Source organism: Schistocerca gregaria, chromosome 9 (genome assembly GCF_023897955.1).
Source record: "Schistocerca gregaria isolate iqSchGreg1 chromosome 9, iqSchGreg1.2, whole genome shotgun sequence".
In the NCBI taxonomy this organism is placed as follows: domain Eukaryota; kingdom Metazoa; phylum Arthropoda; class Insecta; order Orthoptera; family Acrididae; genus Schistocerca; species Schistocerca gregaria.
Genome location: NC_064928.1, coordinates 211,492,577 through 211,636,755, shown reverse-complemented (window position 1 = coordinate 211,636,755; position 144,179 = coordinate 211,492,577). Strand labels below are relative to the sequence as shown.

The 144,179-nt window shown below is 42.9% G+C and overlaps 1 protein-coding gene and 1 pseudogene across 1 annotated transcript; both read right to left on the bottom strand.

The window, feature by feature from the left end:
- Window positions 1-54,584: 54,584 nt before the first annotated feature.
- On the bottom strand, window positions 54,585-126,376 carry LOC126292146 (uncharacterized). The gene is made up of 7 exons (XM_049985986.1): window positions 126,188-126,376; window positions 111,457-111,694; window positions 91,131-91,303; window positions 80,167-80,294; window positions 71,362-71,537; window positions 63,796-64,046; window positions 54,585-56,251 (listed from the first exon to the last, which is right to left on the bottom strand). Exons 1-7 carry the CDS (start codon window positions 126,336-126,338, stop codon window positions 54,765-54,767), a joined length of 2,604 nt encoding a protein of 867 aa, XP_049841943.1. The 5' UTR covers window positions 126,339-126,376; the 3' UTR covers window positions 54,585-54,764.
- LOC126292518 (5S ribosomal RNA) lies at window positions 93,098-93,215 on the bottom strand (annotated as a pseudogene).
- Window positions 126,377-144,179: the final 17,803 nt, after the last annotated feature.

Genomic DNA, 144,179 nt, shown 5'->3' with positions numbered 1-144,179 from the left:
GTTCCGTGAATACATAGAAAGAAAGATCCTTTATCATTTAGCTGCAATATAGCAGGTCAGCAACTGGAAGCAGTTACTTCCATAAATTATCTGTGAGTACGCATTAGGAGTGATTTAAAATGGAATGATCATATAAAGTTGATGGTAGGTAAGGCAGATGAAAGACTGACATTCATTGGAAGAATCCTAAGGAAATGCAATCTGAAAACAAAGGAAGTAGGTTACAGTACACTTGTTCTCCCACTGCTTGAATACTGCTCACCAAGGTCGGATCCGTACGATAGGATTGATAGAAGAGATAGAGAAGATCCAACGGAGAGCAACGCGCTTCGTTACAGGATCATTTAGAAATCACCAAAGCGTTACGGAGATGATAGATAAACTCCAGTGGAAGACTCTGCAGGAGAGACGCTCAGTAGCTCGGTATAGGATTTTGTTGAAGTTTCGAGAATATACCTTCACCGAGGAGTCAAGTAGTATATTACTCCCTCCGACGTATATCTCTCGAAGAGACCATGAAGATAAAATCAGAGAGATTAGAGCCCACACAGAGGCATACCGACAATCCTTCTTCCAATGAATAATACGAGACTGGAATAGAAGGGAGAACCGATAGGGGTATTTAAGGTACCCTCCGCCACACACCGTCAGGTGGCTTGCGGAGTATGGATGTAGATGGATATAGATGTAGAAGTGTCCAGTCAAAATGGACGAAAAAAGAAATGTATTGCATAACTTGTTTAATGGAAGTAACGGTTTGACTGTACACATCCTGAAGTGCTAAAGAATCGTCAGTTTTCAAATGATCGGGGATGATGAGAGGGGGTAAAATTGTAGAGGGAATCAAGGCTAGAATACAGTTTGCAGTTGCAAATGGAAGTAGGTTACAGTAGTTACACAGAGATGTTGAGGTTCGCAGAGGACAGAATCTTTGGACTGAAGAAAGACAGTTAAAATCATTGTGAGTAATTTTACAACATATTAGGGTAGTTTGTGACTGTAAGTCAGAAGACTGACAGCTATTAACACGATAATATGACGCCATTCCTTCATTCCACTTACTCCCTCCATGGCCATGAAAGTCGATGAGTAACGCCTGTGGAATACCCGCTGTGGACAAGTGCTATTATTAAGCGAGACGATAAGGGGGACGTAAATAGCTGGAGCGGTGCCGACATGAGCCGGTATCAGCCGTGTTTACACTGGCTCGCTGCGATAGCCTTCAGCCGAGATGTCACAGACGACACTGTCCGACCCACACATCCGCTACATCTCCCTCTTTTTCCGACTACGCATGGTTCTCACAACGGAAACTCTACGTGGCACTCCCCTCAGATTTATTGGCAAGATTGCCCAGTGGATAGCGCGTCAAAAACTGAACACAGAGCGAACGTGAAAACAGGGAGAAGCTGTACTGAAGTACGAAAAAAGAAGCAAAAGAGAAACAGAGAATGTTTCAAGCTCAGGATGTCCCACATCGACCGAATTTTAACAGCTGCGGCGTCGTTGTTATGTTTTTTACGGCGTTGGACTGTGAAGGGGGAGATTTGTAATTGAACCTCCCCCGTGCCCCATATCTTTCTTTTTTCACAAAATTATGAAATGTCCGTTCTCTCATTCAGCTGTCTGGTTGCTGTGACTCCTGCGTTCCGTTTTGGAAGCTTTTACTCTTCACTTCGTTTGTTGCAACACAGCTCACACCAGTTATTTGTTGTTTTCATTTCTGTGATAGGTCTATGACGCTCTCTCACTGTCATATTTACTTGCTGTGGTAATACACTACTGACCATTAAAACTGCTACACAAAGAAGTGCAGATGATAAACGGGTATTCATTGCACAAATATATTATACTCGAACTGATATGTGATTACATTTTCACGCAATTTGGCTGCATAGATGCTGAGAAATTAGTACGCAGAACAACCACATGTGGCCGTAATAACGGCCTTGATACTCCTGGGCATTGATTCAAACAGAGGTTCGATGGCGTGTACAGGTACAGCTGCCCATGCAGCTTCAACACGATACCACAGTTCATCAAGTGTAGTGACAGGCGTATTCTGACGAGCCAGGTGCTCGGCCACCATTGAGCAGACGTTATTAATTGGTGAGAGATCTGGAGAATATGTTGGCCAGGGCAGCAGCCGAACATTTTCTGTATCCAGAAAGGCCCGTACAGGACCTGCAACGTGCGGTCGTGCATTGACCTGATGAAATGCACTGAACAAGTCGCTGGAAGTCTCCTACAGAAATATTGAGCCACGATGCCTCTATAACCGTCCATAACTGCGAAAGTATTGCCGTACCAGATAGGATTGATAGAAGAGGTAGAGAAGATCCAACGGAGAGCAGCGCGCTTCGTTACAGGATCATTTAGTAATCACGAAAGCGTTACGGAGGTGATAGACCAACTCTAGTGGAAGACTCTGCGAGAGAGACGCTCAGTAGCTCTCTACGGGCTTTTGTTGAAGTTTCGAGAACATACCTTCACCGAGGAGTCAAGCAGTATATTGCTCCCTCCTACGTATATCTCGCCAAGAGACCGTGAGAATATAAATGACATAGATCAGAGCCCACGAACAATACGAGACTGGAATAGAAGGGAGAACTGATAGAGATACTCAAGGTACCCTCCGCCACACACCGTCAGGTGGCTTGCGGAGTAGAGATGTTGATGCAGATGTAGATACGTCCTATAAATTTTCAATGGGATTGATGTCGGGCGATCTGGGTGGCGAGATACTTCGCTCGAAAAGTCCAGAATGTTCTTCAAACCAATAGCGATCAATTGTGGCCCGATGAAATGGCGCATTGTCGTCCATCAAAACTCAGTCGTTGTTTCGCAGTATGAATTCCACGAACGGCTGCAAATGGCCTCCAAGTAGCCGAAAATATCCATTTCCAGTCTATGATCGGTTCAGTTTGACCAGCAGCCCAGACCATTATTCACCACCAGCTTTCACAATGTCTTGTTGACAATTTGGGTCCATGGTTTGGTGGAGTCAGCGCCACGTTCGAACCCTATCTTCAGCTCTTACCAACCTAAATCTGGACTCATCTGACCAGGTCACTGTTTTCCAGTCCTCTGTAGTTCGACAGATGTGGTCACCAGTCCGGGAGATGAGCAGCACGTGGTGTGCCTTTTGCAAAGGCATTCGCGTTGGTCGATCATTACCGCCAAATTCTGGCGCACTGCCCTAACGGATCCCATATTGACTTCTGTCGTTGTGTCACACAGTGTTGTTCGACTGTTAGCACTGGCAGCTCTATGCAAACGCTGCTGCTCCCTGTCGTTATGTGAAGGCTTTGGCCGCTGTGTTGCCCGTGATCAGACTTCATGCCTGAAATTTGTTATTTGACACAGTGAATCCCGGAATATTGAGTTATCTAACGATATCCGAAATGGGGTGTCTCATGCGTCTAGCGCAGTTCAAATGGTTCAAATGGCTCTTAGCACTATGGGACTTAACGTCTGAGGTCATCAGTCCCCTAGAACTTAGAACTACTTAAACCTAACTAACCTAAAGACAGCACACACATCCATGCCCGAGGCAGGATTCGAACCTGCTATCGTAGCGGTCGCGCGGTTCCAGACTGTAGCGCCTAGAACCGCTCGGCCACCTCGGCCGGCTCTAGCGCAGTGGTTAGCACACAGGACTCGGATTCCGCAGGGCGACGGTTCGAACCCGCATCAGGCCATTCAGAATTAAGTTTTCCGTGATTTCCGTAAGTCGCTCCAGGATGGTTCCTTTGAAAGGACACGGGCGATTTGCTTCCCCATCCTTGACACAATCCGAGTTTCTGCCCAGTCTCTAATGCCTCGACGTTGAGGGGACGTTAAACCCAATCTGTCTTCCTATCTGCATGCGTCTAGCTCCAACTACCATTACGACGGAAACCTTTTGACATGATTCACCTAAGTACAAATGAAATCTCCGCCACTTCACTGCCGTTTTGTACATTGCCTACACGATACTACCGCCGTCTGTATACAGGGTGGTCCATTGATCGTGACCGGGCCGAATATCTCACGAAATAAGCGTCAAACAAAAAAACTACAAAGAACGAAACTTGTCTAGATGGAAGGGGGAAACCAGATGGCGCTATGGTTGGTGCGCTAGATGGCGCTGCCATAGCCCAAACAGATATCAAATGCGTTTGTTTTAAATAGCAACGCCACTTATATTATATATTCGTGTAGTATGTAAACAGATATGAATCTTTTAGTTGGACCACTTTTTTCGCTTTTTGATAGATGGCGCTGTAATAGTCACAAACATATGGCTAACAATTTTAGACGAACAGTTGACAACAGGTAGGTTTTTTAAATTAAAATACATCACGTAGGTACGTTTGAACATTTTATTTCCGTTGTTCCAGTGTGATACATGTACCTTTGTGAACGTATCATTTCTGAGAACGCAATCTGTTACAGCGTGATTATCTATAAATACCACATTAATGCAATAAATATCAAAATGATGTCCGTCAACTTCAATGCATTTCGCAGTACGTGTAACGACATTCCTCTTAACAGCAAGTAGTTTGCCGTCCGTAATGTTCGCACATGCATTGACAATGCGCTGACGCATTTTGTCAGGAGTTGTCGGTGGATCACGATAGCAAACATCCTTCAACTTTCCTCACAGAAATAAATCCGAGGACGTTAGATCCGGTGAACGTGTGCTTCGACGACCAATCCACCTGTCATGAAATTCGCTATCCAATACCGCTTCAACTACACTCGAGCTATGTGCCGGACATCCATCATGTTGGAAGTACATCGCCATTCTGTCATGCAGTGAAACATCTTGTAGTAACATCGGTAGAACATTAAGTAGAAAATCAGCATACACTGCACCATTTAGATTGCCATCGATAAAATGGGGGCCAATTATCCTTCCTCCTATAATTCCGCACCATACATTAACCCGCCAAGATCGTTGATGTTCGACTCGTCGCAGCCATCTTGGGCTTTCCGTTGCCCAATAATGCATATTATGCCGGCTTACGTTACAGCTGTTGGTGAAAGACACTTCGTCGCTAAATAGAACGCGTGAAAAAAATCTGTCATCGTCCTGTAATTTCTCTTTGTGTCCAGCGGTAGAACTGTACACGACGTTCAAAGTCGTCGCCATGCAGTTCCTAGTGCATATAAATATGGTACGGGTCCAATCGATGTTGATGTAGCATTATCAACACCGACGTTTCTGAGATTCCCGATTCTCACGCAGTTTGTCTGCTACTGATGTGCGGATTAGCCGCGACAGCAGCTAAAGCACCTACTTCGGCATCATCATTTGTTGCACGTTGTGGCTGAAGTTTCACACGTTGCTGAATACTTCCTGTTTCCTTAAATAACGTAACTATCCGGCGAACGGTCCGGACACTTGGATGATGTCGTCCAGGATACCGAGCAGCATACATAGCAGACGCGGTTTGAGCATTTTGATCGCAATAGCCACACATCTACATCTACATGACTACTCTGCAATTCACGTTTAAGTGCTTGGCAGAGGGTTCATCGAACCACAATCATACTATCTCTCTACTATTCCACTCCCGAACAGCGAGCGGGAAAAACGAACACCTAAACCTTTCTGTTCGAGCTCTGATTTCTCTTATTTTATTCTGATGATCATTCCTACCTATGTAGGTTGGGCTCAACAAAATATTTTCGCATTCGGAAGAGAAAGTTGGTGACCGAAATTTCGTAAAAAGGTCTCGCCGCGACGAAAAACGTCTTTGCTGTAATAACTTTCATCCCAACTCGTGTGTCATATCTGCCACACTCTCTCCCCTATAACGTGATAATACAAAACGAGCTGCCCTTTTTTGCACCCTTTCGATGTCCTCCGTCAATCCCACCTGGTAAGAATCCCACACCGCGCAGCAATATTCTAACAGAGGACGAACGAGTGTAGTGTAATCTGTCTCTTTGGTGGACTTGTTGCACCTTCTATGTGTCCTGCCAATGAAACGCAACCTTTGGCTCGCCTTCCTGACAATATTATCTATGTGGTCCTTCCAAGTGAAGTTGTTCGTAATTTTAACACCCAGGTACTTAGTTGAATTGACAGCCTTGAGAATTGTACAATTTATCGAGTAATCGAATTCCAACGGATTTCTTTTGAAACTCATGTGGATCATCTCACACTTTTCATTATTTAGCGTCAACTGCCACCTGACACACCATACAGCAATCTTTTCTAAATCGCTTTGCAACTGATACTCGTCTTCGGATGACCTTACCAGACGGTAAATTACAGCATCATCTGCGAACAATCTAAGAGAACTGCTCAGATTGTCACCCAGGTCATTTATATAGATCAGGAACAGCAGAAGTCCCAGGACGCTTCCCTGGGGAATACCTGATTTCACTTCAGTTTTACTCGATGATTTGCCGTCTATTACTACGAACTGCGACCTTGCTGACAGGAAATCACGAATCCAGTCGCACAACTGAGACGATACCCCAAAGCTCCGCAGCTTGATTACAAGTCACTTGTGAGGAACGGTGTCAAAAGCTTTCCGGAAATCTAGAAATACGGAATCAACTTGAGATCCCCTGTCGATAGGTCAACACGATATCGACCTTTTCCGCAATTGGTAAACGGTACGTTTTAACACGGGTAATGTATCACAAAGCAAATAATGTCCGCACTGGCGGAATGTAACGTAACACCACGTACTTATACGTTAGTGACTATTACAGCGCCATCTATCACAAAGCGAAAAAAGTGGTCCAACTAGAACATTCATATTTCTTTACGTACTACACGAATACGTAATAAAAAATGGGCGTTCCTATATAAAAAATAGTTGTAATCCGTTTGACCTATGGCAGCGCCATCTAGCGGGGCAACCATAGCGGCATCTGGTTTCCCCCTTCAAGCGGCAAGTTTCGTTCTTTGTAGTTTTTTCGTTTCAAGCTTATTTCGTGAGATATTTGCACCGGTCACTATCAATGGACCACCCTGTATGTGCATATCGCTACCCACGAGTTTTGTTGCCTCATTTAGCTTACAATACAAACGGCAATGCCCCCTGTCTCTCCCTGCCATCTCTCTGTGTCCCTCTATCTGATATCATTCAGGTTACGAGCAACGGTGCCCGCTGAGTGCTTGCTAGAGGCTGTTCACTAGTTCCGCTCACGAGGCACCGTGCGCTGAGGAACTGCCTGCCCTCCTGAGCAGGATACACTCTCGGCACCCTACACTATCGTGCGGCGCGGGCCGCTATGCGCTGTCGTGGCCGTACGTGCCCCAGCGGTAAACAGCCGCCCACACGTGTGCAGACCCTCGTCTGTCGCCGAGGCGAGCAGCGCAGCCCACCCACGTCGCGGTTCATCTCCCTGCACTCCTCTTACACCCGTTCGTCTCCACCTCCAGACTGGCACCGATCTCTACCGGGCATACTATGAAGGGCTTCTCTCTCGCTTGGTCAAGTGTATAATCGTCAGGAAAAAAGAAACATCCTGCGTCCGGGCAATATCGTCTTTGTCATTCAGAGGTCGCGGTGCCAGCCGGTAACGAGAATGGTTGCCACAGACATTAGCGAGGGCCTGCTGTAACCCAAAACGACGAATAGGAGGGACAACTGAATGCCACACCTCGTGTCTCAGTTGCAGCTCCCTCATGCTGACGTCAATATAGAGCCGAGCCACGAAGTTCTCTGCCCCAGTTCCGAAACTTAGCTTCAGCAGTCAGCACCACACTGTAGGTCCGACTAGTACACTACTGGCCATTAAAATTGCTACACCAAGAAGAAATGCAGATGGTAAAACGGGTAGTCATTGGAGAAATATATTATACTATAACTGACATGTGACAACATTTTCACGCAAATCGGGTGCATAGATACTGAGAAATTAGTGCCCTGAACAACCATCTCTGGCCGAAATAGAGGCCTTTATACGCGTGGGCATTGAGTCAAACAGAGCTTGGATGGTGTGTACAGGTACAGCAGTCCTTGCAGCTTCAACATGATAACACAGTTCATCAAGAGTAGTGACTGGTGTATTCTGACGAGCCAGTTGCTCGGTCACCAATGACCAGACGTTTTCAATTGGTGAAAGATCTGAAGAGTATGATGACTAGCGTAGTACTCGAACATCTTCTGTATCCAGAAAGGGCCGTACAGGACCTGCAACATGCGGTCGTGCATTATCCTGCTGAAATGTAGGGTTTTGCAGGGATCGAATGAAGGGTAGAGCCACGGGTCGTAACACATCTGAAATGTAACGTCCACTGTTCAAAGCGTCGTCAATGCGAACAAGAGGTGACCGAGAAGTGTAAGCAATGCCACCCCATACCATCACTTCGGGTGATACGCCAGTATGGCGACGACGAATACACGTTTCCAATGTGCGTTCACCGTGATCTCGCCAAACACAGATGCAACCATCATGATGATGTCAAAAGAACCTGGATTAATCCGAAAAAATGACGTTTTGCCATTTGTGCACCGAGGTTCGTCGTTGAGTACACTATCGCAGGCGCTCCTGTCTGTGATGCAGCGTCAAGGGTAACCACAGCCACGGTCTCCGAGCTGATAGTCCATACTGGTGCAAACGCCGTCGAACTGTTCGTGCAGATGTTTGTTGTTTTGCAAACGTCCCCATCTGTTGACTCAGGGATTTAGACGTGGCTGCACGATCCGTTACAGCCATGCGGATAAGATGCCTGTCATCTCGACTGCTAGTGATACGAGGCCGTTGGGATCCAGTACGGCGTTCCGTATTACCCTCCTGAACCCACCGATTCCATATTCCGCTAACAGTCATTGGATCTCGACCAACGCGAGCAGCAATGTCGCGATACGATAAACCGCAATCGAGATAATCTACAATCCGACCTTTATCAAAGTCGGAAACGTGATGGTACGCATTTCTCCTCCCTACACGAGGCATCACAACAACGTTTCACCAGGCAACGCCGGTCAGCTGCTGTTTGTGTATGAGAAATCGGCTGGAAACTTTTCTCATGTCAGCACGTTGTAGGCGTCGCCACCGGCGCCAACCTTGTGTGAATGCCCTGAAAAGCTAGTCATTTTCATATCACAGCATCTTCTTCCTGTCGGTTAAATTTCGCGTCTGTAGCACGTCATCTTCGCAGTGTAGCAATTTTAATGGCCAGTAGTGTAGTTCAATAACTGTCATCCTGTGTATTTCGTGTGTTGTAGCTCCCTCTAACTTGAACACGACTGTTTCACATAGAGCTTGAAACTCCATATCTACGTGCAGTAATCGTTAATGGATATCTGATGATGGATAAATTCGGAAAAGCGTCATATGAGCGATAAAGCCATTCCTTGCCTCGTTTGACTTTTACCGTAGCGACTCAGTCAGCCTCATCGAAAAACTATTGATTCTTATCATAATGGTAGCCTGTTTACTGCATGACTTAGTATCACATTTGTATTATTGAAATAAAAATATTCTCGAAAATCTTGGAATCCGTGGGACTGATATATAGCCAATTACTGGTTCGATAACAGGCAGAAATTGCCGACAGTTTCGATTCCTGGAATGGATTAATTGCCTATATACGTAATTTGTACAGAGCCTTCATTGAGCGAGGCCTGGGCCTTTTATTTATTTATTTATTTATTTATTTATTTATTTATTTTTTGCTGTGGGGTACTACTACCATAAGGACCTTTCGCCAAAAGGAGAAAAAACAGCCGATAAATAAAGTAAACAACTACAAATATAATTTAAACGTGAGCAGTTGCATGAAGGAGAACCTGTCTGTTCAAAACCGGTAACGCTTATATTTTTGTAAATAAACCGCGCTATTAACAGTGGATGGTTGTTGTTCTCATACTTGCAAGAAACGACCTGTACCTTCCGTGGCTCTCTAGATTTTGCGTTTTCTTCTAGGCGTGCAGTGTTTCGTCTGTTCTCATTGCGAATGGCTCCGCGTGGGGAGTTGTACATTGCCCTTGAGACTGACCTACTCAATGTTCACCGGCGGTGCGGCTCGCTTCCTTTGGCTACAAAACATAAACAAACGTGAGCCAACACTTCCGAGTACTGGCTCCCCGTGTTTGGACAGTGGGGCATGAGTTACCGCCAGCGCGTTCCACTGCCCGTAAATCATCCGCGCAAACACGCACACAAATAAGGCCTAGCCTGGTACACGGCGTGAGGGTATTATGCGCAAAACCGGTAACTACGTAGTAATAACGTCTCCTAAGTACTCGTTCACTGTGTGATGCCAGATTAGGGAGTCCGTTAATTCATGAAACCTAATTTACGAGTCTGTGACGTTGGCTCGCTGAAGAGTAGGGAACGATGGCAAAAAACCGAGTGTCAGTTAACCGTAACATATTTGAGCTGCCGTACCCCTCAATTAAAACATGTCCACATAAAATCTTCCTGATTACCTATCGAAATTTTTTTTTAAAAAAAAGAAGCTTTTAGACATAGATATACTGCTGTGATATGCAAACGATTACCTTTTCAGAGCATTCACACAAGGTTGGCGCCGGTGGCGACGCCTACAACGTGCTGACACGAGGAAAGTTTCCAGCCGATTTCTCATACTCAAACAGCAGTTGACAGGCGTTGCCTGGTGAAACGTTGTTGTGATGCCTCCTGTAAGGAGCAGAAATGCGTACCATCACGTTTCACACTTTGATAAAGGTCGGATTGTATCCTATCGTGATTGCCGTTTATCGTATCGCGACATTACTGCTCGCGTTGGTCGAGATCCAAAGACTGTTAGCAGAATATGGAATCGGTTGTTTCAGGAGGGTAATACGGAACGCCGTGCTGGATGCCAACGGCCTCGTATCACTAGCAGTCGACATGACAGGCATCTTATCCGCACGGCTCTAACGGGTCGCGCAGCCACGTCTCGATCCCTGAGTCAACAGATGGGGACGTTTGCAAGACAACAACCATCTGCACGAACAGTTCGACGGCGTTTGCAGCAGTATGGACTATCAGCTCGGAGACCATGGGAGCGGTTACCTTCCACGCTGCATCACAGACAGGAGCGCTTGCGATGGTGTACTCAACGACGAACCTGGGTGCATGAATGGCAAAACGTCATTTTTTCAGATGAATCGAGGTTCTGTTCACAGCAACATGATTGTCGCGTCCGTGTTTGGCGACATCGCGGTGAACGCACATTGGAAGTGTGTATTCGTCATCGCCATACTGGCGTATCACCCGGCGTGGTGGTATGGGGTGTCATTGGTTACAGGTCTCGGTCACCTGTTGTTCGCACGGCACTTTCAACAGTGGACGTTACGTTTCAGGTGTGTTACGACCCGTGGCTGTGTCCTTCATTCGATCCCTGCGAAACCCTACATTTCTGCAGGGTAATGCACGACTACATGTTGCAGGTCCTGTACGGGCCTTTCTGGATAAAGAAAATGTTCGACTCCTGCTCTGGCCAGCACATTCTCCAGATCTCTCACCAATTGAAAACGTCTGGTCAATGGTGGCCGAGCAAGTGGCTCGTCACAATACGCCAGTCACTACTCTTGATGAACTGTGGTATCGTGTTGAAGCTGCATGAGCAGCTGTACCTGTACACGCCATCCAAGCCCTGTTTGAGTCAATGTCCAGGCGTATCGAGGCCGTTATTACGGCCAGAGGTGGTTGTTGTGGATGCTTATTTCCAGGATCTGTGCACCGAAATTGCTTGAAAATGTAATCCCATGTCAGTTGTAGTATAATATATTTGTCCCATGAATACACGTTTATCATCTGCATTTCTTCTTGGTGTAGCAATTTTAATGGCCAGTAGTGTACTTGCCGTTTGGGGCATCATACGTGGTAACCTAAACGTTTTGTGCAAAAAACTAAATCACTTCTACATGGATTCCTTCCTTAACCTGAAAAATGTCTAAACATACGATGTGCGCACGTGCGTGTCTGGAGTATTGGACGCTATTGCATCCACAATGCTTCTGCAGAGGATGTCAAAATCCCGTAAATGCGATGCGTCACAATGCTTTATTACATAACCCGACAGGAAGAAATCCACACGGATTAGGTCCAGAGATCGCGGAGGCCACTTGTTTAGTCCATCACGTTCTATGAGGGGTGTTCGAAGGAAAGGTACGAAACTGCACTGTGGGTATAACTGAAGCCTTTTTTTTTTTTTCAAAATGATCTCCAGACCCCCGAGCCGAAGTATTCCCTTTTCCCAAAATTTCTCACTTAGATCTCCGGGCTGAATCTGAAGCGCTTCCCTTTGAAGTGATTTTACGCCGACCAAAGACATGAAATGTATGAAGATGGCATCTGTTCTTGTCCGAAAGAACAGATGTCATTTTCAAATAGTTACGACCAACCGGCCATTGACCTTCTTCTTCTGTGCGGATGCATACGCATTGCGTAAAATCTTACGCCACTCGGTTACATTGTCTACAGAGAGTAATGAGTGTAATGGATAGGGGCACTACGAATGTGGTGTGTGGACATTCAGTTGGGAATGTGGGTGTCACGGGGAGCGTGCAACGGATAAATCCCTGCAGTCGCACTATCCTCTGTGCCCTCATTGGCTCAGATGCATATAGCGTCTGCCATGTAAGCTGGAGATCCCGGGTTCGAGTCCCAGACAGGGCACGCGTTTTCAACTGTCCCCGTTGACGTATTTCAACGCCTGTCGAAAACTTTTTTTTTTTGTGTCATCAGTCTACTGATTGGTTTGATGCGGCCCGCCACGAATTCCTTTCCTGTGCTAACCTCTTCATCTCAGAGTAGCACTTGCAACCTACGTCCTCAATTATTTGCTTGACGTATTCCAATCTCTCTCTTCCTCTACAGTTTTTGTCCTCTACAGATCCCTCTAGTACCATGGAAGTCATTCCCTCATGTCTTAGCAGATGTCCTATCATCCTGTCCCTTCTCCTTATCAGTGTTTTCCACATATTCCTTTCCTCTCAGATTCTGCGTAGAACCTCCTCATTCCTTACCTTATCAGTCCACCTAATTTTCAACATTCGTCTATAGCACCACATCTCAAATGCTTCGATTCTCTTCTGTTCCGGTTTTCCCACAGTCCATGTTTCACTACCATCGAATGCTGTACTCCTGACGTACATCCTCAGAAATTTCTTCCTCAAATTGAGGCCGGTATTTGATATTAGTAGACTTCTCTTGGCCAGAAATGCCTTTTTTGCCACAGCGAGTCTGCTTTTGATGTCCTCCTTGCTCCGTCCGTCATTGGTTATTTTACTGCCTAGGTAGCAGAATTCCTTAACTTCATTGACTTCGTGACCATCAATCCTGATGTTAAGTTTCTCGCTGTTCTCATTTCTACTACTTCTCATTACCTTCGTCTTTCTCCGATTTACTCTCAAACCATACTGTGTACTCATTAGACTGTTCATTCCGTTCAGCAGATCATTTAATTCTTCTTCACTTTCACTCAGGATAGAAATGTCTTCAGCGAATCGTATCATTGATATCCTTTCACCTTGTATTTTAATTCCACTCCTGAACCTTTCTTTCATTTCCATCATTGCTTCCTCGATGTACAGATTGAAGAGTAGGGTCGAAAGGCTACAGCCTTGTCTTACAAGCAATTCGTTCTTGATCGTCCACTCTTATTATTCCCTCTTGGTTTTTGTGCATATTGTATATGACTCGTCTCTCCCTATAGCTTACCCCTATTTTTTTCAGAATCTCGAACAGCTTGCACCAATTTATATTGCCGAACGCTTTTTCCAGGTCGACAAACCCTATGAACGTGTCTTGATTTTTCTTGAGTCTTGTTTCCATTATTAGCCGTAACGTCAGAATTGCCTCTCTCGTCCCTTTACTTTTCCAAAAGCCGAAATTGATCGTCACCTAGCGCATTCTCAATTTTCTTTTCCATTCTTCTGTATATTATTCTTGTAAGTGGCTTCGATGCATGAGCTGGTTAAGCTGATTATGCGATAATTCTCGCACTTGTCAGCTCTTGCCGTCTTCGGAATTGTGTGGATGATGCTTTTCCGAAAGTCAGATGGTATGTCGCCAGACTCATATATTCTACACACAACTTAGAGTGTTGATTTAACATGAAAGTCGTTGGGCGACATCTCCGGGCTGCAGCCCTGCTCCTCCATGAACCTGGACATTACACTTCGTGTGCCACCGAGCCAGGTGGCGCAGTGGTAAGCACACTGGACTCGCATTCGGGAGGACGACGGTTCAAGGCCGCGTCCAGCCATCCTGATTTACGTTTTCCGTGATTTCCCTTAGTCGCTTCACGAAAATGCCGGGGTAGTTCCTTTGAAAGAGCAAAGCCGTCTTCCTTCCCCATCCTTCCCTATCCCGATGGGACAGATGACCTCGCTGTTTGGTCGCCTCTTCCACATTAACCGGTTAAATTTGTGTGACCTTCGAGCCACGTGGACGTGTATTATCGAATTACTCTCTCCACGAGCAGCAGGTTTTTCCGTGGTCGCGGAATTCGACGACTATCGAACCTCGGACGTCGAAACAGATGGTGAGCATCACCTTGCGTGATGAGGGCCCGGCTTTGAATTTTTTAGGGGGAAGTAACGACACTACATTTGCGTCCCTCGACGTCTCACTACATTACCCCAAAGCAGTATATGCACACGTCAGTGGGTTTTTGATGTTGCGACGTTTCGTACCTATTCATCTGAACATTCTGTAATATTCACGCATACATTTTACTACATACATTTACTACATCATCGTGTGTGGAATCTGAATGAACATTCTCGCGATATTAAAGAAAAGGACTTCAACGTTACTAAAAAATAAATAATTATTGTCAATGACATAATTAAATATTCTGTAAAAACCTGTATTTAAGATAATACCTGTGGAAAAAGATAATTATAATGTACATCTTTCGTTATCTATGATTCTTCTAGAATAATCCTTCTTCTTGTTCGAACTGTTGTACTGATCGGATGTAATTGATGTCTCGTATCACAGAGGTCTGTAAAAACTTTATTATGTTGTTAAGTAATATTTGAAAAATAGAGTTTCGGTCTCATTGAAATCAACCCTTTCGTTTGAACTTTTGTTTCAACATGATTCTCGTCCTAAATGAATTTACGTTTTCTTATCAGCTACAATTGGGGGCAGACATGAGCACTATTGATCTACGATGCGGTTTATAGGTAAATGCCGAATAATCAGTGATTAACATTGAGAATTACTTTTAAATGTTATTGCACACACTAAAGGTGCAGAAAAGATTTAATAATGTCACGTAGAAGGTGTAATTAGCTGAATGGCGGACACTAACTTCACATCACGAGGGTTTATTCAGCACTTGCACATACAAGAGCGCCAGAACACATACAATATAAATACAGCTACAGAACATACCGGTACAATGATTCTTCACATTTATGGGTACTTCTAGAATGTACTCGAACCAAATAAAGAAATTAAAATTGTACAGTTCAGGTTAGCTTTTTTTTTTTTGGGCAAGTGCTCTACCATCTTTTTTTTTTTTAATGCTCTACCAACTTTTTTTTTCGGATTGTACATAAGTATATATACACAAAGCAACAGTTCTTCAAGGTACCAGTTAAACATATACAAATGAGTGTTAGGTAAACAAATTATTAGAATAACATTAAATACAACAAAATATAACATCCTTTTCTTTTTCTTTTTTTTTTGTAATAATTTGTATTGAAGAAACTAAAAGTACATATATATTCACTATGCAAGAGTTCTTCAAGGTACCATTCCATTTAAACATATACAAATAACTGTTAGTTAAGCAAAAAAAAATACATTAAGAAGAAAAAAACATTAAATACAACAAAGTATAACATATTCTGTCTTTTTTTTTTTTTTTTTTTTTTTTTTTTTTTTTTTTTTTTTTTTTTTTTGTCGTCGATGCATGGGATCGTGGATAAGGGTGTTGCATCATGTGACAGGTATGCATGGTACACCCCAGCTTTGAGGGGGGTCAAGGAAGACGCTGCGGAGATAACCGGCAAAAGTTTGTCGGTAAGATGGTTTGCGGGTGAGGGTGCTATGCGAGGTTACAACTTTGTACCAGAAGGCAAGGACTGTATGCGGACCATTTTGAAAGAGGTATTCTAAAGCCAGTCCTCGAAACCAGATGAGAGTATGGTGCTTAGCAAGAGGGTAGTGAAATGTCTGGGGCAACAACAGGAAATCCGGGGTTACCGTCGGTGGCGGGGCACGGAGGTAAAAGCCCACGATTCGTTGGATGAGGAGCCATACGTTTTGTTTCAGGGGGCACGTGAGACGGTGCTCGTCGGTGTCTTCGAGCTGACAGTCAGGGCAGAGTGGGGAGGTGGCCAGTCCTATGCGATAAAGTCGACTGTTAGTCGGGAACTTTCCATAAACTAAAACATACCAGAGTGCAGACACAGACGACGGTAAAAAGGGTGCATGCACACACCCCCAAACTGTGCGCCAGTTAATGTCAGGATGCCGTAGCACCATGGGGTCGCAAGGGTTGGACAGCATAAACAAACGATAATAATCTTTTGTACGGGGAGGACGGTTGACTGGAAGATCGGCCCGAACGTAGCTGAGTTCTATGAAACAATTGGCGACGTGGTACAATAATGGAGAAATAGGTGCACATTGATCGGTGGATCGAGAGAAGCTGGTCGGAGGATATCTAAGAGACTACGTGTTAAGGACGGAACCGTCCCCTGCCAGTGCCGCAACAGAGTGTGGACAAAGAGTGCAGAAGATCGTGCCCGCACGTTGACGAGTCCGAGGCCACCTTTTGCAGGAGGCAATGTTAAAGTGCTGTAGCAGACTTTGAAAAGTGCCCCTGCTGACACGAAATATCCAAAGGCTGATTGGATGCGGCGGCCAAGGAGTAACGGCATTGGGAGGATCTGGGCGACGTGTACCAGTTTAGGGGCTACATACATGTTGACATAGGACACACGTTGGAGTAGGTTTAAGTTACGGTGCACTTGACCGCGGACATGGTGCCGAATCGACTGCAAAAGCCGCCGGTATGCCAGGGCCACTGTGCGGTGTGTGGAGCTCGTAAATTCGATACCCAAGTAACGAAGGGTGGTACTGACTGGGAGTGGGTTCGGCACCATAGCCGGGAGGCCGCGCCCAATGTGCATCATAGTCGATTTACGGACATTAAGAATGCTTCCAGAAAGATGTCCATACTGGTGTATCCATTGGATGGCGTCATTGAGTTCCGTGGAGGAGCAGGTGAGAAAGAGGAGATCGTCCGCATAAGCCCTACAGTGAAAGGTGTAGTCACGCAAAGTGAGGCCCTGCAGTCTAGAGGTAAGTCCTGTGATGAGGGGCTCAAGTGCAATGGCATATAGTAAAGTAGACATAGGGCATCCTTGACGTACAGAGCGGTGTATAGGAATCGGTCCTACAAGCCTCCCATTGACTTGTACCATCGAGACGGCGGGAAGTAGTAACCGGCGAATGGCATCGACAAAAAGTAACGGGAACCCCATACGTGTCGCCACCATGAGGAGGAATGGGTGTCGAACGCGATCAAAGGCACTCGTGAAATCGACGGATACCAGTGCTGCACGAAGGCGACAAACCGACGCCAGTGCAATGAGGTCACGGCATTCTCCTAGGGCTGTTTGTAAGGTGGCCCCACAACCACGTGCAGTCTGCTCAGGTGAAAGGACCGTAGGTAAGACGGTGCGCATGCGCGCTGCTAAGAGGCGTGCATAGATTTTATAGTCTGCATTCAGGAGTGTAAGGGGGCGATATGCAGAGACATGAGACCCTTCCTTCGGTTTAGGCACAGGTAGAAGAATGCCAGTGACGAATTCAGGTGGAATTGGGAAGGATGGAGTAAAGAGTTCCTGAATCATTTCCGTCCAGCGAGGAAGCATCAACGTGGTGAACGCCCGGTAAAACTCCACTGGGAGACCATCTGGTCCTGGTGATTTGTTCTTGGCCCCTCTGTTGATCGCATCTACTACCTCTTCTGCTGTGATTGCAGACATCATGGACGTTGACTCCGCTACGGTGAGCGTCCGGTCAGGGGAAGGACGGAGATCATCAGGAATGGGCGTCGCCATCTGTTCATCATCATAAAATTGGCGATAATGTTCAGCAAAGGCAGACACCACCGCCGCCTGTGTTGTGTGGTGAACACCATCGGAGGTCGTGATGTGGGAGACGAAGAGTCGACGTCGACGACTGTGGTCGGATGCGGCATGGATTGTGGATGGGGTTTCGTCGTGGAGGAGGTCTTGTCGTCGGGAACGCACCACGACACCATGCAGTCGTGCACGTTGAAGAGGGAGGAGACGAGCTTTGGTACGTTGTCGTTCCCAATGGGTGTCAGGTGATGGAGGGAGTGTATCGAGCTCACGGAGGACGGAGTAGTAAAAGTTTGTGGTGTCTCGATGCCATGCTGCTGCTGCTTCCTTGGCACATTGTATGAAGGCCTTTCTGATCGCAGGTTTGGCACATTTGAGCCACCAATGGAACGTGGATGTGTACTGCGGAAGGCGTCTTTCGCAAGACGCCCACGTAGTGGCAATACATTGTCGGCAGTGTGGATCATTAAGGAGGGAGGTATTAAGCTTCCAGTAACCTCTGCTGCGCCACACTGACTGAGGTGGCAGAGCCAGGGAGCAAATGACGGCGCAGTGGTCCGAGAATGCAAGGGGCCACCGTTCAGCTTGGACGACGTCATTGCCAAGGTGGGCAGAGACATATAACCGGTCCAGTCTGCTCGCAGAATGTGCTGTATAATGGGTGAAACCGGGGGTATTGCCATGAATTTTCTCCCAAACGTCCACTAGGTGAAAATCTTCGATTAAGGTGAGAAGCGCCGGGCATGGCGAATAACCAGGCATTTGGTCCTGCGGATGGAGGACACAGTTGAAATCGCCTCCCATGATAAGGCGATCATAGCTTCGAGAAAACAGGGGCGCCACGTCATGTCCGAAGAAAGTGGACCGCTGCCGACGGTTCGTGGAGCCAGACGGAGCGTAGATATTGATGACGCGCGTGTCGAAGATGGTAACAGCCATGCCTCTTCCACAGGGAAGGATTGTCGTGTCCTTGAGTGGGATTCCTTCGCGTATGTAGAAAGCCACTCCACGCCCTGATTGATCACATGTGGACGTGTATGAGTCGTAGCCGTAGACTGATGGTAGTGTGGCAACGCGTACTTCCTGAAGAAGGGCGACGTCGACGTCAGAGGCGCGAAGCATGTCACATAGGAGTTGCAGCTTGGGTACAGTGCCGATCATGTTGATGTTCAGCGTGGCAAACCGATACGTTTGTTTCAGTGGTGGTGGACGCGCATCTACCATCACCAAGGCAAGTAAGAGGAGGGCACCGACAGGAAGTCCCGTCCCATCAGGTGCAGGGCCTCGCTTTTGATGTTAACAGGCAGCCTTGTCCGGAGGAGGCAACTCATCCGGAGGAGGGGGCGTATCTTCTTCAATCTCGTCGGCCCATGCTCCTATGCCATGGGTCCGTCCAATGTCCATGGGAATTGCGTCGTGGTGAGAGAGATCTGGAGTTGTCGGCGGGGAGACAGGCGTCTCAACCGGCGCACCGATCGTTACATTGTGCGTGGCGACCTCCATAGAGGTCCCGTCCTGCGAAATGTCTTGATCATCGTGAAAGTTGTCCGCCGACCTCTGCATGGAAATGTCGGTTGGTTGGGTGTCGTCTTCGTCGTCGCGGGTGGCGACGCTTTGAGAGCCCGTGGGTGAACGGCGACGGCGTTTGCGCCTACGTGGCGAGCGTTGTTTGCGCACGTGTTCCTCAGTGTCGGACGACGGCAAGGAAGAGCGTCGACCTGGTTCGAATGCGTCGGTGGGTACAATGAAATTGTCAAACAGGTGTTGTGAAGAAGTACTGTTCTCCTCAGCGTCCGGTGCGGGAGCCTGTTCGGCGGCAAGGTTGTCAGGTGGGACGTCCGCACCGTCTATAGGTGACTGGGACGGTGGGACGTGCCGATCGGAAGGAACGGACGACGGACTGGACGAAACTGTAGACGTGGCAAGAGCCGCTGCGTAAGTGACCGGTAGGGCGGTCATAGTGGGTGTGACGGACGCTTCCGACAACGGGAGCTGCGCGACACGTCGTTGAATGCATTCAGACCGTAGGTGACCTTCTTTCCCGCAACCGGAAAAGTTTCGAGGTTGGCCGTCGTACATTATAATGGCACGGCAGCCTCCGATACGTAGATAAGAAGGCACGTGTTTCTGCAACTCGATGCGGACCTGTCTAACACCGTTTAAAACGGGAAAGGTCTGAAATTGTACCCATCGTTCGGCAACATGTTCCAGAACCTTGCCATAGGGACGGAGCGCCTCGATGACGACGTCTGCAGGTAGTTCGAACGGCAGTTCGAAGATCCTTATCGTCCGTGTGCCGAGACCTGCGTGATCGACGGTAACGGGTCCGACGTTGCCGTCGGAATGGCAGAAGCGCAGTCCACCTTGTCGCACGCCGCATCGTTGATCATTTTGACGTGGACGGTACTGCTAACTATCGACAAGTGGATACCAATTAGATCCGTTGGTGGTATCTTAACTTCATCGAGAATAAATCGTTCTACCTCCAGGGCCTTGGGTCGGGCGAAGTCGGAACAAAAGTTGAAACGTAATGTCTTCTTCCGATAGTTGTGCGCCATGGTGGTCTAGAAGGGAAATCGGCACTTACAGCGGCCGAAGTAGACACAAACACCCCGTGCGCGCCTCGCCCGCAGCGCTCTGGCGCGTGACCGCCTCGCAGCACTGCCGGCGGCAGACTGTTTGAACTCACGACCTTCCGCGCAATAGTTTAGTATCATAAACACTACACCACGGTGTTTCTGAGCCTCTGCTACGACAGTATGTTTATAATTTGTTAGCAGTAAAGCAGTGCCTGAAATAGATTGGATAAGTGATTGTCTTATGTTAGCCACCATCTTAGTGGAATATTTCATAGGCAGTTTTACACTGAATTTTTAAACAAACATGAATTTTTATCGACGTTATTGCGATAATAATTCTGTATTTGTGGCCCAGAACCCACTCAGAGGTAACAAATTCCACTTAGATTGAGAATAATCTTTAACTATAGTGCAAACAGCATCTTACGTGATAAAAATTATTCTCTGCTTATGTATAAAGCCAGGTTATTTCGTAACAACTTTCATGAAATGTTTTTATGACGAAATAATGCATAAGTGTTGTGCGCATGTGGTATTGTGTGTCACAACTGTTCATTTTGCTTAAATTAAAGTGCTGCCACCTCGAATAAGAGTAGCGGTAAATTGGACAGACGATTTTCAACTAGTAATGAGACTATTATGCAACATGTGAGGTAACGGGCAAGTTGCGGCGCGCTGGAAATATTCTAAGTTCAGAGTTGGCGGCCACCTCTCGGGCTACTTGGCAGGGCCGAGATCGTTAGCAAACACGTGGTGCCTTACAACGGCCAGAACACGTGGTCCATCGAGCACGTGGCTGGGAATTGCTTGGTGACGCTGTGAGATGGGAGGGCCAAAGATGGCGGAAACCTTAATGGCAGACATTTCACAGTTCGCATAGAAATTAATAGTAGCCAGACGAATTGTGATACCTCAAAAAGAAGCAGGTACATTACTATTATTTCCACGACGTTTCCGATTGTGTAATCAGATGTACCATATATTTATTAGTTTAAAGTTTAGTATCTGACTGTAAATTATACAAGTAACACCCAGAAACGAATTTACAAAATATAAACGCTTCATCCGATTTTGTCAATCACTACGTCTGTAGGAAGCTATTTGTGTAAACCAGTGTATAGATTTAGGTGTCAGGAATAGTTTCTGAAAGTACTCGTATGAAGTGTAGCCATGTATGGAAGTGAAACATAGACGATAAATAGTTTGGACAAGAAGAGAATAGAAGCTTTCGAAATGTGGTGCTACAGAAGAATGCTCAAGATTAGATGGGTAGATCACACAACTAATGAGGGGGTATTGAATAGAATTGGGGAGAAGAGGAGTTTGTGGCACAACTTGACTAGAAGAAGAGACCGGTTGGTAGGACATGTTCTCAGGCATCAAGGGATCACAAATTTAGTATTGGAGGGCAGCATGGACGGTAAAAATCGTAAAGAGGGACCAAGAGATGAATACACTAAGCAGATTCAGAAGGATGTAGGCTGCAGTAGGTACTGGGAGATGAAGCAGCTTGCACAGGATAGAGTAGCGTGGAGAGCTGCATCAAACCAGTCTCAAGATTGAAGACCACAACAACAACAACAAGTTGGTATCAATTACAGGCAAGTAGCTTAAATAGTACTTGAGTTATTGGAGGTCAAAGTGGCCGATTACTGTCGATCGCGTCAGGCCATAAGTATTGCACAGTTACACGAAAAAAGCCGTAGCAGCATGCTTGTAAATATATTTATTCATCTATGTGTTCGTTTATATCCGATATATACCAGTCATGAAGAAATTGGTTAAAAATTTATTGTGTTTAGAAAGCACACAGGCATTAGGCTACTGGCCTACCTTTTGTTCTACTCCTTTGATATCTGTTTATTTAACTTGTTTATGTATGTAATAATGTGTGTTAGAGCATGTTTATGGTCCAGCCGTAGGAATATTTATTTAATATAAAGTTATTTAAATGTAACTTCAGTATTTCGAATATGTTTCATTATCCAGAACGAGATTTTCACTCTGCAGCGGAGTGTGCGCTGATATGAAATTTCCTGGCAGATTAATACTGATGCCGGACCGAGACGCAACCTCGGGACCCGAGTTCGAGTCTCGGTCCGGCACACAGTATTAATCTGCCAGGAAGTTTCATGTCAGCGCACACTCCGCTGCAGGGTGAAAATCTCGTTCTGGAAACATCCCGCAGGCTCTGGCTAAGCCATGTCTCCCAGGTATCCTTTCTTTCAGGAGTGCTATTCCTGCAAGGTTCGCAGGAGAGCTTCTGTAAAGTTTGGAAGGTAGAAGACGAGGTACTGGCAGGAGTAAAGCTGTGAGGACGGGGCGTGAGTCGTCCTTGGGTAGCTTAGTTGGTAGAGCACTTGCCCGCGAAAGGCAAAGGTTCCGAGTTCCAGTCTCGGTCCGGCACACAGTTTTAATCTGCCAGGAAGTTTCATATCAGCAAACACTCCGCTGCAGAGTGAAAATCTCATTCTGGAAACATCCCCCAGGCTGTGGCTAAGCCATGTCTCCCAGGTATCCCTTCTTTCAGGAATACTGTTCCTGCAAGGTTCGCAGGAGAGCTTCTGTAAAGTTTGGAAGGTAGGAGACGACGTACTGGCAGAAGTAAACTGTGAAGACGGGACAGGTAACTCAGTTGGTAGAGCACTTGCCCGCGAAAGGCAAAGGTCCCGAGTTCGAGTCTCGGTCCGGCACACAGTTTTAATCTGATAGAATGTTTCATGTTACATTAAGCTTGTGAGTGTACGTTGCCTTGGAGACATGGAGGGAGCGCTCTAGCCAATCACAGCGCTCGTTACTATGAGAGACGTATGTAGGCTGGGGAGGAGCAACGTTTCCGGAGTGGACTCGGGGGAGCTCGGAACAGTGCGGCAGAGGACACGAAAATTGCTGGAAGCTTCGGCGCGGCGGACGCGCGGTCGCGAGAGAGACTTGAAGAGAGTGGAGCGGTTTCAGCGTGGTCGCGGCAGATAGAAATACTTCGGAGTGCCGACTTGTGCACTTGCGAAATTTCCGTGGCTTCTACAGTGAAGACGTAATGTGCGTTTAGAAGTGAATATCTCGATAGCTGTGTTGTTGTTCATAACTAATTACGTGCTTTAGGAATCTATTGTTTCCCTGTTATTCAACTTATACACTCCTGGAAATTGAAATAAGAACACCGTGAATTCATTGTCCCAGGAAGGGGAAACTTTATTGACACATTCCTGGGGTCAGATACATCACATGATCACACTGACAGAACCACATGCACATAGACACAAGCAACAGAGCATGCACAATGACGGCACTAGTACAGTGTATATCCACCTTTCGCAGCAATGCAGGCTGCTATTCTCCCATGGAGACGATCGTAGAGATGCTGGATGTAGTCCTGTGGAACGACTTGCCATACCATTTCCACCTGGCGCCTCAGTTGGACCAGCGTTCATGCTGGACGTACAGACCGCGTGAGACGACGCTTCATCCAGTCCCAAACATGCTCCATGGGGGACAGATCCGGAGATCTTGCTGGCCAGGGTAGTTGACTTACACCTTCTAGAGCACGTTGGGTGGCACGGGATACATGCGGACGTGCATTGTCCTGTTGGAACAGCAAGTTCCCTTGCCGGTCTAGGAATGGTAGAACGACGAGTTCGATGACGGTTTGGATGTACCGTGCACTATTCAGTGTCCCCTCGACGATCACCAGAGGTGTAACGCCAGTGTAGGAGATCGCTCCCCGCACCATGATGCCGGGTGTTGGCCCTGTGTGCCTCGGTCGTATGCAGTCCTGATTGTGGCGCTCACCTGCACGGCGCCAAACACGCATACGACCATCATTGGTACCAAGGCAGAAGCGACTCTCATCGCTGAAGACGACACGTCTCCATTCGTCCCTCCATTCACGCCTGTCGCGACACCACTGGAGGCGGGCTGCACGATGTTGGGGCGTGAGCGAAGACGGCCTAACGGTGTGCGGGACCGTAGCCCAGCTTCATGGAGACGGTTGCGAATGGTCCTCGCCGATACCCCAGGAGCAACAGTGTCCCTAATTTTCTGGGAAGTGGCGGTGCGGTCCCCTACGGCACTGCGTAGGATCCTACGGTCTTGGCGTGCATCCGTGCGTCGCTGCGGTCCGGTCCCAGGTCGACGGGCACGTGCACCTTCCGCCGACCACTGGCGACAACATCGATGTACTGTGGAGACCTCACGCCCCACGTGTTGAGCAATTCGGCGGTACGTCCACCCGGCCTCCCGCACGCCCACTATACGCCCTCGCTCAAAGTCCGTCAACTGCACATACGGCTCACGTCCACGCTGTCGCGGCATACTACCAGTGTTAAAGACTGCGATGGAGCTCCGTATGCCACGGCAAACTGGCTGACACTGACGGCGGCGGTGCGCAAATGCTACGCAGCTAGCGCCATTCGACGGCCAACACCGCGGTTCCTGGTGTGTCCGCTGTGCCGTGCGTGTGATCATTGCTTGTACAGCCCTCTCGCAGTGTCCGGAGCAAGTATGGTGGGTCTGACACACCGGTGTCAATGTGTTCTTTTTTCCATTTCCAGGAGTATATTTTATTCAACTGCTGGACTATCGACACCTATAAATGTTTTGCAGAAATATATCACATTCCCAAAAGTACTTCTACTATCGTACTCACCATTTAAAGTCATTAAGACAGAACCTGCAGATTTTATTTAATTGGAAACTTTCATTTATAAATTTATATGTTACATTCATAATTCGCAATTGCCGAGTGATAGAAACCTTCGACCATTCGATTCATGTGTGTATTCTTATAGTATACTGTAGACTCAGCAGTATTTGGCCTGTAATGCGGCTACATATCCCAGCCCCTAGACAACGATTTCTTATTGTTTGAAAGCAACCAAACGACACCGAAGATTGATAAAAATCCTTATTCTTGTATAGTTGAGATTATTTAACGTGCATTTAGCTTGTTTGCTGATTCTATAAGGTTGCTTTTGTGCACGAACATAGTGCCATTTACACTGCTTGACAGACAACATTGCTACACGATCCCAGGTGGAGATTTCTTTAACAAAATAAAGATTATTAGCCGGGAGAAGCAGCGATTAAATAGAACCTCATGTTAAGCTAATAATAAGTAACTGGTTTATGTAGTCTTCTCGAAAATTGTGCAACACCAATCCACCACGACACACTATGTAAGGTGTCAGGCAAAGCCAACACCTTCCATGAAAACCCAGACATGATAAGCAAATCCAGTAGTATGTCACATAGCTCCGAATAGATCGTGACATTAAATTAACCAAAGTAATACGAGTAACAAGTGAGAAAATGGAATACCACAGACTAACACAAGAATGCCTAAATGCATGTCATACCTTCCCACCCGGAGACAGACGCGGTTCCGAGGGGAGAAACGAGAACAGAAGCCGAAACGGAACCGTGTTAAGCTGGAAGACCCTGCGATAAGGGATGGACGGACACCCACGTCGCCAGCTAACCGCTAAGACCACACCACCTGCAAGTTTTAGCGTGAGACTTTTTCGCGTCTTTGTTACGTCAAGGACCACCCTCCAACCAATGTTAAAAGCTGGAGCCCTCCACAAAAACAGTATAGATCTTATGATAACACAAAAAGGGCCACTACCACCCGCAAGTTTTAGCGTGAGACTTTTTCGCGTGTCTGTTACATTAGGACAATCCTCCAGCCCATGTTAAAAGATAGAGCCCTCCAGAAGAACAGTATAGATCTTACGATAACGCTAAAAGGACCACACCAGCTGCAGGTTTTAGCGTGAGACTTTTTAGCGTCTCTGTTACGTTGCAAACTTTAAAAACATTGCCCCACCACGAAAAGTATAATGTTTCTCATTGGATAAACAGAATTTTTGTAGGCGGAGCTTAAGGTTAACATTGAGACCCTGATTGGACAGATGAAAACACAGCCAGATAGTTTTTTTTAAACCAACTTCGGTAAATGGGAGTAAGGAGAAGCGAGGAGAAGAGAGTTGCTAATAAGACGGCGAGGTGAGCGGAGCTGCGCCGGCCGCCGCCCCTGACGAGTTAATGAACGCACGCGATGCCGCATAACAGCGCATAAAGCTTCACTCAGAACTGCAGAGGTCTCATCTGTTACACCCCCTTCTTGCGTAATACTAGTATCGATCGTAAATTAAAGCTCATGGTGTTCACATTTGCCACTTGAAGTAAAAATCTGAAACGCGATGATTTCTCTCTTATATAATTATTGAGAAGCCACATCAGCCACTGTAATTTACGACAAGTTAGATAAGTAATTAAAGATAATTGAGGGTCACTGTAGACCATTTTGATAGTTTTCTCTTTTGTGAAACTTAATTTAAACCTAGATTATAGATGTGATATGGCGTAGGTCATCCTTAGATCCATTGTAGAACTTGGAAACCCACTCAGGGAATATTCGTTCACATTTTTGTTGAACGCAGTTGGTTTTTTACCATCCTGTATTGAAACACTTCCTTTTATCAATAGTGCAATTTATAAACAATGTTTCGTGAGTAGAATAAAATTTGCAATGGTAAACTTAACTGCTTTTTCGACATTATTTTACCAGCTAACTAAAAATAGGAAAGCCTTGAACCCCTTCCACTAAATTTAGTTAGTATTAAGATTCTTTTACAGGGAGTGCAGTGGAACTGACGCTGAAATCATTTAGCATTTGGTTATATCATCGCTAGTCTCACTGAACTCTTCTGAATTCTACATGTCATGTGCGTCTCCTTACCAGCAACAGGTCCCAGGTTCAAACTAGTCAGTTCCCTAAAAAACACGCTCAGAGCGTCGTTGCGCGAAAGTGGTAGGGAGACGCGATATAGAACAAACAGACACCACCATGAATGTTTAGAACTACAACTCCTTACATCCACCACAGTGGAAATGTTCGGTTCTGGAAGTCACAACCATATAAATTATGTATATTCCCATGGTGCTCTATCCTACCGAAAGATGACGTTCGGCTGAAGGGGAAGAAACTGAGGGACAGCAAAGTGCTCGAGCTTGTCCAGATAAACGATTACTGTTCCTGTTTGCTCGATGAATAAAAATGGCCCAGCAGTGCTGTATTTCATCAGCAGACACCCCACACTCATCTCTTCGCTGTCTCTGACTTGTACCCGAAAACAGTCGGGGTTTTAGGAGCCGGAGATGCGAATAATGTGCCGATTATCCTTCCCACTTCGTCAGAGAAGACGACGTTTTCTAGATAGCTACGGTTTTAGCCGATCCAGTCCAACAAATCAGTAGCAAATTCGTGGCGAAGCTGCAATTTGTTCCGCTTCAGCGTATGTTCAATTTTAACTTTGTAAGCTTGCATACGAAGTCGTTTATGCAGCTCCGTGAGAACTGTTGTGCGAGGGATATTAGAACTCGTGATGATCGTGAATTGACGTTGCTGGGCTTCTGTGGAAGGTCTCGCTGATCTCCTCTACCATTTCATTAGATGTGCGTTTTCTGCCGAACCTGATGGTTTACACTGTCATATCGAGGCCTAATCGTCTCAACGTCGTGTGTCTCCCTTTGAAATTTACGTAGAGAATTTCTTTGGACAGCAGTGGGTGATGTCGTGTCCGCTTACTGCGCGACGTATTTGGCTTTCTCCTGAGGTGTAGTCAATTCTTGCTTATGACAGTGCACCTGAAACAAAACAAATCGTTACGGAAAATACCAGACAAGTGCCAGTAGAAGTCACGCTTTGAGGGTTCCACATAGGCTTAATTATGCATGTAGGTAATAAAATGTAATAAAGTTTGTAACCCTGTGCAGACATGCATTTACAGGCGCCGGGGCCTATAACTTTGACGCTCTGTAGCGACGTTGGGTGGCGTTTACTGCGTAAAACTTCATCTACTAAGTCCCTTCTACAACCCCTACATGTGTGTGTAACATCGATTGTGAAACACTATGCGCATAAAAGTTTGAGGGTATCTATTGACCAACAGTGGAAGTTCGTGTAAAACGTAAGTAGTCTGCTTTTGAGATTTATACGCACTTAAAAGTTTGGTTTGAAGTACCTTATTTAAGTAATGCCAGAGAGAAATGGTTCAAGTCGCTCTGAACACTATGGGACTTAACATCTGAGGTCATCAGTCCCCTAGAACTTAGAACTACTTAAACCTAACTAACCTAAGGACATCACACACATCCGTGCCCGAGGCAGGATTCGAACCTGCGACTGTAGCAGTCGCAGCGGTTCCAGACTGAAGAATGCCAGAGGCGCGGTCTCTATATGCAAGCCATGATCAGCGCAATGCAGAGTTTCATCACTAAGCAATGAATAAAACTGACGTTACTGATAGTTAGAAGAAATACGCAGTAACGATTTAAAAGTACTGTTGAACATAACCTCATGTCATACTGATTAATGCTCTACATAGTGTAATAAATACGTTTAATTACCGTTTAAAGTAATTAAATACGCTAGTGTAAAGTAGTTTGTTGCTAGTATTTGCCAGGAAGTAAGTTAACTTATACTTGTCTGCTTTTCTAGTGCATGCTACTGTGTTCGGTATCCTATTACAAACGTTTTTCATGTTGAAGCAAAGCTAAATGCAGTACTGCCTTATGTACGCTCGGATGAGCAAACCTCCATAATTACGAAAAGGTAAGAACATCAGAGCTGTAAAAGGTAATAGAAGTGCTACGTCACATACAGCAGTTCGTACGACGTCTATCTGCTAATTGAACCATCGACGGCGTACGTTATTTGTGACTTTCTGTACAAGAAGCACATTTTACGCAACATGTGAAATATTAGACAAGATTTACGTTGTGATTGCATTATAAACTGAAGTCTCATTTAGCAGAAGTGCCTTAAAGGCCCCCATGTCATGACATCCATCCACTTCCGTATCACTTTCATTACCCTCACAATTACGGTTTCCTCTCCGACCCGTTCCCTGTTCATTCGTTTGCTTCCTTGTATATCCCAATAATAACTGACATGCATCTCTCCATTGCTGGCTGCACAAACCTTAGATTTTTTACGACCGTAACATTAACTGTTCCAAGTGAAGACTGCTGACATGCATTGATTGCAATGCAAAACTTTCCTTATTTTACTGTTAATGTAAGTGATTATTCGTCTTCTTTCGTCCGAAGTGCGATACTAATAATTCTAAAGTTTTCAGCTAGCCAAACGCTATCTACAACTAGAATAGAAACAAAACTGCGATTATAAAGAGTTCGAAGACGTGAAAAGGCGGCACTGGTCGAGAATGGAGTGAGACAGGAGCGTAGCCTGTCCCCGACGCCATTCAAACTGAACGTTGGACAAGCAGTCAATGAAACCAAAAACAAATTTAGAAAGGAATTAAAATTCACGGGGGAGTAATAAAATCTTCGAGATATGCCAACGATTAATTCTTTACTTTTTATCACAAAACGATATTGTGTGACAAAATATTCTTTTTTCTGAAAATACGATGTTCAAAAGTCAAAGAAATAAAAATACCGTAGTCCACCGTTTACAAAGCAGGAATTATATTATCAATAAGTATAACTTGAGACGTTTCCCATCTTCCACGTTATCTTGTTATTCAAACCTAATCTTTTACCATTAATTATTTTTTCGCCACTCACTTCTCTTTTTTTCCGAAACTGCGCAGAGCAAATATGCAAGTTTCTTGTACTATCCCTTATGAAATAATTTGTGATTAGATGACGTACCCTGCACCTTATGTGAAATAATATATCCTGCAGTAAATTTATTATTTATCTTCACAGAGACCCTTTTCAAAAGGTTGGAGAGAAACCATTCACCAAACGATTCGAGCTATATGTGTGCTATAATGTTAATTAATCTCTGGAATTCTGGCTACCTTAATTCCTACACTGTTTCGGTATAGGAAGTTTGTTAAACTTTCATGGTCGAGTGTCACTAATCAATGACGGCAAACAGCCAAAAGATGTGGGCGCGAAACTTAATCATATGTTTCTTTCGCCGATGGGCGCTATTAATGGTACGTTTTATTATTTTCAGAGTACGACGAGTTGATTGCAGGCGGTGTCAATGCCGAGTATAGGACACTAAGAAAATCCCATCGCCATTGGAATGTGCCTTTCTGACGCGACTTTGAATCATTCGCATTTCATAATGTAATTTCGCTGGGGATTGTTCCACTGCAGAATATTCTCTACCGAGAGGACACCTTCCAATTATCGGAGATGCCAAAGGATTTGAAATAAAATTTAAATGGAATGGATAGCGTATTGCGTAGACGTTATGAATATCACCAAAGTAAGACAAGGGAAATGAAACGCAGTTGGCATAAATAAAGTGATGCTGAGAGAATTAGAAATTAGATTAGTAAATGAGACACTAAAATAGGGGATGGGTTTTGCTCTTTGGACAGCAAAATAACTAATGATGGCTGAGGTAGAGAGGATACAAACTGCAGACTGCCAATACCAATAAAATCCTTTCTTAAAATTGGAAATAAGATAACATGTAAATTAAATTTCAGTGTTAGGGACTATTTTCTGAACGTATTTGCCTGGAGTGTAGGCTTTAGAGAATTGAAACGTGAATGATAAATAGGTCATCAGACAATAAGAGGACAAAATCTTCTCAAATGTGGTGCTTCAGTAGAATTTAATTCGATGAGAAGAAGCTATTTTATGTTTCTTTCAGTCGAGTAAGATAATGAAAAGATATTTATCCATCCAGAGAACTGCAGATTAATCGGCTGCTTTTATTTTATCCCGCTCACTTTTGTGCCTCTTTGTCCCCATTCATCATTTCTGTCCGTTACTGTTTTCACGGAGTATTCGCCTTGACAAAGATGGCGTTCAGAGTTTGATCATACACTATGGATCATCTGTGTATCTCTTAGTTTCGTGACTTTTACGTCTTTTAACGCTGCCGACCTTGGCTAACAGTTATTTTATGTTTTTTTCTATTTTAGGAAAGCAGAAGCATCTGATGATACTCTCACAAACCTAAGCCGGTCATAAAGTAAAGCAAAAAATTTGCTTCAAAAGACTGTTTTGAGTTTTAAAGATTTTAAACCTTAGGTCACTGTGTAGTCAATGTGATTTTTTTTGATGCTACGTAATTTGTGACTAAAATGTTTGGTTAGTAACATAAAAAAGAATAACCTACAGAATAGAAAAATTATTAATTCGGTTTACTGCATTCCCCTTTTGGCAAAGTCTATAAAACTTATCTTTAAATTTTGTTACTGAAATTACGTACTACAACGTAGGTTACTGCTGAAACTATGGCTGATTAGCTAACAGAAACGCTAATTTACCATCTAGGTGTTTAGATTATTATTAAAAAATAAGAGAAAAGTTTCGATATAGCAGTATGCCCGCTCTGGTAACCACACTGTATGTTTTACATCACTGTAAAAGACGATGGCAGCAAATTATGTTGTTAAACGTATTCCAGCTTCCTAGAATTGCATATACTGTTTTGCTTGTTTGTAAGGAACCAGCTACGTGCGGCCCTGAAACGCTAATATGAACCTACCATACATGTAAGCCATCACACAACAATTATTATTGGCTGTTGCTCGTAACCTATATTGCACCACAAAAAAAAGCGTCCAATTCAAAATTTTCTCTTGCAACGATATCATCGGCATTATGACCTGAAATTTCAGTGGGAATCGGGAAATTCCCGGACGCTGATAAAACTTTGGCAAACATCATCACGTATGTAATCGAAATACTGACTTTTCCTGGTGTGGGAATTACTTATGTCGTAACGTTATGACACGTCGAAGTGATGTCATCTAATAATACTCTCTAAACACAAGACTTTGACATTTTCCTGTAATACTTCATAGCTTACAGAGCGAGTAATGGTTATCGAGCTTCATATCTACGCTTAACAAATCATCCCCAGTTACGTAATAAAATAGAGTATTATTACATTATCGGCAGGAGTTTTTTTTTCATCAAGCAGTTAGGTTAATTTTTCATTTTCTAACTACTTTCATTCTTTCGAATATTATCTTATGTTACCACAATGTGGAAACATGTGTGATTAAGGAAGAAGAGAGTACATGAGGAAGAAGGCATAAGACTGAAAGCAACAGAAAGTCAAATTGAACTGCTTTTAAGGTACAGATATTACAGGAGCATGCTGACTGATAACTGGATGAATGAAGAATAAACAATTTCAAGGTTTAGTCAGTTATATCTTCCATACATCATTTGAACAAATCTCTTATCGAAACGATGCAGAACGAGTCACTTTACATGAGTAGTGTTAACATTAACGAACACATAATTTTTTCAGTACTACCCATAAAACACGTTTTATTTTATTTATTTTTTCACTGCCTACAAGTTTTTAAATATAAGTTCGTCAGTTGAATAGAAGGGGTCGAGCAACAGAAACGATTTTAAGTTGTATTTAAAACCTGCTTTGTTTCCAGAAAGACATTTTATGATACTGGGTCAGTGATAAAATTTTTTTATTGCTGCATCTTGAATTCCGTTTTGAGCCACTGACGGCTTGAAAAATGTATAATAAAAGCAGTTTCGCCCTCTAGTGCTGTAGGTATTGACACCACTCTTCTTCTCAAATTGTGATGGATTATGTATGACGAATTGCGTTAGCGAATGTATGTACTGTGATTGCGCAGTTAAAATGCCTTGCTTCTTGAAGAGATACCTGAACGATATACGTGGAATAACACCGCATAATATTCTTACCGTTCGCTGTTGTAAAATCAATACTTTATCCCTAAGTGATGGGATAGTGCAGAAAATTGTTCCGTAAGGCATCACTGAGTGGGAAAATACAAAATATGTGAGGAGCTTAATTCATTTGTTTCCAAGATTAACCATCATACGAAGAGCAAAGTAGCTGAACTTAATTATTTGAGAAGCTCAGTAATACGGTTCTTCCAGTTCAAGTTTTCACCAATATGCACACCAAAAAACTTGGAGCATTCTACGCTATTTACTGACTCCTTTGCATGTTATACAGTTTTTGATATAATGCTATTCGCTGTGCAGAACTTACTGCAGTGTGAGTCTTTTTTTTTTTCAAACTTTATGGGGAGTCCATTTTCTGAGACGCACTTGATAACTGCTTGTAAAATATCATTTACACCACTTCCGTTGCTTTCTCTCCAATGACACTTATTATAACACTAGTATCGTTTGCAAATAGTATCAATTCTGTTTGTTGAATGTTAATCTCCTCAATCACTAAAATTTTCTATCCTTTCAACATTGTTGGTATTATTGTGCACAACATTTCCATTCTGTTTGTTAAGTACGATTCAAACAGCTGTGTATAAAAGCATCAGTTCCATTGTAGTGGCAAGGCAAGGTTTGAAGCGAAAGTGATATTTATTATGCATCAAACTAGGTTTAGGGGTAAAGAAAAGTCTGCAAATAGTACCAATTCTGTTTGCTGAATGTTAAGAGGAAGGTCGTTCACACATATAAGAAGTTGGATTGTAACCAACATTGAACCCTGCGGTATTCCCTTTGTTCTGTCCCCAATCACTAAAATTTTCTGTCCTTCCAACATTGCTTGAATTATTCTGCACAAAATTTTGCATTCGATTTTTTAAGTATGAGTCAAACCAGCTGTACGTAAGAGCATCATTTCCATTGTAGTGGCAAGGCAAGATTGGAAACAAAAGTGATGCTTGTTATGCAGCAAACTGCAATTGGTGGTAAAGAAATTGGTTGATTAAGTGTCTCATGTGGAATGCTTTGCTGTACAGCTCTTAAAGCTGGATATTGCAAATGATAAAACAAGGAGAAAACTGAGCATTCGAGATGCAATTTTGGAGTAGAATAGAGAAAATAAAATGCATGGATAAATTGCAGAACATTGAAGTACTGAGAATGATAAAGGAGTCAAGAACTCTCTTAAATATAGTTAAGAAAAAAAAAAGCTGTACGGGTAAGACATACTGTGAGGAAACATCCTGTCAAACGTACAGTGGCAGGACAGAAGAAAATAGGAAGAAGGTTGAAGAAGGACGAAGGATGAGGAAGGATGAAGTGAAAAGAGGAAGATACCATGATACGAAGCAGTTGGCTTGTAACGGGCCACATGGGGCTATCAGCCGTGTTAGGAACCTTCCAATGGGCAGAACATCTTATGATGTCGATTAAATTTAGGTAGGTCATCTTCGCTTCAAACTTTGTGACGTAATCCCCAGAAAAATCTAATTAACTAAAATGCAATCGTATTTGTTTTAAATAAAGTTTGCACTGAGGGTACTTCGGTAGGTAGGGTGCAGCATGTTATCTCGGCAGAAGTAACTGCACGCGTGTTCCAGGGAAGTGTGCTGCCACCCTTTCTGTTAACACATATAATGTCGTGTGGCTAGAGCCTCCCATCGGGTAGACCGTTCGCCTGGTGCAGGTCTTTCAAGTTGACGCCACTTCGGCGACCTGCGCGTCGATGGGGATGAGATGATGATGATTAGGTCAACACAACACCCAGTCCCTGAGCGGAGAAAATCTCTGACCCTGCCGGGAATCGAACCCGGGCCCTTAGGATTGACAGTCTGTCACGCTGACCACTCAGCTACCGGCGGCGGACAACGCATATGACATTGGAAGTTTGGGTGTGGCCCTGAGCAGTGCACGGGTAGCCTAACGCTAAGGCGAATGCTCGTAATAAGTGGAAAATCCATGTTCGGGTCACCGGGCCGGCACAAATTTTTACTGTCGTCATTCCATTATATAAATGGGAATACGTTTCGTGTCCTGCTGTTAATGTTGTTGGACGACAGAGCGTAAGCGTGTTTGAGACTGTCGAAGCTTTCGACAAACAACAGAGGAGACGGCGAAGAGGAAATAGATCGCGCAACCAGCAGGAGGCAAAGTCGGCTCGAGGAAGTAATCCGATCTGCAAACCTTCAAAGCTTATCACTTACTGAGTAAAGTCAGGGTCGTGCTTAGTGTGCCGGAGGAAAATGTTCCGAGTGTATCAGCTGCGTTACGCTGACAGGATCCCAAGCGGTGCTTCCCCACAAGGACAGTATCAAACACTGGTGACCTTGGCCAAGGACAGAGAGTGCCTTCTTTCGTATTTGTCCAAGAGAAATGAAAAGAATTAGGGACGACCAACATCAAAGCCTCCAGATCGAGCAGTACTTGACACACAGTCAACATGGGTTTAGAAAACATCGTTCCCGTGAAACACAACTAGCCCTTTATTCACATGAAGCGTTGAGTGCTACTGACAAGGAATTTCAGTTCGATTGCGTATTTCTGGATTTCCGGAAGGCTTTTGACACTGTACTACACAAGCGGCTCTTAGCGAAATTGCGTGTTTATGGAATATCGTCCTGACAAAGCTCTACCATCTGGTGAGCAAACTTCCAATGTCATATGCGTTAACAGAAAGGGTGGCAACACAATTCCCCGGAGCACGCGTGCACTTACTTCTGCTGAGATAACATGCTGCACCCTACCTCCCGAAATACCCTCAGCGCAAAATTTATTTGACACAAATAAATTGCACTTTAGTTAATTAGATTTTTCTGGAGATTACATCACAAATGTTTGAAGTGAAGATGACCTACCTAAATTTCATCGTCATCATAAGATGTTCTGCACATTGGAAGGTTCCTAACACGGCTGCTGTCCCCATGTGGCCCGTTACAAGCCAACTGCTTCGTATCATGGTATCTTCCTCTTTTCGCTGCATGCTATGAGACAGGCGAAATACCCTCAGACTTCAAGAAAAATATAATAATTCCAATCCCAAAGAAAGCAGGCGTTAACTGATGTGAAAATTACCGAACTATCAGTTTAATAAGTCACGATGGCAAAATACTAACACGAATTCTTTACAGACGAATGTAAAAACTGGTAGAAGCCGACCTTTGGGAAGATCAGTTTGGATTCCGTATAAATATGAAACACGTGAGGCAATACTGACCCTACGACTTATTTTAGAAGCTAGATTAAGAAAAGGCAAACCTACGTTTCTAGCACTTGTAGACTTAGAGAAAGCTTTTGACAATGTTGACTGTAAAACTCCCTTTCAAATTCTGAAGCTGGCAGGAGTAAAATACAGGGAGCGAAAGGCTATTTAGAATTTGTACAGAAACCAGATGGCAGTTGTAAGAATCGAGGGACATGAAAGGGAAGCAGTGGTTGGGAAGGGAGTGAGACAGGGTTGTAGCTTCTCCCCGATGTTGTAAAGGAAGCAAAAGAAAAATTGGGAGTAGGTATTAAAATCCATGGAGAAGAAATAAAAACTTTGAGACTCGCTGATGACATTGTAATTCTGTCAGATACAGTAAAGGACTTGGAAGAGCAGTTGAACTAAATGGACAGTGTCTTAAAAGGAGGATATAAGATGAACATCAACAAAAGCAAAATGAGGATAATGGAATGTAGTCGAATTAAGTCGGTGATGCTGAGGGAATTAGATTAGGAAATGAGACACTTGGGGAGCAAAATAACTGATGGTGGTCGAAGTAGAGAGGATATAAAATGTAGATTGGCAATGGCAACGAAAGCGTTTCTGAAGAAAAATTTGTTAGCATCGAGTATAGATTTAAGTGTCAGGAAGTTGTTTCTGAAAGTATATGTGTGGAGTGTAGCCATGTATGGAAGCGAAACATGACGATAACTAGTTTGGACAAGAAGAGAATAGAAGCTTTCGAAATGTGGTGCTACAGAAGAATGGTGAAGATTAGATGGGTAGATCACATAAATGAGGAGGTATTGAATAGAATTGGGAACTTGACTAGGAGAAGGGATCGGTTGGTAGAACATGTTCTGAGGCATCAAATGATGACCAATTTAGTACTGCAGGGCAGCGTGGAGGGTAAAAATCGTAGAGGGAAACCAAGAGATTATTACACTCAGCAGATTCAGAAGGATGCAGGTTGCAGTACATACTGGGAGATGAAGAAGCTTGCACAGGATAGAGTAACGTGGAAAGCTGCATCAAACCAGTCTCAGGCCTGAAGACCACAACAACAACAACATGTGACTGGATTTGTGATTTCCTGTCAGAGAGGTCACAGTTCGTAGCAATTGACGGAAAGTCATCGAGTAAAACAGAAGTGATTTCTGACGTTCCCCAAGGTAGTGTTATAGGCCCTATGCTGTTCCTTATCTATATAAAGGATTTGGGAGACAACCTTAGATTGTTTCCAGATGACGCTGTCGTTTATCGACTAATAAAGTTATCAGAAGATCAAAACAAACTGCAAAACGAATTAGAAGAAATATTGAAATGGTGCGAAAAGTGGCAGTTGACCTTAAATAACGAAAAGTGTGATGTCATCCATATGAGTGCTAAAATGAACTCGTTAACCTTCGGTTACACTAAGAATCAGACTAATCTAAAAGCCGTAAATTCAACTAAATACCTAGGTATTACAATTACGAACAACTCAAATTGGAAGGAATACATAGAAAAATGTTGTGGGGAAGACTGCTGCGCGGTGTGGGATCCTTATCAGCTAGGACTGACGGAGTACACCGAAAAAGTTCAAAGAAAGGCAGCACGTTTTGTATTATCGCGAAAGATGGGAGAGATTGTCACAGAAATGATACAGGATTTGGACTGGACATCATTAAAAGAAAGGCGTTTTTCGTTGCGGCGGAATCTTCTCACCAACTTTCTCCCCCCGAACTCGAAAATATTTTGTTGACACCACGATAAAATAATGAAAATCAGAGCTCGTACGGAAAGATATAGATGCTCATTCTTTCCGCGCACAATATATTGGAATAATAGAGAATTGTGAAGGTGGTTCGATGAACCCTGTGCCAGGCACTTTGCAGAGTATCCATGTAGATGTAGATGTAGACTCACAAGTATGACCAAAACGTTTTCTTTAGCACTAAAAATTGTGAGATTGAGAGATGCATGTGTCCAAAACTGGTTCTAAACGTACTTTTTAGTCATATCAGCCCATGCTAAAAGTTGGCATTGGTGCATTACGTGAAGCATTCCTCTCATGCTAGAATATGTGGCAAAGCGTAGTAGAGCTACAGCTGAGCAATAAAGCTAAATAATTTGTGGCATTCATATCGCAAGGTTTTGACGCCATTACAGTTGTCTAAATTCCACATATTTATATATTTCTTTGATTGAAGATGTTAAAGTAAATAATCCACAAATTGAATCAAGAACAACTACGAAGACAAGTATAGTAATTTAAATGCTGATCCCTTTCGATTATTTTATAAAGGCCTGTCTTCTGATCTAGACTGTGTAACAATTCGATTGCTTTCCGAAATAGCATGACGAGATGTCTTCGTTTTCAGCAGTCGTATAAAAACTTCCTCTCAACGAAAGATACACATTTTGAGATCGGAAAGTTACGTAGCCCACTTTAACAAACAAACAATCCGCAAAATTATAAACTTATCTCATTAAAATCTATTTGTTGTAGGACCTTGGAACGTATGGCCTTGGATACCTTGAAGAAAACTCTGTTGACACACATCTGACAAGAATTAAGAAAGAGAGTTCTTGTGAAACGCAACTGTCTGTTCACCCCAACTAGTGAATTTTTTTTTTGACGTAGTGCACTGGAATAATTCCTTCAGTAACTTACAGAATTAAGCAACATTTTTATGAAGATGTGGCAGTTCGCAAAGAGCGACCATGTTAATATCCTGTGAATATGCCCTAATATCACGAGCTGTTCCAACCACTTGTTTGTTGAAAACTTAGTATTCAATGAGATTCCGTGATGATATTAGTATCTTCTAGGAATGATGGAGAAGGGCACATGTTTTTACGATAAAGAATGTTGTTGTCGTGTGTAAAAAAACACTTACGTAATATAATTTAAATTTTTATTACTTTGTTTTCTTGTAGATGTTTGCCTGGAATACAGTTTTGTTTGCGAGATGTATGATTAGTATTATCTTCATTCTGGCTACAAATGTATTATCTTTGTAGTCCTTAATCTTCGTGTTGTTTACTATAAGTTTTGGTCCTGTAGTGTCTCATATTGGTTCTCTTCAGTTTGTTGCTCTTCACACAGATATCATACTTGTAATGTTGGAAATGAACAATACTTTTAGTATTTACATGTAATGTTAGCTGCAGATCAATTTTTCGAAGTAAGTAACTTTTCTGTTGTTACATTCAAAATAGCCTTGTGACCATGTAGGTCATTTCCTTCCTGCAATCGACGCGATTTTTGTTTCATATTTCACACAGGACCATGAACATGATTTATTTCCGAAAGCGATCTTAATAAAATATAAATAAAGTCCACATTTGTGTATCAGGACTTTTTGTGGGGAGAATTGTAGGGTAGACAGTTTTCAGTGGTGGTAGTATGGACCAAAACATGAAAATAAGTTTGTTAAACATGGGCTCTGAAATATATACCTAGGGAGATATATTGTTCATCTTCTACTGAACAAGTGTTCATAGCTCTTAGGGTATGCATTTTAGAATCCTTGTTTTGTCACACCTTTGGATATGCTGTCAATATTTTGCAGTTCGTTTTGATCGTGTGTAGACTTCAACAAATTTTGAAAGAAGGAGATAAATATGAGAAATCTAAGAGCATTGCTCAGATGTTTCTAAATTCTTTATAAATATCAAAAGTAGGAAAGGGTCAGTCATATGTCATTGGGGAACGTCAAATGTAACTTAGATTCTGCTTGATAAGATTCTATTTGTTAATACACAGTGTTACCCTTCTGACAAGAAATCACGTTTTCAGTCAGTGGTGCGAAAAAACGTATGGGGTTAATGAATTTCTTTCCTACACTACTTTACAAAATGTGTTTAACTAGAATAAAGAGTCATGTGGCTGTAGTAATGGTTATTATTGAGTAGCTTAGTGATGAGCTTAGGCTCGTAACTAGTCACCAAGTAATAAAGAAAATGAATACTGCAACTTCGAAGACCCTCTCCAATTTATTGCATAATTTGGTAGTTTTGTGCTATCACTACATAGGCACGAGAGTGTCACAGATATGATAAGACTCCTGGCATGGTAGTCATAAAAGTGAAGGCATGTTTCTTTGCCTATAAATCTTTGTACGAAATTTCAGTCAACTTCTGCAGCAAGGAAGCACGATAATAGTGTGATAAGAGAAATCAGGGTTCGCACGGGATGATTTAGGTATTCACTCCTGCCACGTCCTTTTCGACACTGGAACGGTATAGATATAATACCAACACCTGCAAGCAAGTGCGACTTACAGAGCAGTCATGTAGCTATATTTATATCAGCTTGTGACGTAAAACTCATTAGACATTGTGCAAGACGAAATATAGCTGAACTGCATTCACAATGCTACAAGAAAAACTAAGTTAACATTACGCATATTCCACTTCTTTCCTTTCCAGGACAACAGTCTTTATAAACGATGAGTTTTATTTTCAAATCTATAACTGATACATACCTCACACAGCACTTCACACTGCAACGCCTTGAGGAATGTATAACACGATATTCCCTATTGCCGTTCACTTCATAACTCCTTGAGGGACGTATGGCATATTCCAGCAGTACAATGCATTACCCCACACTTTAGTTTCCGCCACAGCACCTCGACGAATGTATGGCACATAGTAGCAGTATATCGCAGTAATGTACACTGCAGTCGGCACCACACCGACTTGTTGAATATACAGCGGAATCCAGCAATATAATGGAGTAACTCACACTGCAATTCGTGCCACACTGCCTTGTGGAATATAGGGAATATTCCAGCACTATAACGCAATAGCCTAAACTGCGGTTCGCACCAGGGCCGCCTCATGGAATGTGTGGCATAATCCAGCAGTATAATGCCACAATGCAGTTCGCACCATACCACCTTGTAGAATGTTTTGAAAATTCCAGCAGTATAACATAGTACCTCGCACTCAGTTCGCGATCTCACCACCTTGAGGAAAGTATGTGCTCTGAAACGCTTATCTTTTCATCTTACCATCTTATTTATTTATTTCACATGCTCCATTACATTGTAATATCACATCTGGGAATTTTAGATTAAGAAAAAGAAGACAACTCAGCTCATGCAAATACAAAATAAGATTACATCAAGATTAATAATTTACTGAAATGTCAAATTATATTTTCTTGCACCGATCTTCATCTTGCCTTATAACTCGCAATCTGCTAGCCATCTAGCATACATTCGGTTGTTTGAAGATATGTATAAAATTACAATTGATACCAAAGAAGATCAACACAACTGAGAATCTTATTGAATTAAAAATGTTGTAAAAGTATCTTATGAATTTACTAACTAAGTCTGATTTATTGATCGGCCGTCGTTCATGCTTTTCAGTTATTTGCTTTCTGATAGTGTCCTGTCTGTCATAAAATTACTGCAGTCTAAAAGCATGTGGTCAATATTTCGGTTGTTTCATCCATTACAGGCGCACAGTGTGTCATCAATTATGTAGCACCATTTACAATAGAGTTTTAGTTTTCCATTACCCATTAGATGACTCCAAAGTTCGCTGATAGTGGTAGCTTAATCGTTAAACGTCGGAGGGTCCTAGGAAAACACGGTTTCGTATTTCCCTCCTTTTCCACTAAATCTCCTATTTGATGCTGAACCCTTCTGTCAGATTTTCCTTTATTGCATGTGAGGTATTTTGTTGCATCTTATTGTTTTCCACGGTTTGGCTGTTCTGTTAGCCAGGTTATCAGCTTTCACATTGCTCCACATTCCTGTACGAGCTGTATTCCGTCATAAATCCACCTATCAGTTTCTGCATCAGAAATCTTCTGATTTGGCATCATATATCTTCAACCAAAATTTATAGTACTTTGGATTTCGTAACTGTCAGTGTGGATTACTGCAACACTTCAGTGTGGATTTTTGTATGTATGTTGTATGTTAACTGGGGGCCTAGAAACGACGGAGAGGCTCCGTCCCCGCCGCAGCCGCAGTGGTCCACAACCCCACGACGACTACCGCTGTCCACTTCACCCCTCCGCCGTCCCACACCCAGGGTTATAGTGCGGTTCGGCCCCCGGTGGACCCCCCCCCCCCCCCCCCTCACCAAGGAAAGACTCACACCAGACGAGTGTAACCTATATGTTTGCGTGTTAATGGTGGTGTACGCGTACGTGGAGAACTTGTTTGTGCACCAATCGTCACGTAGTGTAGCTGAGGCGGAATGAGGGGAACCAGCCCGCATCGGCAGAGGAAGATGGAAAACCGCCTAAAAACCATCTACAGACTGGCCGTCTCAACGGACCTCGACATAAATCCGCCGGCCGGATTCATGCCGGGGACCAGGCGCTCCTTTCCAATCCGGTAAGCCGTGCGTTAGACCGCTCGGCTAACAAGGCAGGCACCAGAGTGGATTACTGCAAGTCTATCAATATTCATTAAATTGTTGGCTGACTCAAGCGGACTTAGAATACAAATTGTTCTGCGTTGTTATTTGAGCATTCATTATGCAATATGGGCCGTAATTTATGACGAAGTTTCTTGAAGATAAATATTGCTGCCCCTGAGTCCACTCCGTCGTTTGATTTGCTTCCAACTGCGTATATGCATGTTCTACCTAGTTTGATATTGGCTGCGTGCCGCATTCATGGTGCCGTAATTTTAGTTGCCAGCAATACATCTCACGAAATCTGGGAGAGAATGCTGTTGCTTCAAAATTCAACCACCAGGAAGCAGTCGAGCGGTACTATTCAGTGGTTGGCGAAGCGCATCAACGTCATTGATTGATGGTATGCCAGAAAGTGGTACCGTCACACCGACGCCACTAAAACCTGTTACACACGTGTAGCTGTCTTGACACTGCAGTATTCCACGGACTGTGGCGTCATTCAATTTGCACTCGTGAACAGGCTATATAACGCTTGGATCCTCTCTACAGGCAGACACGTGACTCGTCCCGGCTGCTGACGCTCCAAGTGGCGGAGGCATTTGTCACTTGCAGACGCCGGGCGTCGCTGCCAAAGTGGGCGCCCGCAGCGTCGCATCACCGTCGAGACGCTTCTAATTAGCACTGAGCGCCAACGAGTCACTGATCACGCAGTGGTCGTCTTACTCACCCACTAACTCATCATTCACTTCCTTTAAGTGTCTTAAACTATGTGATCAAAAGTATCTGGACACCTGGCTGAAAATGACTTACAAGTTCGTAGCGCCCTTATCGGCAATGCTTGAATTCAATATGGTGTTGGCCAACCCTTAGCCTCGATGACAGGTTCCACTCTCGCAGGCATACGTACAATCAGGTGCTGGAAGGTTTGTTGGGGAATGGCAGCCCATTCTTCACGGATTGCTGGACTGATGGGAGCGTTCCAAAACATACTAAAGGTGTTCTACAGGATTCAGGCCAGGACTCTGTGCAGGCCAGTCCATTACATGTTTTCGTGTAACCACTCAGCCACAGGTTGTGCTTGATCGAGTTGAAAGATACAATCGCCATAACCGAATTTCTCTTCAACAGTGGCAAGCAAGAAGGTGCTTAGAACATCAGTGTAGGCCTGTGCTGTGATGGTGCCACGCCAAGGGGTGCAAGCCGCCTCCATGAAAGACACGACCACACCATAACACGTCCGCCTCTGAATTTTACCGGTGGCACTACACACGCTGGCATATGACGCTCACCGGGCATTCGCCATATTCACACCTTGCCATCGGATCGCCACATTGTGTACCGTTACTCGTCACTCCACACAACGTTTTTCCACTGTTAAATCTTCTTACACCAACCGTAAGGCGTGATGTGTCGCTTATTAGCGTCCACTCGACCATGAAATCCAGGTTTTTTCATCTCCCGCCTAATTTTCATAGAGCTGCAGTGCATCTGATGCAGTTTGGAATTCATGTGTGGCCGGCCAGTGTGACCGAGCGATTCTAGGCGCTTCAGTCTGGAACCGCACGACCGCTACGGTCGCAGGTTCGAATCCTGCTTCGGCCATGGATGTGTGTGATGTCCTTAGGCTAGTTATGTTTAAGTAGTTCTAAGGTCTAGGGGACTGATGACCTCAGATGTTAAGTCCCATAGTGCTCAGAGCCATTTGAACCATTTTTTGAATTCCTGTGTGACGATCTGCATAGATGCCTGCCTATTATTCATTACGATCCTCTTCAACGGTCGGCGGTCTCTGTCAGTCAACAGACGAGGTCGGCCTCCGCTTTTGTGCTGTACGTGTCCCTTCACCTTTCCACTTCACTATCACGTCGGAAACAGTACGCCTAGGGATGTTTAGGAATGTGGAAATATCGTGTACAGACGTATGAGACAAGTGACACTAAATCACCTGACCACGTTCGAAGTCCGTGAGATCCGCGGAACACCCCATTGTGCTCTTTCACGATGTCTAATGACTACTGAGGTCGCTGGTATGGAGTGCCTAGCAACAGGTGGCACAAAATGCACCTAATATCAATAACGTATGCTTTTCATAGTGTCAGGACACTTCTGATCACATAGTGTATGCAATGTATCAGACCAAGGAATACTCAGTGAATTAAACGATACCACACCAGGTGTACCACCAGAGCCACGTGTGTTTCACCTTTATAAATAATCCGTGCATTAACTTCGTTTATTCACATGTGTTCGTTGCTGATCAATATTTTAGTGTAAAGACAGAAGTTTAATTTGTAACAAGAACTCTGTAATTATACCTATGTACTACAATACACAACCTGTATGTGTCTTGTACTTATCTTTATATATTTTGATAAATAATTCCATTTTGGTGCAAAGATAACATTTTCAAGACATCCAACGTTCCTATATGTGAAGAAGCTTGTTCCATCATTGTCATTAGCAATGTTGTATTGTGTTTACAATCATGTTTCATGTATTATGAAGTTATCCTTGCATATTATGAAAATATGTAGTCTAAGTGCCACAATCCAATAAATATTTCATCAAAACAGTTCTTTTAGTGTGGGTTGTTGTTATAAAGAGTTTGAAAATGTGGCATCGGTGTATAGATCATATGTGGTATGTAAGCACTATTGTGTTCAGGATCAGAACGTAATTAAAGAAACTATATTTCTGGTTAGTATGTTTTTATAGAGTAGAACATGATATGTTTTCTTCTTCCCCCATAAAATAGTACTTGCTGAGGTGAAACATTACTGAAAAACTTCTAAGAACATCAGGTGACGATAGTTTGAGCAATGTACATGGAGTAAAATATTGTCTCAAGTAAGCCAATGATCGAATTGTGAGCACATTTTACACACTGGGTCAAATGTTTTAGAGACTAACTCAAGCCTCTCTACAAAAAATGGGACACCACAAATGTCAGTAACTACTGGCCAGTATCGTTGCTTACAGCATTTTCAAAAATTGTTCAGAACGTAATGCACTCAAGATCAGTTAGCCATCTCAACAGAAATGGGATATTTAGTAAATTACAGTTCGGATTGCAGAAATGCTGTTCTACTAAGACAGAAACTTACAATTCCACTGCCCACATAGTAGACTCTTTAAATAATAAAATGTCACCCATAGGAATTTTCTGTGACTTATCCAAATCATTTGATTATGCAAATCATGAGATAATGTTATGGACATTATAATTCTATGGTATAAATGGAACAGCAAATGAGTGTTTTAAGTCATATCTAAAGAGCAGGAACCCAAAAGTTTCTTTATATTGCTTAAGTGATTTAAGGAAGTTTCCCACTTCATCTAACTGGGGTGAAATTATATTAGATGTGCCACACGGTTCGATCATGGGTCCCCATCTGTTCTTGATATACGTGAATGACCTCCCTTCTTATCTGAAGCAAGAAACTAAACTGTCATTGTTTGCTTATGATTCATGCATCATTATGAATCCAGTAAAAGAAACTGCAAAAGGAAATGGTACAAATAATGACTTTGGAAAAGTTATTAATTGGTTTTCTGTGAATGGGATTGGTCTGAACATCAAAAAATACAGCACATACAATTTTCTTCTGAAAGGAGAACAGTTTCTTCAATAAATATAACACATCAACAGAAGTCAGTAGCCAGGGTAGAGTATACTAAATTTTTTGGTGTACATATAGATGAGAGCCTTAAATGCAAAATTCATATTTTGGGTCTCCTAAAACTAATAGGTTCAGCAACTTTTGCAATCAGAATAATTGCTAATTTTGAGGACACAGGAATTAGTAAGCTAACGTATTTTGCATACTTTCACTCTGTGATGTCATATGGAATAATATTTTGGAGCAACTCAACATGTAGGCAAAAAGTATTCACAGCTCAGTTGAAAATGCTTTGAATAATATATGGGGCTCATAACTGCACTTCTTCTAGGCATCTGTTTAAAAGATTAGGAATTCTTAAAATAGCCTCACAGTACATTTAATCAGTAATGAAATTCGTTCTCAACAACACGGACCAGTTTCAAAACAACAGTGACATTCATGATTACAATACCATAAGAAAGAAAGATTTACAGTGTCCTCTACTTAATCTACCTTTGACACAGGAAAAGGTAAAAATATGCTGCTGTAAAACTTTTCGATAAATTACCAGATTAAATAACATGTCTGACAGACAGCAGTAACAGTTTCAAAAAGAAACTGAAATCTTGTCTCTTTGACCACTCCTCCTATACCATAGATGAATTCTTGAACAGGAATGAATAAATCTATAGGTATAAGAAGCGCACTTTGTTCCATTTAAGGTAATGAGCTGGGTATTAAAAACTTTAAGCTTAAAGGAAGGAAACTTCATTCTTATGTGCATTTCTTATGCATTTGACACATTATGCATCATAACAGTGAAATTGATCACCGGAACACTTAACATACTAACATGACAAACAGATTGCAAATGTGACATAAATACTGTGTTCGTTGTTGATGTAGTTTTTTATACATATTTTAGGCATGCAGATACTGTTGGTTACACTCTTTACATTTTTGATGGACATTTTAATGTGAAAATATCATTTTCACTCTTGACATAGGCACAATGTGTGTTTTTATCTTCTTTACTGCTAAAATAATTCTTGGCCATGTGTATTTCAGTGCATAGTGCCATTTAGGCATAAGACGAAACGTCAGCTGCCTGCTTAGCATCTTATTTAAGTAGAGCACATGTGTTTTGTAGAGTTACACATATATGTTCACGTGGAAATAATATAAGATAGACACTACATGTTTTCAGAGATATTTTAGACATAAAAGTTAGACATTGCGTCTATGACACAAATATTGTGTTACTGATGGATTCTTCACATATGTCTTAGATGTGGAATTAGTGTAAGTTACGCCCTTCATGTATTTTAGATGTAGAAAAAACAGTGTGAGATCTGACTGATGCATACACTGTGTGTGTGTGTTTTGCTGTCATATATTTTGACATACATTTTTAGATGTGGAATGAAAATTGTAACACTTGACATACAAACAGTGTGCATGTGTGTGTGTGTGTGTGTGTGTGTGTGTGTGTGTGTGTGTGTGTGTGTGTGTGTGTGTGTGTGCTCGTGTTTGCTTAGATATTTTTGATAGTAATAGGCACAATTTGATATGAATATATTTAATTTGAGGGCTCCGTAACGTCTCACATATTTTTGATAATAATAGGTACAATTTGGTATGAATATATTTAATTTGACGACTCCATAACGCCTTACATCAAGTGTGGTACAAAGGACTGAACTAAGCTTGTTGACAGATGGTGAGTAACCTTAAAGTTAGATCACTAGTGGCAAGATGAAGATGTATTGTCAATATCTTTGCATTCTTTCTGATAATTAATCGAATGCTTTTGATCATGGGACAAAATTCAACTTGTTTGGATACTTCTGAGCATTGCATTAAAGCTGTTCCAATAAATTTTCAGAATAGAGCCATTGTACACAATTCAGATGAAATTTACATATTTTAGATACATAATTTGGATGTCGAAATACTTAATATTAAGTAAAACCCTTTACACATTTTCAGTAAATATGGCTTATCGTTTGGGTACTTTTGAACAGGGTGCAAAATTCAGATCGTTTGTATACTTTTGAACATGGAATCATAATGACAGGCAGAGAAGTTGTTGTTTTCACTGCCTTAGATTTTCTTGTAATTTCCCACAAGCACAACTGAGTTCTGCATATTGCTATTTTTTTGTATTTCCTGTCTCACCATCCTGTCTCACCATTTTATATTTTTTAATTACCTGCCATGCCATATTGCAGTTTTATTAAATTTCCCATAATGCCACTAAGTATTTTTGAATTTCCTACTACTGCTATCTCATATTTTTGGTGATTTCAGTAGCAGCTATTGGTGGTTGCTTGAGCTGTTGAACAACTTTGCCAGAGCCATTCAACTGTCAGTGCTTGGTTAAATGGTGAAATTATATGAAGAATGGCTATGAACTGTAATGAGTGATTCATGTTAATGAATATCATGGAAGCAATGTTTTCTCACACAGATCCGGTGAAGTTGTTATGTTTACTCATCATAATTCAATTCTCCAGGCTGTAGTGTCTAATTACTTGTAAACTGTTTAGAAGTGAGCTCTCTGATACTTTGTTTCACTCCAGGTGACTGCTGTTACAGAGTTATTTTCTTCTTGTGGTTGTAATAGATGAAGTGGGGCACTTGTCAAAGGAATGGTTGACCAGCATTTTAATTTATTCTGATTAGTAAAGCATTCTTCTTATTTCCTTGGTGTTTTGTCCATGTGTGACATTTTAATAACGCAGTAACGCTGTTGACTCGAAAAACCTTTCATGTCATGTACCTTATACTAGAGATGACCACTGACGACGGTGCTGTGCACAAATATGCATAGCGTGCGATTTTTTGATGCAGCGATGATGACGTATCCGCGCTTGTAACTTAGCTAACTACTGTGTTTGCTTAACACTGTATCTGATGTCGTTGTAGTACGTTAATGTAGCTGTCTTGCCTTGGTATGGTGTGTTGTTGTATTTTTAGATGCACTTGTGAGTGAGCAGTCCCGAAACTAGTGGTGGAAATAACATCCTTCTTCAGATAGTATGGGGTTGTTTGATGTGAGGTAGCACCATGTTACCTGAGGACTTGTTTGTATGGAAGACACTGAAATGAAGCCATTGACGATGGTAATAAAGATATTGCGATTTTCCAGCTGCTAGAAGAAGAGCACTGAGGCATTAGATGAGTGATTGTGATTTGATGATGGTTGAGAGTAGGCCCATATTTGGTTAATTGAGGTCAGTAAATGGAAAGACACTGATAGCCCAATAATGATAAACAAAATACATTCCCGAATACTGATCATGATGAGATATTTACATCATGTAACCCAGTATGAGTGGAAACATATTATTTTACTTTCAAAATGTTAGGAGCTATACTATAAATTGATTGTTTTGAAGTCGTAAGGCACATGAATTAGTTGAGATGAAGCGAGGCTAGCGAGAACATTAGTGATCAGTATTGTGATTGACGACAGGGAAAAGGCAGAAGCTGGAGCACTGAGACAATTTATAAATTGCAAAGGTTCCTTCCTCTGTCACTTAGATAAATTATCACCCACTGTTAGCCACCACTTAAAAATACCAACATGTAGACAGAAGACAAGTGAAGGTGTTCAATGTTTTAATGACTGCAATATTGTGATAAATTGCTAGGACCAAGTTTGCTTCTTCGTTGAATATGAGATAGTTTACTGAAATTTCGAGTGTTTAATTAATGATTTGAAATGAAAGGTGATGATAGATATTTTCCAGACCTTAATTATTTTTCTGGTACTTATTTTCACAGTGATCTGAATTTTTATAAAAGCTGTACCAAATAGCAGCCGCCATGTCAAATTTCGTTCCTTCATTTACCAGCTGTATAAGAATTGGGTGTATTGAAATGATAATGCTATGATTTTGTATTATGTGTAAGTAATATTTTTTTTTCTTTTTAGCTGTGTAGTTTGATTTCTATGGCTATCAAAATATAGATGATACATGTGGCACCTATGTGTGGTGTGATATAAATTAGTTTGTTACTAAGAAAACATTTTGTTGACATACCCAGCGAGTACTATGGTACTCTTCTATCGCTTGACACCCTCTTATAGGTGGTGACTTTTTTATGTGTGCTCTGTGCTCAACGATTGTTTTCTTCCCGACAGATCGAGGAATGACATCTGCTTTCCGCTTGACCATTTAGCTATTTTTAGACATAATCACCATTTCTGTCGATGCATTTTTGTAGATGCTGTGGCAGTTTTTGTATGCCCATATACCAGCTCGCCGCCACGCTATTCAGAAAGTTATGAACCTCTTCTTTCACCTTGTCGTCGGAGTTGAATCGCTTTCCAGCCAAATATTCGTTTAACCTAGGCAACAGGTGATAGTCACTGGGCGCCAAGTCAGGCCTATAGAGTGGGTGGGTGATTATGTTTCGCTGAAACTGTTGCTGGCGAGCAACGGTTTGCCAAGTGATGTGTGGGAAGGCGTAGGCATAGAGAATGTGTACGCCCTTGCTGAACATTCCTCTTCTCCTGTTCTGAATTGCCCGTTTGAGTTTTTTTTTTTTTTTTCAGTCTCTCACAGTACCTTTCAGCATCAGTTGTGGTCCCAGCGATTCAGCTCCGACGACGAGGTGAAAGAAGAGGTCCATAACTTTCTGAACAGCGTGTACAAAAAAGCATCGACAGAAATGTTCGGGCCATAAACGGATAAACAGATCTATGTAAAAAATAGGAAACCTTACTTTTGGGATTACTCTCGTAACCTTTAGTCGTTGGCTGACGGACTGTCATATGATTCGATTTAGCATCGTCTTTGCATGCCACTGACTTACATCTCCTGCAGATCATTCAATGGCCCACCCAACGCCATTCTCCACATTCATAATTGGCGGCATCTTCTGTCATAATAATCCCAACAGTCCCTGTGTTGCGTCAGTGTGTATGATGAGCAAGTGTGTGTTGAGTGTGCAATGTAAGTATCCCTCTCTTTCTTAGAAAAACGTTTTGATGCTAGGATGCTATATATTCCATATACCACTTTAATCTGAACTATAGCAAACAGTTTTTCCAGCAAGTTATCGTATCTCAAACACTGACTTAAAATTATCAACGTAGTTTCCGTTTTATTTAAAATTCCTGTTTGTCATTCTTATCTTAAGGTTGTTCCTAGGTTATTTCAAGCACTGCCTTGGTAGTTAGCATTAGATTTTTCTTTCTTTAATATTTCCGAATTATCTTGATTCTGCAAAAGATAAGAATGGCGCTTGCCAAGTTGCTGGAATGTCATACACAACATAAAAACGTAAAAGGTTTCACAAGATTTATTTTTAAATGAGAGAGGAAGGGACGAAGTGCGTTTGCTTTTCGAATCGAACCACTAACCAGCTCAAGCAATTCAAGCTTTTACACCTTCCTCAACACACTACTGACTAATTGTCTCCGCTTCCCTGTACCTCTCATTTTGCAATGATATTAATTTCTCTGGACTGAGCAATTAAAATGAAAAACATCCACAGGTACAGCTTCTTCAGATATTTGTAAAATGCACCTCTTTCAGATAAAAAAAAAAACACTCCGTCTTCAGATCACGGGCAGCCTACCGGGACCATCCGACCGCCGTGTCATCCGCCAAGGAGGATGCGGATAGGAGGGGCGGGGTCAGCACACCGCTCTCCCGGTCGTTATGATGGTATTCCTGACCGAAGCAGCTACTATTCGGTCGAGTAGCTCCTCAAATGGCATCACGAGGCTGAGTGCACCCCGAAAAATGGCAACAGTGCATGGCAGCCAGGATGGTCACCCATCCAAGTGCCGACCACGCCCGACAGCGCTTAACTTCGGTGACCTCACGGGAACCAGTGTATCCACTGCGGCAAGGCCGTTGCTAATTTCAGATAACATCGGTAAATTAAATTTAAAAAATACGTAAGTACACTAAGGTGACAAACGTCATGTGGTAGAAATATGCACATATACATTTGGCTGTAGTATCGCGTTCACGAGGTATAAAAGGACAGAGTACTGGCGAAGCTATCATTTGTACTCAGGCGATTCGTATGGTTTCCGACGTGATTAGGGCGCGCGACAATTATTAACAGACTCTGAAAGCCGAATGTCTTCACCGACCTAGAGCAGCGGAGATTGCGTAGAGTTGTCACTGCTAACACACAACCAGGACTGCGTGACATAACCTCATAAATCAATGTGAGATCTACGACGAATGGACCCGTTACGATAGCGTGGCGAAAAGTGGTAATGGGCTATGGCAGCAGACGGTCGACCCACGTGCCTTTGGTAATAGCACGCGTCTCGTGGGCTTTTGGGTATGTTGGTTGGATCCCAGACGACTTGAAAACTGTGGCCTGGTCAGATGAGTCCCGAGTTCAGCTGGCAACAGCTGATGGTGGGGTTACAATGTGGCGCAATTCTCAAAAACCCATGGACACAAGTTGACAACAAGGCACTAAACAAGCTGGTGGTGCCCCCAATGGAATGAACTGGGTCCTCTAGTCCAACTGAACCCATCATTAACTGGAAATGGTCATGTTCGGCTACTTGGAGACCACTTACAACCAACCGTACTTGGACATCATGTCCCCAAACAATGATGCACTGTGTCACCAGGCCACAACTGTTCGCGATTGGTTTGAGGAACATTCTGGACAATTCGAGAATACGATATGGCCACCTAGATTGCCCGACATGAATCCCATTGAACATTTGTTGGAAATAATTGAAAGGTCAGTGTGTGCACAAAATCCTGCAGCGGTAATACTTTCGCAAATATGGACTGTTATAGAGACGGTTGTTGTTTTTTGTCTTCAGTCCAGAAACTGGTTTGATTCAGCTCTCCATGCTACTCAATTCTGTGCAACCATCTTCCATCATCCTTATGAATCTGCTTAGTATATTCATCTCTTGGTCTCCCTCCACGCTGCCCTCCAATACTAACTGCTGATCCTTGAAGCCTCAGAGCATTTCCTACCTACCGATCCTTTCATCTAGTCAAATTGTGCCACACATTCCTCTCCCCAATTCCGTTCAGTACTTCCTCACTAGTTACGTGATCTACCCCTTTAATCTTCTACATTATTCTATAGCCCCACATTTGGAAAGCTATTCTCTTCTTGTCTAAACTATTTATCCTCCATCTTTCATTTTCATGGCTGCACTCCATACAAATACTACCAGAAAAGACTTCCTCACACTTAAAACTGTACTCGATGTTAAGAAACTTCTTTTCTTCAGGAACGTTTTCCTTGTCATTGCCAGTCTACATTTTATATCTCTCTACATCGACCATCAACAGCAGTTATTTTGCTAACCAAAGAGCAAAATTCATTTACTCCTTTAAGTGTCTCATTTCCTGATGTCACTCCCTCAGCATCACCTGATTGAATTCAACTACATTCCATTATCCTCGATTTGCTTTTGTTGATGTTCATCTTACATCCTCCTTTCAAGATACTGTTCATTCAGTTCAACTGCTCTTCCGGGTCCTTTGCTCTCTCCGACAGAATTACAATGTCATCGGCAGACCTATGGCGGTATGGGGACTTCAAACGACTTGTTGAGTCCATGCCAGGTCGTGTGGCTGCATTATATCGAACAAAAGGAGGCCCGACATGGTGTTAGAAGGCATCCGATGATTTTTTTCATCTCAGTGCAAGTAGGCACGCAAAGAATAATTCCGTTTCTAGTTGGTTTTTCATGTGACACTGTTAAGAAACTGCCAGAAAAGGGTAATTTATAGACAGTCGAAGACAGAATTTCAGGTTTTCCATATACAGTGAGAGAAATTAGATGAGCCATGGCTGGGCAATCAGTTATTTACAAAGCCTCAATGTAATTTTAAACATAAGATAAAAATAGACGTGCGTTAAAAGCTTCTCAAGACTCTGCAGAAAGGACAAAGTTCTTATAAATGTATACTAAGAGTAGATTCTGTTGCCTTCACTTAATAGAACGCCACTTAAAGTAATTCGCCGTTAAAATTAAGTTCTTGTACCATCTTCGTCTTTGACGAAATTTTTCTTGTTTAATTTGTGGAGTGCACGTTAATGAGGTATATATGTGTAAATCTTGAACCTGTTGGATAAAAGAAATAGAGGCTTACATCCTATTTTCATATAGATTTAATTTTATTTATTAATTATTTAATGTCATTGCAAAAATAAAGATCATATTACAAAATAGGGAAGCGGTTTTACATGAATCACAGTTAATTTTCTCAAACCAGCTAGCTTCTACAATGATAACTTATGACAGGGTTTAGCACAACGAAGACAATCCTTGGGGAAAAGAAAACACTCTTGGAGATTACAATGTGGATTCCGCAGCCGCAGTTGGTACATTGACTCTCTTTGCCAGATTTCTCTCGGCAGATGAACACAATTCTTGTCCTGGCCTGATGACATCGGGGTTCCACCGTGCTACTAGTCTCTCCCTGAGCAGAGGGAGAGTTGCACTGTTGCAAACGAATAAAACGAAAAGCAGTGGACCCTGTACCATCGTAGCTATATGGACATAGTACACGTACTGCGCTATGCCTTGTGCCTGGTGGAAGCCAATTCTAACAATGGTGCCTATGCCACTTAAAGTGACAGTCTTAGCTGACATATAAAGAATTAGTTTCTTTGAGCCAAACGTCTCTTTACTATAAACTTTGAGCTGCCGCATGGAATTCCGAGTACGTAGGTACATGTATCCCACCAGTCCAAGACAAACCATATTGTAAGTTACTGATAGAGAAATTCCCACGATGAATATTATACGACTGTGCAACAGGTAATATTCGCTCGTTCTTTCCAAAGCAATGGTTGCTACCAGTACTACGCTCCAGGGTATTAGCGAACACATCAACTGACGGCGGAATACCTTCCTCGCTTCAGCACGTTCTAGGTCGCTAGGAAGCTTGAGGTGACGAACGCATGCGTACATTTGGTAGCAGAATGAGTTGAGCCAGATACAGCTCAGAAGAGTTAGTGCGCTATCGATCTGCACCGTCGTAGATAAGTCGGGGACACCTGCCATACGATACAAGACCTCAGAAAACAAGATCTGGATCACACCTGTTATCTGAAAGGACAAGAATATCTTTCCGGGCAAGTTACGTAAATTGGGTAGGTACACGTACACTGCGGCAGTCAAAACTCGGAAGAGAATATTCACTGCTACAAACGTTACTTCTAAAGGTTCTAAGCCCTCGATTTTAAAATCCCTGTACTTCAAGGTGCCACTGTTTAGATTGTCTTTGTAGGTCAGTATTCTGTTTGTCGGCTTGTCTTTCTCCTGTATATAATATCCACGGTTTGATGAGTAAAATCCACGGTGGTCCATGGGGGCGCGACATGCCTCGAGATAACTTGTGGAAGCAAAATCGCGACACTTCAGCAGGAGAATGGCCCTGGAAACAGAGCAGACAGAGTCGGTTGCGTTGGGTTGCGTGCAGGATTGGTCGTCAGGAGCACCGAAAACGCAGCGGGCATCTCGCACAGACTGAATCATACTAAAGGGGACGTCCTGGCAGATGCTGATTGAGTTGACAGTCATCCAGGCGAAGAGGCAGAGGTTGACGTTCGCCCTCTGCGTGTAGGCCAGGTAGCTGGTGACGGGTACGTGGGGCGACCCCTGCGACAGGTCGTGCCACAGCTGCACACGGCACTGCTCGCGCCGCTTAATGGTTTCTGGAGGCAGGGCTTCCAGTGGACACGTGGGGTGGTCCAGAGCGTTGGCCAACAGCTGCATGCAGCCAGTGTCCACGGAGAGCGTAGCGTTGCTTTTGTCCTCCAGCTGCCAGTCCTCACCTGCAAGATCAACGACAGCAAGTGGTTGGTAGTCGATGTAAGTTGAATGTGCCAAAAAGGTGGACAACTTTCCACCATAAACGGTTATAGTATTATGCATGTCACCACCATCCCCAACACAGCATGTCCTTCTTAAACTGCTCAGTTACCCTGCCAGTTGGTGTGAACTGAATAACTGTTCTTCAGTATTCTCAGTTAGCATAGCCTTCAACTACGTTATTTGCTACGAGGTAGCAAGGCGCCATTATCAGTTATTATTGATATTGTGAATCATGTAATGTCAAGAGCGACGTTCACCATTAATTGATTAAAGTTAAGTGTTCCACCAGCTACGTCCGTTTTTCTAAAGTCTAATTTCCTTGTCCTGTTCCGGACCTCACGCCAGCCTGCGTGAGCTAAATCGCGTGCCTTTCGGCCTCCTCTAATAACACCGTGTTGGCTCTCCTGCCAACCACAACATTAACAACCCAGAAGTGACATCACATAGCGATGTCTATTTTAAAATAGTACTACGTGACGAAACCAAAGTCAGTATTGTGCCGTCAGGGACTGGAAGTCGGTCACGCTGGCACAGAAACAAAAGTGCACGATTTAAACAAATGTTATTATGTGATTATTTGTCAACTACGATGAATTTACCTTAGCGATGCCAGTTTCAAAATGGTACTCGATCACGAAATTAGAGTTACTATTGTGTCGATCTAAACAAATGTTATTATGTGATTATTTGTCAACTACGATGAATTTACCTTAGCGATGCCAGTTTCAAAATGGTACTCGATCACGAAACCAGAGTTACTATTGTGTCGTCAGCAACTCGCTATCGACCAGGCTGGCCAAAGAAACAAAGGTGTGTGATCTAAAAATTGTTAATAGGGATGATTATTTATCAACTACGGTGAACTATACCTCGGTGTGGTTACAGGCATCGAGAAAAACAGATCATAAGTCTGTGTATTCGGTAAGTTTAATAAGAGCTGGAAGTGGCCAGCTGCAGAAGATGAACTTTGGTATGACGTTGGAAGTGCAGTAGAAGGGATTTCTGAGTCCAAGGAACTATGAACACATGGATTTTGACTGATTTTGTATTGTCAAAATACTGTTTAAAATGGACACGCACCTTAAAAGTCATAGAAGGCAACTGCATTAATACATTAGAATGATTTCACGTCTGAGACAAAAAAAAAAAAGAAACACGCATCATGAAGGAATTATCCGAATGGGACAGAAATCGGTAGGTGTCATACACATGCAAAGATAAGGCAACCTGGACTATTTATTCAAGAGCAATAGTTACACAAATTGAGCAAACCAATAACAACCTCTGGTCCTTATGTAAGCATTTATTCGTCTTGGCACTGCACTGACTGTTAGAGTTGTTGGACTGCTCCTGAGGGATATCGTGCCAAATTTTGTCTGATTGGCGCGTTAGATCATCAAAATTCCGAGATGGTTGGAGGGGCCTGTTGCTGTGGCAGTTTTTGTTGATGGAGAATTCGTGTTTTCGGCCTTGAAGGTAGTACTCAAGAGTGTTACTTTATTCTGATAGATCCTCGTGTATCTCCACGGAAGATTCGCTTGTTCCTACAGCGGTAATACACCCTAGCGCGTTTTAGATATAGACCACGAACGCTGAATGTCCCACATAGCTCTCCCGTATTATTGTTCATCGTGTGGAGTGACCACTCAACATAGGCACTGTAATGGGACGTGTAATGTCAAAACCTGAAGAAGATGTGAACTTTGAACAAATGTAAAATTGTGTGGTTAAAAGTGATGGTGGCACCTAGCTCCTTTTTTCCTTCTCCCTTTTTCTTCGGTTTTTACTGCTGTCCATGTGTGGGAACGTAAATGTTTGCTGTTACTCGTACGCTATTACGATTTCTGTTCTACGACTTATATTTAAAACAAAGAGTAAAGGCGTTAAGTGTATATTAGTTGAAAAAGTCGTCCTAAGGAAGGCAAAGATACTCAACATTTTCCATATAATCGTAACTGCGATGAAGTTGTCATAAAGAAATTAATTAAGTTAAGACCGTCTAATGGTCAAGAGGAAAACTGTTATTCTTAATGGAAATTAAATGGAAAGCATACTTCGGATGTTCTATTCGAATAATTCGTGTATTACAAAAACTGCTCTTAAATGGAAAGATACACAAAAGTGTAAAAAGTTACTTTTTTTTATCGCAACAGAAAAATAGAAGAAAGTTAGTAAAGGTGGTAAATTACATCGCTGGTCTTAGTTGTAACGTTATCGTGGAACAGTATCAAACACATACAACAAAAGATAGTAGTTTTCGCTGGATCTAACTTTCTTTACGCAGCAAGTTTACGTAAGTAAATTTACTATTGGAACTGACACACGACCGCAGAGTGAAATGTTTTACTTAGGGTATTGAATCCATTATTAAATTTAAAGGAAATTAGCCTATGTAGATAGCACGATTTATTTATGCAAGTATACGATCGATAATTCACATTGCAATCAGCTTTAAATGGTTATAAGTTTCGTATATCGGTGCAATTAATTCCATCCAGCTAGAGATCATGTTACCCATACGTTTCTGTAACACGAGCGCTTCCGTATACATTTTCCCATACTTTGAAATTCACGCATACATATGAGCATTACGTAAGAACTAGGGAATCCTTTCTGATAGCAAGACAGTCAGATGCGTCAACTTCAACAGTGATTATACGTACCAGGTAATCAAAAAGTCAGTATAAATTTTAAAACTGAATAAATCACGGAATAATGTAGATAGAGAGATACAAATTGACACACATGCTTGGAATGAAATGGGGTTTTATTAGAATCAAAAAAATACAAAAGTTCAAAAAAAGTCCGACAGATGGCGCTTCATCTGATAGGAATAGAAATAATTAGCATAACAAAGTAAGACAAAGCAAAGATGAGGTTCTTTACAGGAAATGCTCAATATGTCCACCATCAACAATAGCTGTAGTCGAGGAATAATGTTGTGAACAGCACTGTAAAGCATGTCAGGAGTTATGGTGAGGCATTGGCGTCGGATGTTGTCTTTCAGCATCCCTAGAGATGTCGGTCTATCACGATACACTTGCGACTTCAGGTATCCCCAAAACCAATAATCGCACGGACTGAGGTCTGGGGACCTTGGAGGCCAAACATGACGAAAGTGGCGGCTGAGCACACGATCATCACCAAAAGACGCGCGAAAGAGATCTTTGACGCATCTAGCAATATGGGGTGGAGCCCCATCGTGCATAAACATCGTACGTTCCAGCAGGTGTTTATCAGCCAGGCTGAGGATGCTGCGATTCTGTAACATATCGGCGTACCTCTCATCCGTCACGGTAGCAGTTACAAAACCAGAAGCAAGTATTTCCTCGAAAAAAAAGGTCCCGATAAAGGTAGATGTGGTAAATCCAACCCTTAGTAACTTTCTCGTCGTGCAATGGAATTTCCACGACAGTTATAGGATTTTCGGTAGCCCAAATTCTGCATTTGTGGGCGTTGACAGACCCTCGGAGAGTGAAATGAGCTTCGTCGGTCCGCAACACGTTACTCAACCAATCGTCATGTTCCGCCATCTTTTGAAACGCCCACACCGAAAATGCCCTCCGCTTCACTAAATCGCCAGGTAACAGTTCATGATGCCGATGGATTTTGTACGGATATCATCGGAGGGTAAGCCTCAGTGCCAACCCAACCGTAGTGTATGGAATGCCGGTGCGACTGCACGAGCGCTGACTTCCCCGCGCATAGACGAACCCGCTACAGTCTCCGTTTCTTCCTGAACTGTCTCAGCAGCATTACGCCTTGTGCTCGGTCGGCCACTACGGGGTCTATCGTCTAAACAACCCGTGGCTTCGAACTTCGAAATCATTCTCGCCGCAGCTGCATTTGTCAACGGACCTTTACCCTTTCGAATCCCCTTCCTTTGGCGACAGGGTCGTAACGCTGAACTAGCACATTCCCCATTCTGATAACACAGCTTCACTAAAAGCGCCTTTTCATGGAAACGTCAACATGCTGCCACTGCTGGTGCATCTGATTCCCTCTCTCATTACAGCTCCTTTTTTACACGATTCTCATGTGCAGTCACTGACGTTTTGCTGTCCTGCGCGATCTGTCGGACATTTTGTGAACTATGTTTTTGTTGTTGTTGTAACAAAACCCCATGTCATTTCAAGCATGTGTGTCAATTTTTACCTCTCTATCTACATTATTACGTGGTTTATTAAGTTTTCAAATTTATACTGACTTTTTGATCACCCGGTACATTATTTCAGTTAGAAGCTACACTCAAGAGCCTAAGAAACTGTTACACCTGCCTAATATTTTGTAGTACACCGCTGAGCACTCAGCACGACGTAGCATGGACTCGACTAATGTCTGCTGTAGTGTTCGAAGGAACTGACACCTGAATCCTGCAGGGCTGTCCTTAAATCCGGAAGAGTACGAGGGGGTGGAGATCAGCTGACGTTGCAGTGCTTCCTAGAAATGCTCAATAATGTTCACGTGTGGGGGATTTGGTGGACAGCGGAAGTGTTTAAACCTGGAAAAGTGTTCTTGGAGCCACTGTGTAGCAATTCGAGGTTATGTGGGGTGACGCTTTGTCCTGCTGGAAATGCCTAAGTCTGTCGGAATGCACAATGGACATGAATGGATGCAGCTGATCAGGCAGGATGCTTACGTACGTGTCACCTGTCAGAGTCGTATCTAGACGTATCAAGGGTCCCATATCAGTCCAAGTGCACACGCCCCACACCATTACAAAGCCTACAGCTTCTTGAATTCATGAAGTTGTCTTCTTGCCTGTACACGTGCATCCGCTCGATACAATTTGATACGAGTGCTCGTCCGACCAGGCAACATGTTTACACTCATCAACAGTCCAATGTCGTTCTTGACGGTCCCAGGCTAGGAGTAAAGCTTTGTGTCGTGTATTCATCAAAGGCACACGAGTGGGCCTTCGGCTCCTAAAGTCCATATCGATGATGATTCGTTGAATGGTTCACACACTGACACTTGTTGATGGTGCAGCATCAAATTTCGCAGGAATTTGCGAAAGGGCTGCACTTCTCTCACGTTGAACGATTCTCTTCAGTCGTCGTTGGTCCCGTCCTTGCGGGATCTTTTGCCGGCGGCAGCGAAGTCGGAGATTTGATGTCTTAACGGATTCCTGATATTCAAGTCACATTCGTGAAATGGTCATACTGGAAAATCCACAGTTCGTCGCTACCTCAGAGATGACGTGTGCTGTCGCTCGTGCGGTAAATTACAGCATCATCTGCAAACAATCTAAGACGGCTACTCAGATTGTCTCCCGTGTCGTTAATAGAGATCAGGAACAATAGAGGGCCTATAACACTTCCTTGGGGAACGCCAGATATTACATCTGTTTTACTCGATGACTTTCCGTCTACTACTTCAAACTGTGACCTTTCTGACAGGAAATCGCGAATCCAGTCGCACAACTGAGGCGATACTCTGTAGGCACGCAGTTTGATTAGAAGACACTTGTGAGAAACTGTGTCGAAAGCCTTCTGGAAATCTAAAAATATGGAATCAATTTGACATCCCCTGTCGACAGCACTTATTAATTCATGAGTACAAAGAGCTAGTTGTGTTTCACAAGAACGATATTTTCTGAATCCGTGTTGACTATATGACAATAAACCGTTTTCTTCGAGGTACTTCATAATGTACGTATACAGTATATGTTCCAAAACTCTACTGAAAATCGACGTTAGTGATATAGGCCTGTAATTCACCGGATTACTCCTATTTCCCTTTATGGGTACTGGTGTGACTTGAGCAATTTTCCCGGCTTTAGGTACGGTTCTTTCTGTGAGCGAGTGGTTATATATAATTGCTAATATGGAGCTATTTTATCAGCATACTCTGTGAGGAACCTGACTGTTTTACAACCTGGACCGGAGGCTTTGCTTTTATTAAGTGATTTATGCTGCTGCGCTAGGCCGACGATATCTACATTTATGTTTCTCATCTTGGCAGTTGTTCTTGATTGGAATTCAGGAATATTTACTTCGTCTTCTTTGGTGAAAGAGTTTTTAAAAACCGTGTTTAGTAACTCTGCTTTGGTGGCACTGTCATCAATGACTTCACAGTTGTTATCGCGCAGTGAAGGTATTGATTGCATCTTGCCAGTGGTGTGATTTTCGTATGACCAGAATCTCGTACGGTTTTCTGTCACAATTCGAGACAGAATTTCGTTGTGGAAATTATTAAAAGCATCTCGCATTGAAGTATGCGCCATATTTCGAACTTACGTAGAACTTGGCCAATCTTGGGGATTTTGCGTTCTTTTAAATTTGGCATTCTTTATTCGTTGCTTCTGCAATAACCATCTGACCCATTTTGTGTACCATGGGGAATCGATACCATAACTTATTAATTTATGTGATATATATCTCTCTTAAATGCTGTCGATACTATCTCTTTGAAAACATTCCACAACTTTTTTACTTACATGATATTTTCCGTAAGAATAATGGATTTCTATTGTAAATGTTAAACCTCTGATGTAGTCAGTTTATCCAGGTCCCATCGCCTTAAATTCCCACTTTTTTGCAGTTTCTTTAGTTTTAATCTACAGTTCATAACCAATACATTGTGGTCAGAGACCACATCTTCCCCTGGAAATGTCTTACAATTTAAAACCTGGTTCCTAAAGCTCTGTCTTACCATCTGATACCTTCTAGTATCTCCAGGATTCTTCCATGTATACAACCTTCTTTTATGATTCTTGAACCAAGTGCCAGCTATGATTAAGTTATGCTATGTGCAAAATTCTGCCAGGCGACTTCCTCTTTCATTTCTTACCCCCAATCCATATTCACCTAATATGTTTCCTTCTCTACCTTTTCCTACTCTCGAATTCCAGTCACCCATGACTATTAAATTTTCGTCTCCCTTCACTACCTGAATAATTTCTTTTATCTCATCATATATTTCATCAATTTCTTCATCATCTGCAGAGCTAGTTGGCATATAAACTTGTACTACTGTACTAGGCGTGGGCTTCGTGTCTATCTTGGCCACAATAATGCGTTCACTATGCTGTTTGTAGTAGCTTACCCGCACTCCTATTTTTTTATTCATTATTAAAGCTACTCCCGTATTACCACTATTTGATTTTGTATTTATAACCCTATATTCACCTGACCAAAAGTCTTTTTCCTCCTGCCACCGAACTTCACTAATTCCCACTATATCTAACTTTAACCCATCCATTTCCCTTTTTAAATTTTCTAACCTACCTGCCTGATGCTGTATAGTGCAGGAGTCAAAAAGACGTCGAATTGAAGTGTTCGCTTGAGACAAATCCGGATGGAGAGCTGCCAGCCAGTCGAAAGATCGAAGGTGGAAAGGACAGCAGCAACTATCGCAATTATCCTACGTGATGTAGAAAATCTCGGAAGATCTAAAAGTGAATATCTACAGGTGTTTTTGTACCTGATCCCTCGAATGACTGTAGAGTCAACAGTCTCCAGTGCATAAACGTGGAGCGCGTGTATCCCAGAATCAAACTTACCTTTGATGTCGATAGGAGGTACATTTTGTGTTCCTGGGAAGTTGTTTATAAAGTAATGAATTTTGTAAAGTGGCAGCAAACTTCGAGCTTTGTCGAACCAGACGCTGTAGTAGAAGCCGTAGAGGGCGTCGGCGAGAGCGAACATTGGTGACGCCTCTGGCTGTTGCTTCTCACACTGCGCGCTGAAGTCGTCGCGAAAGGAGAGGTACTGCCCGTGGTACGACAGCAGGCGATCATTCAACAGCGGCAACCTGTTGACCCACAAGCGGCGAGGTCGAACGTTAAAAGCAAATAAAACAAACACGCCTAATCACGTACAGTGCATGCAAGAACGTAAAAATATGCATGATGGAATTTTCACTCTTCAGCAGGATGTGTGCGCTTATTTGAAACTCCCTGGCAGATTAAAACTGCTTACTGGAATGGGAAGTAAAGGTCTTTCCTTGTGATGAGCTACAGTGATATACATGGCGGTCCATTGATCATGACCGGGACAAATAGCTCACGAAACAAGCGTCAAACGAAAAAAACTACAAAGAACGAAACTTGTCTAGCTTGAAGGGGGAAACCAGATGGCGCTACGGTTGGCCCGCTAGATGGCGCTGCCATAGGTCAAACGGATATCAACTGCGTTTTTTTAAAATAGGAACCCCATATTTTATTACATATTCGCGTAGTACGTAAAGAAATATGAAGGTTTTAGTTGGACCACTCTTTTCGCTTTGTGATAGACGGCGCTGTAATTGTCACAAACATATCGCTCACAAGTTTAGACAAACAGTTGGTAACAGTTACGTTTTTTAAATTAACATATAGAACGTAGGTATGTTCGAATATTTTATTTCGGTTGTTCCAATGTCATACGTGTACCTTTGTGTACTTATCACACATGAGAACGCATGCTGTTACAACTTGATTACCTGTAAATACTACATTAATGCAATCAATGTTCAAAATTATGTCCGTCAACCTAAATGCATTTGGCACTACGTGTAACGACATTCCTCTCAACAGCGAGTAGCTCGCCTTCCGTAATGTTCGCACATGCACTGAAAATTCACTGACGCATGTTGTCAGGCGTTGTCGGTGGATCACGATAGCAAATATCCTTCAACTTTCCCCACAGAAAGACATCCGGGGACGTCAGATCCGGTGAACGTGCGGGCCATGATATGGTGCTTCGACGACCAATCCACCTGTCATGAAATATGCTATTCAATACCGCTTCAACCTCACGCGAGCTATGTGCCGGACATCCATCATGTTGGAAGTACATCGCCATTCAGTCATGCAGTGAAACATCTTGTAGTATCATCGGTAGAACATTATGTACGAAATCACCATACATTACACCATTTAGATTGGCAGCGATAAAATGGGGGCCTATTATCCTTGCTCCCATATTGCCGCACAATACATTAACCCGCCAAGGTCCCTGATATTTCACTTGTCGCAGCCATCGTGGATTTTCCGGTTGCCCAATAGTGCATATTATGCCGCTTCACGTTACCGCTGTTGGTGAATGATGCTTCGTCGCTAAATAGAACGCGTGCAAAAAATCTGTCATCGTCCCGTAATTTCTCTTGTTCCCAGTGGCACGTCGTTCGAAGTCGTCGCCATGCAATTCCTGGTGCATAGAAATATGGTGCGGATGCAATCGATGTTGATGTATCATTCCCAACATCGACGTTTTTGATATTCCCGATTCTCGCGCCATTTGTCTGCTACTGATGTGCGTATTAGCCGCGACTGTATCTAAATCACCTAATTGGGCATCATCATTTGTTGCAGGTCGTGGTTGACGTTTCACATGTGGCTGAACACTTCCTGTTTCCTTAAATAACGTAACTATCTGACGAACGCTCTGAACACTTGGATGATGTCGTCCAGGATACCGAGCAGCATACATAACACACGCCCGTTGGGCATTTTGATCACAATAGCCACACATCAACACGATATCGACCTTTCCCGCAGTTGGTAAACGGTCCATTTTAACACAGGTAATGTATTACCAAGCAAATACCTTCCCCACTGGCGGAATGTTACGTATTATCACGTACTTATACGTTTGTGACTATTACAGCGGCATGTGACACAAAGCGAAAAAAGTGGTCCAACTAAAACCTACATATTTCTTTACGTACTACACATATATGTAATAAGAAATGGGGGTTCCTATTTTTAAAAACGCAGTTGATATCCGTTTGATCTATGGCAGCGCCATCTAGCGGGCCAGCCATAGCGCCATCTGGTTTCCCCCTTCAAGCGACAAGTTTCGTTCTTTGTAGTTTTTTCGTTTGTTGCTTATTTCGTGAGATATTTGACCCTGTTACTATCACTGGACCACGCTGTATAACGTTAAACAAATGTTGATGTAATTTTTTATCATTACCAACAGATTCTTCAATTTATGTACATAAAGCATGGAACTTTAACGGACGACTGTAGCAGTGTACATTTTTCATCCACAGAAGACGTACACGAATGACTATGTTCTGTGTTATTCCCCCCCATCTCCGGACAATCCAAACCAAGGCACGCTTCCGACTCCGTCCTCAACCTCCTTTCCGGCCGTACGTGGGGTCTGGACCCCTCCACCATCCTTCACACCTATAAATCGCTCATCCGCCCTGTCCTCTGCTACGGCCACCCTGCCTGGATCAGGCGGCCACGGTTGCCGAGCGGTGGTAGGCGCTACAGTCGCAGGTTCGAATCCTGCCTCAGGCATGGATGTGTGTGATGTCCTTAGGTTAGTTAGGTTTAAGTAGTTCTCAGTTCTAGGGGACTGATGACCACAGATGTCAAGTCCCATAGTGCTCAGAGCCATTTGAACCTGCCTGGATCTCCGTCCGACCCCCCCTACCTTTTACAAATCCCTTCAGATCCTTGAACACCATGCTCTCCTCCTCGCCTATCGCATCCGTCTCCCCTCCCCCACACGGATCCTGTACAACCTTATTCCATTCCCCCACCTCCTCCTTTTCCTCGAACGGATACGGATCCCCTACGCCTCCCATAAACTCGATCCTCCTCACCCGCTGGTCCCTCCCATCTTCTCCCGCCCACGTCCGCTGACCCACCTGTATTCCCACGTCCCACCTGCTCTCCATCTTCCCACCCTCCCTACCCTCTCCCAAGGTGGCTTCCGCCAGCTCCCCCTCCTTGATGATGCCCTCCTCCCCTCCATCTACCCCTCCTATCTACTTTGATCCTCCCCTCCCACTTCCTGTGTTTTTTCCTTTGGACACCCTCCCTCCCTTCTCTCCTCATTCCCTCACTCCTCCCTTTCTCCCCACTCCTCCCCCAGGCTTCTCCTACCCCCGTCGCTCTGCTTCTCCTCCCATCTCCTCTGGCATTGGCATCTTTGCTCTCCCATCTCCCTCCCCCACACGCTTCTCCCCCTCTTGGCAGGTCCCCGGACTCGCACACGTTACGTGAACATTCACGCACCGGAGATCATCGCCGTCCGTTTCTCGTGCGTGCCGTCGTGTTTTGTGTTTAGTGTTCACCATCACACTCCGTCGTTCACATGTGCCATCGACATCATCAGTGTTACTGCGTCGTGTCAGCAGTTTGTAGTGTGGATTATCGTCAAGTGTGAACGGCTCCGTGGTTTTGTATTTATGTGTGTACTGTTTTATTAACCGACATTATGTAAATTATGTGTATTCCTTCTGTTTTCTCTCATTGTCTTTTCTACGGCTGAAGAGCAGCGTAGAATGATGCTGACAGCCTGCCTGTTGTACAGGTTTTAAAATCGCAATAAAGAAAAAAAATTCTGTGTTATTATACAGGGTGGTCAAAAATAGTCTGAAAAGTTTGTGATGGTGTTGCAAGGTATATAGTCATGAGAAATAATTCTTTAAAAAAAAATTCGATACCTTCCGAGATAAATAGCACTGAATTTAACCAATCAGACAGTTTCGTGATCAAATTTGAAGCTCGCCGGCAGATATAATTACCGTCAGTTGGTGGCGGCGTAATGGCAGCACATGAAACTGCTCAACCTTTGAATCGGTTCGGTATTGAATCGGTGTCCCACTTTTATATAATTTTTTTGGTTTTCTGGAAAGCAAACCAAGAACACGTTCGGCAAGCCCGTTTATTGAAGCTGCACACTCAGTAACTATACTGGATAACTTCAGTGCTAATTAACTCAGAAACAGCGCATTGTATCTCATTTTCTTTGTGACATTTATTTCTGAGTGCAGCCAACCCTGTAACACCCTTAGGCGCTTTCCAGACTTTTCCTGACCACTCTATGTACGGGGTGAGTCACTAACTATTGCCACCTAGAATAAATCCGGAAGTATGATAGTAGCTGAAACGTCTGTGGGACATATGTTGCACGGGACAATGGGGGTCGTAATATGACGTTGGTTTTTTGTTGCTTGATGGAGTCGCTTCAGAGATCAACTTCGTTTTTTAAATGGGTGCTATAGTTTGGTACTTGCTTTCCGACGGCGGCTATCGAGACGAATCCAATGATTTGTAACAGTAAGGTCTTTGAAGGTCAACGAAGATCAAAAATGTGGTATGAGCGACCATTTACAGAAGATGTTCGAAGTGATGACCATTGGTAACTATGCAGTGCTGCAATCTTCTTATCGTGTTGTTGTTGTTGTTGTTTTTGTTGTGGTGTTCTGCAGTCCATAGGCTGGTTTGATGTAGCTCTCAATCATACAGTAAAGCTGCATGCCCTCGGGAAAAATTACGACTGTAGTTTCCCCTTGCTTTCAGCCGTTTTGCTTATTGTTACAAGGCCAGATCAGTCAATCATCCAGACTGTTGCCCCTGCAACTACTGAAAAGGCTGCTGCCCCTCTTCAGGAACCACCTGTTTGTCTGGCCTCTCAACAGATACCCCTCCGTTGTGGTTGCACCTACGGTACGGCTATCTGTATCGCTGAGGCACGCAAGCCTCCCCACCAACGGCAAGGTCCATGGTTCATGGGGGGGGATTGAGTATTGAGTGATGTATTGAGTGATATTCCTTATCACTTCAGCACTTCAGGTGCAGCTGGAACGTATTTATAAACAATGTCTTTTACGATTCCCCAGAAGAAAAATTCCAGAGGCGTCAAGTATGGCGAACGAGCTGGCAACGACACATCTCCTCCGCGTGCAATCCAAAAGTTTCGGAATTCTCTCTGCAAATCATTTCTAGCCGAAAGATGTGCCGGATACCCATCGTGTTGATAAAACGTTCTGTTCTTAAAGGTGTTTCTTCCAATAACAGACCTAACGCTTCTTGCAGGAATGTGGTGTACTTCCTACCATAAAGATTTCCTTCCTTGAAATAAGTCTGTCATCCAGAATCCCACGCCATGCATTCACCGACCATGATTTTTGGTGTGCAACTTGTCGCAGCCAACATGAATTTTCAGTTTCCCAGTAAGGCATGTTATGCAAATTATCATTTCTATGGTTCGTGAATGTTGCCTCACGAGTAAATAAAAGCAGTTTAATAAATGTGTCATCCCTCTGAATTTGCAATTGAGTCCACTCACACAATCCGTACGAGTTAATTCTTGGTGGAGACAGATATTAAGCATGATATGTATGGCGACGCAGAACACGAACAACACTATTCTGGCTCATGCCAATTCCCTTGCCATTTGACGTGAACTAACACAAGGATCTCGAACCACAGTTGCAAGAGTACCAATTTCCGTTCCCTCGTTAGTAACTATCCTTTGCCGGAAATGTGTCTGATGCGTTAAAGATCCAGTTGCATGTGGACGAGCGGTTCTAGGCTCTTCAGTCTGGACCCGCGCCACTGCTACGGTTGCAGGTTCGAATCATGACTCGGGAATGGATGTGTGTGATGGCCTTAGGTTAGTTAGGTTTAAGTAGTTCTAAGTTCTAGGGGACTGATGACCTTCAGATGTTAAGTCCCATACTGCTCAGATCCATTTTTGTTCCAGTTGTTCTCAATTTATCATACACACGTGTAGGGTGAGTACATTGGGGATGTCTTTCAGCGAATAGCTCTCACTAAATGTCGTTGGCAGTCTCTGTAAATGAGAAGCATATCAACTTGAAGGAATACATCTTTCACATTCGTTTGATTCGACGATACTAGTCATGTCGTTCCCATTAGTGATGTATTGTGAAACCGTCGAATGGTGTTTACATGTCGATGGCACGTTACATGGAAACGCCGTATTCGGCGAACATTTACTATTTGCATGATATACGAGAGAGAATGGTCAGATCATGTGCTTCGATAAGTGCCGATGTGATAAGGAATACCACTCAGTCAATGATAGGAAGATTGCAGCACGGCATTGATACCAATGGTCATCAGTACGAACACCTTCGGTAAATGAACATTCATGCCACCTTTGTGACCTTCGTTGGCCTTCAAAGACGTTACTGTTACACATTACTGGATTCATCTTGATAGTCGTTGTCAGGAAATAAGTACCAGGCTATGGCATCCCATTAAAAAAAATGGACCTTCATACCTCCGAAGCGGCAGCACCTAGCAACAAAAAACAAATCTCATAGTATTGCCCCCGTTGTCCCGTGCAACATATGTCCCACAAACTTTTCAGCTACTATCATACTTTCGGATTTATTCTTGGTGGCAATAGTTAGTGACTCACCGTATAGTCTGAACTGATTTTAAATGTATACAGATGGGTCCAGAATAATGTAGACACTCTTCGATAGTCAGTATTAATAGAATAAAATGACATTCCGTTACAATTTTTGCACGAGTGGAGGGTTATTTTACGTGTTTAACGTGACCCCCATTAGCAGCCAAGCAACGTCGATGCCGCTGTACTGTTGACCTAACTACGACTGCCGGTGTAGCCAGAAGATTGCCCAAGTTATCATTGTTTAGATAAATTATAAAAACTTAGGTAGTACACGAAAGCAACAGTACTACCTCTAGTAAAAGTAGTAACACCGTTCATTATAATGGTTTGCTCTGCTCGTCTGCTGCGAATCATGTGACCCATTTGAAGACAAAATACAATAGCAAAAATTGAAGACCAAACGAAATCCCATAATGACTAGTTGTTGTAACCATATCCATATCCATTAGTAACGTTTGTTTGCTCTATCCTGAATTAAATAATCTCAGTAGTTTGTGTAACAGTTAAACAAAAATTGATTCAAGAGTCATAATGAGTATGACAAAATAGGTTAGATAGTTTGATAAAATAGTTTAGATAAGTAGTTTAGACATAAAGAGAATAGAAGCGTTCGCAATATGGTGCTACGGAAGAATGCTGAAGATTAGATGGGTAGATCACTAACTAATGAGGAGGTACTGAATAGAATTGTGGCACAACTTGACTGGAAGGGATCGGCTGGTAGGACACGTTCTGAGCCATCAAGGGATCTCTAGTTTAGTACCGGAGGGAAGCGTGGAGGGTAAAAATCATAGCAGATTCAAAGGGATATAGGTTGCATTAGTTACTCGGAGATGAAGAAGCTTGCACAGGATAGAGTATCTTTGAGAGCTGCATCAAACCAGTCTCTGGACTGAAGACCACAACACAACACAACAATGTGTTAAACATAGCTTTCAATGTACACTGGTGTATACCTTATTATATACTTCCCAGGCGACTTCTTGTCTTCTTCCACCTTGTAATTCGCTGTCTGCTCGCTGACGTATTGCATATCCTGTACCCAACCCCTTAATTTCGTGTGAAGCATGTCCCTCATATGCTCCACGTGATTAATCCAGGTACTGAGTCGCTCATCATTCGGGTCCATTTTCTGAGAAACACAGAGACCAATTAAAATTACTAGCATAATATTCACGAGCAGCAGCCAGGCTTAACTTACACTTATAGGTAGGACTATTACGTAATATTTAAATTTTGGCCGGCACATGAACTAACACTCAGTTTTCTACAGCCATTGCAACATGAATCCAAAAGAAGTGTCTAGCGATGTTCCAATTATTTCTAGGTAGCAACAGTATGTGAAGATAACACGATGTAGATTTTTTCCTCTTATTGCTGTGCTTTCTTTTTCCTTGTTTTCCACTTTACTTTCTTCATACATCAAAAGAGTTATTTCAGGATGAGTACTGTATATTTATTTTTTCCTACAGCTATGTTCCTGTTTGCTTCATGTCATCACCATCAAAAGTCGGTTTGCTGATTGCTGAGCATCGTGACCCGACTAATCAAATGCCTCCACCCTGGCAAATTAGCAGCTGCTCTCAGAACGTTCTGAAGAGGCAGACCAGAGATCTCCTGGATTTGATCTCTCCCCGTGCTCATTGCTCCTCCCTCCTGTCTTGTACCCTCGACCTTACCTTTCCATGATTATTTTTTCGAGATTTTCTCCCTCTCTTCTCACAATATGGCCATAGAACTGGATAATTTTTTGGTTGAGAAGAAATAAAAGGGGTCTGAAGGTACTGATTTTGTCAATAATGGACGCATTTGTTCTTCTTTCGGTCTGTTTTATGTTACAGGCCACCGACATATCGAAAAGGATGTCGAGATATTGATGGAAAACGTGTCTTCGTACTGGCCAATAAATATATCTGTAAATTTAAGTAACAATTTATCATTAGATATTCTGTACATCAACAAGGTAGCTGTCGGCTTATCACCCCCACAGCAAGAACTGAAAAGAAAACGATGCACGTTCACGATTGATGATGACCACTTTGTTAACAATGGTAACTGTTTCTATGTGGCACAATAAAAGGCGTCCGATGGTTCTGTCGTTAGGTTTCATCACATATGGGATTTGTCTGAAACACTTTGTAAGTAGGCTGTTTAGGTTTTTTTATTGGTAACGCCGCCGCCACGTAGCGCTCTGTATGAAAATCACTGGCTGTACCGTGTGTAGTCTGTGGCTGGTTGGCATTGTTGTAATACTCGCCATTGTAGTGTTGGGCAGCGGTAGCTGGATGTGAACAGTGCGTAGCGTTGCGCAGTTGGAGGTAAGCCGCCAGCAGTGGTGGACGTTGGGAGAGAAATGGCGGATTTTGTAATTTGTAAGACTGGATGTCATGAACTACCACATATATTTTGACTATTAAGGTAAATACACTGTTTGTTCTCTATTAAAATCTTTCATTTGCTGACTATACCTATCAGTAGTTAGTGCCTTCCGTAGTTTGAATCTTTTATTTAGCTGGCAGTAGTTGCGCTCGCTGTATTGCAGTAGTTCGAGTAACGAAGATTTTTGTGAGGTAAGTGATTTGTGAAAGGTATAGGTTAATGTTAGTCATGGACATTCTTTTGTAGGGATTTTTGAAAGTTAGATTGCGTTGCGCTAAAAAATATTGTGTGTCAGTTTAAGCACAGTCTTGTATAATGTTTCTAAGGGGACGTTTCAACTTCATGTCGACTTCCTTGTGTTTTTCATTTCTACAGATGCCAGCGAAGTAGCAGTCGCATTGTCAAATTCACATCGTGAAGTTAAACATTGCAGTCTGCCTGAGTGGCCGAGCGGTTCTAGGCGCTACAGTCTGGAACCGCGCGACCACTACGGTCGCCGGTTCGAATCCTGCCTCGGGCATGGATATGTCTAGGCGACTGATGACCTCAGAAGCTAAGTCCCATAGTGCTCAAAGCCAGTTCTTTTTTTTTTTTTTTTTTTTTTTTTTTTTTTTTTTTTTTTTTTTTTTTTGTTAATCGTTTCAGTTTCTGTTGGAAGCGCCAAGCGCCGATTACGTCAACATTTTCCTTCACACGTCTCCGCCCAATCGCTTCATTTACAGTGTGGTCATCTTTTACAGAAACTGTTTTTAATAATGGCGATGTGAAGAAATAGCACAAAGCTGGGGTGCTATCTCTCAACATTGGAAATCTTGTTGTATAATTGACATAACCATCACCTAGTGCACTCGGACTTCTTCTTTGTGCCACCTATTCTTCCGCGAAGGGAGTCAAAGAGAAATACTGGAGCTTGAAAAGTTATACGACTCATTCACACAGTGAAAGTAAAATTATGTTTTACTGCAATTTCGAAACAACAGCTTCATACAATACTGGCCATTAAAATTGATACACCACGAAGATGACGTGCTACAGACGCGAAATTTAACCGACAGGAAGAAGATGCTATGATTTGCAACTGATTAGCTTTTCAGAGCATTCACACAAGGTTGGCGCCGGTGGCACCTACAACGTACTGACATGAGGAACGTTTACAACCGATTTCTCGTACACAAACAGCAGTTGACCGGCGTTGCCTGGTGAAACGTTGTTGTGATGCCTCGTGTAAGGAGAAGAAATGTGTACCATCACGTTTCCGACTCTGATAAAGGTCGGATTGTAGCCTATCGCTATTGCGGTTTATCGTATCGTGACATTGCAGGTCGCGTTGGTCGAGATCCAATATGGAATTGGTAGGTTCAGGAGGGTAATACGGAACTCCGTGCTGCATCCCAACGGCCTCGTACCACTAGCAGTCGAGATGACAGGCATCTTATTTGCATTGCTGTAATGGATCATGCAGCCACGTCTCGACCCCTCAGTCAACTGATGGGGACGTTTGCAAGACAACAACCATCTGCACGAACAGTTCGACGACGTTTTCAGTAGCATGGATTATCAGCTTGGAGACCGTGGCTGCGGTTATCCTTGACGCTGCATCACAGACAGGAGCGCCTGCGATGGTGCACTCAACGACGAACCTGGGTGCACGAATGGTAAAACGTCATTTTTTTCGGACGAATCCAAATTCCGTTTACAGCATCACGATGGTCGCATCCGTGTTTGGCGACATCGCGGAAAACGCACATTGGAAGCGTGTATTTGTCATCGGCATACTGGCGTATCTCCCGGCGTGATGGTATGGAGTACCATTGGTTACACGTCTCGGTCACCTTTGGTTCGTATTGACGGCACTTTGAACAGTGGACGTTACATTTCAGATATGTTACGACCCGGTGCTCTACCCTTCATTCGATCCATGCGAAACCCTACATTTCAGCAGGATAATGCACGACCGCAAGTTGCAGATCCTGTACGAGCCTTTCTGGATACAGAAAATGTTCGACTGTTGCCCTGGCCACCACGTCCTCCTGATGCCTCACCAATTGAAAACGTCTGGTCAACGGTGGCGGAGCAACTGTCTCGTCACAATACGCCAGTCACTACTCTTGATGAACTGTGGTATCGTGTTGAAACTGCATGGGCAGCTGTACTTGTACACTCCATTCAAGCTCTGTTTGACTCAATGCCCAGGCGTATCAAGGCCGTTATTACGGCCAGAGATTGTTGTTCTCGGTACTGATTTCTCAGGATCTATGCACTCAAACTGTGTGAAAATGTAATCACATGTCGTTGCTAGTATCATATATTTGTCCAATGAATACCCGTTTATCATCTGCATTTCTTCTTGGTTTGCCATTTTAATGGCCAGTAGTGTAAAAATTAAAATATTACCACTCCATATTGTCATAGAGATATCGATACAACTGGGAAAGATATGTCGCCGATATATATCGAAACATTTTGGGAGGTATATCGATACTTGGGCTTATCAGTATTCTGCCAACAACCCTACTCGCAACCATAAAACTGAAGGGAAAACAAGAGTGCTCCAACAAGTCGCAAGCCTGAGGTATTCGTTATTGTCCTGTTCTGCGAAATCACTGTGATTTCCTTCATAGTCACTTGCTCTAGCGTGATCCGTCTTCTTATCTCATCTTCACACCTTGCCCTGTCACAGATGTTTGCCCCAAGGTAGATGAAAGACCTCCAGTTCCTTTAATCGGCCTGTGAGCTAGACCTATACTCCTCGACCACTTGTTATGAATTTCGACTTGCTGAGATTGAGGTCCAACCGACATAATAGACTAATGTCCTTTACTGTTGTTAACAGCTCAGCAACTTAATTTTCGCTGCTGTGTACAGGTACGGCGTCCACAGAAAATCGGAGCTTGTTAATAATTCTTCCATCAATTCAGATGGCTTTATTCCAGCCGACACCAGCATTCCTAATAAAATTTTCTGTATAAATATTGTACAGTTGGGGGCATAGAAGTCAACCGTCTCTGACTCTTTTTGATACACTGAAGAAATCAGATGTACCAGCACTTGTCTTCGAAGCTGTGAGGTGATTATTGTGTGAAACTCTGATCAGTACTGTCAAGTGCGGTGAGACACCAAACTCTGAAGTACCTGTCACAACTTTTCTCAGACAACGCTGTCAAAGGCTTTCTTACAGTCACGGAAGCAGACAAGACAAGAACACAAAGCTCTCGCAATTTCTCGATTCCTAGTCGTACGTTGAGAAACTGTTCACGAGTTCCTTTTCCTTGAATATAACTTGTTGGTTCTGCGGATAAGCGTGGATGAATACATGGATTCAAACACTGGGACGAGATGTAGTCGTCGTGAATTTAATTCCTCTTTTTATTTTTTTCTGGTGCTGTGTACTCGCACGTTTATTAACACGTTATTTAAAATTTTTTCCGTGAACAGAATAGTGTGAAGTTGCTATTTTGTGTTACGATGTAACTCGATGTATTCGGAATGTTTGAAAGTGTAATTTTAAGCGACATATGTTGAGATGTAGAAACATACCGATAGATCGACAGAGAAAAAACATCAACAAAGAGTCTGGACCGAGAACGAGGGAGTGTTTGTCGTGCCACGGGAGTGAGGGTGTACTGCGTGCCGTCGTCGGTATTACGTGCACCGCGGAAGAGCAACCAATTAGCATATGGTTCGCGTTGCTTCTTGCATGGGAAACTCCCCATCGCATCCCCCTCAGATTTAGTGGCCAGGGGGCCCAGTGTACAGACTGTCAAAAATTGAACACAAATGAAGCACGAAAACAGGAAGAAAGTGTACTGAACTGTGAAATAGAAAGCAAAATAGAAACACTGAACGGTCCAAGCCCGAGACGTTGTGAGGTAACGGGCGAGTTGAGGCGCCCTGGAGAGCCAAAGATGGCGGACTTTGTGAAACCTTAATGGCAGACATTTCACGAATTTAATAGTAGCCATATGAATTAAGATACCTCAAAAAGAAACAAGTAAATTACCATTATTTGCGCAAGCATATCTTTAGCTTACTGATTAGTATCTGACGGTAAAGTATACAAGTAACACCCAGCAACGAATTTCCAAAACATAAACGCTTCATCCGATTTCGTCTATCGACGTGTCTTGAGAAGACTATTACTGTAAACCTAAGTTAGCATGAATTACAGGTAAGTAGCTTAAATAGAACATGAGTTATTGGAGGTCAAAGTGGCTGATTACTATCGATCGCGTCAGACCACAAGTACTCCACAGTTACACGAAAAAACGGTTGCAGCGTGCTTATAAATATATTTATTCATCTATGTCTTTGTTAATATCCGATATATACTATTCATAAAGAAACTGGTGCGTTATTTACTGTGTTTTAGAAAGCACAGGGACATTAAGATCCTTGTCTAGCTTTCTCTTCTTTTCTTTTGATATGTGTGTGTGAGTGTGGTCTTCAGTCCTGAGACTGGTTTGATGTAGCTCTCCATGGTACTCCATCCTGTGCAAACTTCTTCATCACCCAGTACCTACTACAAACTACATCCTTCTGAATCTGTTTAGTGTATTCATCTCTCTTTTTTCCCTCCTCGCTGCCCTCCAATACTAAATTGGAGATCTCTCGATGCCTCAGAGTATGCCCTACCAGCCGATCCCTTTTTCTAGTCAAGTTGTGCCACAAATTTCTCTTCTCTCCAGTTCTATTCAATACCTCCTCATTAGTTATGTGATCTACCCATCTCATCTTCAACATTCTTCTGTAACATCACATTTCGAAGATTCTATTCCCTTCATGTCCGAACTATATATCGACCACGTTTCACTTCCATACATGTCTACACTCCATACAAATACTTTCAGAAACGACTTCCTGACACTTAAGCAGTTGAGTCCCATAGTGCTCAGAGCCATTTGAACCTTCCATGAAAACCCTGACATAATAAGCAAATCTAGTAAGTCACATAGCTCCTAATAAATTGTGACATTAAATTAACCAAAGTAATGCGAGTAACGAGTGAGCAAATGGAATACCACAGACTAACACAAGAATGCCTAAATGCATGTCGTACCTTCCCACCATGAGACCGACACAGTTCCGAGGGAAGAAACGAGAACAGAAGCCGAGAGCAGAACCGTGTTAAGCTAGAAGGCCCTACGATAAGGGACGGACTGGACACCCACGTCGCCCGCCTACCGCTAAGACCACACCACCCGCACGTTTTAGCATGAGACTTTTTCGCGTCTCTGTACGTCATGGACCACCCCCAAGCCAATGTTAAAATCTAGAGCCCTCCAGAAAAACAGTATAGATCTTACGATAAACAAAAAGGGCCACTACCACCCGCAAGTTTTAGCGCTAGACTTTTTCGCGTGTTTGTTACATTAGGACCACCCCCAGTCCAAGTTAAAAGATAGAGCCCTCCAGAAGAACAGTATAGATCTTACGGTAACGCTAAAAGGACCACACCAGCTGCAGGCTTTAGCGTGAGACTTTTTCGCGTCTCTGTTACGTTGCAAACTTTAAAAACATTGCCCCACCATGAAAAGTATAACGTCTCTCATTGGATAGACAGAATTTTTGTAGGCGGAGCTTATGGTTAACAATGAGACCCTGATTGGTCAGATGAAAACAGAGCCAGATAGTTTTTTTTAAACCAACTGCGGAAAATTGTAGTAAGGAGAAGTTAGAGAGAGTTAGTTCCGAGATGGCGAGGTTAGCAGAGCTGTGCTGCCCGCCGCTGCCCTGACGCTGCCTAAACACCGACAAGGTAATGAACGCACGCGATGCCGCATTTTTGAGCGCATAAGGCTTCACTCAGAACTGCAGAAGTCTCATCTGTTACACCCCCTTTTTGTGTAATGCTAGTGTCGATCGTAAATTAAAGCTCATGGTGTTCACATTTGCCACTTGAAGTAAAAATCTGAAACGCGATGATTTCTCGGTTATATAATTATTGAGAAGCCACATCAGCCACTGTAATTTACGACAAGTTAGATAAGTAATTAAAGATAATTGAGGGTCACTGTAGACCATTTTGATAGTTTTCTCTTTTGTGAAACTTAATTTTTAAACCTAGATTATAGATGTGATATGGCATAGGTCATCCTTCGATCCATTGTAGAACTTGGAAACCCACTCAGGGAATAATCGTTCACATTTTTGTTGAACGCAGTTGGTTTTTACCATCCTGTATTAAAACACTTCCTTTTATCAATAGTGCAATTTATAAACAATGTTTTGTGAGTAGAATAAAATTTCCAATGGTAAACTTAACTGCTTTTTCGACGTTATTTTACCAGCTAACTAAAAATAGGAAAGCCTTGAACCCCTTCCACTAAATTTAGTTAGTATTAAGATTATTTTACAGGGAGTGCAGTGGAGCTGACGCTGAGATCATTTGGTTATATCATCGCTAGTCTCATTGAAATCTTCTGGATTCTACATGTCATGTGTGGTCTGGCGTCTCCTTACCAGCAACAGGTCCCAGGTTCAAACTAGTTAATTCCCTAAAAAACACGTTCACAGCGTCGTTGCGCGAAAGTGGTAGGGAGACACGATGTAGAACAATCAGACACCACCATGAATGCTTAGATACTCCGTATTTTTCTTTTGTTTCCTTTACTGTTTGCTCAATAAACGGATTGAATAACATCGGGGATAGGCTACAACCCTGTCTCACACCCTTCCCAACCACTGCTTCCCTTTCATGCCCCTCGACTCTTATAACTGCCATCTGGTTTCTGTACAAATTGTAAATAGCCTTTCGCTCCCTGTATTTTACCCCTGCCACCTTCAGAATTTGAAAGAGAGTATTCCAGTCAACATTGCCAAAAGCTTTCTCTAAGTCTACAAATGCTAGAAACGTAGGTTTGCCTTTCCTTAATCTACTTTCTAAGATAAATCGTAGGGTGAGTATTGCCTCACGTGTTCCAACATTTCTACGGAATCCAAACCGATCTTCCCCGAGGTCGGCTTCTACCAGTTTTTCTGTTCGTCTGTAAAAAATTCGTGTTAGTACTTTGGAGCCGTGGCTTATTAAACTGATAGTTCGGTAATTTTCACATCTGTCAACACCTGCTTTCTTTGGGATTGGAATTATTATATTCTTCTTGATGTCTGCACTAGTAATTTAATTTCTGACTCAGCAGACGGCTTATCCGTTTTCAGCTTGCATTCTCTCTCTCTCTAACAACGCTATAAGTATCGTAGACGTACGGGAGAGTCACAACTGTTACAGATGGTTAACGTTACAATTGGACAGGCAAAGATAACGACACTGTGAATCAGACATATGGGAAGCAGAGTCTCAGAACTGACCACTTACGCGCGGCTGTGTGTGTCATTTTCTCACCCATCTTACGTGTAACAAACTGAGGAAGGGAAACGTCACTTACCATGATCTCGAATGCGAACGGAACTAAAGCTGCTGATATATGCCTCACACCATGTGAGAGCAACTGCGCGACATCCCGTGAGTAGCTGGAGACGTGTTCCAGGTAGACGGGTACCTCGGCCTCCAGTTCTGGAGAAGACAGACTACATTCTAATGAACTACACAACTGACCAGAAACACAGCTTTCACCTCCTGGCTTCACCTGTTTATATGCTACATGTAGGCAAAACTGCAGTCGTACTTGTCAGCAAAGCAAAATCCAGGAAATATACACCAAATTTATTAAAAAAAACTTAGAATACACCAAATTTATAAAAAAAAACTTAGAATACTATACCTCCATATTTAGCAATTATATACAACCACTCGCTCACAGAAAGATCCGTACCTAAAGACTGAAAAATTGCTCAAGTCACACCAATGCCCAAAAAGGGATTTAGGAGTAATCCCCTGAATTACAGGCCTATATCACTAATGTCGATTTGCAGTATAGTTTTGGAACGTACACTGTATTCGGACATTATGAAGTACCTCGAAGAAAACGATTTATTGACACATAGAACGGATTCAAATAATATCGTTCATGTGAAACACAACTAGCACTTTATACCCATGAAGTAATGAGTGCTATCGACAGGGGATATCAGACTGATTCCATATTTTTAGATTTCCAGAAGGCTTTCCATACCGTTCCTCACAAGCGTCTTCTAACCACACTGTGTGCCTACGGAGTATCGCCTTAATTGTGCGACTGGATTCGTGATTTCCCGTCAGAAAGGTCTCAGTTCGTAGTTCTAGAAGGAAAGTCATCGAGAAAAACAGAAGTAATATCCGGCGTTCCTCGAGCAAGTGTTATAGGCGCTCTATTGTTCCTGATCTAGATTAACGATATAGGAGACAATCTGAGTAACCGTCTTAGATTGTTTGCAGGTGATGCTGTCATTTACCGTCTTTTAAAGTCATCAGAAAACCAAAACGACTTGCAAAATGATTTAGATAAGATATCTATATGGTGCGAAAAGTGGCAATTGTACCTGAAGTTATTCACATGAGTACTAAAAGAAATCCGCTAAATTTCGATTACGCGATAAGTCACACAAATCTGAGGGCTGTAAATTCGATAAAATACTTAGGGGTTACAATTACAAATACAATAAATTGGAACGATCACATAGATAATGTCGTGCAAAGAAAAAACCAAAGACTGCGATTCATTGGTAGGACAGTTAGAAGGTGCGACAAGTCTACCAAAGAGACTGTTTACATTACGCTTGTCCGCTCTATTCTGGAGTATTGCTGTGCGGTCAGCATCAGGTGGGACTGACGGATGATATCGAAAAAGTACAAAGAAGTGCAGTATTATCGCGAAATAGGGTAGATAGTGCAACAGACATAATTGGAGTGGCAATAATTAAAACAAAGGTGTTTTTCGTTGCGACGGGATCTTCTCGCGAAATTTCAATCACCAGTTTTCTCCTCCGGTAGCGAAAACATTCTGTTGCCACCCACCTACATAGAGAGAAATGATTAACATGATAAAATAAGAGGGCTCTCACAGAAAAACTAAAGTGCTCGTTTTTCCCGCGCACCGTTGGAGAGTGGAACGGTAGAGAGACAGTTTGAAGGTGGTTCACTCGACCCTCTTCCAGGCACTTTATTGTGAGTAGCAGAGTAATCACGCAGATGTAGATATAGACGTCCACATTGTAACGTTCCTTAAAAAATGGTATAATAGACTTGACGATTAAGTTGAATGAATGTTTGATCTGTGGAGTGACTACTGAACTCGAATCGTCGTGTGGCGTGTTGTAAGTGAGAGTAGTGTTCTTAGTCTGCGTAATTGTTGGCAAAACTTAACACGAATCGATTGGGTAATGCAACTCCCAATACCATTAAAGAAACATTCACTGCAAAATACATTCACCCCCTTAACCACTGAATGCTAAGGCCCTGTTCAAAACTAATAAGTTTGGTCTCAGTATACGTAACAATTAAATTAAATGGTCTTAGATCTAAAGCACCAACGGTGGAACGCGTATATTCTGGTCTCTCATATAAAATATAAATATACTAACTACAGGCTCAGCAGTGTGCAATGCTGGCCATAATACTTGAAATGCACATGAAATTCATTTGGCTGATAAACTAGAACATTTAATACATTCCAAATTCTTTGAAAAATATATGACCTGGACTGGGAGGTGGTGCTGATTATGATGGATTACTAATACTCAGTGTTTCCAGCAAAATTATATTGCAAATTTTGTCTTTTCAAAAACATCTGACAATTGAAGTTACATTACTCACAACTGATTCACAAATAATGAGATTTGAACAGCAACTATTATCTAACTTAATTAATCCAACGTAAATGAAAATCATCAAATTACACATAGCTCTGTTAACAAATCTTAAAAGTATTACAAAAATGAAATACCTAAGTTTCTGTCGAAACCGTTTACGTACATTGTGGGGTTACTCAACAATAACAAATTGTCAGCCAACTCACCTATACTAACGCTCTGGCAAAAACAGAAATCGTAATTATTGAGAATCTTTACCTTGGTTGCATCAAGACTTCTGCTTCCATGTTCAAAAATGTCGACATACCTACATTAATCTAACTGTTGGTGCCTTCACACAGCGCACCACAGAAGCTTCCCACGCCATCGTCTTAACGTCCCACACATCTACCTACAACTGTGCACCCAGCTAACACTACATTCTCAGATCAGAAATAGTATCTCTGGCTCTACGGTCGCGCAGTCAGCAATCCACATTATGGAGCCTATCGGAGACATTCATCGCTTATAGTATACTAGTTTCATTTTCATTTATTAATATTCTTATCTTATTCTGGTGCCACATACAAGTGAGCCTCAGTATACTCCTTTCAAAATTCTGTTTAACATTAAAGACGAGATTCAGTCTTTAGAAAAAAAAGTGAGATGTATACCACTTCCTGTTACTTTTTTTGTGACAATGTATATGAAGACCAGTCAGAAAAGGATATAACTGCTAGACTGACTTAACACGTAAACATGTGGAGACTGAAAAAGAGAGGTTCCAGCTTTGGTGAACATGCTCTGAATGAATATTGTGATCTCCTCTATACAGCGAGTAAAGGTATAAAAATAACGTTACTTGAAATCTGTCTGTCAAAAAACACCAGTCACAGAATCCTTAAGTATGAAATACAGTTCCTCTACTCGAACTTGCTAACGTAGCAGTGACCAGTTAATACTGTCCTCGCCATAAGATATAACTGGATATAAGATATAACGGGGGATAGTCGGAAGGCCGCAATGTCCAGAATCGGTATGCCAATCATAAAAAATCGCCGTGAGCAATGAGGCTGTCATTCCACCGCCGCCACTTAAGCTGGCGTAACGTTTGTGACTATTACAGCGCCATCTATCACAAAGCGGAAAAAGTGGTCCAACTAAAACATTCCTATTTCTATACGTACTACACAAATATGTAATAAAAATGGGGGTCCGTATTTCAAAAAAAACGCAGTTGATATCCGTTTGACCTATGCCACCGCCATCTAGCGGGCCAACCATAGCGCCATCTGGTTTCTCCCTTCAAACTAGACAAGTTTCGTTCTTTGTAGTTTTTTCGTTTGACACTTATTTCGTGAGATATTTGGCCCGGTCACGATCAATGGACCACCCTGTATACAGGGTGTTACAAAAAGGTACGGCCAAACTTCCAGGAAACATTCCTCACACACAAATAAAGAAAAGATGTTACGTGGACATGCGTCGGGAAACACTTAATTTCCATGTTAGAGCTCGTTTTAGTTTCGTCAGTATGTAATGTACTTTCTCGATTCACCGTCAGTTGGCCCAATTGATGGAAGGTAATGTTGACTTCGGTGCTTGTGTTAACATGCGACTCATTCCTCTACAGTACTAGCATCAAGCACATCAGTGCGTAGCATCAAGAGGTTAGTGTTCATCACGAACGTGGTTTTGCAGTCAGTGCAATGTTTACAAATGCGCAGTTGGCAGATGCCCATTTGATGTATGGATTAGCACGGGGCAATAACCGTGCCGCGGTACGTTTGTATCGAGACAGATTTCCAGAACGAAGGTGTCCCAACAGGAAGACGTTCGAAGTAATTGATCGGCGTCTTAGGGCGCACGAAGCATTCCAGCCTATGACTCGCGACTGGGGAAGACCTAGAACGACGAGGACACCTGCAATGGACGAGGCAATTCTTCTTGCAGTTGACGATAACCTTAATGTCGTCGTCAGAGTAGTTACTGCTGTACAAGGTAACGTTGACCACGTCACTGTATGGAGAGTGCTACGGGAGAACCAGTTGTTTTCGTACCATGTACAGCGTGTGCAGGCACTATCAGCAGCTGATTGGCCTCCACAGGTACATTTCTGCGAATGGTTCATCCGACAATGTGTCAATCCTCATTTCAGTGCAAATGTTCTCTTTACGGATGAGGCTTCATTCCAACGTGATCAAATTGTAACTTTTCACAATCAACATGTGTAGGCTGACGAGAATCCGCACGCAATTGTGCAATCACGTCATAAACACTGATTTTCTGTGAACGTTTGGGCAGGCATTGTTGGTGATGTGTTGATTGTGCCCCATGTTCTTCCACCTACGCTTAATGGAGCACGTTATCGTGATTTCATACGGGATACTCTACCTGTGCTGCTAGAACATGTGCCTTTGCAAGTACGACACAACATGTGGTTCATGCACGATGGAGCTCCTGCACATTTCAGTCGAAGTGTTTGCACGCTTCTCAACAACAGATTCGGTGACCGGTGGATTGGTAGAAGCGGACCAATTCCATAGCCTCCACGCTCTCCTGACCTCAACCCTCTTGACTTTCATTTATGGGGGCATTTGAAAGCTCTTGTCTACGCAACCCCGGTACCAAATGTAGAGACTCTTCGTGTTCGTATTGTGAACGGCTGTGATACAATACGCCATTGTCCAGGGCTGCATCAGGGTTTCTATGCGACGGAGGGTGGATGCATGTAGCCTCGCTAACAGAGGGCATTTTGAACATTTCCTGTAACAAAGTGTCTGAAGTGACGCTGGTACGTTCTGTTGCTGTATGTTTCCATTCCATGATTAATGTGATTTGAAGATAATTAATAAAATGAGCTCTAAAATGGAAAGTAAGCCTTTCCAGACCCATGTCCACATAACATATTTTCTTTCTTTATGTGTGAGGAATGTTTCCTGAAAGTTTGGCCGTACCTTTTTGTAACACCCTGTACACGGAATGACTGCTAGTTAGACACACACTTGGTGCATGCAGTATCAGTGAGCCTGCTGTCTGTGTTTAGAATGGGGAAGGCGCCCGACCTACCTGAGTTTGGCTGAGGGCACATGGTGATGGGCCGGAGTCTCTGCAGGAGCATTTCGGAAATTGCACGACTTGTCGGCTTTTCGAGGATTGCTGTGGTGAGTGTCTTTAATACATGCCGAAACCAAGGTGGAACCATGTCCAGACGTCATCGGGTTGGGCTGCCGCCCCTCATTACAGATGTCGGCTGTCGTAGGCTGGGCGGACCGGTAAAACAGAACAGTCGGCGAACTGTGATGGAACTACCATCAGACTTTCGTGCTGGGCAGAGTACAGTGCAGCGACCACTTCTATCGATGGCCGTCCACAGCCAGCGACCCATGCATGTGCCGATGTTGACAACACAACGTAGACGACTACGACTGAAATCGGCACGTGACCATCGGCACTGTTCGTTAGCACAGTGGCAGAGCTTTGCATGGGCTAATGAACCCCGATACCTCCTTCAAATGGTTCAAATGGCTCTGAGCACTATGCGACTTAACTTCTGAGGTCATCAGTCACATAGAACTAATTAAACCTCACTAACCTAAGGACATCACACACATCCATGCCCGAGGCAGCATTCGAACCTGCGGCCATAGCTGTCGCCCGGTTTCAGACTATAGCGCCTAGAACCGCGCGGCCACTCCAGCTGGCATACTTCCTTCATCATGCCGACAGGAGGGTGCGAATCCGGCGTCTTCCAGGCGAACAGCTCCCTGACACCTCTACTGCTGGGCAGAGACAAGTTTGTGGCCATTCCATTATGCTGTCGGGAACATTGACATGGGCATCCATGATACCAGTGGTGCTCGTGCAAGGCACCGTGGTGGCCAAGAAGTATCGTAGGCTGGTTCAATACTGTACCTTCTGCCATCGGGTTCCCCTAAATGGCAGGCAGCTCCGCATAACAGCCACGCTATGAGGGACACAAACCAACAGCCAAATAGGCGAAGCCATCAGGAAACACGCCGAAGATTCCAGTCGATTAATAGGAACCTTTCCTTGCAGAGGTCGCCGCGACACATCCGGCCATGGATTTCTACACCGGGTTTCTATTGGCTCCAGCTCACTATATAGGTCCGGCCGGTCGAAGGCAGACTAGGCTTCGTCCGCTGCTAATGGCAACCGCTATAGCAGACTCTCCAAGAAGATATCACCGAAGCAGCTGTACTGCACTGGCGATCGAAGTACCAGCCGACCGAGAGAAACCACATCTCCGGCTAGATCGACGGATGCCTACATCTATTGTACAGCCAGATATTGCATTGTAGAAGAAGTTACGTTCAATAAACTGTTGGAGAATACAACAAATACCATGTACACCCCTTCATTACGCCAGTGGCAGTTTTCAACAAGATAATGCGCCATGTCACAAGACGAGGAGTGTGATGGAGTGGTTCGAGGAACACAGTGGCGAGTTATAATTGATGTGCTGTCTACCCAGCTCGCCAGATCCCAACCCAATAGAACACATCTTGGGTATGACAATGTGGCATCACAGTTCATCGCCTCCCTCCCCTTTTTCCCTAAAATTACGGGAGTTAGGTGAATTGTGCGTGCAGATGTGTGTCAACTCCCTCCAGCGATCTAACAAGGCATAATCGCTTCCATGTCAGGACGCGTTGCGGCTCTTATCCGTGCCAATGTGGACACACTGGCTATTAAGTACATGGTCCTAATGTTCTTACTGATCAGTGTACATGCATACAGTTACACATAGAAGTTTTTTATAATATGTATGGATACCATTGCATGTATTGTATTATATGTTATCCAGGGACCTAGAAGCGACGGAGAGGCTCCGTCCCCGCCGCAGCCACAGTGGCCCACAGCCCCACGACAACTACCGCAGTCCACTTCAGCCCTCCGCCAACCCACACCGAACCCAGGTTTATTGTACGGCTCGGCCCCCGGTGACCCTCAGGGAACGTCTCACACCATCCGAGTGTAACCCCTATGTTTGCGTGGCAGCGTAATGGTGGTGTACGCGTACGTGGAGAACTTGTTTGTGCAGCAATCGCCGACATAGTGTAGCTGACGCAGTATAAGGCAACCAGCCTGCATTCTCCGAGGCAGATGGAAAACCGCCTAAAAACCATCCACACACGGGCTGGTTCACCGGACCTCGACACAAATCCGCCGGGCGGATTGGTGCCGGGGACCAGGCGCTCCTTCCCGCCCGGAAAGCCGTGTGTTAGCCCTCATGGCCAACCGGACAGGCCATGCATACCATGTTGTTGTTGTTGTAGTCTTCAGTCCTGAGACGGTTTGATGAAGTTCTCCATGCTAATCTATCCTGTGCAAGCTCCTTCATCTCCCAGAGCCTACTGCAACCTACAACCTTCTGAATCTGCTTAGTGTATTCATCTCTTGGTCTCCCTCTACGATTTTTACCATCCACGCTGCCCTCCAATGCTAAATTTGTGATCCCTTGATGCCGCAGGACATGTCCTACCAACCGATCCCTTCTTCTAGTCAAGTTGTGCCACAAACTTCTCTTCTCCCCAATCCTATTCAATACCCCTTATTAGTTATGTGATCTACCCACCTAATCTTCAACATTCTTCTGTAACACCACATTTCGAAAGCTTATATTCTCTTCTTGTCCAAACTATTTATTGTCCATGTTCCACTTCCATACATGGCTACACTCCATACAAATAGTTTCAGAAAGGACTTCCTGACACTTAAATCTATACTCGATGTTAACATATTTATCTTCTTCAGAAACGCTTTCCTTGCCATTGCCAGTCTACATTTTATATCCTCTCTACTTCGACCATCATCAGTTATTTTGCTCCCCAAATAGCAAAACTCTTTTATTACTTTAAGTGTCTCATTTGCTAATCTAATTCCCTCAGCATCACCCGACTTAATTCGACTACATTCCATGATCCTTGTTTTGCTTTTGTTGATGTTCATCTTATATCCTGCTTTCAAGACGCTGTCCATTCCGTTCAACTGTTCTTCCAAGTCCTTTGCTGTCTCTGACAGTATTACAATGTCGTCGGCGAACCTCAAAGTTTTTATTTCTTCTCCATGGATTTTAATACCTACTCCGAATTTTTCTTTTGTTTCCTGCATTGCTTGCTCAATATACAGATTGAATAGCATAGGGGAGAGGCTACAACCCTGTCTCACTCCCTTCCAAACCCCTGCTTCCCTTTCATGCTCCTTGACTCTTATAACTGCCATCTGGTTTCTATACAAATTGTAAATAGCCTTTCGGTCCCTGTATTTTACCCCTGTCACGTTCAGAATTAGAAAGAGTATTCCAGTCAGCATTGTCAAAAGCTTTCTCCAAGTCTACAAATGCTAGAAATGTAGGTTTGCCTTTCCTTAATCTTTCTTCTAAGATACGTCGTAAGGTCGGTATTACCTCACGTGTTCCAACATTTCTACGGAATCCAAACTGATCTTCCCCGAGGTCGGCTTCTACCAGTTTTTCCATTCGACTGTAAATAATTCGCGTTAGTATTTTGCAGCTGTGACTTATTAAACTGATAGTTCGGTAATTTTCACATCTGTCGTCACCTGCTTTCTTTGAGATTGGAAATATTATATTCTTGATGTCTGAGTTATTTCGCCTGTCTCATACATCTTGTTCACCAGATGGTAGAGTTTTGTCAGGGCTGGCTCTCCCAAGGCTGTCAGTAGTTCTAATGGAATGTTGTCTACTTCCAGGGCCTTGTTTCGCCTTAGGTCTTTCAGGGCTCTGTCAAACTCTTCACGAAGTATCATATCTCCCATTTCATCCTCACCTACATTTTCATTTCCATAATATTGTCCTCAAGTACATCGCCCTCTATATATTCCTTCCACCCTTCTACTTTCTCTTCTTTGCTTAGAACAGGGTTTCCATCTGAGCTCTTGATATTCATAAAAATGCTTCTCTTTTCAACAAAGTAATTTTTAATCTTCCTTTATGCAGTATCTGTCTTACCCCTAGTGAGATAAGCCTCTACATCCTTACATTTGCCGTCTAGCCATGCCTGCTTAGCCATTTTGCACTTCCTGTCGATCTCATTTTTGAGACGTTTGTATTCCTTTTTGCCTGCTTCATTTACTGCATTTTTATATTTTCTCCTTTCATCAATTAAATTCAATATTTCTTCTGTTACCCAAGGATTTCTACTAGCCCTCGTCTTTTTACCTACTTGATCCTCTGCTGCCTTCACTACTTCATCCCTCAGAGCTACCCATTCGTCTTCTACTGTATTTATTTCCCCCATTCCTGTCAATTGTTCCCTTATGCTCTCCCTGAAACTGTACAACCTCTGGTTTAGTCAGTTTATCCAGGTCCCATATCCTCAAATCCCCACCTTTTTGCAACTTCTTCACTTTCGATCTACAGTTCATAACCAATAGACTGTGGTCAGAGTCCACATCTGCCCCTGGAAATTTCTTACAATTTAAAACCTGGTTCCTAAATCTCTGTCTTACCATTATATAATCTATCTGATACCTTTTGGTATCTCCAGGATTCTTCCATGTATACAACCTTCTTTTATGATTCTTGAACCAAGTTTTAGCTATGATTAAGTCATGCTCCGTGCAAAATCCTAACAGACAGCTTCCTCTTTCATTTCTTGGCCCCAATCCATATTCACCTACTATTTTTCCTTCACTCCCTTTTCCTACTGTCGAATTCCAGTTACCCATGGCTATTAAATTTTCGTCTCCCTTCACTACCTGAATAATTTCTTTTATCTGATCATATATTTCTTCAATTTCTTCGTCATCTGCATTGCTAGTTGGCATATAAACTTTTACTACTGTAGTAGGCATGGGCTTCGTGTCTATCTTGGCCACTATATTACGTTCACCATGCTGTTTGTAGTAGCTTACCCGTACTCCTATTTTTTTATTCATTATTAAATCTACTCCTGCATTACCCCTATTTGATTTTGTATTTATAACCCTGTATTCACCTGACCAGAAGTCTTGTTCCTCCTGCCACCGAACTTCACTAATTCCTACTATATCTAACTTTAACCTATCCATTTCCGTTTTTAAATTTTCTAACCTACCTGCCCGATTAAGGGATCTGACATTCCACGCTCCGATCCGTAGAATGCCAGTTTTCTTTCTCCTGATAACGACGTCCTCTTGAGTAGTCCCCGCCCGGAGCTCCGAATGGGGGACTATTTTACCTCCGGAATATTTTACCCCAGGAGGACGCCATCATCATTTAACCATACAGTAAAGCTGCATGCCCTCGGGAACCATACAAGATGAAATTTTCGCATATTGCTAATTTCTCATTCGTCATCTTAGAGTGAAGGCGCCGCGACTCGATTGATACCTCGAAAATTTTCACCACTGATTTTCACCGAGGAGACCTGCATTCCCAAAGAACATAGTTACAAATAAGGACTCACCTCTTTTGCTGACGGATTTTTCTCGAGTTATCAACCGAGTGGTGGCTTCGTCTTGTCGCAACGTTTCAATGAGTTTCGTACGCATCATCTTCTGCCGAAGTATGTCAACTCCCTCCCATCTTCGCCTGAAGATGATGGATACGAAACTCACTGAAACGTTGCGGCAAGACGACACCACCTCTCGGCTGATAACCCGAGAATAATTCATCAGTAGAATACGCCGAGAAAGACTGCAATCGCATTTCTCTCACCTGTTTTGTTCAAGTGCCGCTCGAGAAAATTCCATTTACGGCTCCCGGCACATTTTTTGCCCAGGCTTATGGCTTTTGTGATGTGCCGAAGGGAGAGCAGTAATTTGGAGAGGACACGACCCCTCTGACTGTCCGAGGTCAGTGTTCCCACGTTCCATTCCGTGATGTTAGACCTTTAAAAATAAAATGCAGTCAGCTGGTGCAACAAATGACATTCTGGAATTTGACTGTAAGAGGGCTTGCTTAAAAGTGATGTCTCCGAATTGTTAATGTGAATCTCTCAAGGCTTTGAGAAAAGAACATTCTCCATCTTTACGCTTCGCGTCCACATATTTGCAGCCCTCTATAGCTAGAGGACTCAAAACTCTAGAGTGTAAAATGGCGGTGTGTAACGTAACTTTATCAGTGCGTGAAAAACAGAGTCTTTCGAATTCTAAGACATCGTCCAGACACAGGGCACCCTCTCCTGACAGACCACACATGAATGCTGAAGCGATCCAGCGCCTCGCGTTCGCTCTCGTCGATCATCCTCCACACAGTTCGGACTTTGCGCCATCCTACGAGGCGTGCTTTTTAAGTAAGTAGCGTTTGAAATTAAAAAAGACGGGCTAAGATATGTCAATAATTTTATTTCTACATGAAAGCCTGTACCTTAATGTACTTTTCTGCATAATTTCCGTCAATATTGAGGCACTTGTCATAACGTTGTACCAGTTTTTGAATACCCTCCTCATAGAAGTCTGCCACCCGACTTGTTAACCACTGCATCACCATTGTTTTGACTACGTCATCGTCTTGAAGACGCTGACCGCCCAGGTGTTTCTTCAAGTGCAGGAGCAGATGGTAGTCACTGGGCTGTATGGAGGATGATCTAGAGTTTCCCATCGAAAACATGTGATGAGATCTTTGGTCTGATTCGCCACATGCGGACGGGCATTGTCTTGCAACGAAACGATGCCCTCGTTCAACTTCCATGGACTGTGCCTTTGATTCTGGTGTGACGTAGGCCACCCGTGTTTTATCGTCCATAACAATTTGGCTTAAGAAATGATCACGGTCGTTGTGGTACCGCTCAAGGAAAGTCAATGCACTGTTTAAACGTTCGGTTTTGCATACATCAGTCAACATTTTCGGCACCCAACGTGTGCACAATTTTCAGTAATTCAAGTGCTCGGTGACAGTGCAATACAAAACACTAGAAAAGCCATTCCGCAAGGAGAATATCGTAAAGCGTCTGTTTTCTCTCACCTTATTGTGCACTTCCTGCACCAAACTTTCATTAACGACCGAAGGATGCCCACTCCGTTGTTCATCATGGACATTTGTGCTGCCATCTTTAAATGCTCTCACCCACTGTCTTACCATTCCATCACTCATAAATTTTTCTCCGTAAACTGCACAGACCTCACGATGAATATCGATCGCTTTTAGGCCTTTAGCACTAAGAAATCTTATAAGAGCTCGTACTTCAGAGTCGGCGGGACTCACGATTATCGGAGGCACCTTAAACACTCAGTACACAACGTAAACAAGACTGTAATGGCGTCGGTGCGTAGATTAGGATACAGGCTTTCATGTAAAAATAAAATTATTTACATATATAACCACGTCTTTTTTTTAAAATTTCAAAACGGTACTTACTCAAAAAACACGCCTCGTAAATTCATCTCTTTCAAAACGTTGAAGGACACTTTCTCGGACTTCACTTTGGTGGCGAATAAGGCGCGACGGTAACACCAAACTGGTCTCTCGTGGAGACAAATGTGGTCGTTCCCAAGTCTCCGTCTTGTGGCCTACCGGGACCATCCGACAGCCGTGTCATCCTCAGCGCAGAATGCGGATAAGAGGGGCGTGGGGTCAGCACACCGCTCTCCCGGTCGTTATGATGGTATTATTGTCCGAAGCTGCTACTATTCGGTCGAATAGCTCCTCAATTGGCATCACGAGGCTGAGTGCACCCCGAAAAATGGCAACAGCGCATGGTGACCTGGATGGTCACCCATCCAAGTGCCGACCACGCCCGACAGCGTTTAACTTCGGTGATCTCACGGGAACCGGTGTATCCACTGCGGCAAGGCCGTTGCTAAGGCGAGTGCGTAGAGAAAGAAATAAACAGACATGAAGAATAAAGATGTAGAATGTTACTATCTTTTCTTTTATTCAAAAAGCTATAAGAATTTTCACATAAAAAATCGGAGACAGTATTTTTCAGCACATCCCAGTATTTTGTGGAACAGAATTGTTAAAGCTAAACCCAACTTGTCCTTTCACAAGTTTTAATGTTCTACTTTGGTACAGGTGCCCAGGTCATAAGAGATGACTCAGAGTGAGCTCCTCCAGCGTAGCCGGCCGGAGTGGCCGAGGGGTTTTAGGCGCTACAGCCTAGAACCGCGTGGCTGCTACGGTCGCAGGTTCGAATCCTGCCTCGGGCTTGGATGTGTGTGATGTCCTTAGGTTAGTTAGGTTTAAGTAGTTCTAAGTTCTAGGGGACTGATGACCAGAGCTTAGTTCTAAGTTCTAGGGGACTGATGACCAGAGCAGCTATGTCCCATAGTGGTCAGAGCCATCTGAACCATCATCCTCCAGCGTAAATTATGGTTGGTATGAGGATCTGCTGACACATTTTCGAAAACTGACTGGTTTCTGTTGAAATACAGGGTATCCGAAAGGTCTTTCCCTGATTACATAAATTGATAACTCAGGCTAGAAGTAAGATACAAATGTGAAACTTGTGTCGAATTGTTTACAACTATCAAAGTAGGTAGTGAATGAGGGGAAGTGCCCAAGAAGCCATGTTAACCAATTAGGAGAAGGCACAGTGTGTCCTGTGATACCATGAGACACGATCACCAACCACAGTGCAGAGACACTTCCAGACAACGTTTGGAGGGAATCCAACTGATGTCAAGAGCATTAAAGCCTGGTATGAGAGGTTCAAGAACACAAGATCGGTTGCTGACCTTCCGAGGTCTGGTCGACCAAGAACCTCAGCAGACAGGGTGGAAGCTGTATGGCAGTTTTTTCTGCGAAGTCTGAAGAAATCGATGCGCAGGGCCTCACGTGAATTACAGATGCCAAAAAGCTCTCTCCGTGACATTTTACACAAACGTTTATTGTTTCGTGCATACAAAGTGCAAATCGTTCAGGCCTTGTTGCTTAATGACAGTACACTTCGATATGACTTTGTGGTCGAAATGCTATCACGTATTGAGGACGACGATGGTTATCTCAGACGAATTGCAGTGACCTTTTTTGTCAGTGGAGTAGTAAATCGCCATAATGTGCGCCTTTGAGGTTCACAACCCCCTGGCAAGGTCATGGAGTGTACCAGAGGCAGTCCAACGGTGAATGTTTGGTGCGCGCTATTGCACGATCGAATTATCGGGCCATTCTTCTTAGCTGAGGCTACCATCCTATCTGCAGTGTATCTGGACATGTTGCAACTGTATGCTGTTCCTCAAATGCTTCAGTATTACCCCGATGTCTTGTTTTAGAAAGTCGGTGCACTGCCTCATTGGGGTTTGGACGTCCGTGCCTATCTCGATATGACCTTTCCTAGGCGATGAATTGGTCGTGATAGGCCAATGGTTTGGCCTCCACGCTCTCCTGACATAACCCCATTAGACTTCTTTTTATGGGGTTATGTCTAGGACGAGGTCTACCGAACACGTGTACCAGCTCTTGAAACCCTGCGGCAATGCAATAACTACAGTCGTTGAATCGATCCGTCCAGTGATGTTGGCTAATGTGTGGACGGAAATTGAATATCGCCTAGATATGCTACGTGCTACCAAGGGTGCTCATGTGGAAGTTTACTGATATGTGAAAAAACTTTGATAGTTTGTAAACAATTAGACACCAGTTTCATATTTGTATCTTACTTCTAGCCTGAGTTATCAATTTATGTAATCAGGTTAAGACTTTTCGGACACTCTGTACAACAATGCCTGTGCTCATATGCACCAAAGAATGTGACAGGACAAGAACATGCCCTAGTACATGAGCATCATTATCGCCAAATTTTGGATTTTGGAAAGCGCTGTTTAGAAATGACTTATTATGAGATTGTGTCTTCTCAGTAATTTGCTTGTTGGCAGACGTGATTGTGAGATTAGTAACAGCAAATTTAGGTAGAATTGTGATGGTCTTCAGGGGATCCACATTTGTTTGCTGGATATGGGTTGCCGATCCTGGGTTTTCTGAGCTGGAGACTGGTAAGCGCCGCCAGATCCCTGTCTCCCTAAGCTCCAGGAATGCTTCAGCGACCACCATGGCAGTGGAGTAGTTGAACGTTGTGTGTCACAGGGAATGAGGATCTTGGCTCGATTTCCCGGATCGCGAGGATGGTACAAGCCTCCATAAAAAAGAAAAGCCTGTATCTCGAGGTGTGGTTCATGCTGGTGAGATGCATGGCTGTTGAGGTGGAACAGTCTGTGGGGGCTTACAGGACATCACCAGGGGGAGCCTTATTGGTCATAATGGGGCTCTGCCCCTTGGACATCAAAATTAGAGAGCAGGCTGCGTGGTACTGCGTCAAGAAAGGAAATGTTACGAAGATAGAGGAGATTTTAGGCACTGGGGCTAGGGACAAGGGTGAGATTCGGCAAAGGGGTGAGCATTTGTGGCAAGAACTATGGGAGACGGATGAAACAGGACGTAGGACATATGAACTTATTCCGAACATTAGGGAACGATTAAAAATGAAATACTTTGAACCCACCAGAGGACTAATTTATTTTCTCACTTGACGTGGACCTTTCCTAACATACTTACGTCGGTTCGGGAAAAGGGCCGCACCCGCGTGTGAATGTGGTGAACCGGAGGGCGCTCCCGGTCATGTGCTTTTACGAGTGCCCCCTCTTCAATGATGTTGCTTCCACACTACGTGACCAACTACCTGACCATGACGCATACCACCTCATAAGACAACAAGACATTTTTCTAACTCTTAACAAACTAGTAGACTAGGTATCACGAAAAGTGCCAAAGGAATACCTGACAGAAATAAATTAACATAAATTAAAGTAAAACTGGAGATATTCTAACACCAAACACGCGCCCTACTCCTACACCGCCTGCGCGTGGATAGGCCGACCTTGGTAGTTTGGGCCGCCACGGTGGCCGAGCGGTTCTAGGAGCTTCAGTCCGGAACCGCGCGACTGCTACGGTCGCAGTTTCGAATCCTGCCTCGGGTATGGATGTATGAGATGTCCTTAGGTTAGTTAGGTTTAAGTAGTTCTACGTTCTAGGGGACTGATGACCTCAGATGTTAACTCCCATAGTGCTCAGAGCCATTTGAACCATTTAGTAGTCTGGAATCCGCCACGTGCGGGACTAAGGGAAGTGGGGTATAATGTGACGGACTAGACGAAGCACCGGAATTAGGTTAGAACTAGTTAGTAGGAATTAGATTAGGAAATTAGTATTAGGAACCTGCAGCGATTAACATCCCGGCCTGCCCAGTGACAGGGGCACGCCCATCTTGATTAGCTCGATGGGGGCAGGCAATAAAATAGGTTATATATATATATATATATATATATATATATATATATATATATATATATATATATATATATCTGACACAACTGTGACGCTGCAGGCAGTAGAGTTAGTTAAGATTTTAGAAATTAAATAGTTGTAAAAATTAGCTGCCCATTGTAATTAGAGTATAGCTGTAGCTCACAATCAACTAAATTGTAATTACCTGCAACTAATACCTAACAAACTTACAAATTAGGACCCACTAATCATATAAGGAAGTGGGTTATGCTGTATAATTATGTTTGATGATTAACAGTCGTTAACGGCCAACCACCAGGGAACCTGCCGCGTTTCATTTGTATAAGACTTACACAGGAAAGTGCGGCTCTGTCTGAGTTGACACCACAAATGAGGGCATTTTCGGGTCAGTGGAATGTACGCTACGGAGCCGCTGGCTCTGAGCTGCCCTTGAAGTAACTAATCTGTAAGTGTTCGTTGTGTCACTGAGATTCCGCCACAAATGCAGCACGATGCGCCAGAGCCATATGCCGAACACAATGGTCTTCCCTCTCGGTAGTCCCACGTTAGCTTCTCGAGTCCGGTCCTCTTGCAACCGTACATTCTGGCAATAACAGCTGCCAGCAATCATGTACAGTGTACGCTCCTGACAAGTCTTTCTGCAATATCCTGAAGGAACAACCAGCTTCTCATATCCCTATTAAACGACCTCGTTCAAACTCAGTGAGGTGCTGATAACGGTGCCTTTGCCATCCTAAAGGCAGGGTTCACTAACGTCAACTCACCATGACGTGTGTCAGAGGTAGCTAACGCTTCTAGTATGATAAAAGAAAATAAATATTTAAATATATTTCAGTTTTTTCAATTGTAGTCTGACAACTATGTATATATTGTGTTTCATACTGGAATGTCGTGTTCCCAGTTTGGCACAGCTTTGCCACAGGAAACACGAAAGCGGTCGAAGACGTCCGTCATCTGGTCGGCTCCTGATCGTTGTCAGAAGGCGGCTAGTTTTTGATTACGTAAAGGCTTCTGTTATTCGGAAAAGAACAACCGGGATTTCTTTGCGTAGCCAGTGTGGTGTCACCGCCAGACACCACACTTGTTAGGTGGTAGCCTTCAAATCGGCGGCGGTCCGGTAGTATACGTCGGACCCGCGTGTCGCCACTATCAGTGATTGCAGACCGAGCGCCGCCACACGGCAGGTCTACTCTAGAGAGACTCCCTAGCACTCGCCCCAGTTGTACAGCCGACTTTGCTAGCGATGGTTCACTGTCTACAGCCGCTCTCATTTACAGGTACGACAGTTTAGCATAGCCTTCAGCTACGTCATTTGATACGACCTAGCAAGGCGCCATATTTAGTTACTATTATCTGAACAGATATTATTCTGAATCGTGTACTGTCAAGAGCGACGTTCATCATTAATGGATTAAAGTTAAGTATGAAACTAATTACGTCCGCTTTCTGAATTGTCAGTATAGTTCTTCCCTCCTCACGCCAGCCTGCGTGAGCTAAATTGGCGTGCATTTCGGCCTCCTCTAGTAACACGGTGTTGGCTCTCCTGCCAACCCAACAATCGGTATGAATTTTCTAATTACCTAAGGGACCTTTAAGAGTGAACAATAAAAAAAATTGCATTTGAAAATGAAATCATTAATAAATGGGGCAGCTATGAGTTGTATAGAAGACAAGGAGCGGCCTTCTGTACACGACCAGAATGCCGCAGTATTCTCTCCTGTATTAAAGGCTGTTTGACATTTACAAAAATAATATGACGTGGAGGTAGAAAAAAATAAAGGAAAAGAATAGAATAAGAAATCTGGTAAAACCTAAATATATTCAAATAATCCTCACAAGCAATTAGGGCTTATTTATAAACAGTATTACTTACATAAGTAATTTGCTAACTGTATGGTGCGATCAGATTTCAGCCTGTCCTGTGTTACCTTCTTGGTTCTCGTTTTTTGTCACAAGTTGCAGTCATTACTTTTCTCCTTCCTTCGACACAATTCTTGCACCAATCAACACCTTCATAACAATAACTTGCCGGTTTACAGTATCGAACATAAATTACTCTAATTTTATTAATTAATAATGTTGTCTGCACGCTGGCAAGACGGCTCACTTTTATGGCTCAAAGACGACCTTCTTTACGCTTTCGCATTACACGCAGAAGTGCGATAAAATCTGAAGAGCTACAAAGGTTTTTACTGTCATCTTTTATTTAGATCAAAGCGGAACGTTCAGTTCAGCTTCTGTTAAAATGTTTCTTTGACATCTACATAATACGGTTGCATATAAAAATGTGGTATGGCCATAGCGCGGAAGTACATTCAGCAGGCTAGATCACACTCTGCTGACCGTGCGGAGTGCCTGCGCGGTTTGAGGCGCCATGTCACGGACTGCGCGACCCCTCCCGCCGGAGATTCGAGTCCTCCCTCGGGCATGGGTATGCGTGTCGTTCTTAGCATAAGTTAGTTTAAGTAGTGTGTTAGTGACCGATGATCTCAGCAGTTTGGTCCTTTAGGAATTCACATACATTTGAACACTCTGCTGAATGTACAAGTTCTGCATTACGATTGTACGCCTTTTTTATATGCATCCGTATTGCCTTGATGTCAAGAAAGTATATCATTGGAATTACGCTGTAAAGAACACCTGAAATGCCGGCAGTGCTTGAGAATCAACGTTAAAGTCCGAAACTAGTCACTACCAAGTAATAGCACGCAACGGTAACAAACCCCTGAATAAATAATAATCTTTCATAAACGAGTATTCTGTTTGTTTTGTATTTTCAAAGAAACTAATGTCCACTAAGGTACAAAAACTAATTTCGAAAAATGCATTACATCCTGCTGTTTGTAATAATGTTATTTTATTTTTCTACCGGTTTCGGTTTTGAGCCATCATCAGAGGCAAGGCAGCTGGAAAACATACAAAAGTGGACAGTGAGGGAATGCCAAACGAAAGACGAAAGATAGAAGACATAAAAAACCTAAAATCGATCAAAGTACCCACGAAAATTGTCACAGAATTACCCGATGCCATGCATGGTTTAACAGAAGTTACCACAGGAAACCATAATTTCCAAGATATTATAAAACCAAACATTCTAACAAGATAAAAATATGATGACACATTGACACAAGTATAGAAGTACAAATCAAAGAAATTCTAGGTCAAAGGTGACAGTGTTAATGAAATCTAACAAGTTGCCATTAAATAATTATGTGACAATCGGCTAACAAAACTTGATTGAGATTACATCAAAACGCCAAAAAATAAAATGTTAATTAACAGATGAATGTAAGATTATAAAATATTTTACAATCCATTCAGAAAACGTAAGCATATAAAATACAGACTGCAAATTAATACAAGAAGCAAGATTAACAAAAACTAGCGACAAACAGGCAGAGAAAACGCATCAGAATAACATGCAGTAAAAGAAGAAACATTATCAAAGATTGCAATACGATTAAGAGCCATTAGTAATTGGCTATGACAGAATTTAAATTAATATCATAAGATATAGTATTAGAGAAGTTTAGAGTATCAACTATGGGAGTAGGACATCTAAATCTCAGAGCAACATCAAAACACGTTGGCATATAATGAGGACAGGCTCAGGGAAGCAAGCAGTTCACTGATATGGAAGGATGAAGACGTTGTTAATACACTACTGGCCATTAAAATTGCTTCACCAAGAAGAAAGGCAGATGATAAACGGCTATTCATTGGACAAATATATTACCCAACAACTGACACGGGATTACATTTTCACGCAATTTAGGTGCATACATCCTGAGAAATCAGGACCCAGAACACCCACCTCTGGCCTTCATACGCCTGGGCATTGAGTCAAACAGGGCTTTGATGGCGTGTACACGTACAGCTGCCCTTGCAGCTTCAACATGATACCACAGTTCATCAAGAGTAGTGACTGGCGTATTGTGACGAGCCAGTTGCTCGGCCACCATTGACCAGATGTTTTCAATTGGTGAGAGATCTGGAGAATGTGCTGGCCAGGGAAATAGTCGAACATTTTCTGTATCCAGAAAGGCCTGTACAGGACCTGCAACATGCTGTCGTGCATTATCCTGCTGAAATGTATACTTTCACAGGGATCGAATGAAGGGTACAGCCACGGGTCGTAACACATCTGAAATGAAACTTCGACTGTTCAAAGTGCCACAAATGCGAACAAGAGGTGACCGAGACGTGTAACCAATGGCACCCCATACCATCACGCCGGGTGGTACGCCAGTATGGCGATGACGAATACACGCTTCCAATGTGTGTTCACCGCGATGTCGCCAAACACGGATGCGACCATCATTATGCTGTAAACAGAACCTAGATTCATCCGAAGAAATGACATTTCGCCATTCGTGCACCCAGGTTCGTCATTGAGTACACGATCACAGGCGTCCCTGTCTGTGATGCAGCGTCTAGGGCAACCGCAGCTATGTTCTCCAAGCAGATAGTCCATGCTGCTGCAAACGTCGTCGAACTGTTCGTGCAGATAGTTGTCGTTTTGCAAACGTCCCCATCTGTTGACTCAGGGATCGTGACGTGGCTGCACGATACGTTACAGTTATGCGGATAAGATGCCTGTCATCTCGACTGCTAGTGATACGAGGCCGTTGGGATCCAGCACGGCGTTCCATGTTACCCTCCTGAACCCACCGATTCCATAACAGTCATTGAATCTTGACCAACGCGTGCAGCAATGTCGCGATACGATAAACCGCAATCACGATAGCTTACAATCCGACCTTTATCAAAGTCGGAAACGTGATGGTACGCATTTGTCCTCGAGACACGAGGCATGACAACAACGTTTCACCAGGCAAACCCCGTCAACTGCTGTTTGTGTATGAGAAATTGGTTGGAAATTTTCCTCATGTCAGCAGGTTGTAGGTGTCGCCACCGGCGCCAACCTTGTTTGAATGCTCTGAAAAGCTAATCTTTGTATATCACAGCATCTTCTTCCAGTCGCTTAAATTTCACGTCTGTAGCACGTCATCTGCGTGGTGCAGCAGTTTTAATGGCCAGTAGTGTATTAACGATACATGAAAAAGTGTAATAGTAGATTATTGTACGTGGCAGATAAATTTCATCTCTTGCACAACGTCAACAATTCTGATTTATCATAATACTAGGTGCGTCTGAAACGTTCGCCGAGGGGTCTCAAAAAACAAAGGGAACAAGAGTTACAAATAAAATACATTTACAGTTATTCATAGGAAGCAGCACTTGCTACAATACACTTCTGATGACGGCTGTAGAGCTGTTGAAAACTGTCAGAAAAACACCTACTTATTCTCCAGATTTGGCGCCATATCTTCTTCCTAGCAGTAGTGCACTACTGGAAGATCCTGAGGAAGATCCCATTAGAGGGGTCGAAACGTCGATCATTTTAGTATAAGTATAACGCGGCGTAATATCCCAGAAGTTTTAACTTCAGTAACAACGTCCACTAAAGCCTGCAGACTTACATTAAGGCTGCAGAATTACATATGACTTCTTTTTGTTTCCTCGCTTTAACTTAATGCTAAAAGGCTTACGCTTCACAGGCATTTCGGGCATACAACAAGGCGTGACCACGCTACTTCCGGAGATTCCATAAGAAACGTTCACTGACAATTTTCAACAGCTTCACAACCGATGTCAGAGGTGTGTTGCACCTAATGATGATTACTCTGAAGGCCAGTCAAGGTATTCTGTTCGTAACTCAGGTTTCCTTAATTTTCGGAGACCATGCACCGACCTTTTCAGGCGCATCTTGTACCATTACTTGAAGGGAGTAACAGAACATAAAGCTGATGGCTACAAATACTAGATAAACTGAAGTAATAATTTCGTTGCGCGAGAATAAGAGTACATATCTTTGAGGCTATTTATCAAACTTTTAATAACATCTAAATCTACTTGTTCGTCCATACTCTGCAAACCACTGATAAGCAAATGGCAGAGGGTACTTGCTCCACTACCACATATTGGGCTGTTCTCATGTCTAATTCGCGTCTGTGCGAGCTGTCATTAGTCTAACCTTGCTTCTGCTATTCTTACGATAGCCTTATCTGGGGGTCCTATTATACTTATAGCATCTTCATTGCCAATAGCTTAATGAGTGATACGACACTTGTCAGGACTTACTCTCATCTAAGCACAGCCCTGAAAATGTTCAAACCTCACATCGCGCACATTCATTCTTTCACCAATGATGCACCGATTGTCGTCCAGTGCACACACGAGAATCTCAGTTCTAGCACGCGTAAAATAAGACAGAGCAGTTCGTAGTTTACTCAGTATTAATCACAGCCTCTCTGCAGTTCACACAATACAAAGAACATAGCGACCGAACTGCTTTATTTGTTTCTTTACCCACAAAAACTAACACACCATCCACGCAGTCACAGCAATCAGCGTTCTTCACCCTTCTTCACTCCCTACCCTTCGACTGTTCAATGTGGTGTGATCGAAACAGACTCTGTTACGGTGTAACAAAGGTATGTACATTGAAACATTTTTGTTCTTTATGCTTATATAGTCGTGCAGTCTGAAGCGACCAATGGAAACTTGTACTAAGCCTGGGATTCAAAACGGGGACTCCTGCTGACTAGGCAGATGCTCCGACCACTACGCCACCCTGGCGCAATGACTTTGGAAAACTGCTCAGACTTAGCTTAGCGCATCTCCCTCCTCAGTCCTATTTCCCATTCACGCCTCAGCCCACTTGGAATTCACTGTAAACTCGAACAGCATTGCAGATGCTCCGCAACTGCTATGGAAGAGCACCTCCGCATCTAGCGGAACGGGGGATCCTGCCCGAAATCCGGGCGTAGATGTTTTAATCAAATGAAACCGTGTGGTTCCGAACATCTTTTCAGTTCCCAAGGATCTATGATGTACATTTGCAGACTGAAGCGAGAATGAAAATTTATTCTGGGGCCGGGATTCGAACCCCATATCTCCTGGGACCACTACGCCACCACGGAACTATCGATTTGGAAAACTGCACAGACTAGCCTAGTACGCTTCCTTTGTTATTCAAAATTCCCAGTTACACCTCAGCCCACTTGGTATTCCCCTCTAAACTCAAACAAATTGCAGAGTCTCTCGAACTCTATTAGAATAACACCTCCAAACGAATCGGGAATTCCGATGTACGAGGGAGGCATGATACGGTAGACGCCCTACCCGAAGTTCGCCTAAATCGATCGACAACCCGTCACACACTGAAGCATCAAGGGGTTGCATACCTTCGAGGCGTAGCCTCCCCGGTCATAGTCGAATGACGACAGGCTGCAGCACAAGTGTCGCCAGCGGTCCTCCGTGAAAGGGACCTATTTCCTCGGTCACGTCATGTGTGCAGAACTAGATCGGCATGAATTCTTCCGCGTCCCGAGTACATCGCTCGGCGCATGTACCTGTCAGCATGTACCTGTCAGCCAACAATGCCGAACGCTCAGCTCCATCTTAGCGATAATCAGCAACACACTCTTCAAGTCTCTCTACGTTTATGCAATGTCTAAGGCCTGTATGAGAAGTTGTAATAGTTTGTAGTTGAAGAGAATTTTTCCTTTGTTATTAAATATCTCTACTGTGGTCCTAATAAATCCATTTCTTGATTACCTCTGTTTTACTCTTGAGCCCTATCTTTGGGGGCGACGTCTCTGTTTTCCCGGGTCGTGTGAGTGTGCGAGTTCGGTTGGGGACTCAGGAGGAGCCAGGTCCACGCAGTGCCAGAACACGCTGGGACCGCTGGCGGCACGCATGGACATTTCACAATATATATAAATGACCTAGTAGATAGTGTCGGAAGTTCCATGCGGCTTTTCGCGGATGATGCTGTAGTATACAGAGAAGTTGCAGCATTAGAAAATTGCAGCGAAATGCAGGAAGATCTGCAGCGGATAGGCATTTGGTGCAGGGAGTGGCAACTGACACTTAACATAGACAAATGTAATGTATTACGAATACATAGTAAGAAGAATCCTTTATTCTATGATTATATGATAGCGGAACAAACACTGGTAGCAGTTACTTCTGTAAAATATCTGGGAGAATGCGTGCGGAACGATTTGAAGTGGAATAATCATATAAAATTAATTGTTGGTAAGGCGGGTTCAAAAAAATGGTTCAAATGGCTCTGAGCACTATGGGACTCAACTGCTGTGGTAAGGCGGGTGCTAGGTTAAGATTCATTGAGAGAGTCCTTAGAAAATGTAGTACATCAACAAAGGAGGTGGCTTACAAAACACTCGTTCGACCTAAACTTGAGTTTTGCTCATCAGTGTGGGATTCGTACCAGATCGGGTTGACGGAGGAGATAGAGAAGATCCAAAGAAGAGCGGCACGTTTCGTCACAGGGTTATTTGGTAACCGTGATAGCGTTACGGAGATGTTTAGCAAACTCGAGTAGCAGAGTCTGCAAGAGAGGCGCTCTGCATCGCGGTGTAGCTTGCTGACCAGGTTTCGAAAGGGTGCGTTTCTGGATGAGGTATCGAATATATTGCTTCCCCCTACTTATACCTCCCGAGGAGATCACGAATGTAAAATTAGAGTGATTCGAGCTCGCACGGAGGCTTTCCGGCAGTCGTTCTTCACGCGAACCATACGCGAATGGAACAGAAAAGGGAGGTAATGACAGTGGCACGTAAAGTGCCCTCCGCCACACATCGTTGGGTGGCTTGCGGAGTATAAATGTAGTTGTAGATGTAGACTGCCGCATAGAATAGCTGTGGTCACGAGGGTGCACGACCTCGTCGTAAACCGGATCCAGCAAGCTTTAAGATGAGTGCATTTCATTCCAACTAGAGAAACCTCCACCATTGTGATATCTCACGATTCGCCAGTGACTTGGGTTCATGTTGCTGCTCTCAGTGTCGCCGAGGCGAAGAACAGCCAGTGGAGTGCTTGGGGAAGCCGGATCTGATTAGCTTTCCTCGACTTCTTGTTACTATTTACTGCGTTCAACCTCTTACAATTTGTTAAGGTCAACCAGCGTCAATTTTTCTTGCGTGGTGGCCGCTAACGCCCTAGTTACCTGCCCTGGGGGTTAGTGTGTGTAATGGCAGCTTAAATTTCCTCGCCTTGCCGCTTCTGTCCGGTAAGGCGTGTAGTTTTGACAGCTTACTTGATTGTAGGCCGGTTGGTGATTCTTCTACTCTGGTGGTAGTGATTCCTTTCTCGTTCTGGGCGCTCTAAACACACTATTCTCGTCGTAGTGCACACCGCCGGTTCCGGCTTTGGCGTATTGTTCCATCGTTGCATTCTATTTATCGGACGTCAGGTAGCTTCAGCAAGATTATCATTAGTCATCCGTTAGACTGCCACTAGTGTGAGTTACCATCTAAGTGAAGTGCATGCAATTCTTGTCTGGCTATCTTATCGCTCGCGAAAGTGTTTGTTGCCGGACCTCCTCAGAGGTTGATTCCTAGAGCACCGTCTGGATCAGTTGCATGTTTTTTAATTAATTTTTGTCATTTCCTGTTTTACAGCAGGTTTCAATTTCTTACGTTATTGCCGTTCCTGGCGTGTAAAGGCATTCAGCCGTGATTGTGGTCATTTGCTTTAAAATTCTAATTTGGTATTTGTATTTTAGAAGTAAGTCTTAAAACCTTAATTACTGCCATTCCTGGGGTCTGATGCCTTCTGCTGTGTTGGTGGTGACTTACCTTAATATATAAATACCTGTAAGGTGTAAATTGCAGCGAGTTTTAAACAATTCATAATTCATTGCCATTCCTGGCGTTTAAGGCCTTCTGTCCAGATCACAGGGGCTTGCTCTTAAATCATTGCCTGTTGTATCTGTATTTAATGGTGATTTGCTTAACTGTGACTCTACCTCTACATCTACACCTACATCCATACGGTATGTGGCGGAGGTTACCTTGAGTACCTCTATCGGTTCTCCCTTCTATTCCAGTCTCGTATTGTTCGTGTAAAGAAGGATTGTCGGTATGCCTCTGTGTGGGCTCTAATCTCTCTGATTTTATCCTCATGGTCTCTTCGCGAGATATACGTAGGTGGGAGCAATATACAGCTTGACTCCTCGGTGAAGGTATTTTCTCGATACTTCAAGAAAAGCCCGTACCCAGCTACTGAGCGCCTCTCCTGCAGTCTTCCACTGGAGTTTATCTGTCATCTCCGTAACGCTTTCGCGATTACTAAATGATCCTGTAACGAAGCGCGCTGCTCACTGAAAACTCTATTCTTTACACTGTTGTTTATTCCTTCATTAATAACGTATGGTATTTTTTTATTTATTGTTGAGTCGGGAATTGCTGATTTAAATAAATTGTGTGTAACTGTAAAAGGGCCGCGTCCACAATCGTAACCGAATCCTGCCTTCCCTTGACTACCAGGGCACAATTATTGCTTCTCAAGCACTTTCCCGTGGGACATATGGCGTCCCATCTTGCAAGATGAGAAAAGCGGAGTACGTTGCTGGTTTGACAAACACTCAAGTACACTATCTCACTTCGACTGGCATACAGTATCACCTGATCTAACGCCATCGACGATCTCTGGGACTACGGCTGAAACATACCACTCAACGCCCCTGCAGTTCGGTGGTTCTAGGGGTTCAGAACGTCAGGAAACGGCCTCAGCTGGCAGTAACGTATCTGAAGCCTGTTGGATCCTCTTCCTCGTCGAATTGATGACATCATCAAGGCTAGAGCCAGTTCTGATGACGTAGGCTTTCCCGGCGTAATAAGTCTTGAAAGTCTCTTTGGGTTTGCTGCCGGATCCTAAAATCACCTTGACTCGATACTTCGGTGATCTAACTGGGCGCCCTCTTCACGAAAATGCTGCTTCTGCTGAGGAGTCCCTCTGAGAACTGAGGCCAGGATGCAAATCGACGTCCTATATAGGCCACCGTTCAGTACACGGCGCATGCACCTCCCATCACGGTTGCTGCCCTCCAATACAGGGAGGTGGCGCCGCCCTTAGTGGAACACTGCTGGCAGCGATTCATCGCACTCAGGGCCGCACCGAAGAACGTTCAATCTCGATGCGAGACAATACAGGATTCCACGTCTTGCTAAGAGGAAACCCATTGTCACTTTTGATTAAATTATCCGCCGACCTTATTCATAATCGCCCCTTTATAGACACTGTTCCAAAAACTGGAAATGTTGAAAACTACGACAGTTTCATCAAATTTCATACTGTGTCCCTCATTTAAGCACACACATTAGAGTGTGTTCCACCCACCTTCTAAGATTAGGGCACTACTCGGCTCTGTGTGTAAGTAGGCTGTTTAGGTTTTTATATTGGTAACGCCACGTAGTGTTCTGTATGAAAATCACTGGATGTGCTGTGTGCAGTCTGTGGCTCGTATTTTGAGAGCAGACGATCTGGACGTGTGTCCATAAGAAACAGTAAATTTGTAAGACTGGATGTCATGAACTCATATATACATATTATGACACTATTAAGGGAAATACATTGTTTGTTCTCTATCAAAATCTTTCATTTACCAACTACGCCCATCAGTAATTAGTGTCTTCAGTAGTTAGAATGTGTTATTTAGCTGGCAGTATTGGCGCTCGCTGTATTACAGTAGTTCGAGCAACGAAGATTTTTGTAAGTGATTCATGAAAGGTATAGGTTATTGTTAGTCACGAACATTATTTTATAGGGATTATTGAAAGTCAGATTGCGCTGCGCTAAAAAAATTGTGTGTCATTTTAGTGTGGATCAGATTAAGTAAAAAGCGAAATGTCTGAGTACGTTCAGTTCTGCTCAGCTGTTTGAAAATCAAATAACGTAAGGGGTTTATCAGCACAATCATTCATAAAGGGGATGTTTCATGTGAAAGATGATTTGGGGTTTAGGAAACATGGTGTGAAAAAATTCCGTGTTAATGTGGGAAGGCTTACATTGGCCGTTTGATTCGCACAGTGCATGACAGGTGTGTGAAACATCGCCGTCATACGAGGCTACAAAAGCCGGTAAAATCGGCAGTAGCAGAACACTGCCTAAATGAGGGACACAGTATGAAATTTGATGAAACTGTCGTAGTTGCCAGCATTTCCGGTTTTTGCAACAGTGTCTATAAAGAGGCGATTCAAATTACGTTGGCGGATAATTTAATGGGGGTAGGACGTGAAACGGGCAGACTTGGAGCAGGAGAGGCACCACAGGACATTTTAATTTACACTGTCTATACTCTTACAAATAAATTCATAAAACTTTGTTAGCATGACCAGGGAGGATTCAGGTTTCACACTCATAGCAGAGGAAGTTCCAAAACATAACAAAACAATTTTTTTTTTACTTCTGAAATTTCAAAATTTTTTTATCTTTGTATTGGCTGCATTTGTTGCTGTAGGTAAACTTTCTTTCGTAAGTAAGAGTTTGCACATAATACAAACCATACTTACAGGTGTATGAAACTCTAGGATTTCCCAAATCTGTTAAAAACTGTGGTAAAAATTGAAATAATTAAGTATAAAATTCGAGTTTTCTCTAAACACAAAGTTTAAAACGTAATAGCCCATTCATTTTTCCATAGATTAAATACATTCTAGAGTTTCGTACACCTGTAAGTATGGTTTGCAAGCTGTGCAAAATTCATCGAAGAATCTCTCTTACATATGAAGAAAAGTGTACCTATAGCAACAAGTGCAGGCAACAGTAAGTTAAAAAAATCAAGAAATTTCACATTTAAAAAACATTATTTTTTGTGTTTTTGAACTTCCACTGCTATGAGTGTGAATCCTGAATCCTTCCTGCTGATGCTGGCAAAGTTTTATGAATGTATTTGTAAAAGTATAGAGAGTGGAAATTAAAATGTCCTGTGGTGTCTCTCCTTCTCGAAGTCGGCCCGTTTGACGTCCCACCCACCTTAATCAAAAAAGACAATGAGTTTTGTCTTAGCAAGACGTGGAATCCTATTGTCTCGCATCGAAATTGAACGTTCTTCGGTGCCGGCATGAGTGCGATATATCGTAGCCAGCAGTGTTCCACTAAGGGCGGCGCCACCTCCCTGTCTTGGAGGGCAGCAATCGTGATGGGCGGCGCATGCGCCGTGTACTGAACGGTGGCCTATAATAGGACGTCGATTTGCAGCCTGGCGTCAGTTCTCAGCGGGACTCATCAGCAGAAGCAGCATTCTCCTGAAGATGGCGACCAGTTGGATCGCCGAAATATTTGGTCAGGTTGATTTTAGGATCCGGCAGCAAACCCGAAGAGACTTTCTAGAGACAGTTCTACGATTTTTGCAGGCTGTTACCTAGGGTGTCTGATGTCAGATATTACTCTCGAGGTATGTTGTTGATGTTCTGGTATTCAGTCCTGAGACTGGTTTGATGCAGCTGTCCATGCTACTCTATCCTGTGCAAGCTTCTTCATCTCCCAGTACTTATTGCAACCTACATCCTTCGGAATCTGCTTAATGTATTCATCTCTTGGTCTCCATCTACGATTCTTACCATCCACACTGCCCTTCAATGCTAAATTTGGATCCCTTGATGCCTCAGAATATGCCCTACCAACCGGTCCCTTCTTCTTGTCAAGTTGTGCCACAAACTCCTCTTCTCCCCTATTCTATTCAATACCTCCTCATTAGTAACGCGATCTACCCATTTAATCTTCAGCATTCTTCTGTAGCTTCTATTCTCTTCTGTCCAAACTATTTATCGTCCATGTTTCACTTCCATACATGGCTACACTCCATACAAATACTTTCAGAAACGACTTCCTGACACTTAAAATCTATACTCGATGTTAACAAATTCCTCTTCTTCAGAAACGCTTCCTTTGCCATTGCCAGTCTACATTTTATATCCTCTCTACTTCGACCATGATCAGTTATTTTGCTCCCCAACCTGCAAAACACCTTTACTACCTTAAGTGTCTCATTTCCTAATCGAATTCCCTCAGCATAATCCGACTTAATTCGACTACATTCGGTGATCCTCGTTTTGCTTTTGTTGATGTTCATCTTATATCCTGCTTTCAAGACATTGTCTATTACATTCTACCGCTCTTCCAAGTCCTTTGCTGTCTCTGACAGAATTACAATGTCATCGGCGAACCTCAAAGTTTTTTATTTCTTCTCCATGGGTTTCAATACCTACTCCGAATTTTTCTTTTGTTTCCTTTACTGCTTGCTCAATATACAGATTGAGTGACAACGGGGAGAGGGTACAACCCTGTCTTACTCCCTTCCCAACCACTGCTTCTCTTTCATGTACCTCGACTCTTATAACTGCCATCTGGTTTCTATACAAATTGTAAATAGCCTGTCGCTCCCTGTATTTTACCCCTGCCACCTTCAGAGTTAGAAAGAGAGTATTGCAGTCAACATTGTCAAAAGCTTTCTCCAAGTCTACAAATGCTAGAAACGTATCTTTGCCTTTCCTTAATCTTTCTTCTTAGTTAAGTCGTAGAGTCAGTATTGCCTCACGTGTTCCAACATTTCTACGAAATCCAAACTGATCTTCCCCAAGGTTGGCTTCTACTAGTTTTTCCATTCGTCTGTAAAGAATTCGCGTTAGTATTTTGCAGCTGTGGCTTATTAAACTAATTGTTCGGTAATTTTCGCATCTGTCAACACCTGCTTTCTTTGGAATTAATATATTATTCTTGAAGTCTGAGCGTATTTCGCCTGTCTCATACATCTTGCTCACCAGATGGTAGAGTTTTGTCAGGACTGGGTCTCCTAAGGCCTTCAGTAGTTCTAATGGAATGTTGTCTCGAGGTGTAGGAAAAGTGAATGGCAGTGTAAGAACAAATGTAAGAAAAGTACAAGAGTTGTAGACGTACGATTGGTGGTTGGGGCTCTCAGTGGCGTACGTACCCCGACGCAGAGCAGGAGTCGATGCAGTCGGCAGCGACGAAGCACGCGAGGTCCATAGTGAGCTGGTAGCTGTCCGTGGCGTCAGTGAGGCCGGTGAGAGCAGCCAGGCCGTCGTCGCACTCGTCGAACCCGAGCCTCCAGGGTCCCAGCGTCCAGCTCGTTATCAGACGAAGCATCGCACCCACAGCGATGTACCGGTACTCGAGGGTCTTGCAAGCTATCAACACGTCAGTGTGTCCTGCGAAACGTTGTAACGTATTACTATCTTTACGACGTTTCTCGTCGAGCCATACACGTTATCTTGCATTTGTAGCTGATTTTGTCACACAAATAGTGATAAAAATTCAGAAATTCAGGGCCATCACCAGCCCAACCCATTCCTAACCATTTACAAGAAAACGGAGATGGAAAATATTAGTTTAATTACTTTCATAATTTAATTACAAGTACGCAAATTTCTTCAAGCAGCCAGATAAATAGCACTCCGTGTTGTGCATGAAGCAACTTCCAGAATGAATTTTTTCACTCTGCAGCGGAGTGTGCGTTGATATGAAACTTCGGTCCCGAGTTTGAGTCTCGGTCAGGCACACAGTTTTAATCTGCCAGGAAGTTTCATATCAGCGCACACTCCGCTGCAGAGTGTAAATCTTTAGTCTGGAAACATCCCTCAGGCTGTGGCTAAGCCATGTTTCCGCAGTATCCTTTCTTTTAGGAGTGCTGGTTCTGAAAGGTTCGCAGGAGAGCTTCTGTAAAGTTTGGAAGGTAGGAGACGAGGTACTGGCACAAGTAAAGCTGTGAGAACCGGGCGTGAGTTGTGCTTCGGTAGCTCAGGTGGTAGAGCACTTACCCGCGAAAGGCAAAGGTCCCGAGTACGAGTCTCGGTCGGGCACACAGTTTTAATCTGCCAGGAAGTTTCATGAAGCAACTTTATTAATACAGGCTTGGAAAACGGACTAAGGGGGTAAAATCGACACCAAAGAATTGTTTCCTTCATTGCTTGCTCAATATACAGATTGAATAGCATCTATCTTTCACATAGATAACTTATTGTAACTAAATATTTGATTGCACATCTTACCTACACATAACTGGTTCCTGACTCGAAATTTTTAAGTAATAATTACGTGAGAATGAAACAGAGCACAATTTAACTACAGCAAGAAGAAAGACAATTAGACTATCATCTCCTTTGCATTAATACAAAAAAAAATACCTCAGTGAGATTTGCATTACGATTCGACGCATGCACTATTCTGGACAGAGGTTTAACCAATACACAAGGCTGTGCGGTCATTATTTAACATACTAACTGCGTCTGCTTCCTGCAAACGGCCGGACTCCAGCACGTGGTGCATTCTGACTCAAACTGTTGTGCTGCTTCGTAGAAACCACACGGAAGAACAGATATTCTAGCAGAAGTTGTAGCTCACTAAACAAGCAAGCTGTTGAAATAAGGCGTATTGCGGTGCCGTGGTGGACCAGAAGGGTCATTGATTACCAAACACGTGGCACAAAAACGGCACACACAGACAAAAGCAATTTCCGCAAAATATAAGATTAAAAATCATTAAAAAATAACTCGCTTCATGCGCTTCAGTTAATCTGAAGCTCTTAAGTATTTCACCAGTTAAACATAACGAAGTCCTAACTCAACCTGATTCCTATCACCTGAAACGTCCCTTAAGAGCTACGATCCGTACTCACGAAGAGTTCGCCGAAGAGTGCCGCATTCTCTTTCGAGATTACCCAGCTCCCCGTGCAGCGGAAGCTACCAGAGGGGTAGCCCTCCGTCACCAACCTCACACGCAAAAACAGCCTTCGACACAGCCGTCGACTGAGATGGGTAAACCTCTCTGTTCAGGTATTGGAAACCTAAGTTGGGCATCCTGTGCTCTCCTTTGAACGAGAAGCAACATCATCTGCTCCCAGCAGACGATGACCAACTCAGCGATTCCAACAAAACAAAACCGAAACCCACATTACAACACACATATAATAATCAATAGGCCTTGTTTGAGTGCTCAGTCTTTCTGGAAGAATTCATGAATTGAGCTAAAATCAGGTAGTAAAATGAATAGGTTGCACAGAATTCGACAAGCGTCTTATGAAAAGACTTCACAGAGATGTTTCAACGTTCTTACCTATCTTCATGCATGTACACAATTCAGGCAAGATTTTGTTAGCTAGTACTACAGAGAGACGATGCCGATATGCATATACAGGGTGGTCCATTGATGGTGATCGGGCCAAATATCTCACGAAATAAGCATCAAACTAGAAGAGGCAAATCAGATGGCGCTATGTCTGGCCCGCTAGATGGCGCTCCCATACGTCAATCAACAGCGTTTTTTTTTTTTTTTTTTTTAATAGGATCCCCAATTTTTATTACATATTCATGTAGTGCGTAAAGAAATATGAATGTTTTAGTTGGACCACTTATATCACTTTGTGATAGATAGCGCTGTAGTAGTCGCAAACATATGACTCACAATTTTAGACGAACAGTTCGTAACAGGTAGGTTTCTTGAATTAAAATACAGAACGTAGGTACATTTGAACATCTTATTTCGGTTGTTCCAATGTGATACATGTATACTCTTTGACATAAAACTCGACCGGCGGCTAGCCGCTGCATAGGCTAAATCCGCTCCGACCGCGACATGGGACAAATAAGCTGACCACGTCGCTGACTCTCTAAGTCCGGCTTTCTGCACAATTTGGCAACACTTTAGACGGCGGCACTTCCTATAGGAAGTCTTGTGCCGTGCTAGAGATAACTGAGACTGTATACGCCCGTGGTCTAGTGGCACAGGAGCGCCGTGGTCCTGTCGTTAGCGTGAGCAGGTGCGAAGCCAGAGGTCCTTGGTTCAAGTCTACCCTCGAGCGAAAAGTTTCGCCGGCACGGTAGCTCAGCGTGCTCGGTCAGAGGGTTAGCTACCCTCTGTAATAAAGAAAACTGGGTGAAAGGATCAACAAAGAACCTGAACGGGTGTCATAGGACGTTCGTCACGAACAAATCCAACGAACAATGTAGAACAAAACGAGATTTAAAAAAATCATAAATGAATAAAACAATTTTAAAAAAAGCTGTAGCATGCGTTCTTTTTGTGTACAATGTCTGTGGATCGAGACCAGCTGCCGCAAAAGATTTTTATAGTCTCCTCTGTCAGAAAGCTGAAGACGTGAATTTAGTGGTAGCGCAGATTCAATCTATTTCACTTTCAGAGTCACCGATAGCAAAATTTTATCCAGTAACGATTTTGCGGCAGGTTTCTCGCAGACTGTCCTCCTCTGGACGCCGTATGCGGCAAAGCTCCGGCATCCAACTGTCGGCTACCGGCAGCGGCCGTGGCGACAGCATCGGCGCTGAACTCCGCCGTTCTGTATCTAAAGCGCCTGCTACCGCTTATCGCTTTTGATAATTTAAAACGCTTTATTATTATTAAATGTTGCTCCACAGAAAATTTCTACGATTTCCATTCAAGCTCGAAAGCAACGGAGATTACTGTATTACATCAATCAGCAAGAGCTGAATATGGCCCGAAATTAATTTTATGGACTGGGACGAAATTAAACCACCTCACTACATTCGCTGAATTTATAAATGCTTCATACCTCGTTTCTTTTTCTTTCAACGTCAGTTATTTGCGTAACTTGCGGCCAGTATTCGGATGTTTTGGTCAAGGCAGAGTGAGCGTCTGTGGTGTAAATTACAGTTTCCGTTACATTCCTTGTGGTAGGTATATGTGATAATCTGTGTGATTACCATGCAATGGATCCTCTGTAGCAGTGCAGAAACACTGCACATTTGAAGTTCCATGTATGGATTCATGAAGTATTTAGCGTTGATCGGAAGTGATAGTTAAGGTCATCAAGCTTAAACCAGAAAACGTTATCGTTTTTGACGTTTCAGAGAACGGAAAGGAATTGCTAACGCCGGTATCAGAAAACCTCTACGGTTAAATGCTATTGCAAAAATTTAGAGGAGAGGAAGTATATTAATCGACATGTTCACTTCATAAACAACCTCCATGACATATTAGACCTATATGACGAACAAAGCTCAAATTCGTATCGTTGACAGTCGGTTTGAATCTTTTCAGAAACTAGCTTTTCCTTGGTGTATAGCCTTTAATAAAAGGGTAATTAGCAGTAGTAAAATTAAGTAAGGCTCTGCAGAGGAAATGAGACGATGACTGTCGGAGGCGTAGTTTCCCATGAGAACAGCAAAGTAACTGCTGCAGTAGAAGTAAGAAGGATATGAAATGTTGTCTGGAAATAGAAACAATAGCTTTATTGAAAAAGAAAACCAGCTACATCCGAAAATGACGTCAAATATCAAGGCGTATACTCCGAAAGTATTTCTCTCCGTTCCTGCTGTTGTTTGATGATGTAGGTAATGGTCGGTAAGTATGAACAGTGGTAATAAATGGGCTTTAACCATGATAAGAGTTACAGACGTGGGAATATTACTCAAAGGGTTAACAATTAGGTTTTCTGCTCTTTTTAGACTTGTAGCCATATCTGTCATTCGGATTGCATTGAATCCCCATCCGTTCGTGAAGAATTCCTGCTAAGAAAACGGAATCATCTTGCCACTAACGTAGTCAAGAACTCACAATCTCGTACCCCTTATTTGGCAACTGTGTTGGTATGAGAATGATTTGCGGCTATGGGATTGTGTTTTATCTGCTACATCCATTAAATCTTTATTTTAATGTCGATCAAATATTGTGAATAATTCCCACAGAAGGAGTGTTTTTGAGTTAGAAAATTTATTTCAGTTCAAAACGGCCGCTACATGCAAGAGGAGGCCGTACTCTCATGTTTCACGTTGCGAGCTGTATAAGTCACCTACGGTTATTGTAAAGGCAGTATTTACTACTGTGACAACGAAGCACTGCTACAATAAAGTGCTCAATTTACGTAATCTGCCAGGAAGTTTCATATCAGCGCACACTCCGCTGCAGAGTGAAAATCTCATTCTCAGAAAGTACATTTAATTTCTGGACGCCAAGAACGGCGTTCTTCAAGTAAGTAACACCCGTTTGTGCTTTTAATGTTGCGTTTTGAGGCTCAGCCAACACCTCAGTGGCTACAGGCCGCTTATTGCCGTTAGTGAGTCCTTAGCTCAGTGGTTCCCTTACGTGTTGCGATGCTAGTGCTGTATGAGGTGGCAGTTCCAATCTCTGTGAGTGCTGCAGAACATAACCTTTTATTTCCCGTTTTCATTAATGGAGTTGCAAACTGCTAGTGAAAATTCCTTATACGAAAGCTGAAGAATGCCTTTACACACAAATCTTCGTGCAATTTCGAATTAGTAAATTATGTTACTATCACGGATGACTGCTTTGCATCTGCCAATGTGCTTCCCTGTAAACTAGTTTCTGTAAAGATTCAAACCGACTGTCAACGATACGAATTTGAGCTTTGTTCGTCATATAGGTCTAATATGTCATGGAGGTTGTTTATGAAGTGAACATGTCGATTAATATACTTCCTCTCCTCTAAATTTTTGCAATAGCATTTAACCGTAGAGGTTTCCTGACACCGTTCTCTGAAACGTCAAAAACGATAACGTTTTCTGGTTTAAGCTTGATGACCTTAACTATCACTTCCGATCAACGTTAAATACTTCATGAATCCATACATGGAACTTCAAATGTGCAGTGTTTCTGCACTGCTACAGAGGATGCATTGCAAGGTAATCACACAGATTATCACATATACTTACCACAACGAATGTAACAGAAACTGTAATTTACACCACAGACGCTCACTCTGCCTTGACGAAAACATCCGAATACTGGCCGCAAGTTGCGCAAATAACTGACGTTGAAAGAAAAAGAAACGAGGTATGAAGCATTTATAAATTCAGCGAATGTAGTGAGGTGGTTTAATTTCGTCCCAGTCTATAAAATTAATTTCGGGCCATAGTCAGCTCTTGCTGATTGATGTAATACAGTAATCTCCGTTGCTTTCGAGCTTGAATGGAAATCGTAGAAATTTTCTGTGGAGCAACATTTCATAATAATAAAGCGTTAAATTTATCAAAAGCGATAAGCGGTAGCATGTGCTTTCGATACAGAACGGCGGAGTGCAGCGCCGCTGCTGTCGACACGGCCGCTGCCGGTAGCCGACAATTGGATGCCGGAGCTTTGCCGCATACGGCGTCCAGAGGAGGTCAGTCTGCGAGAAACCTGCCGCAAAATCGTTACTGGATAAAATTTTGCTATCGGTGACTCAGAAAGTGAAATGGATTGAATCTGCGCTACCACTAAATTCACGTCTTCAGCGTTCAGACAGAAGAGACTATAAAAATCTTTTGCGGCAGCTGGCCTCGATCCACAGACATTGTACACAAAAAGAACGCATGCTACGGCTTCTTTTTTTATTGTTCGTTTCAATTGTTCGTGGCGGACGTCACCTGATGCCCGTTGAATTTCGTTATTGATCGATTCACTCATTTTTTTTTTTTTTTTTTTTTTTTTTTTTTTTTTTTTTTTACAGGGGGCAGCTAATCTTCTGACCGAACTCGCTGAGCTACCGTGCCGGCAACCGCTAGACCACGGCCGTTGCCTCCAGCAAGGCTTCCTCAAGGAAGTGCCGCAGTCTACAGTGTTGCCAAATTGTGCAGATAGCCGGACTTAAGAGAATTAGCGAGTTGGTCAGTTTATTTGTCCCATGTTGCGGTCGGCGTGGACTTAGCCTCTGCAGCGGTTAGCCGCCTGTCGAGTTTTATGTCAAAGAGTGTACCTTTGTGAACTTATTATTTCTGAGAACACATGCTGTTACAGCATGATTATCTGTAAATACCACATTCATGCGATCAATGCTCAAAATGATGTCCGTCAACCTCAATACATTTGGCAATACGTGTAACGACATTCCTCTCAAAAGCGAGTAGTTCACCTTCCGTAATGTTCGCACATGCATTGACAATGCGCTGACGCCTGTTGTCAGGCGTTGTCGGTGGATCACGATAGCAAATACCCTTCAACTTTCCCCACACAAAGAAATCCGGAGACGTCAGATCCGGCGAACGTGAGGGCCATGGTACGGTGGTTCGACGTCCAATTCACCTGTCATGAAATGTGCTATTTAATACCGCTTCCACCGCACGCGAGCTATGTGCCGGACATCCACCATGTTGGAAGTACATCGCCATTCTGTCATGCAGTGAAACATCTTGTAGTGACAAAAAAATGGTTCTGAGCACTATGCGACTTAATATCTGAGGTCATCAGTCGCCTAGAACTTAGAACTAATTAAACCTAACTAACCTAAGGACATCACACACATCCATGCCCGAGGTAGGATTCGAACCTGCGACCGTAGCGGACGCTCTTGTAGTAACATCGCTAAAACATTATGTAGAAATCAGCATACATTGCACCATTTAGATTGCCATCGATAAAATGGGGGCCAATTATCCTTCCTGCCGCAATGCCGCAGCATACATTAACCCGCCAAGGTCGCTGATGTTCCACTTGTCTCATCCATCGTGGATTTTCTGTTGCCCAATAGTGCATATTATGCCGGTTTACGTTACCGCTGTTGGTGAATGACGCTTCGTCGCTAAATAGAACGCGTGCAAAAAATCTGTCATCGTCCCGTAATTTCTCTTGTGCCCAGTGGAAGAACTGTACAGGACGTTCAAAGTCGTCGCCATGAATTTCCTAGTGCATAGAAATATGGTACGGGTGCAATCGATGTAGCATTCACAACACCAACGTTTTTGAGATTCCCGGTTCTTGCGCAATGTGTCTGCTACTGATCTGCGAATTAGCCGCGACAGCAGTTAAAACACCTGCTTGGGCATCATCATTTGTTACAGGTCGTGGTTGACGTTTCACATGTTGCTGAACACTTCCTGTTTCCTTACATAACGTAACTATCCGGCGAACGGTCCGGACACTTGGATGATGTCGTCCAGGATACCGAGCAGCATACATAGCACACGCCCGTTGGGCATTTTGATCACAATAGCCTTACATCAACACGATATCGACCTTTTCCGCAATTGGTAAACGGTCCATTTTAACAAGAGTAATGTATCACGAAGCATATACCGTCCGCACTGTTGGAATATTACGTGATACCACGTACTTATACGTTTCTGACTATTACAGCGCCATCAATCACGAAGCGAAAAAAGTGGTCCGACTAAAACGTTCACACTACTTTACGTACTACAGGAACATGTAATAAAAATGGGGGTTCCTAATTTTTAAAAAACGCAGTTGATGTCCGTTGTCCTATGGCAGCGCCATCTAGAGGGCCAACCATAGCGCCATCTGGTTTCCCCTTTCAAGCTAGATGAGTTTCGTTCTTTGTAGTTCTTTCGTTTGATGCTTATTCCTTGAGATATTTGGCCCGGTCACTATCAGTGGGCCACACCGTTTACAGATTAAATCAGAAACCCCTTACACAAGGTATAATAGGCAAGTGCGTTGATGGAGCTGTCATTTGTACCCACGTGAAAAGCTTTCCGACGTGATTATGCCCACATGACGGGGATTAACAGATTTTGAACGTAGAATGGTAGTTGGAGCTCCAAGCATGAGACATCGTTGGGGAATTCAGTATTTAGAGATCAACATTGAAACAAGTGTGCTGAGAATACCAGATATCAACCATTACATTTTTGCACAGAGAACGTAGTGGCCGAATGTCTTCACTTAACGACCGAGAGCAGCTGCCTTTGCGTAGATTCGTCACGGCTACACTATTGTTAAGGCTTACGTGGCCACTTGTTGACAAACCGCCTGTTGGCTTCTGTCTCGGGTTCTTCGGCCGACGTTCATCTGATGATTTTACTACGTGGTGAACTGGAGCTCCATTTCACCACCGGAAATCGAGGGTGAAGATTTGACAATGCCAGCCACTCGTGCTGGCGAAACGTCAGTAAAATCATGAGATGAACATCGGCCGAAGGAGCCGAGACAGTTTGTCAAGCAACACTATGTCAAATAACCGCAGAAATCAATGTGGGACATACGACGGGTGTATCCGTTAGGACAATGTGGCGAAATCTGGCGTTAGTGGGCTATGGCAGCTAACGACCGACGCGAGTGCCTTTGCTGACAGCACAACGTCGCCTGCAACGCCTGTCCTGACCTCGTGACTAAATCGGTTAGACGCTAAGCGATTGGAAAACCGTGGCCTCGTCAAATGAGTCCTGGTTTCAGATGGTAAGACCTGATGGTACGCTTCGAGTGTGGCGCAGACGCCACGCAGCCATGCAATGAAGTCTCTGGTAATCCATCAAGGAAAGTGGGACTGCAGACGAAACAAAGTACCTGAATAATTATAACAAAACCAGCGGCTGTATTTAAATTCACCGTCACCTATTATTTTTTAACAAATGCCACCAGTTTCGACACCAAATGGTGTCATCTTCAGGACCCAAACGTAACCAGCCATCCACAACCGCTTTCATGAGCACTGCACAGAATCGCATGCAGCGGGCCAGAATTAACTGAATTCCGTATCTTCCATGGCAATAATGTCGTCTGACCAAGCTGGACTTGTTATTGCCACGGTAGGCACAGCACACTTACAATCCTGTAGGAAGAACATCCACAACTGAGCTTTATACCAGACGTTGAAAATACCGCTTCAGTTGCGCTCATAGATAGCACACCGCACCTAGTACACGGAACCGCCGCGGCGCTCACAGCCCGCTACGACACCTGAGGATGGGCTTATGAGAGCCCGACACCGGTCGGCATAATAAAAGAAATTTACAACTGAAGCGGTATTATCAACCTCTGGAGATCAGTTAATTCTGGTCCGCTGATAAGATTCTTTTCATTGGAGCGACGGCCGCTGTGGCCTAGCGGTTCTTGGCGCTTCAGTCTGGAACCGCGCTGCTGCTACGGTCGCAGGTTCGAATCCTGCCTGGTGCATGGATGTGTGTGATGTCCTTAGGTTAGTTAGGTTTAAGTACACTACTGGCCATTAAAATTGCTACACAACGAAGATGACGTGCTACAGACATGAAATTAAACCGACAGGAAGAAGATGCTCTGATATGCAAATGATTATCTTTTCAGAGCATTCACACAAGTTTGGCGCCAGTGGCGACACCTACAACGTGCTGACATGTGGAAAGTTTTCAACCGATTTCTCATACACAAACAGCAGTTGACCGGCGTTGACTGGTGAAACGTTGTTGTAATGCCTCTTGTAAGGAGGAGAAATACCTACCATCAAGTTTCCGACTTTGATAAAGTTCGGATTGCAGCCTATCGCGATTGCGGTTTATCGTATAGCGAAATTGCTGCTCGCATTGTTCGAGATCCAATTACTGTTAGCGAATATGGAATCGGCGGGTTCACGAGGGTAATACGGAACGCCGTGCTGGATTCCAACGGCCTCGTATCACTAGCAGTCGAGATGACAGGCATCTTATCCAAATGACTGTAACGGATCGTACAGCCTTGTCACGATCGTTGAGTCAACAGATGGGGACGTTTTGCAAGACAACAACCATCTGTACGATCAGTTCGACGACGTTTGGAGCAGCATGGACTATCAGCTCGGAGGCCATGGCTGCGGTTACCCTTGAGGCTGCATCACAGACAGGAGCGCCTGAGATGGCGTGCTCAACGACGAACCTAGGTGCACGAATGGCAAAACATCATTTTTACGCATGAATCCAGGTTCGTCAGCGCCATACTGGCGTATCACCCGGCGTGATGGTATGGGGTGCCATTGATTACACGTCTCGGTCACCTCTTTCTCGCGATTACGGCACTTTGAACAGTGGACGTTACATTTCAGATGTGTTACGACCTGTGGCTCTACCCTTCATTCGATCCCTGTGAAACCCTACATTTCAGCAGGATAATGCACGACCTCATGTTGCAAGTCCTGTACGCGCCTTTCTGGATACAGAAAATGTTCTACTGCTGCTCTGGCCAGCACATTCTCCAGATATCTTACCAATTGAAAACCTCTTGTCAATGGTGACCGAGCATCTGGCTCGTCTCAATACGCCAGTCACTACTCTTGATGAACTGTGGTATCGTGTTGAAGCTGCATGGGCAGCTGTACCTGTACACCCCATCCAATCTTTGTTTAACTCAATGCCCAGGCGTACAAGGCCGTTATTACGGCCAGAGGTGGTTTTTCTGGGTACTGATTTCTCAGGATCTATGCACCCAAATTGGGTGAAAATGTAATCATATGTCAGTTCCAGTATAATATATTTGTCCAATGAATACCCGTTTATCGTCTGCATTTCTACTTTGTGTAGTAATTTTAATGGTCAGTAGTCTAGATAGAATCCCGATGAGCGTTAACTGTAAACCGAGACCTTATTAACTGATAAGAAATTTACTTAGACGTTAGTTCTTAGATTAAATACCACATATGATCACCTCTATGTTGGTATGGTTCCACACGATCTCATGCGGGGGATGAACAAGATTATATGGCCCTAACACGAGTTCTTCTCAAAGTTAGGAGAAGTTGGAAATAAAATAATTTGCATTATTATTGGAGTAATACGGCACTTTGCTAACGCGAAATTTGACTAAGGTTGTTACGTTATGGCACTGCATTACTACGCATTTATGAGTGAGTGGGTGTGTAAAGCTCAGGGCATCATTTATGGCTTTATGCACAGATGGTCAACGTTGTATTTAGGAAACCGGTAATAACTTAACCAACGATACACGAACTATAAATATAATACGTATGACCGTTCACTGTATGTAGTTACTAGGGTGACGTGGAACAAAACTCTTAATGGGAAAGGTTAATTATTAGTTACGAGTTGGTTCAAGACCCTATGCATTCAAATAGGTTATGCCACCATAATTGTCGAAATACACACTCTAGTGTATCAGATATTACCTATTTAGGATGTTGCCTACAAGGCTATTAACTATTTAGGACGAGGATTATTGTGAGAGTCGTGGAATTCTCACATAGACTACCAAGAAGTAAGGACCTAATATTTAAAGTACACGTATATACTATTGACCGACAAAGGTCAAGCTAATAATACGAACATTAGCTATATTCTTCCCTATTGAACGGGAACATAAATTAAGGGTATGGTCTAATAGTGACCAAAGTATAAGTGCCTCACGTATGTTAATAGAATAAATCAGAACCTAATATTTAAAGTAGAGGGTGACTGGGCGTACAACGTCCCCGTCATCACACTTACGTACTACTGACCGACATAGGTCAGGCATTTACAAAATATAGTCTGTAAACTAAAGTCTGATAGGAATAATATCTCATAGGTTACATTGTATGTAGCGTGACTGCGTGGCCAACGCTATAGTTTCCATTGATAAAGATTCCTTAGAGCAACAAGGTCAACGTTATCTGCCTATGGAAGAATACTTTAAACGATATTGCACAGATATTAAATTCAGCTTAAACTGGCGTCAAGACCTCATGAAATAGTATTGGCCAGCTGAATAAGGCTTAATGCCTATGCGTAGAAAGAAAAGGCACTGTGAGCCAGAATCATTAGTAGGTTTGACTACCATATTGTCAGTTATGTTGGAACTAGAATTATATTTACCGTAAGGAATATGAATTAAACCGTAGTATTGAATTTTACCAAATGTCGTGGTGAATTTGTAAGTCTTAAGCGTCGAACTATCAGGAATGGATATGCAGAGACAAGACACGAAAGTTAGTGTGAGTCTCAGGCTTAGTGCCGTTCTTAACTGTTAGTCGTAAACTAATCATTCACAGAATGGGTTAATGTTGACCATCTGTATTGCAAAAGTCGTCTATTTTAAAGTTGCATGTAGTGATTTGGAAACTTAACTTGTATGTAACAGGACTAAGTATCATACTACATTACTGACCATTAAAATTGCTACGCCAAGAAGAAATGCAGATGATAAACGGGTATTTAATGGACAAATATATTATACTAGAACTGACATGTGATTACATTTTCAAGCAATTTGGATCCATAGATCCTGAGAAATTAGTACCCAGAACAACCACCTCTGGCCGTAATAACGGCCTTCATACGCCTGGGCATTGAGTCAAGTAGAGCTTGGATGGCGTGTACACGCACAGCTGCCCATGCAGCTTCAACACGATACCACAGTTCATCAAGAGCAGTGACTGGCGTATAGTGACGAGCCAGTTGCTCGGCCACCATTGGTCAGACGTTTTCAATTGGTGAGAGATCTGGAGAATGTGCTGGCCAGGGCAGCAGTCGACATTTTCTGTATCCAGAAAGGCCTATACAATACCTGCAACATGCGGTCGTGCATTATCCTGCTGAGATGTAGAGTTTCGCAGGGATCGAATGAAGGGTAGAGCCACAGGTCGTCACACATCTCAAATGTAACGTCAATGAAAACAAGAGGTGACCGAGACGTGTAACCAATGGCACCCCATACCATCACGCTTAGTGATAGGCCAGTATGGCGATGACGAATACACGCTTCCAATGTGCGTTCACCGCGATGTCGCCAAACACGGGTGCGACCATCATGATGCTGTAAACAGAACCCGGATTAATCCGAAAAAATGACGTTTTGCCATTCGTGCACCCAGGTTCGTCGTTGCGTACACCATCGCAGGCGCTCCTGTCTGTGATGCAGCGTCAATAGAAACTGCATCCACGTTCTCCAAGCTGATAGTCCATGCTGCTGCAAATGTCGTCGAACTGTTCGTGCAGATGTTTGTTGTCTTGCAAACGTCCCCATCTGTTGACTCAGGGATCGAGACGTGCCTGCACGATCCGTTACAGCCATGCGGATAAGATGCCTGTCATCTCGACTGCTATTGATACGTGGCCATTGTGATCCAACACGGCGTTCCGTATTACTCTCCTGAACCCACCGATTCCATATTCTGTTAACAGTCATTAGATCTTGACCAACGCGAGCAGCAACGTCGCGATATAATAAACCGCAATCGGGATAGGCTACAATCCGACCTTTATCAAAGTCGGAAACGTGATGGTACACATTTCTCCTCCTTACATGAGGCATCACAACAACGTTTCACCAGACAACGACGGTCAACTGCTGTTTGTGTATGAGAAGTCATTTGGAAACTTTCCTCGTGTTAGCACGTTGTAGGTGTCGCCACCGGCGCCAGCCTTGTGTGGATGCTCTGAAAAGCTTATCATTTGCATATCTTCATCCTGTCGGTTAAATTTCGCGTCTGTAACACGTCATCTTCGTGATGTAGCAATTTTAATGGCCAGTAGTGTAGCATCACAAGCTAGTATATTATGTATAAAACTATGAGGTCAAAGTTATGGAACCAAAAGGTCTTTAACGAAATCAAAGTAATAGCTTATACATACTGGGCATTCATAGGATGTAAGTACGCGGTGACCAAAAGAGAATAAGGTGGTCGATGTTAACACAAAATGAATTACGGTGGACGAAACAATGGTCGGAAACCTTCGAAAAAGGATTATGCATCGTACCCATCACATTCCACAACCTCTGTCTAACACGTACTCTCACGCATTTCGGAAACGTCTTGGGCTCAATGAAGAGATGTACACTGATTATTTTGAGCCTTCAAAACCGTACTTCGTACCATCTGGTCACACGCGAGAGGCTGGACAAAGTCGATTGATGTGTAGTGAGTGTCACAGTCATTTGCTTTCAGACTGAGAGTGTTTGATAACGATATATGCAAGCAAAGCCTAGTCTTAGTACTTCAAAACTGGACGGTGATTAGAGTAGTGTGAATCATTGCTATACGAGAAAGTACTCACTGAATTCTCCACAGTAGGCGCTATATATCCAGTCTGCACCGTAGCCCTCGAAGTTGGAGGTGTAGATCTTATGGCAGACACAGTCGAGCACCGAAGTGCCATTCGCCGCCAGCAGAGCCAGCAACGGAGCAGCTACCCCCACTGGATGCATTGTCAGCTGTTGTTGAGACCGAGAGGGAATCACACGCACTGAGCATCGCAGGTACCGCGGGCCCACTAAAAGGATTCTCGTAGCGGAAGTCTTTCCGCAGGATGGGAAAACCACAGGAAGAAATAAGACTTCCGTGCGGATCCTATTTTCCTGTCAGAGTGACCAGCTCCCAGCATACAGTCGCTACAGAAAGATATTCCTTCGTTTTACGCGTACATCTGCCACACGTTTTAAGTGTGACAGAGCCACTAAGAGAGATGCGAGTGATACCCAGAAGTGAAGGTTTAGTTTCCGACACAAAAATTGCGAGGCTTGACCTTCTTTAACACTGATTCCCCAACTGAGAGAGGTTGTAGGTAAATCTGCTCATTGTAGAAATTAATTTGTTCATCTCAATGATTGACGCCATACATGTTATCTTATACAGGACGATAATATTATGGAAATACGTGAAATAAAATCGTGGTAACTTCTGAACGGTTTGTGTTAGGATGTTCAAACTGCACGGTGGTCACGGGGCACTATGAAAAATAGTATGCGCTGGCATAGTTTGGTTTAGCGACGAAGCCAATCTTCATTTGGAGCGTTCGTCAACAAGCAAAACTGGCGCATTTGGGGGACTGAAAATCACCATTTCGCGACCGAGAAGTCTCTTCACCCTCAACGGGTGACTGTGTGGTCTGCAATATCCAATCACGGAATAATCGGTGCGATATTTACCTTGATGGCACGGTAACTACCGAACGGTACGGGAGCAAAATTACTGATGACGGTAGAAGTAGAGAGGATATCAAATGTCGACTGGCAATGGCAGGGAAAGCGTTTCTGAAGAAGAGAAATTTGTTAACATCGAGTATAGATTCAAGTGTCAGGAAGTCGTTTCTGAAAGTATTTGTATGGAGTGTAGTCATGTATGAAAGTGAAACATGGACGATAAATAGTTTAGACAAGAAGAGAATAGAAGCTTTCGAAATGTGGTGCTACAGAAAAATGTTGAAGATTAGACGAGTAGATCACATAACTAATGAGGTATTGAATAGGATTGGGGAGAAGAGGAGCTTGTGGCACAACTTGACTAGTAGAGCGGATCGGTTGCTAGGGGACGTGTTCTGAGGTATGAAGGGATCACCAACTTAGTACTGGAGGGCAGTGTGGGGTGTAAAAATGGTAGAGGGAAACCTAGAGATGAATACACTAAGCAGATTCAGAAGGATGTAGGCTGCAGTAGGTACTGGGAGATGAAGAAGTTTGCACAGAATAGAGTAGTATGGAGAGCTGCATCAAACCAGACTGAAGACCACAACAACAACAACAACAACAACAATGATACTATTATGCAACAGGACTGAAAATTGCTAAAAATCGTTATTCTTGTGATCGGAGGCTTTGCCGGCGTATTTGTTGCTTGCAGGGCTCTCGGGTGTCCAGCCGGATGCGATCGTTGAAGTCCCACGATATTTCGGCGAGTAACCTTTCCGCTATCATCAGGTGGTTCTCATGGAATGGTGTGCCTGCTCATTGTCAGTGTTCTTTATGTGTGTCGGGCTTCGATTCCCTGCGCCGACGGTCCGATTGCGGCCGCCGACAATCCTTTTGCGGGCGCTGACCCAGGTCTGCGCTCACCGCGGCGTTGCGCCGGGTGGTGGAAGATGCAGAATGCCGTGGAGTGTCCTCTGCGGCCGTCGTAGAAGGGTCTTGTGTCAGCTTGTGGCGTGACTCCTTGATGGAGTTCAGTTTGAAAACCTGTGTCTCGGTTTATGAGATTGTTCGTTACGCAAATTTCAATGGCCTCCTTGAAGATGCTGTCCCAGTAGAATCTCGGTCTCTTTGTATTTCGCGTTGTGTCCAGTTTCCGAGCAGTGTTCTGCCACTGCCGATTTGGTGAACTGGCCAATTCGCGTGTGGCGTTGGTGTTCTTTGCAGTGGTCTGCTACTGTTCGGATTGTTTGACCGATGTAGGATTTGCCGAAACCACATGGAATATTATATACGCTCGCTTTCTTGAGGCTGTGGGGCGGCGAGTAAGTTACTTCACTGGTTTAAAGTTTTGTGCCGTCTTTCATCACGTGAGCCTGGCAACTAATTTGGTGGTCAGCCAGAAAGCGAAGGGAAACATACTGACCTTAGCTTCCAGTCCACACGGCCACATTCCGGTCCAGCCCACTGAAGGAAAAGTGTATTTCCCATTTCTTTGCGGGATCTGGACTGTGACTTCAGTAAAAGTTTAAAGTTCCAGTCAAGATTTTATTTAATTAAAGTTTCTCACAAACAACACTTAAAATTGCGTTGTGTTCAGTTGAAAACAAGTCTTTCTAATCTAACAGCACCTTTAGCAGTTCAGAGGCCACCTCTACGGTAAGTTCCTACCAGATTGTTTTTCGCCGTGACTTAGGTCTTTTGAGGTTTTCCGCGGGAAAACAAACCTCGTTAACATTTTCAAAAACCTCTCTTTCAGTCAATAATTTGGAAGAAAACCATGCATAACGTATCGAGTGTATTTTAATAGCGCCTTCACGAGACGCAATTTCTCGTTGTTTTTCTATTAAATACGAACAATTTTGAAGACACGGACAAGCATACATTTTCAGTATCACTTTATCGTTTGGCCGTTTACTAGTCGATGCTTATTAATACTATATTATTTGTGATAATAAAAATTTGTAGACGGCCAAATAACATTGTAAATTTAATAAAAGTTCATTCGATTATACGTATATTTTTCCCATTATATTAATTGTAGTGTAAATAGTAAAGAAAACGACTGCGTTAGAAATTAAAAAAACTGACGAACGGGAGTCGATGCAGCGATCACGGGGCTTGAACGCTAATCGCTCGGCTGCCGCCGCTTCGTGGTAAAAACATCCACGCACAGGTGTATACTTGACGACCGAAATTATCTTGCGATTTTCTCAATAACGCTTGAGAAGTACGCGCTACCGCTTTTACACATTTGGTTCTGCTAATGGAGTACTAGGAGTGTACAAAGTTTGAAGTAAAGCCGCGTTCCAAATGTCGTGGGTTCCCCTTGTGAGATGAAGAGGTCGGCACAGGAGAGGAGTTCATGGTGCGTCGCATCAAATCAGTGAGAAGGCTAAAGACTCCAAATAAAAAAAAAAATATTCTGTGATATATGTGAATATTGCTTTCAAAATGTGTCACGAACACAGATAGTAGTGAAGAAGTGATAAATTATGAAGAAGTAATGAAGTATTGTGGTTCAGACGGCAGTTTTACTGAATGAACAACGAAGATGTAGTAAGCGACGAACATCTGTTCTTTCATCTTTTAGGGGGTGATGTCAGCGAGGAAAATTTTCGTGAAGGTTCGAAATTAAGTGTTAAGTCTGTAAAACGTCGCTAATGCTCTAATTCATAGATTCTGGATGAATGAAATATGGTTATTTCCGCGTCATGAGGTACACTTCTTTTCTCCCGCACCACAAATCATTTTGGCTTTTAGAAATACATAAGATAGCCTGTGTTAATTCAAGGTACAAGCAAAACTCTTTTACTACTTTAAGTGTCTCATTTCCTAATCTAATTCCCTCAGCATTACCCGACTTAATTCGACTACATTCCATTATCCTTGTTTTGCTTTTGTCGATGTTCATCTTATATCCTCCTTTCAAGACACTGTCCATTCCGTTCAACTGCTCTTCCAAGTCCCTTGCTGTCTCTGACAGAATGACAATGTCATCGGCGAACCTCAAAGTTTTTATTTCTTCTCCATGGATTTTAATACCTACTCCGAAATTTTCTTTTGTTTCCTTTATTGCTTGCTCAATATACAGATTGAATAACATCGGGGAGAGGCTACAACCCTGTCTTACTCCCTTCCCAACCACTGCTTCCCTTTCATGCCCCTCGACTCTTATAACTGCCATCTGGTTCCTGTACAAATTGTAAATAGCCTTTCGCTCCCTGTATTTTACCCCTGCCACCTTCACAGTTAGAAAGAGAGTATTCCAGTCAACATTGTCAAAAGCTTTCTCTAAGTCTACAAATGCCAGAAACGTAGGTTTGCCTTTCCTTAATCTAGCTTCTAGGATAAGTCGTAGGGTCAGTATTGGCTCGCGTGTTCCAGCATTTCTACGGAATCCAAACTGATCTTCTCCGAGGTCGGCTTCTACCAGTTTTTTCCATTAGTCTCTAAAGAATTCGACTTAGTATTTTGCAGCTGTGACTTATTAAACTGATAGTTCGGTAATTTTCACATCTGTCAACACCAGCTTTCTTTGGGTCCGCAGCTCGTGGTCGTGCGGTAGCGTTCTCGCATCTGGCGCCCGGGTTCCCGGCGGGGTCAGGGATATTCTCTGCCTCGTGATGACTGGGTGTTGTGTGATGTCCTTAGGTTAGTTAGGTTTAAGTAGATCTAAGTTCTAGGGGACTCATGACCGTAGACGTTAAGTCCCATAGTACTCAGAGCCATTTGAACCATTTTTTTGCTTTCTTTGAGTTTGGAACTATTATATTCATCTTGAAGTCTGAGGGAATTTCGCCTGTCTCATACATCTTGCTGACCAGATGGTAGAGTTTTGTCAGGACTGGCCCTCCCAAGGCTGTCAGTAGTTCTAACGGAATGTTGTCTACTACCGGAGCCTTGTTTCGACTTAGGTCTTTCAGTGCTCTGTCAACCCATAATATTGTCCTCCAAAAACATCGCCCCTGTATAGACCATCTATATACTCCTTCCACCTTTCTGCTTTCCCTTCTTTGCTTAGAACTGGGTTTCCATCTGAGCTCTTCATGTCCATGCAAGTGGTTCTCTTTTCTCCAAAGATCTCTTTAATTTTCCTGTAGTCTCATTACTAGTTGCAGATTGTTTATCGAATTTAACGCTACTGTTATTCGAGATGGCAATACTTTTCTTTAAGCAAAATAAACAGTTTTGTCACACAACACGATTGTATTTTATCCTGTCAAAATAGTTGTTACGCAATAACCAGGCTTCATGCGTCAGCATATAGGAATTTGTATCACGTAAGATGCGGTTTGCATTTATAGAAGTCGACTATATTTAGAGATTATTCACAATCTAATTGGAATTTATTACCTCAGATTGGGTTCTGGGCCACCAATAGTCAATTATTATCGCAATTATGACCAACAACATTCTTGTCTCTATAGAAAATCAATTTTAGAACTGCCGCTGCAATATTTCACTAAGGTGGCGGCTAACATTAGACAATCACTTGTCGATTCTGATTGAACCTCTGTTTTACTACTAAGAAATAATATATATTAAATCTTTTTGTACCTTCGCTATATGGATTAACATTTCAAAGTATTTCTCAATGTTAATCGCTTATTATCCCGCATTTGCTAATAAACCGTGCTGTAGATCAATAGCGCTAAAGGCTGCGCTCCTTTATAGCTGATCTGAAAAGATTACATTTATATAGGACGAGAATCACAATGAAATAAAACTCCTAACAAAGAAGATTCATTTCAATGACACATAAACTCTATTTTTCAATTTTTAAATTAGCAGCATAATACAGGTTTTTACAGACCTCTCTGTTTCGAGACAATAATCACATTCTATCAGAACAACAGTTCGAATAAGAAGAAAGAGTATTCTAGAACAATCATGGATAAGAAAAGATTGAGATTTTCATTATCTTTTTCCATGGGTATTGTCTGACATACAATTTTTTTACAAAATAAAATCACTGACGATGAAGTACTTTTTATTAATATCGCTAGAATGTTCATTCACATTCCACACACAACGCTATCGCGAATACTATTCCTAATAAAATATAGGCGTTGATATTACACTGTCCTTCAGGAAACGCTACAGCCAATAATAACACGGCTTCAAATCTGGTGAACTTGGAGGCCACGCGGTTTGGAATGGTCGACCTATGATTCGGTTTCCTGAAAATGTGTGACGGAGTAACCGAGTGACCTCACGGGTGATATGAGGTGCTGCAGAACAGTTAAGTCCAAACCATCTCTTCTTCGGTAGAGCAAGGATCACATGCTGAGGATGCAGATCTCAGTAAAGCGCAGCGTCCACGCTGCATTTCTTTTGGTCATTGAGATCTGAAGTTACCCAAGATCAATGGACCAATTATGAAGTGCGTAGTCAACCCACACCACACAGTGACGTTTTTACAGTGCCGGGAACTACACGAACTTTCGTTGGCGATGAAGATATCCAAATGCGACAGCTGTAATTGTTCAGTGCCCCAGTCAGGGTGAAGTGTGCTTCATAGCTCCATAAAACATTCCAACACCAAATCTTGCAAGAAAAGTCTGCATCACGTGGCAAAAATTGATGAGCAATGTGAAGTTTGTATGGATACTATTTCACGTTGTTCGAACAGTGGACCACGAGATGTTCAGCTATCGTGACACAGCTCGTGCACTGCTTGTAGACTGCACATTGCGCCAAGTAGTCTCTGCCACGGAAACAGTAGCTAACTACGTCAAAAATTTGTGGTACAATTCGTCGTCTGCCTCTTCCAGGACCATTTTCCAAATCGCCAATTAATTCGAATGTTCTCCAACTCCGACACGGAATGCAACAATACTCGCGAAGAGTATTATTGCTACTGCTGTTCTGAATTGCGCAGTGCAATGGGCAGTGCTACAATGGGTGAGGTCACATTATGTGACTTCCAATTCCACCATACAAGACTAACGGAACAGAAGTGCTACATTAAATTACAAAATAAATTTTGAAGGAATGAAAACGCAAACTGTTTCTGTGATAATGCCCTGTAATTTTATGAACGCAAACTGACGAAACAAATTTACGAAGACTGCATGATACACGGGTAAAAATCACGCAGCACTGTAAGGATAAAGAAACGAGATCGGAAATGAACTTTACCTAATCTAGCCCTAGCAATAATTTGGAAGTGCAACACGTAGCTACGAATATTCTACTGTTTCTAACTGATGTAAAACAGGCCCTAGTAAATCGATATGTCTTACGTGAGGCAACGGAAACTCGGTACTGTTCGAAGTAATAGTCTTAAAAAAATGCAGCTCAGCAACAGAATAGCTAAAGGGGAAAAAAAGGAAGTCATTCGCAAGAACGTGCATCTATGCTAAGCAGATCGTCTTGCGCAACAGAATAGCTAAAGGGGAAAAAAAGGAAGTCTTTCGCAAGAACGTGCATCTATGCTAAGCAGATCGTCTTGCGCAACGACTTACATCTGTGCTAAACAGCAGCCGGCCGGAGTGGCCGAGTGGTTCTAGGCACTTGTCCGGAACCGCGCTACTGTTACGATCGCAGGTTCGAATCCTGCCCCGGACATGGATGCTTGTGATGTCCTTAGGTTAGTTAGGTTTAAGTAGTTCTAAGTTCTAGGGGACTGATGACCTCAGATGTAAAGGCCCGAAGTGGTCAGAGCCATTTTTTATGCTAAGCAGATCATGCTTCGTTCGTGCTTCAGTTCTATCCACAGTGTTCTGAATACTACTGTAACACATTCTTTGAGCACAACAATAACTTCTGTAACACACATTCCTCTGTCATGAGATTAATATTAAATGGGAAAAAGAGTGATAAATCCAGAACTTCTGACTGTAAGTGATGTGAGCGGATAATCTTGCTTAATCTCATCTGCGCAATGAAACCAAACCAATAAAGGAAATTCCTGCTAAAACTTTGCCCTTTTGCAACATACCGTAAATTTCGTGCAAGCAAGCAGAGCAACAACAGCAATATCTAGAAATCCTTACGTCGGAAATTAAACTTCACCAAATTATATTTCCAAAATTCATCTTTCTCTCCGAGCTCTGAAAGCTATTCCCAAACCCCTCAGCACGACCAATATCTGACTCACTCACTAGCTTCTTCTAGAATGCTACACCAACGACAATGCTACTAGCAATCACAGATCACATTGTTTGTAGTCAGAACCTCTGTGATATAAAATATCAACTGTTTAAAACCTCTGGCTGAAAAATATCCAGTACACAGATATGAAGTATTACGCATCGCGCGAAAATAGATCTTACATCACTTCTCTTGAATAACAAAAATAACCTAGAAACCTTACAATTGGAGACGCTATCAAGCGCTAGCTACGCTCCCACGCACCACCGACGCGCAATTTACGGGGAACTGTGAAACCTGTACGTAGGCACCTCGCTCCACACAGCTCCGAAGAAGTGTCAAGGATTTTTCGAAACCATTCCACGCAGACTCAGGTGATTACAGTGTGTGTCGTTCGTTTCCATGCTGTTGAAACAGTTGATCATGATCAGGATTTCGAGTGAACGGGATTGCGTAAAACCAACACTTCATGCCACTCGTAACTTTCACTTGTTTATAATTTTTTTCTATATTTTGTATATACTCTGTCGGTATTTAAGTAAACTTATATCTTCGTACTGAATACGGACGTTTCCTGTATCTGTATTATAAACTGTAAAATACTGTATAGTATAATTTTACCCGTTGGTGTCAATGTTACTTGCTTTACCACATTACTTTCGTAAAATAAACAACAACCGCCTTCAGTCAGAACCGCGATTTCATTTCAATGCACGCTGTATTTTGAGCCCTACGGCTGTATCATCACGTGCTTTGACAATCCCCATAGATTTTTAGCAGATTTAGGTTAACCGTCGACATGGTAAAGTAACACGTTATATTAAAAGGTGTCATAGTGTCAATGTAAGTTTATAAAACTAAGACAAATTAAAGAATAACTTACTGTTTCCATCTGTGGATACATAGTTTCGAAGCACAGTATGACTAAACATCTTTACACACATATATACACTTTCGGTTCTACAACACATTTGCACACAATAATCAAAACAAATCGAAGCATTTTAGAAGCAAAGATGCTGCAGTTCTACAGATACATAGCTTTTATTATTTCAAAGAAGATACAAAGCTATTACTTCCTTAGCTGTACAAGATATCACTTACAAAGCGTTTGTGAATATTTCATATTCGGATGAATGTTGACAGATGGTTCACTATTAAATATATGTTTATTTAGGAAAAAATAAACTTTGATATTTCAATGTTGGTGTCTTTAAATAGAAATTGATACGATCAAAGCAACTGCAATACGTAAACGGGATTCAGAAAAATCTGTTGACAAACTACAGAACAAACACCAGTAATTGAAGCCCTACAGGAATAACAACTTACACAAAATATATTTTAACAATCATTTCCTTTTTAGGCACAGCATCACATAAAATTGCTAACTTATTTAGAAAAATTAATATTAAAATATACTTCTCCACAAACAACACATAACGAACACGGACACAGTAAACACAAACACCTCTGTAACGGAAGATAGTGAAATATATAAATTACAATGTAACTGCTGCCCCGCATTTTACATAGTCATGACATAAAAAACTCTCTACACATGTTACGAAGAACACACTGATGCGTTTTTGTTTAATCACTCTGACAAACCCACAATAGCCAACCACATGTACCTAAATAGAAAGAAGAGTAAGTGACATCCACAACAGCCTAACAGCACTCCAGACAGAAAATCATGCTAAGAAACGATCTACAAGAATCAAATAGAAATAATGTTACATAAAGAAAAATCTTTTGAAGACATGTTAAATGAATAAACAGAGTTTAGCAGCCACAGTTTTATCAGAAATTTTAAAAGCTCATTTTTCCCTAATTAAACAACTATTTAACACTGCAAACCATCTGATAACATTCACCACATTTGACAAGTTCACAAATATTTGTTTTGTAAATGATATCTCGTAACAACTAATAGTGCAATAACGTTGTATCTTCTCTGAAATAATAACTCATGTGAATATTTCGTCTATCATGAGGGCCTTGACTGTTTATCAATACAAATAAAACAGATTCTGCAACAGTCACTTGTTTATTTTGCCCCTACACGTTTAGATGGTTCACGGCATGATCTTCAGGTGAAGAACTGTTTATGGTAAATAAGTTTCAGAAAACCGCAACCAGTCACTTTTTTGAATAATTTTGTTTTATTCCCTGAACCGGTTTTCGAATCTTTTCAGGTTCATCTTCAGATGATGTCTGGAAGTTACATCATTATTTCTGGCATAATGCTGGGTGCTGGCTCTGTGATAGTAAGATTGAACATGCTTTAATGTATCGCCATGACTATTGTTTATCTGTCGATATGGATTTAAATTTAGTTTCTTACTTATTGCGACAGTATGGGTGGCTTTCTACATTAGTGCCCGTCTGTCTGCTTCCATTTTGCTGGCCAGTTGGTATATCACTTCACACGCTTTTACACAGTCTATATTAATGTACACTCTGACAACGAAAATTTGCCAGCCTCTAGCATGTGCTATACAACTGTTGTTTGTAACAAAAATATTCACAAAAAGATATAGCATAGGCGTACTTTGCACACAGATGTAATTTGTTCTTTTTTACATTTATTAAAGTCGATATAAAGGCGAATATTTTAAGCAAACTGGCGATAACGTGAGAGCACGAGATAAAATAAATAAATTACTACAAGAACAAAATTCAAGTGACCTGATATCTTATTTCTATCCCTATATTAACATAGAATATTATAGAAAATATTTTAATCATGATTGGCCGTAACATGAATACCCAGGAGTTAATAATACAGAGTTATTGTAATTGCAATGAGAAACAGCTGTTTGTATGACCACCATTTTTATATGTAAATTTAAATTTTAAATAATAACAGACCTTGAAATTAACTGTTGAATTATCTCTGTTCTTGCGTTACCATTACGTGAAATATTAATAAGAGTAGCTTGTGTTTATTTTAGCTGAAGGTAATAGGTATAAATGTCATAGTGTTTGTAATGAACTATAGCTGTTTGTTTGACCATGCACTTTATATTTAAAAACCAAGAACAAAAGTTCAAGCGAACTGTTGACTTATTTTTGTTCTGACATTAACGTGATCTGAAATATTGGTAAAGGCAGGTTCTGCTTGTTCCAGCTAGAAGTAATTTGTATAAAAGTACTGATTTATATTGATAGTAGAGGGCTTTACCACTTAGAAATATACACACATCAAAAATTTTCGTATTTAATCTTATATCTCTATAGCCAATGTAAAGAAACATATCGTTAAGACGCATAACTTCTCTGAAACGAAAGCGTGAATGTAATGTGCAGTGGAGAGGACACACATCAAGCAACAGTATCGTCACTGTAAGTACAATTCACTGTCGGAAATTCTTGTTTTTAACCTCTGAAGTGCCTTTTCTGAATCAACAATTTTTATCATTAGTAACAGGCGCAAAATAACCTACACCAGTCGTGGTCTGCATCTGTGAAAAGACGTCTGTACACTTCAGCTACACCAGCCATGTAATTAAACAAATATATACCTGAAAATGAAGATCTGAACCATGGAAAGGCATAGTGCCAAAATAAACAAGTGACTGACGCAGCAACTGTTTTTATTTCTGGTAACACATATGTGTATGTAGAAATCCATCAACTTTGCATTTAAAATTGTTTGCTTGTTTTGGCTTTTAATTACAAGAGACAGTTATAGGCATGTGTATTCAAATATAGAGATACAGTATGTCAAGAGGCAGCGCCTATATAAGACAAAAGGTGTCTGGCGCAGTTGTTAGATCCGTTACTGCTGCTACATGGTAGGTTATCGTAATTTAAGTGAGTTTGAACGTGGGGATATCGTAGCCGCACGAACGATGGGACATAGCATCTCCGAGGTACCGTGAATATTAGGAATCCAGTAAAACATCAAATCTCCGACATCGCTGCTGCCGGAAAATGATCCTGCAAGAACGGGACCAATGACGACTGAATACAACCGTTCAACGTGACAGAAGTACAACCATTCCCCAAATTGCTGCAGATTTCAGTGCTGGGCCATTAACAACTGTCAGCGTGCGAGACATTGAACGAAACATCATTGATATGGACTTTCGGAGCCGAAGGCCCACTCTTGTACCCTTGATGACTGCACGACACAAAGCTTTACGACTCGCCTGGGCCCGTCAACACCAACAGTGGACTGTTGAGGACTGGAAACGTGTTGCCCAATCGGAAGAGGTTCGTTTCAAATTTTATCGAGCGGATGAACGTGTACGGGTATGGAGACAACCTCATGAATCTGTGGACCGTGCTTGTCAGCCATCGACTGTTCAAGCCCCTCCCGTCGGAGGTTCGAGTCCTCCCTCGAGCATGGGTTGTGTGTGTGTTGTTCTTAGCATAAGTTAGTTTAAGTAGTGTGTACTCCAGGAACCGATGACCTTAGCAATTTGAACATTTTTCACTGTTCAAGCTGGTGGAGGCTCTGTAATGATGTGGGGCGTGTGCAGTTGGAGTGACATGGGATTCCTGGTACGTCTAGATACGATTCTGACAGGTGACACGTACGTTAAGCATCCCGTCTTATCGCCTGCTTCCATTCATGTCCATTGTGCATTCTGAAGAACTTGGGCAATTCCAGCAGGACAATGCGTCACCCCACTCATCCAGGATTGCTAAGAGCGGCTCCAGGAACACTTTTATGCGGTAAAGCACTTCCATTGGCCACCAAACTCTCCAGACATGAACATCATTGAGCATATCTGTGAAATCTTGCAACGTGCTGTTCGGAAGATGTCCACCCCCTCGTACTCTTACTGATTTATGGAAAGCCCTGCAGGATTCACGGTGTCAGTTCCCTCCAGCACTCCTTCAGACATTACTCGAGTCCATGCCACGTCGTTCTGTTGCAATTCTGCTTGCTGGCAGGAGCCTTGCACGATCTTAGGTAGGTGTACCAGTTTATTTGACTCGTCAGTGTATATGTGTAACATGTGTACACATTACTGTGCTCCAAAACCGCGTATTCACTATTGGAAACAGTAAGCTATTTTTCGATTTGTCTTAGATTTGTAAACATATATTCGCAATACGTCACTTTATAATACGCGACTGTAATCTTACTAGGTCCAAAATTAAACCAAACCTGACAAAAAGATTGATCTAGACTGTCAAAGCACCTGGAAATAAGCTCCTAGGACTCGAAATGCACTGCGCATTAAAATAAAATCACGATTGACGGAAGGGTTTTTTTCTTTTTTTAATGAGTGTGTAATTTACTGATCCATGCTCAGAGCCGGTAGAATTGTAACGGTAGAATAGGGAGAGTCGGGGGGAAGAGCCTCTACGCTAGAGAGGCATAAGCGCGCCAAAGGCGACGTAGAAGGCACAAAGAGATCGTGCCAGCTGAGGCAGACCGTACACAGCCATGTGTGGACGGCGTATTCCATTTAAAACAGCACGAAAGATGAGAAAATGGACATCGTATTTTTTTTAATCCGAAATAATTTTTACAAATGCCAGTTACTGTAAGAGTTTTCGAGTTAAAATTCGCTCTAATTTGCATAATTTTCCGAACGCGACGATTTGTCTACCTTGTAAGTCAAGAACGTTATATCGACTTTCAGCGAACTATGATTCACTTTGAAGCTAAATTTCTCTTGTTCATGGAGATATACAACAATAACATAACAATTACTAATTCAATTTAAAGAAACCTTTATTCATCCATTAAGCATGAACAAAAATTTCATAAACATTAAACTTACACTGGGTTAAACCTCTTTTTATTACACATTTATTTCAGATTTACGTTTTATGGAGATCCTTGTCTGTAATATGGAAAATAATTGTAAATATTTAAGCTCGTGCTATACTTAGGTTCTGATGCGCTGTCTTGAAACATTGACAGCACACGACCGTCATTTTCCTCGTCATGACCTACGGATGTTATAGCTATTTCAATTTACTTTTTTATTTTCTAGCGTTCTCCGTTAAAACTATCATAAAAATGTTACCTAATATTGTTTATAAAGCAAACTGCTGGACAATATAGTGTAATTTTTATTCTATTTAAAATACTGTTTTGTAGCAAAAATATGAAACATGATGAAAACTGCATTAAATTTATGTTCTAAGATATCGAGTGAATATTATCTAAAACTATAAAATAATATCTTCACTTTAAACTTTTATTTGATACTTTTACTTTGTAAAGTTTCTGAGCTACGAGTCTCATAATCGCGTGGCCCTTAAAAAATCTCGAACTTACTTGTTGGTCACAGCTACTAGAATGCGAAAGATATTAACTAAACATCTACTTTAGACGACAGAAAATTCAACCCGTAAAGAAAATGCAAGGTTTCCTGCTGACTGAAGTGAAGTGGAACAGCTCGCATTCTAGGCTAATGTATCTTCACTTGCCAAGAATTAGAGCTTCTAGTGAATGTTGATTCTGCATTTAAACACATGCGGTGCAAGTATTACGCTCTCTGACAATTGTTAACTGGAAGGAGGTGAACGGTGCAATAGTTGCCTACACAAACACAGTACTTCCCGTTGTCACCTCCGGTAAACTGTTTTCACTAGAATTATAAAAAAGCGTGAGCGAAGTGTTAATTTTATGCGAATTTTGTTTTGTGAAATACTGACAGAACTTACTTGTGTATCCAGACTGTCACTGATACAAGTATGTTACGCCTGATGCCATCCTAGTCCGAATCGTAAAGCCTACGTCAACCTCATAACTGTTATGAAAGAGAGTGTACTTTATTCTGGCAAAGATTGTCGGACATCAGTGTTTGTTCAATGCTTCATAAATAATTTACTGATTGAACGGAGCAAAAATGTTTAAATTTTCTTTAACATTCGACTGTCTTACGTGTGACTCAAAACCATGAAGATTATTTTGACAATCGTTAGTGTTAGGACGTGATTTTCCTGTCAATTACTATCCCGTAATAAAGTTAAAAGTTAATACTGGAGGTAAAATGTTAAAACCCTCTAGGTTTCTCGATCCCTCCACTGGGATCTTCTGGATACCTGGTGTCCCCTGTCAGTGTTCAATTATAAAAAACGATTTCCTCCGCGCTTATGCCGAAGAAGTGGTTTTATTGGGTAAAATTCTTCCGGTTACTATTATTCGGTTATCGTCATTGGATAGAAAGCGTAAAAGGTGAACAGAGAGAGGGGAAATGTTTACTGAAATATTATTGTCCTGTTGCAGAGGTGACTTCCTGCTCGTTGTTCGTGCTCCCCACGCACCATAGTTGCGTGTTTACTTCCCTGATGGCGGGAAACCACGAAGCCGGAAGCCAGTATCCGTCTTCTCTATTGAAGTTACATTCCTTTTTGGAAATCTGAATCTCTTCTCGGACTTTCTTTCTGTAAATGTTGCATACTTTGTCAGGAACACCACGTCTCGAAATCACTGTGTTGACCGCAGGTCTGCTGGTCCACTAATGCAGATTTCACACTTTGTCTTCACCTCATGTAGAGCTCCTGCTGTTTAATTCGTTCTTTTACAGTCCTTCCCTTCTATAAATGTTTTGCCGCAGCCGTACATCACCTCATAAACTCCCGCAGTGTGGGAGTAATCACGTGCGTCCATTTTGGGACGGGAAAAGGCTTATTTTTTTCTCACTGAAAAATGTGGGATGTATATAGTTTTTCAGTAGAAATGTCCTGACGCGGTCCGTAACTCTAGAATCAAAGAGTAACCTATCAGAGTGAGAAGACGGTTGTTCGTCCTTCTCATGAACATAACAATATTGGGTTCTAAATTCTTGTTTATGGACAAACCACTGTAAGCATTCGCCTCCACTGTTTTCTTCATTAATTCAGCTACGACTCTCAAGCCATTATTGTCGCTGATACGGAAGTCATCTGATGAGAAAGTGTTAAACACTTCCTGCTTCCGGGCTAGGTGGTGATGCGAAGCTGAGGGTTTGATCGCGCAGTTTCAGCAAATTGTGGGGATGCTGATGTCACCGTTTTAACCACTGTTACATGTCCTACTGATTTTCTATGGGGTTCGAGTCATGTCATTTTGCTGATCAGTCGAGATGTAATGTGGCGGGACTTTGAATTTCGCCGCGCTATACTCGTTCCCTCAGGTATAAATTATACCGCCGCAGCGGTATGAGCGCTCGACGGCAGAGAAAATATATAAGAAACTGAAGGTACAAAAACTGTGACTCTACCCCCTCTTGTCTCTTGAAAGCTAGTCTTGGTCGGTTTAAGACGAAAAAATAAACTTACTGATGTGTAGACGTATTGTGGAAGTTTGTATGAAATTTGGAGGATGGAAGCAGCTACGTGAAATACATTGCATTCAATACCAAGATGGTTTTAATTTGTAGACACTAGTAGTTCCTGGACAATGAAATTTACTGCAAGATTTTGGAGCAGCTACGACTTTTCATGCAGAAATGAAGCAGGAGATTGTTGGAGAACAAGACTTGGACGCCGCGCGGGAGAAGACGTGTAAACATGGTAAAGAATGAACTCTTATCTACGCCATTTCCTCCTGTTAATCACATTTTGTTATTATCAGTTCTCTTTCAAATAATTTTTGTAGTGGAAATTGGTTTGACTTCTGCTCAGAAACGCCACAAGGACCACCCCAACAATATCTTTTCCGAATCACTTTTCTGTAATACGAAGTGCGATTTGCATTTCATTCTTTCCCTTCTTCACGGTCATTAACGATTTCAAACCCTCCCTTCTTATTCACCATTTCGTCCCACATTTTCAAACTTTTCTTTTCTTTTCTACTCTTTTTCATTACCCACTATAGTAATAAGGTGAGGGAGTGTTGAGAAAACCAGTCATATACTCTGCCAGCCCGATGAACTCTGGTGTTGTCGTCTTGAAATGTAGGGGTTTCAATACACACAATCAAATGGTTCAAATGGCTCTAAGCACTACGAGACTTAAGCATCTGAGGTCATCAATCCCCTAGACTTAGAACTACTTAAACCTAACTAACCTAAGGACATCAGACACGTCCATGCCCGAGGCAGGATTCGAACCTGCCACCACAGCAGCAGAGCGGTTCCGGACTGAAGCGCCTAGGACTGCTCGGCCACAACGGCCGTCTGCACACTCATCAAACAGATGTTTACTAAAAGAATGTTTGGATAGACGCGCTGGTTCATGTTAGCGATAGCCTCAATGAGCGCTCCGTATTCATGATAAGAAAAAAAACACCAAAAATATCACAGACTCACCTCCGTCTTGAACCAGACCTCGCACACATTCAGGACGAAATACTTCGTTTGGACTCTGGTTCAATCAGCGACGGGCGTCATTTGCCTGCAGGCGAAAACGTGAATCAACAGACAACCTTGTGTTCCAGTAGTTACCTACCGTCCACATTCGATGATTTCTAGTCCACTAAAGATACACAGCTTCATGTGCTTGTGTGGGCAATTACCTCTTCCGAGGTGACCAACTCCAAATGTCCATTACGTACAGTTCCCGTCGCAGTGTTCTCTAGATGACAGGTTGCGATGGACCTTCATTCACTGCCTGCAGCAGTTCCTCTGGGGTTTGGAAACGATTTTGATTCACAAGCCGTGAAACGTGTCCCCAGACCGTCTCAGCCAGGATCTTTTTCCTACCCAATTCTGCCTTTGTCTTTCGTGGCCAGGTCTGTTACACTACTGCCTCTAGACTGAGTAAACAGAGCGCCCGAAACACCAAAAAATCCAGAGACTTCACCAGCGTATTCCCTCCGCCAAGACAAAACAAAATTGATCATTTTTGTCACTCTGTCACGTCTTTACGTTTCCCATTTTTACACACAACGTCCCCTTGAAACACAAATGTCTCATCGACCGTTACTGCTCACCGCTCACATACAGGCAGCTCGTGCGGCTCATGTTCATGTCCTTTGATGCTTCGCATCTTCTCATTACGGCCATGGCATCTCGTTTCTTATTCGATTTACTGGCGTCACTAAGTTGCTGGCTTGCCTGCCCATGAGTGGCAGCAGCAGCCCTTATCGATACGGGTACTGTGGTACTACACCACTGGCCATTAAAATTGCTACACCAGGATGAAATA

Bases quoted from the DNA above. Each gene is read 5' to 3' on its own strand.
- LOC126292146 (XM_049985986.1), bottom strand. From the start codon at position 126,338: ATGCATCCAGTGGGGGTAGCTGCTCCGTTGCTGGCTCTGCTGGCGGCG. The intron at 91,304-111,456 runs GTACGTACGCCA...TTATTTTTAAAG, and splicing joins GACTCCTGCTCTGCGTCGGG to GTCTAACATCACGGAATGGA. The intron at 56,252-63,795 runs GTAAGTTTGATT...TTGATCTTGCAG, and splicing joins ACCTCCTATCGACATCAAAG to GTGAGGACTGGCAGCTGGAG.